The sequence below is a fragment of the Trichosurus vulpecula genome, chromosome 6 (genome assembly GCF_011100635.1).
Source record: "Trichosurus vulpecula isolate mTriVul1 chromosome 6, mTriVul1.pri, whole genome shotgun sequence".
Lineage (NCBI taxonomy): Eukaryota > Metazoa > Chordata > Mammalia > Diprotodontia > Phalangeridae > Trichosurus > Trichosurus vulpecula.
In genome coordinates, this window is record NC_050578.1 from 192,241,818 (window position 1) to 192,385,996 (window position 144,179).

Genomic DNA, 144,179 nt, shown 5'->3' on the forward strand with positions numbered 1-144,179 from the left:
GACAATGATGAAGCCTTGGATAAGGTTAAGTTGGCTTTTGATTTAGCTATTCCTTTTGCAGAAAAATGCTCTTGTTATTGGGAGTTTATACAATTGTATACTCTTTCTCTATTTTTAAGGAAGCAAGCTGAAATTGACTAGATTAAAAAGAAAAGCATTCTAGGTATGTTAAATTGGTCAGGAAAATGTCAGTCAAATAAATCTCTTGCACCCTGTACAAAGAAAATCTATGTTTGTAAGGCACCCAATAGCTTCAAGGGCTTTCTGGATCAAAGATTTTTTTTAAAGCAGATTATTAAGGTTTTCCATATGTAAGTATAGTTTTTAAAGTAATTTGGGTACACAACATTGGGCCTTACTGATATAGCATTATAAGATTAATTATTGCGTGGAAGACTGGGATTATATTGAAGTACCTCATAAAAGCAACTACATAGCATCGTATAGCTCCTTTAGCCTAGTCATGGTGAATAGGGTGTAGATGCTGGAATCAGGAAGACTTAAATAAAAATCCTGCCTCTGACTCTTCAGACAGTGTCACCCTGGGCAAGTTATTTAATCACCGAATGCTCCAGGTAACAACTTAGCTGGTGGCTCCACTTCCCTACATCGAATTCACAAACCAAGAGTTCTCCACGTCAATAAAATCAGTTCCTTCAGCATTCTAATTCTTTTAAAACTGATAACATACAGTAGGGAATAAATGGTATCGCAGCAAGAATTTAAAAAAAAATTAATCAAAGTCATTGGGTCTTAGAGCTTGGAAGGAATTAATAATGTTGATTTACTGCTCTCATCTGCAAGCTTTTTCCAGTACTATAGGATGTAGATTGTCCAAGTTAAGAGATTAGCTCATTTAAAGGAGCTTCATGCTCCCATATGCCATGGGGTTTAATTTCCTCTGAATCCTTTTTGTTCACTCCTTTTCAGTCTGAAGATTATTCACTTTGACAAAAATGATGGCCCCAAATAGGGCATCAGTAATTCTCTTTACTCTGAATAAAAAATTTGTTTCAAGAAGGGGAGGTATTCCTTTCATGTCATTCTTTCTTCTCTAATAATAACTTAAAAGGCCCTTTTTATTGTCCTTAGCATTTTTTTACAAGGTACAACTCATTCTTTAATTTAGCCTTCTTAATGCTATTTTTACAGGATGATGCTTCTCTTAAATACTTGCCTTTCCATTGTTTGTACTCGGCCTACATATCCTTTTTGAGATCTGAGTCCCTGGAAGGTTCCCTGTGTAGCCGAATTGACCTCTGTATTAAATACCCCCTCTTTTCTTTTTCATCAGAATTATTTGCAATTATATGACAACATAATGAAAAATGAAATTGGCAAATTTCATTTTTAGGCAAGAGCCTCTTCCCGGGCTGACTTCATTTTTGGAAGTGGGATCATACCTATGTTTTCTCTGCATTTTTTAAAAGTTCAAAATGTCGAAGTTTGAACTGCTTTCCTAACCAAAGTACCTAACTACAAAGCTTTTACTCAACACTCTCCAGAATACAGTTCGGTACAGTACTATGAATAGTTAAATAGGTTTCTGTCACTGAGCTTTTCATGCCAACCAATTGAGATGTGATGTCCATAAAACAAGTACCACAGTTGCTAGGGAAAGAGAATACTTCGCTCGATTAAAATTCTAAGTTGCTTTCTTACGTGCTCAGCTTTCTAGTTTATGAGTGTTTATTGTCTGTGAATTGCTTCCCTCTAGTGGCGAAATGTAGCCTTGCTGTAAGTTACTTTTTAAAAAGCTATCCCTTTAAACCAGATTTTCATCGTATCGTGTTCTTTTGTAAAATATGACTATTCTAACCTGCGATTTTTGTCAGATTAACATAGGATTATACCTGAGTCATTGCGATCACCCAACATCTAATGACATTATATCTAAAGTAGTAGTTTTGTCATTTAAGACCACAGGATTTTGGAACTTGGACAGGGAACTTAGAGATCATTTAAATCAACTACCCTATTTTATAGCTGAGGAGACTGAGGTGTGGTGATTTGCTCAAAGCCATGAAAATACGAAGCGATATAGTCAGGGTTCACGCCCAAGATCTTCCAAATCCATATTCAGTGCCTTTTTTTTTTTTAAAAAAAGATACTATTGTTTTCTTATGCCTTATTAATAGTTTAAGATAAAAATGATTTTCTTTAGCAATTTTTAAAGCATTCGAGGCACTACCTCAAATTATCTTATATTTTTTATCTCATGTACATGTTATATCCCATCCCCACACTAATATAACAAATAAAAAAGCATAAGCTCCTGAGGACTGACACATTTTAATTTTTGTCTTTGTAGACTACTGCCTTGCACATGGCCAGCACCGAACTGATGCTATTTAAATTGAATTATTATTGAATAACTTCCAGTCCCTTTAAATGTCCAGCTAATATTCTCAAGTTCACCCTGACACTGACAAGAGAATAATTTTGGTTTGTTGTGCTTCTCTCCCTTTATCTATGGAAATCCTTTGGTCAGATATAATGTATTTGTCTTTCCTGAGCAGGCTTTTGTAATGTTTTAATTTGTGAGAAAACTGTAAGTCCCCTGCCGCAGACTAGAAAGCCAGAATGGACCAGGATTGATTTTATATAGTGAAGAACAGGTAGAGAGACTCAAAGAATTAGAGGCTCCTGAATGAACTAGTAGACTGGTTCTCAGAAGCCATCATTCACTTCCAACAAGAGACTATGTGAAAACAGAGCTAACCCTTCAATTAAATGCCTATTGTTGCTTACTGTCCCTGCTGCAATAAAGCTTGTCAGCTTGACATTTTGTCACAGTATTTCTTTGTGAGGGACAAAGGTGGAGAAGAATAATGGATCCAGGCAGTTCTGATGATAAGCCCAAAGGAGAGTTTCATTCCCCCAACATCATGCTAGCCAACCTGATGACTTCATAGGTTACAGATGATAGTGTGTTCATTCAGCTATATCAAGAGAAGAATTTAGTTACAGGGTGATTGTTTTTAAGGCATAGTTTGTTAGACTCACTTCTGGTAGTGTGAATAGCTTGAGTCTTATAGTGGCAGATTGGATAGGTGTCTGCAGGAACTAGTGGAGCCATCAAAAATCCTAGTCCTGGAAATGCCTTGTTGTGCAGCAGAATTTGTTCTATTGGTTTGTGTGATCAGTCACTATTTTGTGAGGGTTAATGTCACATCAGTTAAAGACAATCCTTGCTTCTAAGAATGCATATGAGAGAACTAAATTACAAACTGAAAGCAATAAAAAATGAGGTTTGGTCAGTATTTCGGTAAGAACTCAAGCAAAGGTCAATTTCCTTATTTGTAAAGTGAAAGAGTTGAAGTAAGTGACCTCTAAAGTTTTTAACTTACTCAAACATTCTATATTCTTTGCCTTGAAGTCTCTTCTGGCTCTGATATTCTATGATTTTAGTAAATGTCTAATGGTCATTAGTCCATCTGGATTTCCAAGAGGTCCTACAGCTAACAATTGCTGCCTTCTCTTTGTACTTCTTGTGTTGGGTATATGAACCTGACCAAAGGTTCAGTTTCCCCATCTGTAAAGTGAGTGCATTGGACTAAATCAGGGGGTCTTAACCTTTTTTGTGCCACTCTGAAAGTCTGGTGAAGCTCAAGCACTTCTTCTTAGAACAATGCTTTAAAAAAATCATAATAGAAAGAAATGCTAAATTTTAGCTAAATTTCAAATGCTAAATTTTATTCAAGAGGGAGTAAAAATAAAGACATTCAAGTTCATGGACCCCTGAAATTTATCTATTCCATGGAGTTTATGGACCCCAGATTAAGAACCTCTGGACAAAATTACCTCAGAGATTTCTTCTGGCTCTGATATTCTATACTGCATTTCTTAAGGTCCTTTCTAGCACTGACATATTATGTTTTATGTCCTAAGACGGTTCTTACTAGCTCTGCCTTGTGTAAGACCAACATATGGCCAGGGCACATGTATGTTCAGGGCAACTTATACCTTTGACATGACCAAGCTATTTTCTCCACTGACATAAGGTTCTCCATGCCATGCTTTCTGCTACTCTCTTTTGGGCTTCAGCTATGATGTGGCCTCATGGGGAGATGATCTGCCAGTCTTTAGCTATATTATTTGGCTCTTTGATGATGCCATTCCTAAAACCATAGCTCGTAAGTTTCTCCACCGTGTTGCTTCCTTTAGTCAGCCGGAGGATATCATTAGCTCAAAGCAAAGGACATTAATGAAATGGCGTGGCAGGAAGGATAACAACAAAATGGCTTTCCCATAAACATGAAGCATGCTCTTTCATATGTACAGTCATAATCAGGAAGGAGAGTGGACACATTTTAGATGCTATAAGTAGAAAGGCACACACATAAGAAACATGTGACCAGTATACACACGAGGATGGACAACTCATTTGTCTAATATAGCATGACTATTAAGGTCCTTGGATGGTTCCTTACTGACTTTGGTCTTATAGTCTCTTCCAGATGCTGCTCTACTGGGTAAAGTACATATATAATATATACATACATATGTACATATACAATATCTATATCTTTATCTACATCTATCTTCATTGATTGGCTGTAATCTCCACCATCTTTACTTTTTAGCTCAGTTGAAGTCTTCAGTGGCTTTGCTTGTCAAGTAGGATGCTATTCAAGAAACACAAGCCGTCTTCTTCCTTCTCCATGGAGCAGAGGGCAATAGGAAATAATCTCTCTCTTTAGAAGATCTAATACCCAATGCCTTGAACTCTGACTCAGAGACTCTTTACTTTGGAGTTATGTAAGGTAACTCTAAAAGCCCGTACAGCTCTGGAAATCTCCCTTTTCTACCAGAAGACTAGATTATGGCGTCATGCTTTCTAGAGGATTCAGAATTCACTTCTCTACACAGAAGGTGTCTTCGAATTGCCCTCTCAGGCTGTAAGCACATGTCTTCTAAGGTCATGTATTTCTGATACAAGATGCCATGGCTGAAGAGGTAGGAGGAGAGGAGAGAGAAAGATCCATGCTCAAATCCTGCCTTAGGTGCTTATTAGTGACCTTGGAAAAATCACATAATTACACATCTGAGCCTCAATTTCATCATTTGTAAGATGAGGATGATAATAGTACTTACTTTACAGAGTTGTTATCAGGATCAAATAAGATATTTGTAAAATGTTCTTCATTCAGTCAGTCAGGTTAGGGGATTTGCCTGAGGTCACACAGGTAGTAAACAGAAAAGTCAGAATTTGAATCCAGGTCCTCGGGGCTTTGAATCCAGTGTACTTTAGGTATGTAATAATATGATCCATGGATATTTTATATTGTGTGACTGCATGTAGTCTGTGTACCTGTTAGAATGTCTGTGTTGCTCAAACTTTCAAATAATACAACTTTTAACTGGGAAGAAAACAGGCATCTTTGTATTTGGTGTACTTTACAGGAATTGCTTTTTCTTGTTGTTATCCTGAACTTGATAAACACAACAAAATGAACATTTCCATATTCAGAGAACAGAAAAAAGATTTTATATGTACATGTATGTATGCATACATATTTATATGAAACTGCAAATCTCTATCATGTATACCAAGCAGATGAAAATCCATCATGTTGATTCAGAGCTGTCTTGCTTTTCTGTCTTCCTCTGAACTTCCTTCTGGTACCTTCTGTGCATTTTAAAATGCTTCATTCTTACTCGTTTCTTTATTTTCTTCTTTTTGTGGCATTGCTATCACTAGCCCTCTCTCTTTTCCACTTTCCCCTTTCCCTTTTAACTAATGAGCAAGGTCAAGCAAGCCATATCCGTACCTTGTTTCAGAAAAGGTATATCTCATTCTGCACCTTGAGAATATCACCTCCTTGTCAGGAGATGGGAAGTGTTTTTCATCCTTCATTCTCTGCCATCATGGTTGGTCAATGCCTAGATCAGAGCTCTTAAGTCTGTCAATTGTTTTTTGTTCCAATGCTGCAGTCAATGTATAAATTGTTTTCCTGGTTCTACTCACTTTGTATCAATTCTTACAAGTCTTCCCAGATTCATAGGTTCTTACAAGCTTTCTGTCCCTCTTATCACTTCTTATGGCATGATAATACATGACTTTCACATATCATAATTTGTTCAACCATTTTCCATTTGATGGGCATCCTTTTGGTTTCCAGGGCAGCAAGGTGGTATAGTGGACAGCTCAGGAAGACTCATCTTCCTGAGTTCAAATCTAGCCTCACTCAATGGCTGTGTGATCCTGGGCAAGTCACTTAACCCCTTTGCCTCAGTTTCCTTATCTGTACAAAAATGAGACAGGGAAGGAAATGGCAAACCACTCTAATATCTTTGCCAATGAAACCCAAAATTTGGTCACAAAGAGGAGGACAAGACTCAAAATGACTGAACAACAACTCTTAGTATCCAGTTTGTTTTTATAACAAAAAATGCTGCTATGAAAATTTTTGTATATGTAGGTCCTTTCCTGCTTTCTTTTATCTCTTTGAGGGGGTCTTTGTCTCTTTTGGTCACCTATGAACTTATGTCCTGCAGTGATATCCCTGGGTCAAAGGGTATGCACAGATTCGTGATTTTTGGGGGATGAACTGAGAATTTTAAAATTAGGGTTTAAGCATAATGGGGACAAGGGACTTACCTGCAGCAGCTGCTAGAATTGTCCCTTTATCTTCCCTCTTTCTAACTTTGCATGACCTGGACTTAGTCACTGGAGGGGAGGATGGAAAAAATAAGGAGAAGAATGGAAAGGTGTGTGACTATCTTCCCTGGCCTCAGGAATAGTCAATGGGAGATTACAGTATTACTATGTTTGAAACACACTGTCTACACCCAAGGGTAGGGTTCAACAAAATTCAGTTGCTGTCATTTAGCTATTACTGAAGGATATTGCCATTCAGTCATTATTTTAGTCATGCCTGACCCTTCATGACCCCATTTGGGGTTTTCTTGGCAAAAATGTTGGAGTGGTTTGCCATTTCCTTTTCCAACTCATTTGACAGGTGAGGAAACTGAGGCAAACAGGGTTAAATGACTTGCCCAAGGTCACACAGCTAGCAAGTATCTGAGGTGAGATTTAAAATTGGGAAGATGAGTTTTCCTGACTTCAGGCCCAGCGTTCTATCCATTGTGCCACCTGAGGGCAAGGCACCTGTGTTTGGGAAAGGGTAGTTGGAAAGTGACATCTGCCTGAACAACCCATTTCTACATCAGCAAGATGGATCTATAGGCCTAACAACAGAGCTGATAATATATTGGTTCATGTGGCTTCATTCATTCTTTTTTTTGCAAGGAGGAAGGCAGGGCAATTGGGGTTAAGTGACTTGCCCAGGGTCACACAGCTAGTAAGCGTGTCAAGTGTCTGAGGTGGTATTTGAACTCAGGTCCTCCTGACTCCAGGGCCGGTTCTCTACTCACTGCACCACCTAGCTGCCCCTCATATGGCTTCGTTCTAAAAGAGCTGTAACACTTTGTTGTGTAAGCAGTGCTGGTGGAGGTAGCAGCAGGGAGCATAATGGCAGCTATGCAGGACCTGATAGCTAGGGAATATGTCGTGGCCACAGTCAGCAGATATGTAGGCAGCTACAGCATTAGGGATTTTTAAAGTGGCAATGAAGCAGAACTCAAGCATCCAGCATCATGCAATGACAAAGGATCAAGGCCAGGAGCAATGAGACACTGAGTCATGTTGTCAGGGAGCAAACTGGCTTTTCCAGGTTTTCCTGTTGTTGATAATATGAGTTGCATGAACTGCACCTGCCTGAGGAGGGGAGCTGACTTTCTAACCACCCCAACTTCCTTCTCTTCTTGGGTGAGTGTGGCGCCTCGACATCAGAATAACCCTTTAAGTCTAGAGTAATTTTACAAGTCTCTGAGGAAGGTGTGACTCAGAGGATAGGGGTAGGGGGAAGGGGGCGGGGTGTTACTCATCTCTAGCCACCCTGAAGTTTTTCCCCCACGGTGGAATGCTAGATGATGCCACAGCTTTGGAGCTTCTGGACTTTTAAGAAGGGAAAGTATTCTGATCTTAACAGACACCAAGTAAAATGGACATTTCCATATACATATAGCAGAAGAGAATTTGTCATGAAATTATAGATCTCTATTTTGTACCTCTTGCTTTTCTTTTAAATACATAATCAATTCAATATGTAACTTTCAAAGCTGTCCTACTTGTCTGTGACTCTTTCTGGCTCTTGTTCTGTCCTCTTCTGTGCATTTAAAAATTGATTGCTACCAATAAAAACATCTTGGTAATTAATCTTCAGTTTATTACACACATTTTCATGAACTAAAATAATTTCTTATTTTCACTAACAACCTAAATAAAGAATTGTTTTCACTAACATTATATCTTTAAAAATTAGTATACCAAATCTCACTAGCTTTGGTACAACTCAGTGCATTTAATATTGGCAATAACAACTTATATGCATATTAATAACCTTAAAGTGAATATTAACATTATCGTGACCACATTAATCAGAAAATAGGAATATGATTAGTGTTTTCTTCTTATGTAAATTCTATTATGTGAAGATAATAAAATATTAAAGACATTAATTTGTCAATTTCTAAATATCCTTTTATCACCAAAGATTTGTTCATATGAGAGCGAAAATATTCTAGGTCCCTGGAAACAAGGTGGATCTGAGTCTTCTTCACTTACTCTGGTTACATGTGGCTCCATTTTAAGATATGAACCATCACTAAATATATAGAGACCATACTGGAATATTTTACTTCTCAATTATTTTTCCTCAATATCAGGGATGGCTTTTTTTTAAATTTAGAACTGGAAGGAACCTTAGAGATTATCTAGTACAACTTCCACATTTTTGCAGATGAGCAAAAGACCTGCCCACAGTTATACAAGTAATAAGGAACCAAGTCAGGTTTCAACTTCTAGTGCGCTAACCAGCCCTAACCACTCTCCCACAATCCTCCCGGCTCCCAAGACACAAACAATATGTGGGTGGAGAAGTCACTGGATAGATGAGTTAGCTAAGTACCATCGATAAGTCATTTTGCCACTCTGAGCTTTAGCATTCTCATCTGCAATATGGGTGTAATATATACTTGCACAGACTATTCCACAGGGATGTTGTGAGGAGGAGGTCTTTGTAAACACTGAAGTGCCAAGTAAAGGGGAGGATGTTCTGTATGTTGGGAATGCAAATTAATTTTTACATTGCCCTAAGCAAAACAGGGTTGAAAAGGCTAATCTGCTATTATTAAAAAAAAAAGAAGTGTTTTGAGAGTTTGTTATTGTTCTGAAGGATCCGTGGTAATGTTCCCCACATTAGCAGGCAGCTTAAAATTGATCATATGAGGCCATAAGAGCTGGACAAACCACAAAAATAATATGTGTTTCATTAATGTCACATCTCTGAGCCATGGAGTCGGGTTCACTAAAATATATCCAACTTCTGAGTGCTGAAGTTATACTTTCTGTGGGACATCTGGGGGGAGAGCCGAAAAAATAGCAACAGCTTGGTTTGAACTGTCCTTAAATTAAGTCACGAAGATCCTTTATTTACAATATCTCATTTGACCATCACAACAAACCTAGGAGATAGGCAGCATATTCTTATCCCCATTTTACAGATAAAGAAACTGAGGCTCAGAGAAATTATTTGAGTGGCCATGTAGCCAGTTAGTGGCAGAGTCAGATCTTGAACTCAGGACTCCTGACTCTGAATCTAGGGTTCTTTCCTCTGACATTCAGTCCAATTCAATAGAGCAGAAGAAATCCCATACAGCTATATTGAGGCATAGCATTAAGCCCAAACTGCCATTTTTCAAGTGAGATGGAGTTTCCAGGGGTAGAGCAGTGTTGTAGTTAGACAAGTGGCCTTGGGGTCAAGAAGGCCTGGGTTCAAGTCCTATCTCAGATATATATTAGGTGTGTGACCCTGGGCTAACTAAGGAACTGCTTAGTGCTCTCAGGCTGCTAAGACTTCGGTAGAAGTTACAGAAGAGTTGCTGGTGTGCATCGTGGGCAGCGAATTTTCTCCTGGGGTGTTTCCTACCTTGTTGAACACAGGACTAGACTTAAAAAATATATGGAATTTATGTGTTTGTCTGTAGTTGAGAGAAGGGCAGTGTTATATTTTACTTGGCATGAAGACAAAAGTGGAAAAGGATTCTTCACATCTGGGTTGATTAAAACAGGTGTGGAGAATTTGGAAAAAACTTTGCTACAAACATCTGTGCCTGCCCAACAGATCCCAAGAGGATGCTTCACTTTGCAAACAACTCTCTTCAGAATTCCTATGGTGAGTAATTCAATTTACAGACCTGTTCACACAACAAGAATGAATCTATTTCATTCCATAGACATTTGTTAACCAATGGAATGCTAGCATTTCCACCACCATGTTCTTTTCTGTTTCCCTTAAAAGAATACAGCATGAATCAGTCTGAGGATATCTCAACTTTCCCAGGTCCATAAATTTCCTAGGATGAAAGTCTCTAGAGAAAATGCCATTATTATACATCTTTGATTACATCATTAATTCCTTTTTCAGGCAATGAGGTCCATGCAGTATATAATTTACAATCCCTGGTCATAATCACTGACAGTTTCCATTGACTTTTATAGAATCTATAAAATCAAGGCCAATTAATTAGCGGCCAAAGCATTAATGAAGAAAGGTCTTCATCCAGATCAGAAGCATGAGAATCCAAAAAATATATGCCTCAATTAATTTCACAGAACTATTTTTAGGAAGAGGATACAGTTAGGGAAGGCAATCAGTATAAGATATCCTCTGCTGTCACAGTTACTTCTTCTATTTTGGTCTTTATCTCGGGAAGGGGAATCTGACTTATGGCTACCACCAGCAAATTTGCTGCATGAGCAGCAGCGCTTGCCACACAGATCCAAAAAGACTCTTCGTACTGTTCCTCCACAATGACAAACTGAAAGATCTTTTCCTGAAAATTGGCAATTCTGTCTGTGAGGTCATGGAATTTCACAGCTGCCATGAAGCTCCCAATGGCCAAAGCAACGACGCCACCTAGAACCAAAGGGAGATTCAAAATTCATGTTGGCCATTAAAGACTTCATGGGTACCTTATTTAAATTGTAGCATCTTGATAAGGATTGAGTCAAACTTTATATAGCCCAAATCAAATCTCTGAAAGCCCCATATTAAATATTGTCCATTTTCTATCTATGAGGGAGTCATGCAGCAAAACCACTCTGATTTAGGCTAAGGAGGAGTGAGTCCAATCTGAAGCAGAGAATTATTTTTTAACAAATGCAATCTTATTATTTTGAAATACCTATAGCAGTATGAACTAGGCTAACAAAACACTATTAAGTAGAAGTCATATTGAATCTACTCTAATAAACAGACAAGAATTGGTTATAAATAACTCATTAGTTGTTTGAAATGGTTGCTAGTAAAGTATTTGGAAATGGTTCATGCTTGTTAATATATTAACCTCCCTGCATTTTTAATTACATCATTAATTGTAATTTCAGCCTTGTCTCTTCTGATATATCCCAAATTCATCGGATCCAGTTCAATTCAGTAAATAATTATCAAGCATTTTTTTAGGAGCAAGGCACTGTGCTGTAGGAGATACAAAGAAGAAATAGCTCGAAGAATGGAATCAGACACAACCTGCTCACCACAGAACATAAATCACAGGATAAAATTAGACCCAATCCTGGAGTTCCAGAAATTTAGAATCTGCTGGGGAGACAAGTGTACAAATAAGTATAACACCAAATTTTGCTACATTTTGTTGGCAATTCATATTTAGTGACTTGTAAGAATAAATGAGGTGGAACTTCCCTTACCCCTTACATGCTACTGGAGGAACTTTTAATTCTATATGCCTATTCATAGGGTTTGTAAACTTAGAGGAAGGTTATATACAGGCTCACCTCCTTGTTTTACAGACAAGGAACCTATGGTTCAAGTTAAGTGACTTGCCCAGGGAGTAAGCGGCAGAGCCGTGATTGGAATCCATGTCCTCTGAGTCTAAATTCAGCATTCTTCTTATGGCATGGTACTATGGGAACACTCATATTAAAAACTTAACTGAATAAAGAAACTACAAATCCCTCAACACCTGAGGATGTCCCCATGGGCCTCATGGAAGAGAGTTTCCAACTGTACTTGAACTCCTACCTTGTCTCTGGATGTCTTTTCAGCCGGCATTTCCACTTATTTATTTGGCACTTGGCTTATCACCTCCTTATTTAGCCCTGATTATCTTTTTCCATAGATAAAGGGTAAGGAGAGGAGATAAGAGTAGCAAACCAGTACAAAGAGAAAGGGAAGAAGAGAGACCCATATATCTCCCTTCTTCTGGCTAACTCAGAGTTGTAGTTTAGACCCTGGGATCCTATCACAGGATGGAGAGCTGGAAGGGACCTTAGAGATCCTACCCTTTCATTCTACAGATAAGAAAAAGATAAGGATTAGAGAGGACTGGATGGTAAGCTGGGGCACAAAACACTGGCCTCTAATGCCAAATCCCACTCTCTTTCCACTGTCCCGCAGCCTCTGCCCATTCTGCTTCTCACCACCAACTTCAGATACCCACCTGATTTTGGACCACCCCCCACCTTCCATTGGCAGTCCTTGGATAGGGGGGGGATGAAGTTCGGTTGGTCACTGTGAACTGATTAAAAATGGTTACAAGTTCAGGTTGGGGTGATGGAAAGCATGAGCACAGGGGCCTATTAGAGAAAAGGCAGAGGCCAGGGATATGCCCTACTCTGGAAAATCAATCTTGTGGTATATTGTATGCTTTCTGGAAAACCCTCCAAGATTTTCAAGTTCAATGGTGATTGTTTTTTCCCATTCCCAAATGGACTCGACCTTTGGTGGTCAGCACTCTTACCACAATGAATTAATTAATCAATTGTGGTAGGCACTGGGGATACAAGCACAAAGAATGAAACAATTCCTACTCACAAGGTGCTTACTCTCTAGTAGGGAGGCCACCTGTTTTTTTCTTATCATCTTTGCTTGATGTTGCTACTGAGCCTTCAGCTACCGAGCTCCATCCACAGATCCTTCATTGTTCCTCCAGCCTGCATCACTTCCTCCCCCTCCTCCTCTCCCCATTTCCTCTTTTCTCCTTAGCCCTGGCTCTTTCAGCATTGTTTTCTCTTGGCTTCTCTTCCTCCCCATCCCTCTGTCTCACACCCTGAATCAGGAATCCAAATAACCATGTGTATGTTTTGTAGACAAAAATAGAGGGATTATTATAATAGCCTGAGTAATTTAAAACCATGAAAAATAGATTTCAATGGATAAATCTAGAGAAAATCAGAAACTCATCTTAAAGAAATGGCAAAACAATTTATACAGTAACCGCAATATTCTAAAGACAAACAACTTTGAAAGACTTAGGAGCACGATGCAATGGTCAACCATGATTTTAGTGGATTTGTGATGAAACTTGTTGGCCACCTCCTGATGGAGAAGTTCTGGACTCAGAGTGTAAACTGAGATATACACACACATGTGTATATATGACATGTATATGTCTGTATAGATACATATGTAAACACATCTGATATATGTTTATGTACCTATGTATATGCATACACATATATTTATATTTGTATATTTCATGTATATACATACATATATTTATTTTAGTATATTTCATGTATATACATACATATATTTATTTTAGTATATTTCATGTATATACATACATATATATTTATATTTGTATATTTAATGGTCATTGTAGCAATTTGTTTTGCTTAACTATGCAGATTTGAAACAGGTGTTTTATTTTTCTTGCTTCTCAATGCAAGAAAGGGGGGAGGTTGAAAGAGGAAGGGGAAAGGGAAAGGGAGGAGGGAAAGAAGGCAGAATTTGAAAAAAAAAATAAAATTAGAAATGAAGAAATAGCAAGGCATTTTAATGCCTTCTTACAATACGTTTAACTCCATTTTCAGCGCAGTTTGACAATTACATAAACAATTTAAGAATGTGCCTTACCTGCAAGTACATTCCACAGACATATACCAGCAGGCCCATTTATTGCACGATACGGGACCTTTATCATATTGAGGATTGCAAACCCCATACTGACCAGAGCCAAGGCCATGGCCACAAAAAGGAAGATTAAAATCATGACATGAAGGCCAGTGTTCAGTTGTTTCACCATGTGAGGAAAGACTGGGGAGAAAGAAACAATCATTGTTGTATTTCATTAAAGGGTATTAAAGTGCTGTACTAGGAGTGTATGGTATTTTGGTTGTTTCTTTGTAAAGCAAAGGTCACACTTATTATAAACGTAGTAATGATCTGGGGAAGGGCCAAAGGAAGCAGGCACCTTTCGAGGAAAAACGTTCATCTTTTCCTGTTCTTGATATTGCTCATTGGGAGGCCAGGACCTTTAGACTGTGGTCTTCAGGCATTAATATTTTGCACAAACAGCTCAAAAATGAATGATCACAGGTGGCGATCTAAATTGGCTTGACCTTTTGATCCGGTTATCTTTCCTGAATGCAGATTCACACCGCTCCTTTCTCTTTTTACACTATTCTTTTTCAAAGGAGGGCTGGGTTGGTACTGCTTATGGGCACTGAGCAACCTGAAATGTAGGTATCATAGGATTTAAAGAAGGACTTGGGACATCATCTAGGCCGAGTCCCTCATTTTGTAGATGATGAAACAGATTCCTAGAGAGGTAACCTGACTTGTATGGGGTCCTGAAGGCAGAACGGAGCAGACTTGGGCCTCTTGACTCCCAACCCAGTGCATTTTCCACTACAGTGCATTCCAGTGGTCCTCCAGCAGGGTGTTACCAAATGCTTTCTGTGTGCTTATAACCCTGGTAAGGTATGAAACTTTAACCAGGAATTTTTGTACCTGAGGCCAGAGGCACAAAAAGCACCATCAAAGGAGGTGTTGAGGGATCTGGTGGGGTAGGGGGAGAGGTTATGTCAATAGAGTCTTCAAAGCTAATGAATGGTACCAAGCTGCTAATGTTCTGAAGGGGGAACAAGTAAGTTACTAAGGCTAGTTGGCCCTGATCCCCACCCCAAGCCTCTAAAGTTCTTTTCAGTGCTAGAGAGATCCTGATTCTTACCTGGGCCAGGATAGACATGGCTCCACTTTTGATGCTAACATTTGGTAGTGGGGCAATGACACACAACTTCTTCCTCACTGACTCCCCCTCCCCTTTCACAGGTAATCAGAATGAACTGCCATGGAGACTATTCATTCTTTTCTACCACCAAGCCCCTATGGATACTTTGGTCTCAGTTTTGGAGGGAGGTGCTTTGGGTTCTGGGTCCATGGCAGGCCTATAGGAAATGGATATACCTGGCTCCAACTTCCCCAGATATTGAAGGAAGGACAATTTCAGTCACAGGAGGGGCAGATTCATAGCCATTTCTCCCCACACCTAATATGAGAAATTGGAGAGGAGGTGTAGCTTTTATTGCAAGCCTTATAAATTTGCTGCACCTGGTGCAAAGCCCTGGTTTGCCCACCCAATTTTGAGCTCTGGTACCATACTTAATTTGTTGTTCTTTTGCTCCCTTTTCTGTTTTTGATGCTTGTCTCAAGCATATGTGTCCCATAACTTGTTCTGCAGCAATCCCCTAGATATCATAACTGGTGCCATGTTCTCCCCGTATAGATTAGAGTAGTAATTGATGCAATCTCCCTTCTAAGGAAAGAAGACAGGTGAATAAAAACAGCTAAAATGACTAATGAATCCATGGGTGTGTAGTCCTTGTCACCAAAGGAATTCTGTCAACAACAGAGTTTATTCTAATCAGACTTATTTATGATTTGAGTGCCTAGAGTCTGCTTACCCTACATGAGTGCCTCTGTAAAAAGCTCAATCTTCCTTGTGTCTACTTTATTTTAAAATCCCCCACAGACCTTAACCCCCTCGGGCCATTGAATATGTTCTGGACAGAGCCAATTTCTTGGGTTTCTCCTAACAAGAACAAGACTGGAACCCAACGGCAGCAATGAATAGAAAATATAGGACACCTGGTATCCATTTACTATGTGTACCACTAATGGTTTCTATGCCATTAACAAAGCCTGTAGTAAGATTTCAGGTGGATGTGACCATGTTTCTATTTCTTGAGATCTAGAAAACTCTCCTTATAGCTACATAGATATAAAGTAGTATTTTTAATTGAGTTGAATTTTGTGGTAGCTTCAATTTTTTCTTCATATCTTTTAGAATTTTTTGGTCTATATATTTTTAGAATACAGTGGCCTAAAGCCATAGTATAGCTGGGTGGAAGTCACTATTTTCACCCAAACAATCATTATAGGAAGTGTGAATTTGTAGGAAACTAACAGGAACCCAAAGTACTACATAGATGTCACTCATTTTTATCGTTACTGTTATCTTGTCCTCATCTTTTTTTGATGGGATTCAGGTAGAAAGGGTCCTGGGAAAAGTTACTATCCTACTTATTATTCCTTTGTATTCAAAGTTCTATAGACTGTTGCACAGGTAGACAAAATTATTATCAGTATTATTACCTTCTACTTCAGTTAAATAGCAGACTTTGATGCCTGAGAGGTCACTGTAGTGAAACTAGTTTCTCTTAGCTTATCACTGCTCTCTCCTTGGTTAAAACCAGTGGTGTCTTCTCTGTACTCATCCTTCTGGATATCTCAGCTTCATCTGACACTGCTGACCTAACCCTCCTTTTTTCCATGCCTGCCTTCCATGACACTAACGTAATCTTCAATCTGTTATCTCTCTGATGATTCTTTCCCCGTTTCCTTTCTGGGCTATTTTTTTCCCTTGTGGATGAAATGTCAAGGGACTCCATGGTTCCCTCCGAAATCCTCTGCGCTTCTCACTCTACATCCTTCCTTAAGAGAGTCTGTCCCTTTGCGTTTTCAACCATCTCTATGCAGATGACTTGAAATACATATTAGGTACTGACCTTGTTTTCTTTTGAGCCCTATATTTCCAGTTATCTCTAGATCTCCCCTTACATGGAGATTTACTTACAATTTCAGATGACACCTGAAATTTAACACTGGAAAACGTCTTTCCCTCAGTCACTCTTTTCCAGTTTTTACCCTGGAAGTTAGTTAGTCTTCAATTTGGAAGCTATTGCTGCTGCTCCTTTGTTCTCATTTCTTTGTAAGGTCTGTCAGAGTTTCTTCTTGCTGTCCACCTCCTCAACTGCTACCCCTCATTCAGTTCAATTCAGTACAACAAACATTTGGTGCTGTGGCCCTGCCTCAGCTGTCTGTTTGGTCATCCTACCTCCGTAATATAAGATCAGAGGATTTGAAGCTGGAAGGAACCTTAGAGATTATCTAGTCCAATTCACTTGTTTTATGCATGAGGAAACGGAGGTCCAGAGCGTTAACAGTGACTTACCCAAGGTTACATAAACAGCTACAGGATTCAAACCCAAATTACCTGGTTCCAAAACTCATATTCTTTACAGTACACTGAACTGGCTTGTGATTTTCTCCATCTAAAACACAACTGCTAGGGTGATCTCCATCAAACAACTTTATTCATATCCCTCCCCTGCTCAAGGACCTAAAGTCCCTACTATTTTATTCATCCATCCATCCAATGGGATGAACAGATTTAGAGAATCCACCTCAAATGTTCACATGGACTATTCGTGCCCCACCTGTGATAGCTTGTACTGGTTTGATCAGCCACGGTCCGACACATTGTGACTAGACCATAGCATAGAGATGTCATTTTGGTCTTCCTTGAGAATGAAGGACAACAACCAACCAACCATCTATCTATTTATCTATCTTTTCAGCTCCAAATTCTCTCCCTCCTGCCCCCTCTCCCCCTCCCAACGAGAAGGCAAGAAATACCATATCCATTATACTATGATTGACTATTTTTTTTTCAAACAGAAACATCTCTTCTTGGCCTTTAACTATTTCCACTCATTTATCCGGCTAGTCTCATTTTATTCTGTTTCATAAAATTTAGAGGCAAAAGGGGCTTTAGAAATCATCTAGTCCCACATTTTCATTTAAAAATTAGGAAACGGAGTGTAAGAGCATGGCAGCGACTTGTCCAAGATCACACAGTTAATAAAGTGCAGAGCTGGGTTGCAAATTCAAGCCCTCCGACTACAAACTCCCCACCCTGAATGTTTCCATTACACATCACTGACTCCCTCTCAAGGTATCAGAGCTTGAGAATGATGACAAAAGGCTAACCAGTGTGATGAGGAGGCTTAGAGGGCTCCCAGGTGCCCACAGTTATCCAGGAAAAAACAAGACTTGCTTATTAGAGAAGTGGGGTGTGGTAGGCGCTAGATCTCTACTACAGCTTAAAAAAATGCTGGTCTCAAATCCCACCTCTGCTGCTTACTAAACATGTGAACTTGGCCTCAGTTTCCTAATCTGTAAAATTAGGGGGTTGGATTAAATAAGCCTATGGTCCCTAGGTGTATGTTGCAAAGGAGGATGTGCCAGTGGGAGGAAAGAATGTCAGGAGGACAGAGTAAGTGCATGGGGGTGGGGGGAGGAAAGATGGGGAGGAGGAGGAGGGAGGAGAGGAGCCTTCCAAAGGCTGAAAATGGACAAGTTGAGTGTGCTAGTGGTAACCACCTGGTGTCTCAAATCCAGAGATATCACTAGAAAGGTTATGGAAGAAACAAAGAATCCTCCAGTCCAATGCAACAAGCATTTATTAAGCTCCAACTGTATGCAAAGCCCTATGCTAGATAGACCCACCCAAAAAAGTCCCTGATCTCAAGAAGCTTGCATTCTTCTGGTAATATACAAAGAAAACAAATAAGCACATACAGAATGACTTGATGAGAGACTCTGTTAACAACTAAGAGGATGAGAAAATGCTCCCTATAAGAGAGGAAGTGAGCTAAAGGAAGCTAGGGAGGTAGAGAAGTGGTACCTTCCAGGCAGGAGGGGCAGCTTGTGCAGAGAGACAAGGAAATGGAGTGACAAGTTTGGGGAAAGGCAAGGAGGCCAGATGGACGGAAACAGAGGGCTTGAAGGGGAGTAATGTGTAACAGACCTGGGAAGGGAAGTTGGAGCCAGAGTTTGAAGAGCTTCACACATCATGTCTGTATTTTATCCTAGAGGTAATATTGAAGTTTCTGGAGCAGAGGAATACATGGTCAGACTTGGCCTTGGCAGCTAAGCAGAAGCTGGATTAAATAGTCCCTTTGGACTCTGCAGTACAATTAGGAGGCAATTGTAATAATAGCTAGCATTTATATAGTGCTTTAAGATTTGCAAAGTGCCATTCATAATATCATTTGATCCCCATAATAACCCTATGAGGCAGTACTATTATTACCCCCTTTTTACAGATGAGAAAACTGAGGCTGAGAGAAGTTAAGTGATAATAGTCCAGGTGAGAGGTAAGGAGAACCTGAACCAGTGGGGAGGTTGTATAAGTGAAGGGGAAAGAGTCAAGAAACACATGGAGGTAGAATTGACAAGACTTGGCAATCTGGCAACTTGGCCGTGAAGGGGAGAGGGAAAGAGAAGGGTCTAGTAGTATGATTGAGTTTGTCAATCCTTTATTAGAAGGATAGTGTGGTCCCCTCGACAGAAGTAGAAAGTTTAGAGAAAGGGGGGAATTCGGGAGATAAGAGTGTCTCTGTTTTGAATATGTTGAGTTTGAGATGCTTACAGAGAATCCAAAAAGAGAAGACCAACAAGTCCTTGGTGATTCAAGACAGGAGTCCAGGGGAAAAGACTAGAGTTGAATTCATACATCTTGGAGTCATATTCATAGAGATAATAATTAAACTCATGGGAACTTCCTCCTCTTTCCATCTCCTCTCAAAATAAGCTGTGCCAAACAAGACAATCTGTGGCTAGACCTAGTGAGTAAAAGCTGTTCCTTGGTTCTATTTTCAGATCCCTCCCTATCCCCAACTACATAAGACCCTTTCATATACAATCCTTCATTTTTTTTGGCAGGGTTGTTTTTAATACTGAAATGTTGATGTTTGTTGATGTTGGAAAGGAGTAGAGGAAGGCAATTCCTTGGCCAACCTGTTGCCCAGTGACTAGTGGTAGTGATATTAGTTTAAAAAATGATCTTAGGGTAAGCAAATAAATAGTCCTGGAATTATCAAACCAACTCATCAAGAGGTATTTATTAAATACTCACTATACACCAAGTATGGTGCTAGGTCCTAGAAGAATAAAGATAAAAATGAAGTGGTCCTTGGCCACATCCCACTACGAGAAGACAGCAGTCATTCAGATAAGTAAATACAAAATCCAAGCTTTGTAAATATAAACCAGTTTTGGAGGGAGAAACAGTCATGATTAGGGGGAGAGGACATCAGGGAAAACCTCTTGCAGGAGATGTTACTTGAGCTGGTCTTTGAAGGGAGTCAAGAATCCCAAGAGACAGAGATGAAGACCTACCCTTGGCTGTAGATTGTCTGTGAACCCTGCTGCATAGCTGGCTGTCACTCTGCAACCCAAATGCAAGCCAGTAAAGGAAAGAAACTGCCCAGGGCTTCCAAATGGAGCTGTATCTAAAACACCCTGAAGAGATGGATATCGGCCTCATTCTGAAGTTTCTCTAGACTAGGAGATAATTAAATAATTCTTTCCTAACACTCCACTCGAGGCTATAATTATTATTAATCACTCAGGGGTACTTCTGCTTTGGGGGGATGATCATTCTCTTTCCCATTGATCTTCCTTGGGGACCAAATACACAGTGTATACTTGCTTGTAGTGAGTGTTCCAGATTCAGAAATGGCGGGCTGCTTTACTTTCTAAGGGAGACTCACAGAACAGCCATATTAATCCTACAGTGGAAAGATGGAGGAATGAAGCCTGTGTATTTGGTGGGACAACCACTTCCTACCCCACCTCCATGCTCTTGGCCCTAAATTGCAACTGCTATTACCCAAGGCTTCGTTTTATGTTCAATAGAAAGTGAGGAATACCTTCAAGGTGTTGGTGGATGCCCTGTGGGAAGTCGAGGACCAGAGTTACCCAGGATGAGCAGGGATGGCTCTAGATCTGGAGTGTTGGGGAGAATATTCTCATCAATGAGATCATGGATCCATCTGTATTTGAATATTACCTCATGCTAAAGTCAGTGAAGGACACACAGGGAATACACACACACACACACACACATACATACATACACACACACACACGTATTTGTTGTTTAGTTGTTTCAGTTATACCTGACTTTTTGTGACTCCATTTGGGTTTTTCTTGGCAAAGACACTATGGTTCGCCATTTCCTTCTCCAAACGCACACATACACACACACAAATATATAAATGTATACATAAATGTATAGATATATATGTATAAATATATGCATATATACACAGTATGTGTGTGTATATGTATATATATAGAAATACATGCATACACACACACACACATATATATATATACATATACATACACAAACCCACATCACCTGGTTTATATTTACATAGCTTAGATATATAGCACATAGTAAGCATATATATATACACATACAGACTCATATAATATATATTTCCCTTTTTCACAGTTACTTAAGGATACCTATTCAAAGAGTCAGCAACTGATGATTTTAGGAGGACATGGACCTCCTAGCTAAAACCCTACCTTCTATGAGAAGCCTTTCCCAATCCCCCTTAATGTTAGTGTGTTTCCTCCATTAATTATCTTGAATTTATGGTGTATATATCTTATCCGTACATAGTTGTTTGCATGTCTCTCCCCCATTAGACTGTGAGTACCTTGAGGGCAGGGACTATCTTTTGCCTTTCTTTGTATTCCCAGGCACTTAGCATACTATGAGCCTGGCACATAGTAGGTGCTTAATACATGCTTAGTGATTATTCAATAATTCTTGTTGCCTGACTACCTTTCCTTCTCCTTTTCCAACCACACGGTACAACTGGGCCCTCAGCTAGCCTGTACTATGCCCTGTAACTACTATTTTTTGCCTGGCCCCATTGCCTTGGGCTCTTTGGGAGCCTACTTTTTTACCCCTCTGATTTCCATAGGAATAGGCTGTCCCCTCTCCTGACCTAGCTGAACCTTTAGAGGGCTGTCCTCTGAATCACCACTGCTGTCCCACAAACTACAGCTCTTTATGTTGCATTTCACAGTTTTGGGGGGAAGGAGGAAGAGAATAATCATTTATAGGGCACCTATTATGTTCCAGGTACCGTGCTAAGCGCTTTACAAAAATTATCTCATTTCATACTCCCAATAATGCTCTGAGGTAGGTGCACTTTATAGTAGAGGAAACTGAGGCAGAGTTTAAGTGCTTACAAAGGTCATAAATGTCTGGGGTCAAATTGGAACTCAGCTCTTCCTGACTTTAGCCCTGCTGCTACTCAAACAGGTCCTGGTTTAGGAAGTACCTTCCATTTGTACTGTAAATATCCTGTATGTACCTAGTTATTCACATGTTGTCTCTCCCATTAGAACATGTGCTGTTTGAGGACAGGGACTGTTTGTGCCTCTCTTTACAGGTCCAGTGATCAGCATGGTGCCTGGCACATAGTAGGTCCTTAATAAATGATTGTTGACCGACTGGCTGATAACATTCATTATCTCATTTGAACTTCACAACCACTCATGAGGTAGGTGGTACAAATATAATGATTCCTATTTTCCAGATGAGGAAACTGAATGCTTGCCTAATAATCACAGAGACGTAAATGGCAGGACCAGGATTTCAACTCGGGTCCCCTGAGTTCAAATTCTGACTTCAAATCCAGTTCTGTTTCTACTTGTACCCTTATGCTTTAGACTCCCTTCAAAGAATATGTTGACTTTCTTAATTAGGTGCCATTTAAAAAAATTATTATTCCTTGTTAAGTATTCAGAATTGAATTTTTGTTTTTGTGAAGCTATTTTCCCAATTCATGGAATTTAATTGGTACAATTACATTTGTAGGGTCTTGATTTGCTAAAATTAATGGATAAATTTTTATTAATCTAGTTTTTTTTCTTAAAATTCCATCAAAACTCTAGTAATATTTTTTTTTCTTTCATGGTAGTAACCAAACTGTTGACATCCATTGGCATTCATTTTGGTTATGTTAAAAATATCAGTCTTGCTACACATTTAATGAGAAGTTCTTTCTGAAGACTCTTATGCTACCAGAAATGACAGATATGAAGACTATATGGAAGTATTTTTTTTCTTTCATGGTAGTAACTAAACTGTTGACATCCGTTGGCATTCACTTTGTTTATATTAAAAATATCATTCTTGCTACCCATTTAATAAGAAGTTCTTCCTGAAGAGTACTACACTACCAGAAATGACAGACATGAAGCCTATAAGGAAGTATGGAAAGGTGTGTATGAAATCATGCAGAGGGGAGGTGGCAGAATCAGGACTACCCTACGATTACAGTTTTAGAGTTGGAAGGGACCCACCATTTAGTTCAACTTCCTTATTTTCCACTTGGGAAAACTGAGACCGAGTGAGGTTAAGGGATTTCCTAAAATCACAGGTAGTAAATGTCAAAGGTGGGAGTTGAACCTAGAACCTCAGACTCTAGATCCAATTCTCTTTTTGCTGTATGAGACCCCCCCCTTAAATACACTGACTGTATTGGGGGACAATAGATGTCCAGAGATCCTGGTTGACATCTCAGCTCCAAGTTACTTAAACTATTCCAGGGCCACAATTTTCTCAGTAAAAGACATTTCTTAAGAATAGAGACTGTTTTTTTTTTCTTTTTTTATGCCTGGAATATAGTCTGAATTTAACAAATCCTTATCAATTGATGAATTAAAATGAGTGGTTTGGGCTAGATGTCCTCCAAGGAGCTTTCCAATTCTAAATCTGTAACGATCCTTTGATTAAAAAAATCATGGTGATAAAATCAGAAAAAAAATACACAAAAGAAGAAATCAGAAGGGATCATTGATGTTCCTGTAATTATTTGTGAATATTTGGAGTTTGTTTTGTTTTTTATCTCTTAATGTTGTGTCTATTTCTATGGTTGTTTTTTTTAAACCATCAATGGGTCTTAAATCTAGGAAAAAATAATTAAAAGAAGAGACGGGTATAAATCTGAAAGTCAGGGGACATGATACAGCCAACAGAGATGTTTTTAGCAGTAAAAACATGTTTGTTGGTGGTTCCTGTAGGTCACTCTTTTTTTCCCTTCATTAATCTAATTTTTTTTTTTAAGACAGGCACACTACACTGTAAAGATTGCCTTCTTCATTCTTTTGTTAGTAATGTAAGTTTCTCTAGGTTTCTATTTTAATTTTGGTATCCTTTACTTGTGTTTTAAAAATAGACAGATGCTGCTTGTATAGACACAATCAATCATTCTGAAAGCTCTGTAACACATCTATCCAGCCCTACCCTTTGGTTTAGTATTTGTGGAATGGGAGGTAGGGGTGTGTGTGTGTGTGTGTGTGTGTGTGTGTGTGTGTGTGTGTGTGAGAGAGAGAGAGAGAGAGAGAGAGAGAGAGAGAGAGAGAGAGAGAGAGCGCGCTTTTTACACAAAAGAGAAGGGACAGAAAGGCTTAGATGGAAGGAATAATTTGATACCTGGCTATTGGCCTATCTGAATCCTTAGGATCATAGGATTTCAAGTGGGAAGGGATCACAAAGTTCATTTAGTTCAACTCCTCATTTTTTACAGATGAGGAAATTGAGGCTCAAAGAGGTTAAACAAATCAGGTCACGTGGGTTCAGTAAGTGGTGGAGTCAGAATCGAGCCCAGTTCTTTAAGCTCCAAATCTAATTCCTTTTCCCATCTGTTACCTCCTGTGTTCCTACACCGCACCCTTACCTCATGTTCACCTGTATCCCGTGACCAGTGGTGCTGTGAGGCTCAAGTGACATAATCTACATAAAGCACTTTGCAAACATATCATGCAAAGCACTATATAAATGTTGATTTTTTTTTTATTGCCGTTGCTGTTGTTAACCTGCAGTCATCAGGCCTCCAGCCCGGCCATGGCTTCATTCCCTGAGCCTTCTACTTTTGCTTTGCTCGAGCAATACAAGGATATGTTTAATAACCAGGTTCTCTGGGGGAAAAATGTATGCGCATACAATTTTAAGTTTGATTTACATTATTAACACTTTTTTAAGTCTAGACTATCAACAACATGGGAAATCAAAACCCGATTTGCAGCAATTGAGGACTTATTCGGTGTAAATGCTCACAATGAAAATTTTTACAATTTCTCTTAGAAGCTGGTAAGAGGTGGCTCCAGCATACCCTTGGCCTGTGTCCTTATAGTTTTTTTTTTAATTTTTATTGTGAACTTAACATAAAAAATGAACATTTCAATATACAAAAAGAGGACTGCATATGAAATAGTGAATTGTTAGTTTTTAAAGTGCGTGTTAAATGTTTAACATGATAGTGTTAGTGGCTTCCCTCTGAAATTACTTCCTATTTACTGTATGTAGCCTGCTTTGTATAGATTTGTTTACAAGCTGTCTTACCATTAGGTTGTAAGCTCCTTGAGGGCAGAAACTATTTTTTTTTGCCTCTTTTTTATATCCCCAGTGCTTAGCACAGTGCCTGTCACACAGTAAGCACTTAATAAATATTTATTGCTTGGTTGACTGATGATAGTAAAAAAAAACTGCCTTGCTTGTCTACATCCCCTTCTGAACTTCCTTCTTTGTTCTTCCGAACATTTTTAAAAAAATGTTTTTTTTTTCACCTTTATCACTACCTACCAATTCTCTACACTTCCTCACTTAACAGAAGCCTTGCCTTATAATAAGTAAGTAAAGTTAAGCAAAACATATCAACACATTGGTCATGCCTGAAAATGTATGGCACACTCTCAGTCTTCGGAAGTCATGATTGGTTGCTGCATTAATCAGAGTTTTGAAGTTTTTAAAAGTTGTTTTCCTTTACATTATTGTGGTTTTGAAAACTGCTCTCCTTGTTCTTCTGATCATTTAATTTTGCATTAGTTCATACAAGTTCTTCCCAGGCTTCTCTGAATCATTCATATTCACCCTTACCTACTGTTGTTCCAGCTATTCTCAGGAATAAGGCATCGCATTTACCAGTACCTTCCTCCTGTGTCTCTTACGGGGTTACAGGATTTCATAACTTGACTCTCTCTTTCTAGATCGATCTCACATTCCTGTCCATCATGTACTCTACCTTCCAGCCAAACTGACCTTCTTGCTGGTCCCTGTACACAGTATTCTACCTACTGCCTATGTATAGGATATTCCCCCATGTCTAGAATGCTCTTTCTCCTCATTTTTAGAAAAATAGAACCACAGATCTATAGCTTGAAGGGACCTAGGAAGTCAGCTAATCCAACACCATATTTTCCACTTAAGGAAACTGAGGCCCCAATAGTTGAAGTGACTTGCCCAAGATCATGTAATCAGTAAATGTCAGAGATGGGATTTGAACCCAGGTCCTTTGGCTCCCCAGAAAGTACTCTTTCCACTATGCTGTCCTGTATCCTATCTCTTGATATCCCTAGCTTTCTTTAGCACTCTAGTGTTACCTCCTACATCATGCCTTTCCCTATTCCCACCCTAGCTGTTAGTAGTTTCCCTCTTCCTCTGACATTATTTGGTGTATGCATATGTGTGTGTATATATATATATACATATATATACATATATATACATATATATATACACACACACACACACATATATGTATGAATGTATATATGTATATACATACTCATCTGTGTACTTGTTGTCTCCCCCTCCCCCACCCCAATATAATATAAGCTTCTGGAGAATGGGGGCTCTTTTTCTTTTTTTATCCCCAGAGCCTACTAGTGTAGTGCCTAAGACACTGTAGGAGATGAATAAATGTTTGTTGAATTTAATTGAACAAGATATTTAGAACCAGGAGGTATCTTATAGATCATTTAGCCCAGTGGTCCCCTATATTGTTGTTCTGTGAACCCCATCTTACAACAAAAGAAAATGTGTTATGAACCCTTTAGGTAATTTAATATGCTACTCACAATATTCTGCAATTATTTACTACTTAAGGCTCCATTAAGGATTTTCAGTGTGAACTCCTTGGACCATTGGCATGAACACCCAAGAGGTCTGTGAACCACTAAATGGGAACCACCAAAGTGGACCCACTTAATAGGAATCACTGATCTAACCCAAGACATTTATTTTACCCAAAAAGGAAAGACTTGGTGATTAAGTTCTTCAGGGAACCCTGTCCCTCCAACACCTGTCCATGACTTAGTAGATAAGTCTTAGGGAGTTGCTGTGGGTGTCCCCCAAGGCTCTGTCCAGGGACCTTTTCTTATCTATAAACTCTCTTGGTGACTTCATCAGCTACCATGGGATCAATTATTGTCTTGAGGCAGATGACTCCCAAGTCTATCATGTCTTCCCAAACCTGGTCTCTTTCCCACCACCTATTGGAAAGTTCAAAATAGATGTTCCAGAGTCATCTTGAACTCCACATGTCCAAAACAATTCATTGTTTTTCCCCCCACAATTTCCCTATTTCTGAAGGGATGGGGGTGGGGAGGGGCACTATTCTTCCAGTTACCCAGGTTCGTGACTTCAGAGTCATGCTTGACTTTTCTTTCTTCCACACTCCTGTCTTCCCAATAAGTTGCCAAGTGTGCCTGATTTTACCTGCACCACATCTCTTGCATCCATTCATTCCTTTCCTCCTCTTATATGGCCACAACCTTAGTTCAGGCTCTCATCTCTGCCCTATGTTATAATTTCAATAGCATCTTACCTGATCTCTGAGTGTCCACTCACTCCTTTCTCTAAGCCATCCTCTGCAAAAAGTGGGATTCCTAAGGCCCGGGTCTGATCATGTCATCCCAGTAACCACTTCTCTCCCCTCTATACTACCGCTAGAGGCTCCTTTGTTTGACATTTAAAGCCCTTTACCACCTGGTTGCAGCCTACCTTTCCAAGGTTTATTATACATGATTCTTCCTCACACACCTTGCTGTCCAGACAAACTGACCCTCTCGCTGTTTCTCCAATGTGACATCCCATTCTCCTTATCTGGGTCTTGGCCAGGCTGTCACCTGGGCTTGGAGGCAATCCCTACACACCTCTGTCTCTTAGACTGCCTAGCTTTTTTCAAAGCCTCGCTTAAATGGCACTTCCTACATGAAGCCCTTCCTGATCTTTCCAGCTGGTAGAGTCTATCCAACGAAATCCCCTTGTATTTACTTTGTTTATATGCAATATCAACTTATATTTGTACTTTATTATTTATTTCCCTGCGCTCTCATCCCCCTAAGCTTCTTGAGAATAAACACAGTTTCATTTTTTTTAAACTTAACAACCCCATTGCCTAGTATAGCAAGTACCTAGAATGTAGTGGGTGCATAATAAATGCTTGTGAATTGAATTGATTATATATGGCACATAGATATTAAGGGGCTTGTTAAGGATGATACTGTTAGCAAGTGTTAAATGTGACATATGAATGTAGGCATTCTTCACTCTAGGCGCAGCACTCTGATATCACTGAAGTCATGATGCCTCTTTTCGTTTCACAGACGAGGAAAATGTGGCCCAGAGAAGAGAATTGTTCATATGTACACAAGGAATAACTATGAGGTCACTCATATAGGTAGTAAACAAAGGCAGGGTTCAGGTGCTTTGCCTTCTATTAAACCAGCTTGTCTCTCAGTGTGTGTGTGTGTGTGTGTGTGTGTGTGTGTGTGTGTGTGTGTGTGTGATATGCGTGATATGCCTCTTCTCATACACATATATCCCTGTCATTAAATGTGGTCACAGAAACTTACCCATATCTCAATTTAAAAAATTCTCTACCACCTCAAATTATTAAATAACATAAACAAATAGCAAATTCTTAAATAACAGCCCATGTTTATGTATCACTATAATTTGTAAAGCACTTTCTTCACAACAGTTCTTATGAGGTAGGTAGAGTAAGTATTATTAATTTCATTTTATAGATGAAAAAACAGGTTCAACCAGGTAAAGTGGCTTGTGGAAAACCACACACCTATTCAGTGCCACAGGACTTTTGACTCACAGTCCAGTGTTCTTCCCACAAATAATAATAATAAGGATAATAACTTATCTCTTTGAGGTTTATAACAGTATACTGCCCTTGTACTCATGGAGAGCAATGGGAATTTTCATTGGCCATTTCCCTGCCTGGAATAGTTTCCCCGCTTGTCTCTTCTTCCTAGCTTCTTCAAGTCCCAGCTAAAATCCCATCTTCTAGGAGAAGCCTTTCCTGATCCACCATAATGCTAGTGCCTTTCCTCTCTTCATTATTTCCAATTTGTCCTGCATATAGCTTGTATGTACATAGTTGTTTACATGTGTCTCCTCCATTAGAGTGTGAACTCCTTGAAGAACAGGGACTGTCTTTTGTTTTTCTTTGTATCCCTTCTACTTTCTTAGATAGTGCCAGGAGCATAGTTGGCACTTAATAAATGCTTATTTGAGTTACCAACTGACTTACTGACAGGTTAGCACATAGTCTGGCCCACTGGATGCCCTCCTAGTAAACATTTCTTCCCTCAGAAGACAAACGAATGCTACATTTAATAAAACTTACTAGTTTAAAAAGTTTTAAATAGAAGCCAGTTTCCATGGCATGCAGGGAAGGAAGCATGATACTCACTGGTGAATCGGGAATGCCGGCCACCCAGCCCACATTGCCGCACTTTGCAGCCCCTGAAGAGTCCGTAGTAAATGTCTCCAATGAATTTAACTAGCTCTGGATCTGTAGCATTGACCAGATCCACTCCAGTCTGACAGAGGATCTTCCCACTTATCCACTTGGGAACTGCCAGAGCAATGATGATCAACAGGAAGGATGAGAAGCTCAGCAATGAGGCCAAGCCGAACCACGTCTTCTTAAAACAACCTGGCATCCTAGTGGTTTTAAGAAATCATCCCCAAGGCCACGTGGCAGCAGCAAGGGACAGCGGCATTTCTTGGGTGCTGGGAAATCCTCAGGTCCGACGTCAGCTTTTCAATGCAGGGCATTTTGAAGTGCGTTTTTTTCCTCCTTTTCCCTTGCTGCCCAAGTACATGTTTACTATGACAACATCCTGAAATGGTTGCATGGACAGCCTTCATTAGACTGGAGTGTGCAGAGAGGGTGGTGTTTGTTCCTGAAGGAAGTAACCCTATATCAGCCTCCGACTAGTATTTCAGCTGATGGTTTAATTGTCCCCTGTTTTAAATATTCAAATGACACTGAGGTGCTTATCATAAGTACTTGAAAGGCACAGTGGGGCAAAACTAAGGAGATGAGATTGTAAAGAAGTGCTAACAGGTATGAAAAAAGCTGAGGGGGAAAAAATCAAGTGATATGGCACAAGAATTTTGCTGACAGTGAGACTGTATCAAATGTCATCTCTTTTATCTCTGCCAAGACCTTTCTCTCTTTCTCTAAATGCCACTGCTGTCAGATCTCTTAGGACAACTAATAACACGAGGAAACGACCTTCCGTTCTCCAAGACAGTTGACTAAAGTGTATAAACAGTGCTTTATGACACCTGGATTTGTCACTGGGTGAATCTTCTGAGTGTAAAATTGCAACATAAATCAGTTTGTGAATTCACGGCTTTGAGCAAATGGAGCAATATGTACTGGAAAGTGCACCAGCCTTGGAGGAAAAACAGTTCTGGCTTTGACAAGAAATAGCTTGGTTAAATCATTTAACCTCTCTGACCAATGGTTTCTTCATCTGTAAATTGGGGCTGATGATACCTGCACTAGTTGCCTCACAGGGCTGTCATGAGGATAGCAATTTGTAAAAGTAAGATATACATGGGCATTATTATTATTGCAAGGCAATAAATACAATAGTCAATAAAGATGTACGAAGATAAATAAGCTACATCCTTGCCCTTGTGGGGCTTATAATCTACTAGTGAAGACAAGACAAATACACAAGCAACTGTATTACAAGAGTAAGACATGATAAATGTATTTGAAATCATAGGATTTAGAGCTGAATGAGGCTTTACCAAACATTCAATACAGTGGGTCTCAAACATTTTGGCTCAGGATCCCTTTATACTCTTAAAAACTATTGAGGACTCTAAAGAAAGTTTGTTTACATGGTTTATATCTATTGATAGTTTTCATATTAGAAACTGAAACTAATAAAACGTTAAAATATGTATTAATTCATTAAGAAATAATCATATAAAACCAATGTGAAATTAACTAATATGAAACAATATAAAAATAAAAAATTACATATTAACATGTTTTTATGAAAGAATAGTATTTTCCAAAACAAATAAAATTATGAGAAGAGTGGCATTGTTTCATATGTATATGTACATATATATATTTAAAAATCTCTTAAATTCCTGGCTTAACGTTAGACAGCTGTATTCTCATATCTGCTTCTGCCTTTGATCTGTTGTAATATGTTGTTTTGGTTGAAGTATATGAAAAAACTGAGCCTCACACAAAGATGTAGTTGAAAGATGAAGGAGTATTTGAATAGATAAATAATGCTTTAGTATTAGTACAAAAAAAGTTTTGCCTTACAGATCCTCTGAAATGGTCTTGGGTTCAAGGACAATACTTTGAGAACCACTGATCTAATATAACCCTATCATTTTACAAAAGGAAACTTGGGCCCTGAAAGGCAAAGTGACTTGTCTAAAGTTAGCAATCAATCAATCAAGCAATCAAGTATTTATTAAATGCCTACTATGTTCCCAGCAGTGTGCTAGGCCCTGGAGATACAAGTACAAAGAATGAAACATCTCTACTAGCAAGGAGTTTACATTCCATTGACAGAAACAAGTATGGGTGTTTGTATATATATATACCTACACACATATGTAATATATACTTTTAACTACTTTGTACTAATTTATATTTATAGATTATGGTACTATATATTTTATATTTCTATGTAAATATTTCTAATATATTTTGTATTTACAATGTTTTATACCATATATTTTAATATAACATATAGTATTTTAAATATAAAGTGAATCACTACAAAGTAGTTAAATACAAGGTAGTTGGGAAAGGAAGGCACTAGCAGGTGGGGGAATCAGAAATGGCATCATCTTAGAAGAGAGGGGTTTATGATGTAGAAGTAAGGAGAGAGTGCATTCCAGGCATGGAGGAAGAGTTATATAATTTGGAAGTAGCCAAACTGATATTGCACATTGTGTATATACCTTATGACCCTTGGGGAACTACAGTAATCACAGAATTCCACAATGGCTTATGGGATGCCTTTCTTAAGCCTGTAGAAAAGACAGTGTTGCTATAGTAGCTATCCAGTGAAAGAAGGTAACATCCGGGATGTTCACAAGATGGCTCTCTCTTTGAGCCCCCCAACCCTGAGCCCCCTCAGTTCCTCTCTGGTGCATGTTTGGTACAGCCCTTCCAAAGGCAGAAATATCTCCTCTGGAAATGAATGGGTGGTCAGCCTGCAAATGCCTAGACTGTTTACTTCTTGCTGCTTTAGGCTTCAAGGCGCAGCACTGAGCATTTACATTTTTTGTTGCATGATTTGGAATATTGCTCAAAGTATAAAAATTATAAAATTTACAACTCAAGGCACCACTTGCATCTGGAATCTCTCCTAGTCAATTATCTCCCACATCCCTAGGACATAAATTTTTGGCATACTGTGGCCACAAAGTTTATTAAATATAGTGAAAATCATAGGATCATAGATTTAGAACTGGAAGGGACCAGAGCAGATATCTTGTCCATATATTTTACAGATGAGGAAACTGAGGCTCAGAGGTTAAGTAACTTGTGTAGAATGTAAGCTCATTCAGGGTAGGGATTGTTTCATTCTTTGTACTATGGGCTAGAGATTATACCAAGAAAAAGCAAGGGAAGCAGGGTTAGAGAGATTTTTTTTTCTTCTTCTCTAGCTCACTGCAGTGCTAATGGGATTTTTTTTTTCAGTATTTGTCAGTCTCTACTCCAGGATCAGATTTGCCTCATTTGAGCTGAACTCTACTCAGAGTCTTGGTTCTTTCATCCTCTGATCTGAATCACCAGAGATAGAATCTTGGGCCCTGGCACCTTGCAGCCACCATGGTGTGACAGTCTCAATCTTCAAGTCAGTGTGACTGTACCAGCTGCTCATTCCCCATGCCCTATATACCAAACAAGAAAACAAAATTTTAAGGACAATAGAAAGAAACAGAGGCAGTCAAATTTGGATACCAGTGCCCACACTTCTCCCTTTTCCCACGGCTTTTTGCCCTTTTTGAGTGTGCATTCACCTGGTTTCCCAGTGAGGGCATATGGTGCGATCTCCAGGCTTTTCTTTCTTCCCTAAATTGCCACCCTGAGCCTAGAAGCAAATGATTTGATATAGACAAGAAAGCATGGCATGGACACAGGTTGTGCTTGGATCTGAACCAGGTGCTCCCAAGTCCACTGCTTTGTCATTCCACGTAGTAGTCATATCACATAAGAAGGACAGATTTATATAGCAATTTATGGCTACAATATAGCTTCCATATATGACCTCATGTGAATTTACAAAACCTTGGATAATTTTGGAATCATTTTTCCTATTTTTCAGATCGGATAACTGAAGCTCAGAGTGGTTAAGTGACTTGAACAAGGCAACACAGCCAGTAAGTAAGGATCGTGGGCTTGAATCTGGCCTACCGCTTATCCTTCTATGTGCCAGGAACACACCTGGCAAAGATGCGCCTTGGCTGTGGCTCATATTAGGTGAAGCAAAACACATAAAGCTAGGGACATTCTGAAATTATGGTACTTCCAAGGTAACTGACGATGTCTTGAGAGTCTTCTCCAACAGAGATGTAAATGAAATATGTAATTAGGATTACATGCATATAATGTTCAATTCATATAATTAAATGAGGGAGGAATTATTTCTTACTAGGGGAAGGGGTTCTTAATCTGGGGGCCATGAACTGGTTTTAAACACTTTCTGACAACTTTTTCAATAAAATTGGTTTCCTTTGTAATCCTATGTACTTTTATTTTATGCATTTAAAAACTTTCTGAGAAGGGATCCATAGGCTTCATCAGAATGCCATACAGTTCCATGACACAAAGAAAGATTACATAGCCCTAGATTGGGGGGAATCCAGGAAGGCTTTATGGTGGAGGTAACATTTAACTTTGATGTGATGGATGTAAATAGGTGAAGACAGGGGAGTAGAATATCCCAGCTATAGGGAACCCAGATTAAATTTACTTCTCTGGACAAAGAAGAGATCTATGGGCTAGTCCTTTTTCTTTTGGATAAGACAGCCAATAGCCTCTTAAATATTATGTCTATTTTTTATTTATCATATACCAACTTAAGGGGTGGCTAAGTGGCACTGTGGATAGAATTCTGGGCCTAGAGTCAGAAAGACTCCTCTTCCTGAATTTAAATATGGCCTCAGACATTAGTTGTGTGATCCTGGGTTTAATCTTGTTTGCCTCAGTTTCCTTATCAGTAAAATGAGCTGGAGAAGGAAATGGCAAACCATTCCAGTATCTCTGCCAAGAAAATCCCAAATGGGGTTGGAGACGTGACCGAAAAATGACTGAATAACAATGATACCTACTTAAATTTTTATCTGCTTGGACAACAACTTTATGTGTCTGTGGCTGGAAGCTACCAAACACTTATTTTTAGGGCTTATCCTACCTGCATTATTTTCATTTGTTTTTCCCACCTCACTTAGAGTTCATAGATACAGAGCTGGAAGGAACCTTAGAGTCCAATTAGATCAGAAGTTCTTGACCTGAGACCAATGAACAAAGTATTTTTTAAAACAAATGATTTTTAAAAATAGTATCTCAATCTAGTTCCCTTTGTAATCCTACATATTTTACTTTACATATTTAAAAACATTGTTCTAAGAAGAGGTTCCATAGACTCCCATCACACTGTCATGACACAGAAAAAGTCAAGAACTGATCTAGACCAACGTTTTCACTTTACAGATGAAGAAACGGTGAGCGATTTGTCATACATGGAAGAAGTTTTAGCAAAGGAATTTTAAATTCAAGTCTTTTGACTCCAAAGCCATTGTTCCTTCCATTGTATCACAAGGGTGGAGATGGCAAGGGTTATAGCCATCTATTTCATGGTATCCTTGCAGGATTCAAACGAGATAATGCATTTAAAGCTCTTTATAAGCAACGAAGGGCTAGAAAAATATAACCACTAGGTGGTACTAGTAACAACTAATTTGATCCTATTCACTAAAAGAAGCAGGATGGGGGGAAGCCAAACACTTTCTTGGGCTATGTGTCCCTCTAACCTGGGGAGGGAGCAAATTCCAGTCTATCCATGTTTCTTAGATAGTGAGCCATCTTCTGTACCTCATTTCTGTCTCGGTCTCTCTCTTTCCCTCTCTCTCTGAGTGATCCCAGGGGTCTTGTTACTTCACAGGATGTAGCTGGTATGGCTTTACCCAGACAAAATAGCCCTGAGCCCCTCACCCATCAACAAACCCCACCTCTTCCCTGAATCAACTATAATTTGCAGAGCCCTCTGTGGCCTTAACAGCATATTCTACTGGGATAAACAGACATGCTTAAATATCATACGCGTATTTTACACATAGATACATATTTTTTATATCTAGGCACAGAATCAATAAAAGGAATAAAACAACACATAATAGAATACTTACCAAAGCTTGCAGCTTTTTTCTGACTCAGGAAATCTTTAACCAATCTACAGACACACTCCAAAACCAGGAGCTCTGAGAAACACAGAATTCCTGTTCTCTACTGCCTAGTTGAGAATTGTGTCACGTTGCCTTCTCTATCACCTCAGTTCTCCTTGTCAATTTAGATTTATTGAGTGAGCAATCATCATACGGGGCTCAAAGAGACCTGCCAACTCTTCTATCTGTGATGAAAGGGTATGAATGGAAGGACTAGGTTTTGGCTGTTTCTGTTTCATGTTTGCAAATATTCTGTCCTGCAGTATTTTGCAAATACTCTACAATAATGCAGGTTGCCAACACCCTTTGAAAGAAGACTTAGGCAGGACAAGTGGTATAAAGCAGGTCAACAGAAAGATGTATGACCAGAAAAAAAGATGAATCAATCTTGGAGTGAGAATAACTGTTGGATAGGCAGTGTGACCAGGAAGCAGCAGTGACCCCTCTGACTAATAGGAACAGAAGCCAGATTTGAAGGGATTGAGCAGTTTGTGGGTGATGAAGACAGTGTAGACTGAGGGCTATCCATTGGGAATTTTACTATGTAGCCCTATTTTTTAGTTCTGAATCTGTGATTTCCTTAGTATAGGCTACTCCCAGTGAGGGAATTCTCTCTGTCAATGTAGATCAGTCTTGTTTTATAACTTGCAGTCTTAGAGAATCACTCCAGTACTGAGAACTTAACTAGCTTCCCCTGGAGTCATATGTGAATATGTTATCTTACATATGTTGGGATGCTCTCAAGTGTTGTTTACTCCTGATAACTCCAGCTACAAGTGGTCCTTCGTCATCCGATCTCCAAACAATGACTTCTCTTCTTATGTATGTATATTCCAGGCATGTTTCTCTCTTGGGCCCTTTTTCACTTTGCTTCTTCTTGTTTTGGGAAGGGGAATTTTATGATGTTTGTGTCACTTGGAGAGGAGGTACTGGAACATATTTTCACTCTCTTGTAGAGAAAGATTGGAGGAGTAGTCTGCAAAGAGACTTAACCCCATGAGAACTGATGATAGCAACAAGAAAGCAAGTATAGAGAGAAAAAAGAAGGCCCAGGAGAAATCCTTGGGGGATATCCACTGTTAGGATCAGAATGATAATCTTGCAGCAAAGCCTGAGAAGAAATAATCAGACAGGTAGAAGGAGAACCAAGATAAACCAATCTCACAAAAACCCAGAGAGATTTCTCTAAAGGGAATATTCAGGAGGAGGGGTCGGTCAGCAGTGTCAAAGGCTGCCGAAAGGTCCAGAAGAGTAAGGACTGAGAAGTCCTAAGATTTAGTCATTATGATACCTAATGGAAACCAGCCTTAGAGAGAGCAGTATTGGTTGAGTGGTGAGGTCCAAAGCCAGAGCTGTTACAGGCCATCTTCCCACAGTCAAGTGAATAAAAAAATCCCTCCCCAATATGATCAGTGTGTGTTTTCCTTCTGTTTGCTTAATAGAGTTGTATCAATGTTTTCAAAGATTTATAAGAGTGTTGGTGGGCACAATCTGCCAAATCACAGTATTTCTAAAGCTGAAAGATTCAAGTTCATGAACAAATATACAAGCACCTCCAATCTTTCTTTAAAGCTCCAGTCCTACATTAGAAATATCTGTTAAGATACCTATACCAGGATGCCCTATAGACATATCACACCCAACCAACAGATCTAAAATAGAACTCATTATTTTCCCCTAATAAACCCAGGTTTCCAATCTCAGAGGCATCTTCAACTCCTCATTCTCCTTCACCTGACCCTGGGCAAGTCACTGAACCCTGTTTGCCTCAGTTTCCTCACTTGTAAAATGAGCTGGAGAAAGAAATGGCAAACCACTCTAATATCTCTGCCAAGAAACCCCCAAATCACGAATCACGAAGTCAGAAATGACTGAACAACATCTCATATCCACTGCCATTCAAATGGCTACCATGGTACTTCAGGCTCTTGTGACCTCCTACCTGGATCAACATAATTCCCTCCTAACTGCTTTCCCTCCTTCCAGTGTCTCTTAGCTCTAATCCATGCTCCACCCCTGGGCCAAATTAATCTGACTAAATCACAGGTCTGACCACATCATTCCCTTGATCAAGAAGCTCCCAGGAGTTCTAGTCTAGGCTAAAATACAAACTCCTTGGTGGGGCACTTAAGACCCTTCACAATCTGTCTTTAACCTTTCCAAACTTAGTCAGAACTAATCTTCATTCCCTCTATATTTTGGCTAAAGCCTACTTGTTTTTTCTCTTAACTCCAAATTCCATTTCCTACGTCCATGACTTTGCACAGGCTTCTCTATGCCTAGGATACACTCCGTCATAACTTCTACCTCTTGGAATTCCTAGTACTTGTCAAGGCTTAACTCATATGCTTCCTGTAGGAAGCCTTTCCCGATTCCATTAGATGTTAATGTTCTTTCCTCAACTGATCAAATACATAGTTATATGTTTATGTGTTCTATTCTCTCCTTCCCTCCTTGAAGACAAGAAATATAATTTTCATTTTGTCCCAGTGCCTGGCTCACAGAAGGCACTTAATGTTTGATGGGTTGGCCTAGACTGGATTAGTTGGTTTTCTGGAGTCCAGAAGAATAAGTGCCATCCTTTCCCCGAATGACAGCTGTTCAAATATTTAAAGACAGTTAACACTTCCCTTAATTCTTCTCTTCTTCAGGCTGTCTCCACTCCCTTCAACCAGTCCTCCTCATGTGGCTTGATCTCAGAGTCCTTCACTATTCATCACCAGGATTTATCCTGGGCCTTCTTTTTTTCTCTCTATACCTGCTCATCACTTCTCATCTGCGGATGCCCTCCAGTTTATCAATGCCCTTCCTAAAACACAGCACCCATAACTGAACACAATACACTGGAAGATGGACTCGTGTATACTTCAGTTGACTTCTTGCTTCTCTAGGTCATCGTACTCACTTAGAAAATCAGGGAAAACGTCATGTTTGATACCACTCAGTCTGTTGTCACCAACTCTCCTTGTATCTAGCTCAGAAAGCTGAACCATGGAACAAAGTTCACCTGAAGATCAGAACCCAGAGAGCTAACAATGACCACCAAGGAAGAAACCCTTTACTCAGGGCCCAACATAATTTCAGCCACTTTCAGTGTACATTTATGGAACTCTCCTGTATGGCTCTCATGTGGTTGTTTCTGACTGAGCCCCCCGGGGCTTCCTCTGAATGTCACATTCTTGGTACTATTTTGCCTATACTTCTCCTCCCCAGTCCCCTACCCCCACCCCAGATGATGCCTGGCACCTTCTTCTGATTCTGACTCAGATTGGCCTCCACCTGGTAGCAATCCTGACATTGAACTCTTGCCTGTTTATTTTCTACTTATCCTTTACAACCCAACTCAAATGCTGCTTCCTCCATGAAACCTTTCCAGCTAGCAAGGGGCTCTGGAGGAGGAAATGAGGCTGGTGACTCGGCACAGCCCTCCCCCACTTAAATCCAATTCACTGGTGAGTCAGGCATCAGCTTCCTGAGGTCATTTGTGGTCCCCTTTGAGAAGGAAGGACAAGTGACAACCAACCACCAGGTAGTAATGCCCTTTCCCCTCACACCACACACAACACTTCGTTTTGTAATTCTGATAGCCTATGGTGTCATGCTATATTTTATAGCTACATATGTTAAGTGTCCTATTCTCCTCCTAGACCCTACTAGATGGTAAATTCCATGAGGATGGACACAGTAGCTTATCCAAATATCCTACCTCCTCCCAGAGCCTCACGCTGTGCTCTGTATACAGCTGGGGCTTAATTTTATGATTATTGTTATAAATCTGGTGCCACATCTTCCCCCATTAGGCGGTCCAGTCATCCCCCCTCCCCCCAGGTGAAATTAATCTTTCCTTCCTCAAATTTCTCTTGCAGGGACGTCTCCATTCCCCTTATCACATTCTCTCTTGTACCATAACTAACTTGTAGACACGTCTCTTCCCTCCTGTTAGACTAAGTTTTTTTTTAAAGCAGGGTTTGTTTATTTATTTACGTCCAGGGCCTGTCGATGATGGACTTTGGAGGGGACCCACCCTATCCTGGCTAAACTCTGTAGCTTCCTCAGACCCTAGTGCAGACACCTGCATTCAGCAGGTACATAATTAAGGCAGAGTACAATGGTTTTGGACGAACAATTTGCAGAACTGAGTTCTGTAGACAGTTCTCTCGGCTGCTAAGTGTGAAAGGAAAAAGCTACTAAGAATGGCCTGTGTCCGCAGTTACAATAAATAACATCGTAGTGTCCCCGAGATCTTCTTGCACTTCACTCTCCGCCCCGCTGGTCCCGTGGCTCGGGGCTCCTCCCTCCCCTAGAACGCCCATCTCCGGCCTCTGCGTTTTCGTCTGCTGTCCTTCAGACCCGTAATTGACCCTCCTGACCTCCGACCTCGGCTCCGAGCCCACCCGGCTTTAGCCTCCTTCCTTAGCTCTAGCGCCGGCCTCCCGCGGGTCTTCTCCACTCTATGGTGCACGTACCACCTGTGCCCGGCAGTTTGCACGGCGTCTCTCCATTAGACCTTGGGGGGAGGAGGGGCCGACGGGCCTCCGGAGGGGCGCAGAGTCCAAGGCACTTTCCCCTCGGGGGCGGATCCCGCACCGCCCCTCCGCTCGGCCCTCCCGCCGCGGTCAGCCAGCCTAGGCGGCAGCAGCGCGCCCCGCAGCCGAACCGCCGCGCAGGCCTGCGCTCTCTCCGGCTCTTAGCACGTGCCGCGCGGGGCGGAGGCGAAGGCGGGGCCGGAGCTGGCGGGCGGCCGGAGGAGCGGCGCGGGCGGACTGGGAGGATGGCGGCTGCCGCGGGGGGACGCGCGCATGGTGCTGGTGTACGGAGGCAGAGGCGCGCTGGGCACCAAATTGCGTGCAGGCTTTCCGAGCCAAAAACTGGGTAACCGCGGGGCCCCTTAGCGCGCGGGGCTTAGGAGGTAGAAGGGGCATTTGTGCGTTCGGCTGTGGGCGGGGTGTTGGGCGCCCCTGCAGCCGCGGAGCCCGAGCCTGAGCCCGGGGTCGGGGTTCCTCGCCCGCGGGCACGGCCTCGCTTGTGTACTTTCCTGCATGCGCGCCCGCCTGTGCATGCGTGCACGGCTCTTTTCGTGCGCATGCTCCCGCTTCTAGGGTACCCCCCCCCCCCAACACATGGGTGCTCTCCCTGTGCCAGCGTGCGTGCTCCCGCTTTTGAGACACGCCAAAATGCATGAACCCCGCCCCTGTGCTCGCGTGCACGCCCCCGCTTTTAGGATACCCGAAACATACGTATGGACCCCCTCCTCTCCGGCGGGCGCGAGCTCGGAAACGCCCCCGCCCGCAGTGTCAGCCCCCTTCCCCGTGTTCACGCCCTCTTGTTTCAGCTACCTTCTTGCTCTTGTAAGGGTGGGGTTGAAACATGAACGGGCGGGGGGGGGGGGGGGGGAGGGGTCTGTATTTTGCCCCCAAAGCTTAAAGAGAGTTGCTTCTTGTAACAGGGTGTTAAAAATGAATGTGGCTGCACCTCCGGGACGGCACCCACCCGTGCACCCCACCCCAAGCAAGGGACCTCACCTTGGCTGGCAAGGGCAGGGTCCCCCGGGTTGGAGGGAGGGAGGAGGGGAGGCAGAGCCACCAGAAAGGGTACTGGGGGGATTGGGTCACCCTGTCTCATCACCGGATTCTTTTTCCTTCTTCCCTGGGGGATAAAGAAAGGAAGGGAGGGTGGGGAAGCCGGGTGCAGCGCCTCCAGGAGGTTGTGTTTGCAGGGCTTGTAGATTAAGGCGGGGTGGAAGACTTGGTGAATTTGGGGAGCCAAGCAGGAACTATTTGGGCTTTGCAACTAACGAACTCTGGAAACCTTGGGCAAGGCACCAAACCACTCTAGGTCTCAGTTTCCTCTTGTGTCGAATAAGGGAGTCTGCACGATTCCTCTGGCCCTGGATTTAGTGGGACTAGGGCTCCCCCCTTCTTTCTTTTTGCCCTTTTAATCTAGGGACATTCCCCGTTAGCTAGCGCCTCTGTTCTGTCATCCTGGGACAAAGCTTGCACTTAGGTTCGTTTTGTTATTGCTACTTTTACAAACTAAATGAATAGCCAAACCCTCCCTTCCTCCCTCCCTCCCTCCCTTCCTCCCTCCCTCCTTCCTTCCGGCCTTCCTTCCTTCCTTCCTTCCTTCATTTCCTTCCTTCCTTCCTTCCTTCCTTCCTTCTGTCCTCCTTCCTCCTTCCTTCCTTTTTCTCTCTTCCTCCCTTCTTCCCTTCCTCCCTCTCTTTCTTCCTCTGGCACTGACAGGCTGGCACATGATAGCACTAACTTCCTGGGAAGGAAGGGAGAAAACAGACAGGCAGGCTGGGGTCAAGGTCCTTGTATGACTGACTGTACTTGTCCCTTTGGGGCCTCCAGCCAGCCTATAGAGGCTGGGCCCACACTTTCCGTGGACACAACATTTTTTTTTCTGGGGATTTTAACAGCAAGCAAACAATAAGGAAAAATTGCCCAAGAACCAGTGCTTTTAACATTTAAAGAGGAATCTTGTTCCCATTGAGAACATTCGTAGCTTGTTTGATCAGTAAACTTTATTTTTCATCTGTAGGGTCAGATAGGATGGTCAGCCCTGGAAGGACCATGAGGAAATGCCCATTTGAGTGGAGATCCTAGATCTATTTAAGAACTGAGCGTCTCAGGCATGATTAAAGGAAACTGAAAATAAGGGGTCAGTCAATATGGCGTGGATGGAATGAATGGGGGTGGTGGTGGTGGTAATTAGGCATGCACTGTACGTGCCAAACACTGTGCTGAGGGCTTGAGGATACTAGTAGGAAAAGGAACTCCTGCTCTAATTGGGGGAAGTAATGCTGGGTGTATATAAAGGCCTTCCATGTAAAGGGCGGGACAGAGATCCAGAAGAAGAGTAGGCCTCAGTCAGGGTAGAATTGGGATCTTGAGTTCCCTATGGCAGGAGTGCAGATGAAGGGGAAGGTCATATCGCCTTGACTCCAGGCCTGGGCAGCATCTGGACAATAGTAATTCTAACCACATATTTTATAGAGCTTCAAGATTGGTAAAGCATTTCCACAGGACATCCCCCATCTTACAGCTGAGTTTCGGAGCCTTTCTTGTTCTGTAGCTAATAAATGTCGTACTAGGATTTGAACAAACTAAAGTCTCCCGACACCAGTTCCAGGACCATTTGTTACTATGTATCACACTGGTCCTTAGAACATGTCAGAGACCTTGACTCTAGGCGCTTAATCAGTTGTAAGGTTATAGGGAAAATCCCCTCCAGGGAAGTGGTCTTTACATTAGCATGTGGGTGGGCTTCCTCCTCCTCACACCTAGATTCTAGCTCCAGCTTTGTTGTTGATTCCCTGTGTCACCTAAAATAAATCTCTCCATTTTCTGGGTCTCGGTTCTTCCTCTCCGAATGAGGGAGATTGACTGGAGACCCATTAGAGTAATTTCTAGCTCAATTTTCTGATTTGTTGTCCCTCTCTTCTGGGTTTTATCTTTTCAAGGTTTGACTCATCCTTTGTAACTCCTTAAAATTGTTTTTGTAATAGATCTTATAGAATTTGAAATCTGGAATAGACTTTAGAGATAACCCAATATTACCTATTTCTCTCCCTCCTTGCCTTTACATTTGAGAAATGGAGGTTCAGAAATATGAAATGATTTGCCTAATATGAAAAAGCTAGTGGTGAAACAGGGACCAGAACCAAGGTCTCTGATGTCAGATGTCCTTTCCACTGTCTTGAAAGGACCCTATTTTGGGGGCAACTGTGTTAGGTAATTAGGGAGAGCAGGTTTGATGATAAAAGACAAGCTTAAGTCTTTCAGAGCTGTTTGTCTTTATGTCGTCATATAAATTTTGAGAGATTTGAGATTTTGTTAAATGCCTTTCTAAACATATTAATATAATATATATTATAAAAATATTCACTTAACCCTGCTTGCCTCAGTTTCTCATCTGTAAAATAAGTTGGAGAAGGAAATGGCAACTCCAGTATCTTTGCGAGGAAACCCTATGGGGTCGTGAAGAGTCAGCACAACTGAACAACAAAATGCCTCTGGCATTCTGGGAGGGGCAGCTAGGTGTGTCACTGTATGAGCATAAAGGGCCTGGAGTCAGGAAGTGCTGAGTTCTGATCTAGCCTCAGGTGTCCTTACTAGCTGTGGGGACCTGAGCAAGTCACTTAACCTCTGTCTGCCTCAGTTTCTTCAGCTGTAAAATGGGGATAATAACGTCACCAAACGAGATGATAATTGTGAATGCTTAGCATGGTGCCTGGCACATAGGTGCTATATAAGTGCTAAGCTATTATTATTCTCTTTATAACCAGTCTCTTTATTTTGTCAAAATGTAAACTAGGCTAGTCTAGCGTGACCTGCCCTTGATGAAATTTGCTGGCTCCTTGGGTCCCTGCTCGCTTTTCTAGATGCTCAATCCCTATCCTTTAATAACTTGTTCTAGAATTATACAAGAAATTAAAGTCAATTTTTTTTTAAAATCAGGACCACATTTACCCTTCTCCAGCCCATGAACTCTCAAAGATTGCCGACTCAGCAGTCGCTCCCGACAGGTCATTCACCACCCTGGGACCGACCCTTTTCAGCTCCTCTAGGCCTGGTGACTTGTACATCATCACTCTGTGTATCTTTACCATCTCCCTGTTTCTCTTGGGTTTCAACTACCGTGACCCATTTTTTTCTGTGTACAGTCCAAAGATCGTTTTGTTTAGCAGAGAAAACGGAAGCAAAATAAAAATTAGTAGACGTGCTTCACTCAATCAGTTAATTAATCATTAAACATTTATTAAGTGTCTTCTGTGTGCCAGGTGCTAGGGATACAAAGAGGCAAAAGACAGTTCCTGCCCTCAGGGACCTTACAGTCTAATCCTCCTTTAATTCCCTTTATTCCCTAGCGGTAGCATATCATATTCCCCATTTTTGTTGGCCTGCCCTTTCCCAGGTGAACCTTTAACATTCCGGAGTGTTTTTCATGACTGCTAATTTGTCCAACCTGAGGGTTTGCTCTCCTTTAAATAACCATCCTACTCCTACTGATTCTGGCTGACAAGATGGGTCCCTCGAGCTAGTTTGAAAGCTTTTTTTTTTTTTTGGTTTCAGCTGTTCTTGCCCACTTCAAGATGGTTGCCGATGATCATATTTTCTGTCTGGGTCTGGTGACAGAAGCCAGAAAAATATGTGCTGTTTCAAAGTGTTGGGGACCTGACCTGTGGTTTCATTAGTATGAAAAGGTCCTCGATGGAGACGCTCCCAATAGCACTTAGCGTAGTCTTAGAGTTGCCTAGTCAACATTCACCCAAGGTCACACAGCCAGCATGTATCTGACATAGTGATGGGGTGGGGCCCAAGCGAGACCTCTGCCCCCCTCACCCCAAAAGAATTTGGATCCCTTATATCTAGGGGCCCTAGATACACCTTTCATTATGGCTATGCCCAGCTCTGTTACTCTTAACCTAGCCTAGCCGACCATTGTCTTGTCGGTTGTCTGTTATCTTTGGATTGCCTTCTGCTGCTTTCCACCCCTGATGCTATCAAAACCCCATTCTTTGGTTCATGGCTTTGACCTCTAGTCACCCCAGCCCATCAAGATCTTCCCTAGACTCCCTCTTCCAGTCACCCCAGACTACTTGGCCAATCCTAGATCCCTGCCGGTCTTTCTGTATAAGCTCCATCAGGGCCTCCATTAAGGCTCTCAGATTTAATCTGGTCCCTTTGTCTATACACCTGTCACAAATGCTCAGATTCCTATCCTATCCCTCTAGCCAATGCTGAGATTCCTTAAGAGTCTGGCTAATACGGCGGATTTTTAATAAACTTTGTTTTTCTTTGGCTGAAAGAAGGCTTGGGTTGAATTTGTTCGGGCAGGACTCATGTGTCACTGTTTTGGGGTCCCAGCACCCCTAAACCTCAGCAATAGGACTAGAACCAGATCTTGAATCTGAGACTGACTTTAGCCACTCTGCCATCCTGGCTCTCATAATGGATTTAGAGGGGAAGAATGTGACTTTGGAAGAGTCAGGTGACATCTATGGGCTTTTGTTTATTTGAGATCTAGATGACCTTGAGGGTCCTTTTTATCTTCATACCAATGATCCTACCATCATTGCCTCTGCCCTCTCTACAGTTTTGAGACTCTGCTCTTCGCTTTTTAAAAACTAGGATGTTTGTTCTTTTCCAGTCTATGAACTTCCCTCTTTCCCCTCCAGTAGTTAGGAAGACCTGAGTTCAGATCTGGCCTCAAACTCACGTACCGCTATGTGACCCTGGAAAATAGGTCAGGGAGAGGTAATTTAAGAATTATTGGACTACCTGAAAGCCATGATCAAAAACAGAACCCAGACATCATATTTCAAGAAATCATGTAAGAAATTGTCACCTACCTCATGAAAGTTTTTATAGATAGGGATATCAAAGTGAAATCATAGGTCTAGTCTCTTTTACGTTACTATAGAAACCTTTTAAGAGTGTAGGTTAAATTATTAAAGCTCCTCTTTTTCTTTAGCTCGACCCTCTGCAAAAACAAACAAATGAACCTCTGCCAGCATCAAGAGTGAAAAAACAAAAACCTATCGACTAAACCAGGGGGGGGAACCTTTGGCCTTGAGGCCACATGTGACCCTCAAGTGTGGCCCTTTGACTGAATCCAAACTTCACAGAACAAATCTCCTTAATAAAAGGATTTGTTCTATAAAACTTGGACTCAGTCAAAAGATAATACCCAAAGACCTAGAAGGCCACATGTGGCTTCCAGGCTGCAGGCTCCCCACCCCTGGAAACCACCCTAAAAATTCAACTCTTCGCATTCCTTGCCCTCCTTCTTGAACCTGAGTGGGGTGTGAGAACTCTGAAAGAAGAGTTGTAGAAAAACTAAAATAAACTAGGAAATAATAGTGAAAATGCACATTTTAAAATCTCTCCTGTCCGCTTATTTCTCAGAAATACTTGCCTCTACTCAAAGTGGGTTCTACTAGGACCTACTTTTTACAAATACTGTCTCATTTGATCTCTTAACAACCCTGTGAGATAGGAGCTATTGTTTATTCCATTTTATAGGTGAGCAAACTGAGGCAAACAGAGCTTAAGTGACTTGCCCAATCTTCTGACTCTGGGTCCAGTGGAGTAATGTTTCACTCTCCCAAACTATGCCTTTACTAACTCGCCTTGTGACTCTGGGCAAGTCTCTACCTTCTGAATCTCCTTTTCTCCATCTCTGAAATACAGACACATGAGGAGGTTAGGTTTTCTTGGAGAAGAAAGCCCCAATAACAGAGTATTGAAAAGCCGGGGGTAGTTTATAAATCACCCTTTCTAGTGGGCCTTCATGGAAGTCCCTGACTTGCTACATTATCTTACGAAGAATCACAAAGTTGTGTTTCTTTACTAAATCTCTTCTTGTTCACACCAGTGGGTCCAGCATTGACGTGGTAGAAAATGAAGAAGCCAACGCCAGCGTGGTTGTCAAAATGACCGACTCCTTCACTGAGCAAGCTGACCAGGTGATCATAAAAATATTCCAGGAAAAGATAAAATGTTGTAAATTCAGAATTCAAATATATTCAGTAATTATTGGGTACCATAGTATGTGAAAATTATTAGGCACCATAGTATGTGAAAGCCCTGTGCTTATGACTAACTTATGTAATAGTAATAACAGCTGCCATTTGTAGAATAATTTACAAAACAGTGCTTTAAAGTATTCTAATTTCATTCTCAAAATAGCACTGTGGCCCTAGGTAGGTACGTATTATCAGTTTCATTTTACAGATGAGAAAACTGAGGTATACTTGTCCTGGGTTTGAAGGCTAGTGTATGGAAGAGCCTGTACTGAAGTCTCCTGCCTCTAAACTGATGTTACAGAAATAAAACAGAATCAGTAGATAATAGAAGCCTGTACAAAGTTTCTTGAGGATTCAGAAGAGGGAGCAATTGCTGGGATAGGGTGAAGAGAGTGGTATCAGGAAAGGTTTATGGAATAGATGGTATTTGACCCGATTCTTGAAGGATGGTTAGGATTCAGCAGGTAGGGATGAGGTGGCATGTAGGAAATGAGTGAGAAATGCTTACTGAATACAACTTTAGAAGTTATAATAAAAACCACTGCCACTCCTTGTTAGAGAATGTATATAGAAAAGGAGATGAGGAAAGGACTAAGATTCCCTCTCTTCCATCCCCAACCCCCATATCTTCCAGCATTGAAATAGCCAGGTAAACAGAAATTTAGATTTTATTTTATTTTCTTCATGCCTCACAGAGAAAAATTTCAGCCTGAGCAGGTATGAATCATCCACCTGAGGAAGTAATACACTTAATAGATAGCAATTAGCAGACAAGGAAGCAGAAAGCTTCCGATCCCAGGAAAACTAGAGGCGACAGAAAATAATGATCCTTCGATGGGATTTTAGCGAAACTACTCCGCATTATTTTCTGAAATATACAAACCCCAGTGGTTAGCAGCTGGTTCCATGCCCTCGTAAGCATAATGTACACAAATACCAGGGAGAACGGTACTCCATGGTGGGGTAGAGACATTTCAGCAGAGGGAACAGCCGCTTAGGATGAGTACGGGGGAGTGGGCCGTGTCTAAAGTGGATGATGATAAAATGAGGAAGTGGGAGCCAAGGAAATGGGTCTCTCTTCGAAGGCATGGAATGGGTTAAAAATAAACGAGAAGGAGGAAATGAGCCTTTAAAGCCCTCTCTGCAGAGGAGTAATTTAGGCCAAGAGGTTGGCAGAAGAGAGGTAATGGACTTAAGTGTAGGACGGGGAACATCATCTTGATTTAAGAAGATGCTCACGGTGGCAATCGGAAGACGTTGCTGCTGGCATTCTGAGACATCCTGAACATGGGCATTTTGCTCTGGGATTGTAATGAAAAAACGGAATGCCTCAAAACGTCTTCAAAGCCAAGAATAGGGTAGAAAGAGAGTGCTGGGTTTGGATTCAGACAACCTGGGTTCCAGACCCGGCCTTGCCGCTCACTACCACTATGTGTCCTTTCTTTCGCCCTCTTTAGGCCTAGGTTCCTCATTTGTAAAATGAAGAGTACACTAGCTGGCTTCTAGTTTCCTTTCAGCTCTCATATAGTAATAATTACAGGAGCCCGCATTTATATAGCGCTTTACAAATGTTTACAGATTTGCCAAGTGCTTTACAATAGCATCTTATTTTATACTTGCAACAGCCCAGAGGTGGGTACTGTTGTTCTCCCCATTTTACAGGTGAGAAACTGAGGCAGACTGAGTAAATCATGCTTGTTGACTGCTTGATTCTTAAGCGTGAAGTTTGTGGCTGCCATTAATTGATAAGTTGTCTGGGATCCACACAGTTTCACCGTAAGGTTATTCGGTTTACAGGCATAAGGCATCTCTGTTTACAGTCTTGTTTGATCTTTAGAAATTGATTAAAATAAATTAAAAGGAACCCACGAGCTTGGGCCAGTGGATGCCTCTTCAGGTTCGGTCCTTTGATGGTAGTCATCTGGAGGGGGAAGGGGCAGGGAAGAAAAAAGAAGAGATTTACATGATAATTTGGTTGTGTATTTGAAAGGAATAGCAAATTATGCACAGTAGATTTTCAGTTTCATGTGCAATCATTTTTTTATTGTGCTTTGTTGTGGAAATGCTTTTTATTCTATAAATTAAAAATAAAATTTAAAAAAAATCTAAAAAGCAAAACAAATTAAAAAATCCCCAAAACTTTGTTTTACTCTGTTAAGGTGACTGCTGATGTTGGGAAGCTTTTGGGTGAGAAGAAGGTGGATGCAATTCTTTGTGTGGCTGGAGGATGGGCAGGAGGGAGTGCCAAAGCTAAATGTAAGCCTTTTTCTTTCTGCATGATTCATTCCTCCATTTGTTCAACACATCGTGCTTCCATGTGCTAGGCACTGGGAGAGGGACAAAGATAACTGAGGGAGAGCCTCCCCCCACCCCCCAACCCAGCCAATGTTTGGGTGGGAAGTGCCTTCGGGTTCCTGTGCCTTGGGGGATCACTAGTGTAACTACAGGTGCAGTCCAGAGGAAAATAAGGAGGTACAGAGTTCTTTGGGAGGTCAGAAGCAAAAAAAGCTCATATCCAAATGCTGCTGACACTGAGAGGCCAGTGCTTCCTTTCATTGGCGCAGATGATCTTTGAGTAATTCTGTTCCATTCAACAGACACGTATTATGTGCCTGCTCTGTGTAACCCAGTGGTGTCCTACCCAAATAAAAATGGGGGCCACTAAACGGTATGTAAAAATCCCTGAGGGCCACATACTGACTTAGAAAACCACGCATTAACGTTATCTGTGTCCTGCTGTATCTTTTTTTGTTAGATACCTCCCAGTTACATTTGAATCAGATTCAGCCTGCACTCAGGAAGGGGTCCAATGGTCTCAGCGCTTCTTGAACTGTGGGTCACGACTTGGCAACAGTGAAAGGTTTCTGAATGCACAGTGACCAAAAATTAATTAAAAATCAAATGTAATGAATCCGAGGTGTTTCTGGCAGTGCTTGCCTGTATGCCAAAAAACTGCCAAAATGGGAAAAGGGGTCTGGAGTGGAAAAAGTTTTAAGAAGCCTAGAGCATACCAGGTAGGAGGAGGTATTCTCTAGGTCAGCAGTCATCCATTTCCCTATTATTACATAAATATTTGTTTCTTTTCACAAAGACTTGTTGATTTGGTCTTACATACTTCTGCATGATATGACATGGGGAATTGCTAGCAAGGTTTGAGATATCTCTTCCTTTCCCATCAGTTAGCAAGCATGTATAGCATACAGTCTCAAAAGTAAGGCAGGGCTCAGATTGCCTAGGAGAGGGAAAGGCTGCTCTTTTCATCCCCTACTCCCACAACATGTCTACGTGTGTTTTGAAAGGCATTATCATTCTGTTGTGCCCAGGATATTAATTCCTCCTGGGCCTGGTTCTGGGTCTGTTGTTCCCTAAACATCAGTGCGTAATTCAGGTAATTATCAAGAAACAGACTCCCACCTGGGGTGGATGAATCATACTAATGATTTTGCAAAATGGGCTTGATGCTCAGCCGGCTCTGTTTTGCAGACACCTTTCATCATAATTACAATCTCTCTTTGTCTGTTTTTTTATGTTCTTTTTAAATATCATTATCTCTTTGTCAGACCAAAATGCCTCTCTTTGGCCTACTCATCTATATGTGTTGTCTTCTCCATTAGAAAGTAATAGGGGCAGACCATGGTGTTTTTATCTTGGCACACAGTGTGCCTTTAATAAATGTTGCTTCCTTCTTCCCTCCCTCTCTCCTTTTAATAAATGTTCCTTCCTTCCTTCCTTCCTTCCCCCTCCCTCCTTCCTTCCCTTATTTCCTTTAATAATATTCCTCCTTCCCCCTGCCTTTCTCCCTCCCTTGCTCCCTCCCTTCCTCCAATAAATGTTTCTTCCGTCCTCCCTCCCTCCTTCCCTCCATCCCTTCCTTCTCCCCCTCCCTCCCTTCCCTTCCCTTCCCTTCCTTCTTTCCTTTAATAAATGTTCCTCCCTCCCTCCCTGTCTCCTTCCCTTCCTCCCTTCCTTACTTCCTCCTTCACCCCTTTTCTTTCTTCTTCCCTTTCTTCCTCTCCCCTTCCTCATTTTTTCAATCTTTCCCTTTCCCCCCTCCCAATAACTCCCCCCCCCTTATCTCCCAAGTAGACTGTGCCTTTACATTAAATGAACAAACAAAAACAAATCAACACGTCAGTAATCTCAGAGTACGGTCCCCTTCTCTTCACTGCAGGAGGCTGCTTCTCCATCAGTCCTGCGGTTACCATTGGTCATTGCCACGATCAAAGTTCTTAGCACATACATTTGCAGTAATAATAACTCACTTATAAAGCATTTTGTGGTTTACAAGCAGTGTATTTCCACTCTGAGGATAACTGAACCCAGTGCTTTGAAGGAGTTAAGCCGCTTGCCCACAGGCACCCAGTAAGTGTTGGAGCTGGTGCCTCAGCCTAGGCCAGGGGTGGAACCTGTGGCCTCCAGGTGGTCATTATCATTGTCTTCGTAGCACAGTCACCAGCCCTCCTAGGAATCCAGGGATGAATTCATTCCCTGAGGTTGTTTGTAGATCATTACAGAAGTCTGCTGGTAAATACTTAACAACTGAGCTGGAGAGGTAACTTAGGCACTAGCACTTTTAAATTCAGTCTTCTCTTTTAACATTTTCTTAAGTCTGGACTGCCAGCCAAACAGTGAAGCCTGGATTTGTAGCAGATTGCAGATTTCTGAGGTGAAAATGCTCATGCTGAAAATTAAAAAATCAGTCTGAGCACAGCCCTGACGGGGTCCCTGTGGAAGCTGCTCCAGAAACATGTCCCTTGTCTTGCCAGTTGCAGCTTGTGGCCTTCCTTTTGATACCTCTGCCAGCTATTTCTTAGATTATGCTGCCTCACCCCTTGGGTTGCATGGGTGGGTACTGAGGCTAGATTAACTCTCACACTGCGAGTTAAGTGAGTGGTGGTTTGGTGTCGTTGTGGCCAGAGACTATTCAGGTCTGGGAGTTAACGTCTTTCTCCCTATCTGTTGTTCATTCGTGTCTGACTCTTTGTGGCCCCATTTGGGGCTTTCTTGGCAGAGATATTTGTAGTGGTTTACCATTTCCTTCTGACACTGAGGCAAACAGGGTTAAGTGACTTGTCCAGAGTCACATGGCTAGTAAGTGTAGGAGGCTGGATTTGAACTCCAGGCTGGGCCTTCTATCCATGGCACCATCTAGCTACCCCTTCCTGATCTGTAAAGTGAGGTTAGTAGAATCATAGAATTTTAGACCTAAGGGAGGCTTTAGAGGTCATGTAAGTCATTCCCATTAGTATAGCCCAGAAAGGATAACTTCCCCAGGGTTCTATATTAGTTGACGCTCTGGTTGGGATTCGAACCTTCTAGTCCATTGTTCTCTTTGTGCCCTCCACTTCCTCCTAACACAGGCTGTTACCTTATGGGACTTATCCGAGACTTAAGATGATTAAATTTATCATTAATGCGGTTACCTATTTATGTGTCTCTTCCCTCCTCAGAGAGCAGGAACCCTTCATTATCTGTTACAGCAGACTCCTGCAGGCGCTTAATAAATGTTTATTAAATTGAATTAAATGAGAACATATACAGGAAACTGTTTTTACCTTTTCGTTGCTGGGAAGATGGAAGAAATTAAGGGAATATATGGAGGCAGAGATACACCGGCTTTCACTGCAGTTCCAATTCTTGTTATCTTTGGTCCCAGTTTCCTTGGACTCGATGGAGGGGATATAAGCCCTCGGGCTCTTCCTTGGTGATTGCTAGCTGTCTCTAATGATGGGGCTTCCGGAGCTAAAGTAGCTTTTGGTGGAACCCAGGGTTCCTTTTCGCATCCCGCTTCATGTTTCTAAACTGAAGACAGGCCTCTAGCTGCTTCAATGACCGATGGTGACATCAGTACCATTGTAGACTGTGGAGGGTAAGAAGGATATAAAAGGAATTCATTTCTATGGCGGTGGCATATATTGAAAATAATAATCATAATATACTATCTGACCTTTATGTAGAATGCTTTAAGGCTGACAGCGTTCTTCTGAACTTCCTTCTCTCTGTGGAGCAAAACTGAGACTTGGTCTTTTGGGGTATAAGGTATGCCTTTTTCCACATCCATAGTCCCCTCTTCACTGCTCAGAGGAGGAAGGGGTGTTTCCTTCCCAGTGCTCTAGGACTAAGACTGTTCATTCAAGTTCAGTGGTTGCGTATCTCCTTACGTATCCTTTACCTTGTGGTCTTGCTGAAACTGCTTCTCTTCATTCTGTTTTCTTTACTCTGTGTCACTTAAGGTCATAGGATCGTGAATTTAGAACTTCAGAGGCTACATAGACCAAATTCCTTCTTTACAGATGGGGAAACTGAGGCCCAAGGAAGTTTTTGTGGGCCTTGCTGGGCCTCCCCAGTGTAGAAACTGTGTTTTTCCTACAGTGCATTGTGTTGCATACAAACCTTACTGAATTCCTCTTATTTACCATTTCTTTATAGTTTAGTAATAGGTCATTGTATTAAAAACACACAGTTGGTTTGACCATTCTGTTTTTGGTTTCTTGGTTCTTCAGAAGAGGCTCTATCTGGGGCCTTTCTGTTATCTAGCTCTTTTGGGCCAAAGGGTATGAACAACTTAGTTACTTTTCATTTATAATTTCAAATTGTTTGCCAGAAGTGGTTGTACTAATTCTCAATTTAACCAGCAGTGTATTAGTTTGACCAATCAAATTTTAGATTTTTTAAAATCCCTAATAACAAATGACTTGATATTTGAAATGACTATTTCAAGGCCCTAGTATTAGAATAAGTGTGGAATTACAATCTTGACTTCCCTTTTATAGAAGAATTTAAAGCTGGTATTAAAAGCCCAGCCATAAAAAGTTATGGCTGTGTAAAAGTCCAATTTAATGACTATATGGGGATATTCTTACGGATTCTTATAATAGGTTTAAGCTTTATTAGATACATTGGGTCTCATAAATACAGTATTCTTCCATAAAGTATAACAATCTTTGTATTTAAGCCAGTTCAGCAAAGTATAATATCTAATGGCTAAAAATTTCCCATTTAATTTTGAAAAATAACATTTTTCATGAGAAACTATATTATGACAAGAAGGACAAAGGACTGAAGCTTCTCATTTGGTGGGGGAGAAAAAACAATTTGGTATAAATTCATAGATAATCTCTTGATTCCCGTTTTTGGCTGGAGTTTGAATATAAAGGTGACAGTGTTGCTACCTGAGTAAGGAGAGCATAGGGACAGACGCCATCAAATGGCGTTGGGGAATGTCTGATTATATCGGCCAGTGGCAGAATTGTTTGCCTTGGTGTCCAAATAAGCCCAGGCGGGCACTCACTCCCACACCATTTAGCCACAGAATCGCTGGCAAACAATTTCTCTACCAAGAACAGGTTGCATGAAACATTGGCCTTCACTATTAAACAGTCCAGAGAGATGGGGGAGAAATGCGTTTGCTAAATGAGGAGGCAATGATATTAACAGAGTGGATTATAGAGATCTGACCCCAAGCAGGAGTTCTCTTTACAACATCCCGGAAAAGTTGTCCTCTCGTTTCTTTTTGGAAGACCTGCAGTGATGGAAAGCTCGCTGCCTAATGAGGCGGATCTTTCTGTTTTTGGACAGCTCTGATTATTAGGATTATGTTTGGCAGGGCTGGGGGGAGGTTCTTTAGGGAGGTGGGAGAATAAGCATTTATATAGGACCTACTATGTGATGGGCACTGTGCTTAGCCCTTTTACGCATATTATTTAATCCTCACAAAACCCCTTCAAGGTAAATGCTGTATAGTTGAGGAAGCTATAGGCAAACAGGGCTTAAGTGACTTGCCTAGGGTCATACAGCTAGTAAGTGTCTGAGGCCAGATTTGAACTCCTCCACCGGCACTCCATCCACTGTGCCACCTTGCTATATTATTACTCTAGGCAACTCTTGGTGTGGAAATTCCCTTTGCTATGCAGATTGGCGATTCGTCTGTAACTTGGAGTTTTTAGTGAGTTGCCTGGGACACCAAGAGGTAGAATGACTTGTCCAAGGTCACATGAGTGTTTATGATATAAACTAGAATGAATACAAATGGATAAGAGGCATAAGGTAAGGAGGTAGGGGTTGGGCAGCTAGGTGGTACAGTGGTTAGAGCACTGGGCCTGGAGTGAGAAAGACTCATCTTCCTGTGTTCCAATCCAGACTCAGTTACTAGCTGTGTGTGATCCTGGGCAAATCCCTTACCCCTGTGTGCCTCAGTTTCCTCATCTGTAAAGTGAGCTGGAAAGGAAATGGCAAACCACTCCAGTATCTCTGCCAAGAAAACCCTATAGACATTATGGTTCACGGGCCATGAAGAGTCAGACACAACTGAACGACAACAACAATATTTGGGAAATTTTACAGCAGGAAATGAAGTACATTTTCATATAAAAAGCATTGCATATTTTAAGCATGTTTGCCTACGTGATTTAATATTTAATAATTTAGAGGACAAATATTGCTAGCTTCAAAATTTTCTCGTGGCGTGTCTATTCACGTAATACACCAGAGCTCTGAGGGGTGCTGGTTTATACTGTCATGGTAAAACAGAGTTGGAAGGGACCTCAGCAGCCATTCAGACCAGTCACCAGAACAAGAATCCCCTTCTTCAACCCACCTGAGAAGTGACCATCTACCTTGAAGACCTCTAATGAGGGGAGCTCAGTCCCTCCCAAGGCAATCCATGCACTTTGGAATAGCTCTGATGATTAGGGGGATTTTTCCTTAGCCAGTTACCAACTTTGTGACCCTGGGCAACTTGTAAGGTTTCTCTCTCAGCCTCACTTTTCTTATCTGTTAAGTAGGGTATCAGTAGCACCCACCTTACAGAGGTGTGATGGGTATCAAATGAGATAACGTGTGTGCTTTGAAAACATTAAAGCATTACATAAATGCTAGCTCTTGTTTCTTTCACCTCCTTCTCTTCCCTTTCCTTCTGTCTTCTTCCATTTTCCTCTTCTTCCTCCTTGTTCCTTCTTCCTTCTAATTCTGCCTTCTGTAACCAAACAGAACATGCCTCATTTCTTTTACATTTGGCATTTACATTTTACGTTTAAGGGCGTGTGCCCTTAAGTCTTCTTTTCTTCAGGATAAATATTCACAACTGCTCCAACTAATAATCCTCGCGGGCCATGAACTAGACGCCTTTTACCTTCCTGGTAGCCCCCTTCTTGTCACTCATTCCTAAGATGGGACACTGAGAATCAGAACTGGTATTGTTTGGGAAATACAGGCACAGGGTAAAAAGGGAATTGAAGTAGCTCTCTATTTTCTGCCATTGGTGATTAACTGAGTTTTTTTTTCATCCCGGCCCCCCCCCCCCCGCTCTCTATAAAAACTGTGACTTAATGTGGAAACAGAGCATGTGGACCTCAACCATCTCTAGTCACCTGGCAACCAAACACCTCAAGGATGGAGGCCTTCTGACTTTGGCCGGAGCCAAGGCTGCTTTAGATGGAACGCCAGGTAAGTTGACCAGACAGCTGAGTGATAATAGTGACTTGGAGGAGAGTGTTGGTAAAGTTGGATGTGGATGGAATCTTGGGTATTGGGGGGGCGTGTTTAATCTTTCATGGTCTTGTAATAACAACCACGCTGGCATACCCAGGATGGCTTCTAGTGCAGGGTCTTTTATCTGCTTTAATAAGGAAAGCAAATTTAAAGGGGTCTGCGATCTTTAATTACATAAAATACAAACAGGAAATACAGAGAAGAGAAATAGACCAACAGACCAACAGACAGGGCTCTGCTGCCTATATATATATCTTTACATTCACCACTGGATCGAGAGAGCCTTTACCTCTGAGCAGTTGGGTGTCTGAACATACGGCTACTCAGTGTCTCGACCAGGGATTCACAAGGTCCTTCTCATAAGCGAGCCTCCAAAGCAAACATCTCACCTCTCAGATATATACTCTTTTGGCTAATAGGCTCAGAGCCAGAAGGCATCACAACTCTCCTGACTCAGTGCCCAATCTACAAACAAGGAAGCTACCTTCCCTTAATGGGCTCCGCATGAGACTTATTGATGTGCCGGAAAGATCTTATTCCCCCTTAATCTTACAGGTCTTGACATTAAGATTGCATACAGGCTCTGATTGTTCCTTACTTCCCTTTAACGATCTTTATGGATCTTCAGGAATTTTTCCAAACTCTTTTTGAATCTTCTTTTCTTCCTTAGTTTCTTCTTCCACATAGGAAGCATAATGAGATACTTGTATTAATACCCCTTGGATAGAGAAAAAATTCATTTTTTAACCTCTTTTTCCTGTTTCAGGGGGGTATCCCCTAATTTTCTGTAATTTGGTGCACAAATCACCTTCTGAATATGAGTTGGCAAGAGGAAGTTTTTCTTTGGTGGTGTTTCACCTCCATTTATGCAGCTACTTTTCCATTTTTTAATGATGTTATCTCCGGTCCCTTTAGCCATCCAAAGCCTCAGTGCTTCCCCCAGACCTGTGTTACCCTGAGATGGCTCGTGATCCCAAATCACCTCTGTCTTTGCTCCCTACTCCCCCTTCTCCCATGGCTATGCCATAAATTCTGATTAAACCACTCCAGGCTCTTCCTACAGGGAAGGAAGTTGGTGTTTTGATGGATCATATCCCTTCTTGTTTCACAGACTGAGAAGTCCTAATCTTTATTAGCTTATCCTCTTGTTTCTGGGGAATAACATATATAATTCAGGGGTCACAGATAGAGAACTAGATGTCATCTGGTCCAACTCTCAATTTTACAGATGAGGAAAATGAGACCAAGGAAGATTGAATGACTCGCCTGAAGTTACCTAGGCAGTGTCAGGTGGGGTTGAACCAGTCCCACTGACTTCAGTCAGTGAGAGCATTGAACCTACCCCTCCTAGATCTTGGCTATTTCTAGTGAACTATAGTTCACAGGAGAGATTTGGATCAGCTACCAGTTAGTGAAGCATTTTCTTCTAAAAATATTTTTTATAGTTAACAATAACCAACAAAATAACTTCTCATTACACAAAGAACAGCAGAGGATTGTTTGTGAAACTGAACTTTTGCTATGGTTTTTTAAAAGTGTATAAGAGTTTGTGCAGAAGTAATTAAATTCCCCTGTTGGACCTCGTCCAAGCTCTTTTTTAGTGTATTTAAAAAATTTTGTTAATTTCCCTTCCCTTCTTTTACTCTTTCCTCTGTCTCCTTTCCTTCTCCTCTCCCTGTGTTCTCCTCTCTCTTTCTTTCCCTCTTCCTTTCTCCTTCTCCCTGTCTCCTTTTTCCTCTCTGTTCTCTCCTCCCTCCTCTCTCTCCCTCCTCTCTCTCTGTGTTCTCCTCCTCTCTCTCTTTGCTTTCCACTGTCCTCTTCTCTTCTCCCTCACCTCCCTTAGAAGCCCTGCCTTAAAAGAAATAATACGCATAGTAAAAAAAAAAGTTTGTTAAGCCTTTTTAAATTTATGAAATGCCTCCTGTGTGCTTCCCTCACAGTTGGGAGGGGAAAGATTTCACTAGGCGCAGGTACGGAATCCTCTCCTTCCTCCCCACCTTTTGCTTATTATATTCTTCTTCCAGAGAATTGTTCACTTGGCTTTTATTTCCCTTATTCTTATAGGCATACTCAAGAACAGGAAGAGATTTTTTAGTATCATTTTAGGATTTTAATTTAGCTCTATGAACTGTAAAAATTTTACTACGTCATCATTCTTCCCTGTCTCCCTGTGTTAAAAGTAGCTGATTAAATATCGCAGAATAGCTTAGAATCTTTCTAAGTATGGGGCCCAATCTTTAGCCACTGTAGTATCAGATGTATTTAGATGTTAGGGATCGAGGGCTAAGGGACTGGGCCTGTGATTGCATTGGTGTATAGAAATTCTTATGTGAGGCATGACCCACCTACCCACTACAAGTTGGTGCATATGCAACATTTAGTCTTAGAAAATTGCCTGTCTGCTTGCATTCTCAGTGAGGGGGGAAGGGAGGCAGGGAAAGAATTGGAACTCAAAATTAAAAAAAAATGTTAATTGTTTTTACATGTAATTGGGGAAAAATAAACATTAAATTGAATTGAAAGTTGCCCAGGACTTTGAGCTTAAGTGAGTCATCCAGGATCACAAGGTGGTCCCTTGAATCCAGGTATTCTGGCTTTGAGATTACCCCTCTAACCACTGGTCCTGCTCCCTCTCCTTTAGATGTTAAACAGTTCTGCTTTTTATTCATACAGTAGTGGCATTTAGAAAACAAGTATGGGGATGAATAAGAAGGGAACCTATGTAGGAATTGAGATAAATACATTTTCTACCCTGCCCCCCTCTGAAATGGTTTTATTATTGTTGATACCTCAACATTCCCTTAGTTGAAACTTTGGAAGGGAGGCAAAAATTTTATTGATCATTACAGCTTCTGCACTTGCTCTGATCTCACCATCCATAAGTCTGATGACCTTCAGCGTGTACCAGGTATTGGGAACAGGCCTGCACAAGTTCGTGTTTCATTCCAGCTTAGATCTCATTTCCCCTGTGCACCTTAAGCAGGCACAGTCCAGGGAAACCTGCAGCAATTTAAATCTGGAGGAATCAGGGTTAAGCATCCCTTCAGGCCAGCAGGATTTACCTCCAATTTAGAGAAACAGTAATGTTACTTAAGAAAAAAAGAAAGGAAAAATATCTTCAAACTACTTCTCTGTTCATTGCAAAGATAGTTTTACTCTGTCCTCTACTAAAGCCTTATTCAGATGGTGTGTAGTGAAGAGGGGACCCCTCTTTCTCAAGGGCTCCTTTGGTGGGGGACAACTTGGGGGAAGGCCCTACCAAGCTGGAGGGGATTTGAGTACAGGCTCAGCGGCAGACAGCCTGTCTGAGACCAGCCCAGCTGAGTTGAGATATTTAGGTGATGCATTTCTCAGCCATAGCAAGATAAAAGTCTTTTTTTCAACTGAGCTAAGTATTTTGCTTTACATTCTTTAATGTTAAAAAAAATTGTTAATGATAATGATGACCTATCATTGAATATTTAAAGATGCAGTGACTGCAAATTGGAGTGAAAAATTAAGGTCATTTGTCAGGGGGGAAATATTCCACCTCCCCCACCCCGAACCCCAACCTTCCCACCCTACTGCTTAGGTAAATTGGATCCTTCATTCACATGTTGTCCACAGGATGAAACTATTACCTATTACGAGTTACTTGGTTATTTGTTTCCTCCCTCCAGAAAGTACTCGGATCACTTGTTTAAAAGGAAAATAAAAAGTGAACTTTTGGGGGAATTCCCTTGATGCTTTTTGAGGAGGCTCAGGGCCTTGAATTTAATTCTCTTTCATGTTGTGAGCTGGATGGTTTCAATCACTCTGGAGATTCTAAGTCATCAAGGATTACCACTGGCCTCTTGCAAACACGTGTGACCGATTAAGCAGAGATGCCAGTGGAATTGTGAAACATGCTGGTTGTTTGTCTAGAACAAATAAATACCTTGTGAGGACTTGGCCCCATCTTGCAGTTATACCTCTTTGTTGGAGCAGTTTTCCTCCCTGGGCTGCTGTTTTTCATGAACTTTTGTTACTCCAACAGTGGGTTGTAATGTAAACAGGCCTTTACTGGCCTTACTCTGTGTTAGTACTGTTTAAGTCCAGTCTTACAATTTTCCTGCATCCTGATTTTAGGAACAGAAGCCATGTATACCTCAGTATTGAATTCACCTGATAAGAGTAATATGTCAACAAAAAATAGTCTAGATACATGGCACTTTCTTCTCCTTTTGCAGAATTTAAATTTGATTTTAAAAAAATTCAACAAAAATTTATGTTTTTTCTTTCTGCCTCTTTTCTCCCATTGTAAAAAAAAACCCAGCTGACTTCTGCTTCTAGTACTGCTTATCTTTTACATCATTTTTGGGGCATATCCTTATTGGGAATAGACTATACCTTATTTTCGCTCTTTCTGTTTTGCTCTTTGGAACCCTGGCAGTTGTGATTCCTCCGAGACCATGGTGTTTATTATCCAGAACCATGTAGTATCATGTCATCACTGGGAGACTTTGGGTGTTAAAAAGATGGGCCTTAAGACAATCCCAAAGGACTAATGATAAAGCATACAATCCACCTCCAGAGAAAGAACTAAAATTGCTTGAATAGACTGAAGCATGCTGTTTTCAGTTTCTTTCATTTTTTTCTTTTAGTTGAGTCTTCTTGTACAAAATGACTAATGTGGAAATGTTTTACAGGATTGCATGTGTATAACCTATATCTGATTGTTTACCATCTCAGGGAGGGGGAAGGAGAGGGAGGGGTGGAGAGGGATAGAATTTGGAACTCAAAACTTTAAATAAAAATGGAAAAAAATTGGAAAAAAAAAATGGGCCTTACTGCAAATAATTGCTTGCTCTTAGAAAGGGCTGCACAGTATCCCCCAAACCACTAAAACTGTTGTCCTGCTCATTTCTGGACCCAGACCACTGTCCATTTGTAACTCCTTTCCAAGGCAAAGTACTGACGAACTAATTCCTCGGATTGTCAAACCCAGCTCTGTTAAACTCTGGCCATTTGAGAAAGTATCCCTGAATGCTTGCTTTATGACACCCTTGTAGATGTGTGGGTGAATTTTCTTTTCCTTTTTCTCCACTCAAGAGCATTATCTCTATAACTACTAAATTTGAATCATTGTGGCAGACCACTGTTTCTTGTTTCCTCTGTGCTCTAGGTCCTCATTCCTATTTTCTTACCGCTCGCTTATTCTCTTGCAGTTGGACTTTTGGCCCCATTGCTCAACTGGAAGGTTGAAGTTAACTAAGGTCGCTAGTGATCTTTGGACTGCTCACCATGATGGACTTCTCACTTCTCATCCTTTTTGAACTCTGAAGCTTTTGACATTGGTGACCACTCCTAGCGTTCTCTCCTCTCGAGGGTTTTCACGATTCTGATGATCTCCTGATTCTTGTCCTTGCTCGACTGTTTCTCAGAATCCTTTGCCGGATCAATTTTCTTCTCGCTCCTTAACCGTGTGGCTCCCGGGGTCTGTCCTGGACAGCCTTTTCTTTCTCTGTCTTCTCTCTTGGTGACCTCTTCAACTCCCATGGGTTCAAATATCACGTCTGTTCAGATAAACTCAGATCTGTATGTCCGGTCCAGATCTCCCTCCTGAGTTCCGGGTCCACGTCGCTAGCTGTCTGTTGACAGCTCCATCTGGTCCTGTCAGAAGACCATCCAACTCAACTCGTTCTCTCTTCTTCCTCCTCGTCCCCCAGAGACCATCCTTTCAGTCACCTAGATTCACAATTTAAATGTCAGCCTCAACACTTGTCTCTTTCATATTCCCGCATCCTGTCTTTCCTCTATGCAATATTTTCACATAGCACATATTAAAGTGCTATACATGTTAGCTGCTATTTTTATTTTCCTCATATTGCACAAGTCTCAGAATTTTGTGGAGGAAGAAATTGAGCTCAGAAAAGTTGGGCTACAGGGGGAGAACTGGGATATTGTCTTCATCTCCTTCTATCCACTCACACTGCCACCAAAAGTGAGTTCAAGTCCTCATCCCTTCTTGGCTGTACTTTTGTAACAGGGGTTATTGTAATTCCCTTCTGTCCCCTCTCTGGTCTTCCACACCGCTGTCAAGCTGACATCGTCGAAGCGCAAATCTGATTATGGCATGCCCTTTATCAAGAACCTTCAAGGGCTCCCCGTTTCTTCTAGAGCAAACTGCAGAATCCTGATTTTGACCTTTAAAGCCTTCTGCAATATATTACTATGCTAGACTTAGTCCACAGTACTTCCCTTTACACGTGCTGTGTCCCAGACAAAGGAGCCTATGTGCTGTTCCATCCCCTGCCTTTGTGCCATCTGTCCCCCAGGTATGGATTATGCTCTAAGCTCTCCTCCACCTCTTTTGGGTGGCACCTTCTACTGGAAGCCTTTTCTGTTTTCCTTGGTTGTTAGGGCCTTGTCCCTTCTCAAATTATCTTTTATTATGTATTCATATGTTGTAGTTCCTATTAGATTGTAAGAATGTAGGCTGACTTGGGACAGGGACTGTTTTTGTTTTTCTCAGCTGTGAACATAGTAGACCACTGATACATGTTTGTTGAATTATTTAGGAATATATATATAATTATTTAGGAATATATACGTGTCAAAAATGGGTGATCCAAATTTACATACAGGGAGTCCACAACTGTATCCTTAAGGCTAAAAGCAAGGACTAATCATTGCCCCATAATTATTGATAATGATCATCATAATGATAATAGTAGCTTACATATGGTCCTTTAAGGCCACAGTGCATTTTAGAGACATTATTGCATGTGATCCCTCACAACAATCCTGTGGTTGTAGAAAGAGTCATTATTATTCCTAGTTTTTTAGACCAAAATAATTAATTAAAGTAAAATCAGAGAGGTGGAGTTACTTGTCCAAGGTCACACAACGTAAGGTGTGGAGCTGGGCCTGGAACCCAAGCCCCCTGACTCCAAGTCCAGTACCCTTCCTATTTGACCTCTCTCGTTTCCCACCAGCCTGAGATGGAGGCTACACTTCCCACACCTTCCCCATAAACAGCAGCTCCATTATCTTGATTTCAAACCTTTTCCTCTTCTCTTTAAGACAGCCTTGGAAAGGGTGAGGTGATCTAACACCTAAATCATCATCTGAAGCATTTCTGGCTTCAAGGCATTTATTTGTGATTTGATTCTTCAAAGAGTAAGGAGGGCAGGAGGCTGTGTCTTTGGGTGGGTTTTTTTTTTTTTTTGAAATAGCAGCCCTGGATGGGAGCAGCATCCTAACTGGTTACCAAACGAGCATCTTTCTCAATGATAAGGATGCTTCAAGACATACAAGAGTTTCGGGAGTTTCATGTTGCTCTTCTATTAAAAGCAGGCTAAGTTCCTAGCTCAGATGCTGCCATTCCCTCCCCTTTAAAGCACTGCTTTCACACCGCCTCATCCGTGAAGGCTTCACTCTTTCCGTAGCTAGAAGTGGCCTTTGACTTTTTCGTGGCAGAGTTGTTTCTCTTTGTCTCTTCAGAAATTCTTTCTTGAGAGCGTCTCATTCCTCCTTGATTTCATCCTCCTGTAGAATTTTAGGCCATGGGGTCCTTCAAAAAACTTTACAAATCTAGTTTTATTATTCTTTTCGGAATTTGTGAGCAGTTATGTTTTCTTTTCCCTTTTACCCCTCTGGCCTGAGATGAGGGATACACTGCCCTAGCTTTCCCTATCACAGCAGCTCCATTAGCTTGATTTCAAACCTTTTCCTTCACTCTTTAAGGCAGTTTTGGGAAGGGTGAGTGATTCAGCACATGAATCTCCATCACAATTGAGCAACAACAGCAAAATAAACTCTTGTTACAAAGATGCAGCAAAGTAAATCCTCACGTTATAGGCCATGGTTTCCTACCTAGCGTTTTTCTAAATTCTTTGAAACATGATCTCCAAAAGTCTTGGCTACATTCTAGATTCCGCTTGTCTTTCTTCTCTGTCTTAGATTCTGAGAGGGAATGGTTTCTGCTCGCCAAGATTCCCATCATTTTCTCCTTCAGCAGCCATTTCCTCCTTGCTGGTCACAATTAGGCACCACCCTGTGTGACTGCTCTTACCCTTTTCTCTTTGGTATTGTAGTTCCTTGGACTCCTGTCTTCTCTCCCCAGCTGATTGTAAACTCTATGAAGGCAGGCCTTAGGGCTCACACTTTGCAGCACCTACAGCGCCTACCGCATGCCTCACACAGAAAGATAGTCAGTGTTTGATGTCCACCTGAGATTGTCCTACTGAGGACTAATACTGCTTTGGTCAGGGGCTTTCTGTATGTTGTAACTTGAAGGGAGCACCATAGCATTCTAAGAAAAAAAAACCCACCCTGTAGTCACATTATCTCTGAAAGACCTCTGGACCAGGGTTCTTCGTCTCTCAAATACAGCTTGAGAATGTTAAGATAAAAGAGCCCAATGTTTCCCTTCATGCCTAGTAGAATTTTAGTTATATATGATGAAAAAAGATACATCTGCCTCATACTACCCACAGCCCCTTCCTCCTCCCTCCAAGGCTGAGGACTCGGGATTTCCATTCCTGAGTACTTGGTGGCTTTCAGAAACCCTCCTGGCACAAAGCTCTGTCCCTTCCTGGTATTGCCGTTTATGATTTTGAGAATGCTCCATACACTTGTAGGGTGCTTTATGGTTTTCCGAGTACTTTCCCATACACTTGTTCGTTTCTTTACAACTACCCAGGATCCTAGATCTAGAGATGAAAGAAACTTCAGAGACCCTCTAATCCAACCCCATCATTTTACAGAGGAAGAAACTCAGGCCTGCTGAGGTTAAATGTCTTGACTGAGGTCCCAGAGGGAGTGTCACAGGCAAGATTTGAATCTATGTCTTCAGACTTCAGAGCTAATGCTCTAGTTGGTGCAATGAACAGAGGGCTGGGCCTGGAGTCAGGAAGACTTGAGTTCAAATCTGGCCTCAGACATTTCCTAGCTGTTTGACCCTGGACAAGTCATTTAACTTCTTTTTGCCTCAGTTTTCTCATCTGTAAAATAGGGATGATGATAGCATCCACCTCCCAGGGTTGTTGTGAGTCTCAAATAAGATAATATTTTCCAAGTGCTTTGCACATATTAAATGCTATATAAATGGTGCAATTAGTAATTTTTTCACTGTTCCACACAAGTCTCTCAAAATTTTAGAGATGAAGAAATTGAGATCAGCAAAATTAAATGTCCTGCCCAAGGTCACTTGGCTGTAGGTGACAATGCTAGAATATGAACCTAGTTCTTCTGACTCCTACTCCAGGGTCCTTTCTGCTCCAGTGTTATCTACCAAGACACAGAGATTAAGTGATTTGAACTGCATCACAAGCTCAGTTAGTGAGATCTAGAACTTCTTACCCAGGTCTGTCAAATTCCATTCTGTGTTTGAGATCTATCTATCTATCTATCTGTCTATCTATCCACACACACACATATGTATACATATTTGTGTGTTTATATGTATATACATGTATATATATGTGTCTGTACATATATGTATATGTGTCTATACACACACATATGTATTGGAGGCAATTGGGTTAAGTGACTTGCCCAGGGTCACACAACTAGTAAGTGTCTGAGGCCTGATTTGAACTCCAGTTCTCCTGACTCCAGGGCCACTGCTTTATCCACTGTACTACCTGCTGCCCCCTCGTTTCGATATTGTAAAGGGCTGCTGCCGGTGAGAACCTGGGAATGCATGGGCTGAATGGCTGTGGTCATGATCACTCAGTGATTCCTCTTCCTTCTCCACCTCATGCCAGCTTTTCTGCATAGCTCAGATTTAGACATGGGGCAGAGTAGACGTCGTTCTCTTCCAAGCTCCCGAGATGAGGTGTGTGTTTAAAAAGGAACCTCGTGTCTGTACTGGGTTCACTGTTTTCTTCAGCATCCAGTCATAAGCAAAGCTATCTCTTTTCCATGTCCCAGGAATGATTGGCTACGGCATGGCCAAGGGAGCGGTCCATCAGCTGTGTCAGAGCCTGGCTGGGGAGAACAGCGGCATGCCGCCGGGTTCCGCTGCCATCGCTGTGCTTCCGTAAGTGACTGCATCATCACCTCTGCCATTGTGTTGATGAATGTTCATGCATAGCTGGGATTCACTGTCCACCAGGGACCAATGTGTAGGAGCCATTTCAAGACTTAAATGGAATCTGAGTAGATTTAAAAATGTTTTTACTTACTCTTTGTTTTGCAGATTTTTTTAATATAGAGACTATTCATCTTTTATTTGGACGTAAAAATGCCCTTGGTTATTTTATTTGGACAAGTTTTCCATCATTAGCAATGAATTGTTTTGAATACCAAGTGGCCTGGGGAAGTTTAAGTTTCCTCTCTAATCTTGTGAATCATTCAGTGGATGTTTATTAAGTACCTCCTATGTGCTGAGTGCTAGGGATACAAAAAGAGACAAAAGACAAGAGCACACAGTCTAATGGGGTAGGCAATGTACAAACATAGACAAAGCAAGTTACATAAAAGATCACTAGGGAATAATTAACAGAGTGAAGGCACTAGAATTAAGAGGGGTTGGGGAAGGTTTCTGGTAAAAGATGAGGTTGTAGTTGGGGCTTAAAGGAAGCCAGGGCGGTCACTAGGCAGAGTTAAAGAGGGAGAGTATTCCAGGGCATGGACAGCCAGAGAAAATGCCCAGACTCAGGAGATAACTAGCTTGTTTGTGGAATAGCTAGGAGGCCTGTGTCACTAGATGGAAGAATTTGACTGCGCAGTAGGCTTAAGAATTCAGAACATTATACATCCTAATGCCCAGCTCTGGTCACATCACTCCATGGCCCCCAAACTCTTAGTAGCTTCCAAGTTAAGTCTGGTTCTTTATCCTGGCCTCCAGAGACCTTTACAGTCTGACTCCAGACACACACTCACTGTCTGTCTCTGTCTCTGTCTCTCTCCCCCCTCCCCACCTCCCCCACCTTATCCCATGTTTGATCTCATCACATACTCTTGGTGTCTCCCAGACTGTCCTCTTCGAAGCCTGTGCTGGTCTTCCAGGCACTGTGCCTTTCCTCCTGTTGTCCCCTGTGTCTGGAATTCCTTCCCCTGCATTCCATCTCTGAAGCATCTGCTTTGGAGGCAGAACAATGTCGCACATAGAGGGTTTGTCCTGGAATCTGGGAGCCCTGGCTTAGAATCTTAACTCTGACACTTAGAAAGTGTTCGGTTTGGCCAGGTCCGACCCTCCCTGGGCCTCAGTTTCCTCCTCTGTAAAATGAGGGAGATTGGATTTGGCCAGTCGGGGATCCCATGACGTGCTTCAGGACACCACTCAAATGGTACGTCTTGTGAAATGAGGGAAATTGTCTTTCATTCCCTTGGTCCCACGGTACTTTGTGTCACTAGTATATGTTCTAGTTTGCATCATACTCAATTTGTGCTTATGTTTACCGCCCCCATTAGTTTTGGGGGTCCGTGAGGGCCAGGCTGTGTCTTATTTTACTTCATATTCTTTGCTGTCTTGCACCAACGCATGGTGCATTTCACAGACTGGATGCGAACAGATGTTCACCGAATCAATGAATGAATCCCACAAAACGTAAATTACCATTTCCTCTTTCCTTTTTTGGTAAAGAATGGTTTTGTATTAAAAAAAAAAAAAGCAAAACTCCCCCAAACCAACTAATTTGAAATGATGCTTACATTTGGGGAGGGTGTGTGAAGTTTTAAAACATCTTCAGGTGTTCGACTCAATGTGGCCACCTCATGTCCTTCTTGTTTTGTACCCAGTGCTAGAGAACTTGATTGAATCGTGTAGAAATCCTAGGCCTACCGAGTGAAAAACAGTTTCCTTTCCTTTCCGGTTAGCAGCAGTGCTGGAGAAGATGGTTTGGATTTAAGTGTGACCATTCCTCCCAATGGATGTTCTCGGGATCTTTTGCATTGGATCGATAGATCTTGTTGGTTGATTGAGTTTCATTAAAACATCCGTGTGCCTTTCTTTGGAAGATGAGGGTAGTTAGGGAGTCGCAGGCCAACCACACAGGTGGACCTTCAGAGTAATGTCTAGCTCGATACAAACGTATATGTCTCTTAAAAATAACTTCTGTAGATCGAACGTGTAATATTTAACGTTGACCTTCGAGACCCATGTACACTGAAGGATTACCTGGAATGACCCTCCCTGAAGCCAGACGCTGTGTTTAGAAAGTATCACATCATGAGGGTGATAGTCTGACTGAGAGAAAATACTTGCCATTGGAGCTTCTGTTGAGTAGAAGGTGGAATCTGGATGTGTCTTAGGCTCCCAGGTGCTGCCGTGGCTCCCTGTCCACAGCAGATTAAAAGGGCCTCTTGAGTTCTGTGAGCCTCAATTTTCTCACCTATAAAATGGGAGGAGGGGGCTAAATGATCTTTACTTTCTGCCTCTAACCCTAGACAGCCAACATGAATCAGAAGTACTGTTATATTTGCCCAACAGAAATAGTCTCCCGCCCCCTCCCCTCACCTCTTCATTTAGCCTTTCCTGAGGGTTGGAGACAAAATTGTACCTTCTGCATTCTTAAGCGCTGAGCTGGCCATCATTGGTCATCAGTTTCATTGTAGGTATGTAGGTGTGAGACTGTTGTTCTTTTTAAAAGTTTAGGCCAGTTTTTAGATGGACAGGGTCTTTCTCTATCACAGCCACTTTCTCTCTTTCTAGTTATGGAAACGATCTTTTGGGTGAGGCCTGCTGTCCTGGCCACAGTTGATATTCAGTAACATGGGGGTGGGACGGGGAAGGTGTAGGGTGGTGTGTTGCTACTGGTGAATGAATAGCATGCAGCCACCCATTTTTTTTTTTGGTCTGGCACATAGCAGGCACTTAATAAATGCTTTCTGACTCTACATATTCAAGCAGCATTTATTAAGCACTTTCTGTTTGCAAGGTCCTGTGCTAAGCTCTGGGGATAAAGATAGAACAGTTCTTGCCCTCAAGAACCTGACATTCTTTTGGATAAAATAGCATGTCCACAGACAAACATGGTAATTTCTAGGGTGGGGGGAAGCTCCCTTAAAGGGAGAGAGCAGAATCAAGAAGGCCTTCTGTAGCTAGATGGTGGCATTTGGGTGGTGCTTTGAAGGAAGCTGGGGATTCTAAGGTTCTGGCCTTCCCAAATGGCTTCTTCTTTCTAACTCCCCCACTTCAGTTTTGTGGGTAGTGTGGAATTGCATTATATTTGGATTTTATTGAAGTTCACTGTTGTAAACTCAGAGAGGCCATAGGAAGGAGGGACTCTTATCAGAAACATGGCATACACATGAAAGCCTTATCTTTCTTAATCTGCAGGGTTACCCTGGAGACGCCTATGAACAGGAAATCAATGCCTGATGCAGACTTGGCGCCTGGACCCCATTAGAATTCCTTGTTGAGTAAGTATACCCGGATGCCGACTCCTTGACATACATTCATAGGACTGAGGATTTACTGGAAAAGCAGGAAGAGATCTTAGAACATAGGATCCTGGAACAAAGAATGTGGAAGGTTAGTGTGGAGAACATGGAGTCAGAGCTGGAAGGAAGGGTCTGGAGAGATCATCTCATCTACTAAAGAGGCAGGGGTTGCACTCCATGGCAATTAACAGGGCACCTTCCACCTCTAAGATACTTTGATTTGTGGATGTTTTTTAAAAGAAGAATTTATTGTTACCTTTTTTTTTTTTAACATCACCCTCATGTCTCTTCTGTTGAACCTTTCCGTGTAACAAAGAAAATAATTTCAGAAAGAAAACAAAAGAAAATTAAACCAAGCCACCTGTCAGTGACTGTGCCTTCTCTAACATTTGGGAACCTTGGTTGTACAGTAAAGTGGAATTGAGTATGACATGGGAACATAGATCCAGAGCTGGAAGGAACCTCAGAGACCATCCAGTCCAGCACCTCTCATTTCAGAGATGAGGGCACTGAGGCCTAAGGCAGTTCAGCGTGGGAAGGCAACAAGCGTTTATTAAGTGCCTTCTATGTGCCAGGCACTGTGCTAAGCAAGCACTTTACAAATAGCTTTTTTGATCTTTACAACGACCCTAGGAGGTAGGTGCTATAATTAGGCTCATTTTATAGTTGAGAAAGCTGAAGCAAGCGGAGGTTAGGTGACTTGCGAAGGGTCACACAGCTAGCAAGTCTGAAGCCAGATTTGAACTTGAGCATTCCTGTCTTAGGCTTGGAGATAGTAAGGGAGTGAGTAAAAGAGGCAGGATTTTTACTTAGGCCCTCTCATTGAAAAGTTAGTCGGTCTTCTACTTTTCACACCTCCTCTCAGTAGAACAGTGCAAGTAAGTATTTATTACTCCATGCCCCTGGCATTCCTCCATCTCGTGCTCCTTGTTGTGTGAAGCAGTGATGAGAGTACGCTCCTGGGTGGGATGCCTGCTTTACTCCATTTCTGAATTCTGGGGCCACCTTTGTACTCTGGAGGTGGGCTGCTGGGGTTGAGTTCTTTGGTTTGTCAGCGACCCTCCTTCTAGAAGTCATCCCTGGCGATCCCTGTGATTGCCATCTTCTCCCGGCTTCTTTGCCTCTTTCCTGTCGTGAAGGGACTGGGGCTGCTCGGGGAGATTTGTTCTAGGCAGCAGCTCTTCAGTCTGAGGGACTGAACTAGTGGCATGTCCAAGAAACACTGATGAAGGGTCGTACGGTGCATTCCCAGAGTTCAGCGTCCTGTGTATGGAGTCATCTCTACTTAGTGTGTACGTGTGTTCGTATCCCGTGGAAACTAGCCTAGAGTTTTATATTACCTGGAAGTATTTTATTTTCTTTGAAAACTTTATGTAGTGAATTTAGGACCATCAGGCTCCACCAGATCCAGCTGGCAAAGGGTTTAGTTTGCCCTGGGAGTCTTCAAAATTGTTTGTTTTTATAATATTGATTTCATAATATAAATTAATATTTATGATGTAATAATTGTTTTTATAATGCTGTCACAAACTATTCGTGATGTCATAATAGAAAATATTCTGATTTTTCTTCTTTTGCCCTATGAAATATGTTGCTTTCACATTCTTGACAGCATAATAGTATTCCGTAGCATATACCACTTTCTCCAATGGACAGACATCCCTTTCGTTTCCAGTTTTTGCCACCACAAAAGGAGCCGTCATAAATATTTTTGTGGCTGTTTCTTTGATCTCTCTGGGTATAGAGCTAGTTGTGGTATAGCTTGATGAAGAACGTGAACTGTTTACATAACTTTTTGTGCATTATTCCACACTGCAACATTTCTACGAACTGATGAAAAATGAAATCGGCAGAACCAGGAGAACAATTTGTACGGTGCCAACAACATTGTAAAGACCAACAACCCTGAGAATTGTAAGAACCATGAACAGTATAAGCCAGGACCATTGATGATGGCAGAGGGATTATGAGGCCTGCCGTCTGCCTCCTGACAGAGAGGTGATGGCTGTAGGGTGCAGCCTGAGACATGCAGATTTTTGAATACAGACGTTGAGCATATTTTGTTTTGCTTAACTGTGTGTATTTATGACAAGGAATAAAGTTTTTCTTTTCTTTGAAGTAGTTAAAAGAATATGCTCCTAGTTGTAGATGCTCTTCCCAGAGGGGAATTCTTAAAATGATCTGGAGATAGCAATATCGTGGAAATAAAGTACATAACTTCCTGAGATGACAGAGAAGGGGGGGCGGAGGAGGGATGGAGGGAACATTTGGAATTATAAGTTGTAATTTGTTTATAAAATAAAATTTTTTCCCATTACTATGTACGATGATAGCTTTAGAGCTGGAAGGGGCCTTGATAGGCGATCTAATCCAGCCTCCTTATTTTAACGGTCCCAGAGAAGTCACACCGGTAGAAAGTGCAGAGCCGAGATTCAATCTTAGCTTTCTGCCCTACTGCTTTAGTCATATGTTATTTAAGTGATTTTTATTCTTTGTGTCTTTTTCTGCAGATTTCTGAAAGTGATCAGTGGTGTTTAGTGTATATTACCTTGTACCAGGTGTATTAGGTCTTAAGGGGTAGTGTTGTGGATAGAAGTGTGACCTTGGAGTTCAGAATACCTTAGTTCAAATCCCGAACCTTCACATACTGTATGGACCTATCACTTAACCCCTCAGTGCCCCCACAAGACCCTCTGAGACTACAGATTACAAAAGAGTTCACTGATGTGCCGTGATAGGGAAAGTCCACATCACAGGGATCCTGTCCCCATCAGCCTCATATTGCACAAAGCCATTGTTTACATGTAAATAGATGTATTTTGTAACTTTTAAAAATCCTTTTCTTTGTGACAGAACCTTTCACAACTGGATCACTGGAAAAAACAGGCCAAGCTCCGGAAGCCTAATCCAGGTGGTAACCACGGGAGGGAAGACTGAGCTGACACCGGCTTACTTTTAATAAGTCACCTAAGATCGCAGCACCAGAAGAAAGAACTAACAGAATCCTAATGCTCAGTGTACATGTTTTCTGGCAAATCTATAATGCCCCTTAACAGTGCCAGGTAGAGATCAGTATGTCTCATTCGTTTAATGTTTCTGTCTCCTTTTCAAAAGTATCAGCTGTTTATTTGAAAGAAATAAAGGATTACAAGGGTGAAGACCCCCAAGGAGAGGGGGATGCTCAGAGATGTCATCTCTGACTTGTTTGGTGACCTTGTTTGGTGTCCTCTGGGGCCCTGGTCATAACCTGTGCTTTGTGTCTCTTCTGTCCAGTTTCTTGCAGTAGCTTCTCCTCTTCACTACCTGAGTGATGTGTTGCATTGGTGTGTGCTGGTCATTTTTTTTTATTGTCAAGATACTGTTTGATCCGGTATTTGTGTAATGGGATTAATTGTTGCAGTCCTGACTTAAATTGCCTTAAATGTCCATTAGCAGTGAAGGTGAGGGATGGTGCTTGCCCGGTTATTGTTATAAATGTTTCATGTGACTGCCCGGATCCCCCTCTGAATGAGGGAGGGAGGGCTGGATGTCTTAGCTACAAGGGAAGCAGTGGTGGTTATCATCAGATGGCATGTTTGGGCCTTAATTAATGCTGCTTAGTTTACAATTTTGAATACTCTCATCAGAATGGAACACATGATTTACCGTCCAAACAACATCCATCGTCTATGAGATGTCAGTAAGCAGATTTTCGGTATTTTCTCCACGCTGTGAACCATTTCTGTGATAGCTTTGTACAGAACTAGATTTTTTTCTTTCTAATTGAATAGTCAGGTATTTGTTCTTTCTCCTTTACTTTTCAATGTTATATAATTAATTTAAAATAAACAGACTATTCCCACCATATGGATGACTTTGTTTAATTTGGCTTTATTACCGTTCTGTTGTTGACTCTTACAGAACCATAGGTTTTATTTGTTTATTTTTAATAACTTTTATTGATTTTTTTTCTTTTTTTCATCATGCTCATTTTTGAATCTACTGGTCTCCCTTCTCTCTCTCTTCTAATAATAATAACTCTTATGTGCTAGGCGCCTTACAATTATTATCTAATTTGATCCTCACAATAATCCTGGGAGGTTGTGTTGTTTTTATCCACATTTTACAAATGAGGAAACTGAGCCAGCTAGCTAAGTGACTTGCATACCTAGTATTTGAGGTAAAATTTGAACTCAGATCTTTCTGACTGCAAAGCTAGCCAGTGGTCTCTCTATCCACTGTGCCACCAGGCTGCCTTCTCTGTAGATTAAGGAGGGATATTTCATTATCTTTTTTTTTTCTGGGCCCATTATGGTTTGGTTCCTTTTTAGTATCTAAATCTGAAGAAGATTTTTAACTTAGATAACATAAGTCCCTCATTTTAGAGCCTCCTGGTTGCACCATTTACTACTTGTCTGACCTGGAAAACTCCCATTTTCTTGATTTTGTGATTCAGGGGCTGCCCAAGTAAAATTCTTACCATAACAAGAGTCCTCTTCACAATACTCACGAGAAGGGGTCATCTGGACTAGTTTGAAGACATCTAGTGAAGGGAAAAACCACTCCCTATTGAGACAGTTTTGCAGTTATTGAATAGTCTAAGAGCTGGAAGGGACGGAGGCATGGGGAAATTAAGTGATTTGCAAAGATTATACAAACTGCCATTAACTCTTAACCCAGGGTTCTTACGCAGCCCTTCAGTTCTTCCCTTGGAGTCTGTTCTTTTTAATCAAAGCTCCTCTCCCTCGTTTGCAAGATTTTCCATAACCTGGTCCCACCCAATCTCTCCAAACAGATGCCCCTTATTCATTTCCTGCTTTGGAAAAAAAAAATTATTTCTCCTGCCTTTGGCCATCTGCTCCTCTCATCAGCCCAGGTCGTTTTCTGCATTTCCAAAAGCCAGTAGCATCTCCAAAGTGCTAGGAGACATACATAGCATGACATAGGGTATTTGAAGTCAGGGGACTAGGGTTCAAATTCTATTACTGCTGTCTTGAAAGTCATTTTGACTTTCTGGGACCCACTTTCCTTAATTGTAGAAAAAGAGGGGGTTGGGGTAAATGATCTCAGAAATCCCAGTCATGATCATATAAGCCAAAGAAAGCCATATGTGACCTTGCTGTAGAACGCTGTTCATCTGTTGCTGTGCTTAGGAACAAGATGCCCTTCCAGGTTAAGCTTATCCCTTGTAATCTTACCATCATGCTGGCAACTCAAGCCTTGATTCACATCACCCTCAGCCTTCTCTCCTGTCCTATTGGAAGGCTGGAGGGTAGCGTTCCAAACTCTTAATGCATTTCTTCATAGAGGGCAGAAACTGGACTCAGCTCACTTTGGTCTGCATCTGCTGGCCTTCCTGGTTTCAACCCAAGGATCCTAGCACTAAGTACTGCCTGGTTCCTCTCCTCACCCCCTCTTCCCAGTCCCCTTTTATGGGTTGTCTCTTCCTGTTAGATTGTAAACTCCTTGACGGCAGGAGCTATCTTTTTTTTTTTTAATTAATTTTATCCTTAGTGCTTAGCACATACCTGGTGTACAGTGGGTACTTAACAAATGTCTATTGGACTGGATTAGGAAGAGGTAAAGCAAAGCTTGCCTGTTCTTTTAGGGCCTGGTTTGGTTAATCTCTACTCAAATTAGGCCATACCACCCTAGTGGGTTCACTGTGATGGGAACAGGAGTTCCATTAGAAAATACCAACGTTAGCCTTTTTCCTTCTAAAAAGCATGAAAGGTAAAAACTGTCCACCTCAAAAAACAGTACAGCGATTTCCCAGTATGAAAATAGGCTTAATTTTGTCTTTTTTTGCTCCAGAATTTCCCTTCTTCCCTTTCATTTGAAGTATAATTAATAATCACAGACTGTCTCACTTTCCATGAATATGCAGATAAGTTTCAAGCCCAGAAGTGTTCCGTGACCAAATTAGTTTGAGAAATTCCTACTTAAAATGGTTATTGTTTTTCTGTTGTAGCTTTAAACTGTGAAGTCACACATACTCAGAGGAATGTATCTCCAGTTTAATGAATTCTCTCCAGATTAATGAAATTCAGAAGGGAAATATAATTAAATATGCAGAGATTCACATTACAGGTGACTTTTCTAGGAATATTAGCCATCGTTTAGGTCTGGATAGCGCCTTAGGATTTGTGAAGTGTTCTCTCAACAGCCTTATGAGACATATATGGCCAGTATCACCTCCATTTTCTAGATAAGGAAATAGGCCAAGAGATGTGAATTACCTAGGGTAATTCACTTCAAACCCAGGTATTCTGACCCCAAGTCCTTAGCTCTTCCCTCACACAGTGATGCCTCAGGAATATCACCTCTCCTCTAAATGCAATTCCTCTGCAACTGAAGTGTCATGTTTTAAGGAAAAAAGGAGAAACAGTGAATAGATCAAAGATCATGGAAATCACAGGATTTGGAGCCGGATGGGGGCCTGCTCATCTAGACCAACCCCCTCACTGCTCAGATGACAGAACCGAAGCTTATGAAGATGAAGGGACTTGGCCAGTGTCATACAAGTAGTAAGTAGTAGAACTAGGATTCAAAGTCAGATCTTCTGGGTCCCAATCCAGTGCCCTTTCCACGCTACCACCATGAGCAAGGGAGGCTGTGTATCCTTCCTGTAAGTATGTGTTCAACTAGAAATACATGCAGTGGTTCATACAACTATTAAATGAGTCTGTAATTCCCTGGAGAGGCACATTACAAAGGGCAGCGGTGATTAGTGTCAACTCTGGGGACGTACTAAGTCCTATAGGGGAATAGATACAGCATGAATAACTGACACTCCTATATACACATATATATGTATGTATGTGTATGTTTATATGTATATAAGAAACAACTCAAGTTTGCAAAGTGCTTTCTATACGTTATCTTATTTGAGCATCCTGACAATCCTCTAAGGTAGGTACTATGTATTTTACTAATGAATGACTTTAAGCTCAGAGGGTTAAGTAACTTACCAGGGGTTACACAGCAGGATTTGAATCTGGGTATTTTCTGATTCTTTAAGTCTGGCATTGCATCCACTATGCCAGACTAGCTCTCAATAATATGCAAATAATGTACTTTCCAGACTTTGCAATGTTTTTAACTGATACCAAATCCAAAACTTAAAAAAAATATTTTAAATAGCTGCTCCCAAATTATGTTTGTGTAACCTGTGGGGCTGTCTCATTCTGGCTTCTAGTTATCTGCCCCTGGTTTTAGGAATGGGTGAGATAGCTTTTAAACCATATAATGAGCCCCCATCAACATGTTTTACTTTTATTAGTCAGCTATAGAACTTCTTTAGTTTGTAACAAAGGCATTTTAATTAAATTGCCATCTAAATAAAGTAATAACCTAAATTTTTTTTCAGTAAACTTGGAGCAGTTTCCCTCAAAATATGATTAGTGGGAGGAATGGACATATATAAGAGTTATATGTGGGATATCGACATAGAGAACGCCTGTGTAAAGGGATGCACCTATAGGGAATGTGTGTGGCCAAAGCACACGGATGAGCAGCTCATGGCACTGATGCAGCAAAGCTATTGATGTTTCCTACTGAGGCCATCACGCTGCTCTGCTAAACTTGCTCCTTACCAGGCATGGCAATAATAATAGCTACCATTTATATAGCGCTTATTATGTATTATGTATGTATGTATGTATTATTATTATTAGTATGTATGATTGTACTATTATGTATTAGTATGTATTATTATTATTATGTATTATGACTCTGCCAAGTGCTTCACAATTATTTCATTTGGCCCTCACAACAACCTTAGAAAGATAAGTGCTAGTAATATCACCATTTTACAGATGAGGAAACAGACAAATGGGTTAAGTGACTTGCCCAGGGTCACACAGCTAGTGTGTATCTGAGGCTGGATTTGAACGTGGGTCTTTCGACTTCAGGTCTGGCACTCTTATCCATGATGCCCCCTAGCTGCCTCTATAATGCTTCCCACCGGGGATTGTTCTTTGCCGCTCTTCACTGCCCCCTTGTTGTCGACTCAAGCTAATTTCAGAATCCCTTAATATGCTGTAGAACCCCCCTGGGGAGGCAATGGTTATAACAGCTGTTCCCTACCCTGTCTGTTGGGGTTAATGTTCCTCTCTCTTGCAGAGTAGCAGCTACAGCTCTTTCAGCCTCTTAGCTTGTTTCTAAGGGTGGTGACAGGGTCGGGTGAAAAGAATGATAACTTTGGGATCAGAGGATCTGTGTTCGAAGCCTAGTTCTGCTACTTACTGCCTGTGTTACCTTGGGCCAATCGCAGCCTCTCAGGGCCTCAGTTTCCTCAAGTGAGGGAGTCGGACTAGATAACCTTGTCGTCTCTTCTGTCTCTGGATCTGTGATTCTTCAGCCTTCTGTGCCTCAGCTACATTCTCACCTATGCTCCTCAGTTAAGGCATCGTCTGCGGAGCCATCTGAAACTCCTCTCTTCCTTCTATTGGAGGTGCTGCGATTAGGAATCCCCTCCCTGGCAAGAGACGCTGTTCTCAATGAGCATTCTCAGTCATAACTATAAACCTTTCATTCTTGCCAGCTCTCCAGTCAATAGCATTTTTATCTTGTGGACTTCTCTCAGCCAGTGGCTCCTGAGCTCTAGGTTCCTTAGCTGGGCTGCGCCAGGATGTCCAGAAGCCTGGGCTAAGCTCTGTGCTACCCTTCGACCTTTCTTTGGCATTCCTTTTTTTCTCTGCTGAACTCCTAATCTCTTCTTAGCTCTTAACCTAGTTGAATTTCCCTCCCCTTCCTTGGATCCTTCCAATTCTCACCAAACGTACCTTCAGAAGTCCATTTTAGGATTTATCCTACATCCTCAGCTGAGGCTCTACTTCCTAAAGTGGAAAAGGGATTGAGAGGCACTGTGGTACGGAAAATATTGAACCTCATTCCAGCATCCCTTTGGTTCTATAGTTAATGCTCTATAATAGTAATAGCTCATTTATGTAGCATTTACTATGTGCCAGGCACTGTGCTATTATGTCATGTGATCCTCATAGCAACCCTGGGAGGTAGGTGTTATTATTATCCTTATTTTGTTGATGAGGAAACTGAAGTTAAGCAACTCGCCCAGGGTCATACAGCTGGTAAGTGTCTGAGGTCAGATTTGAATTCAGGACTTCCTGATTCCAGCCTTAGCACTCTATCCGCTGTGTTGCTCATTTAAGAATGCTCAAGAGCCATTGTACACATATAGTAACTTTAGTGGTGGCAATAGAACCCTGAGAAGCTGACATTTCTCTCACTCCCCTTCCCTCCCTTCTCCAAAACGTATTACTGGTCTCTTTCTCTGACCACTCTGCACAAATTTGAATGATTTAGGTCTTATCTTTTCTTTGGTGGGGAGAACAGGGCTACCCAAAAAGGGAATAGACCTCCTTGAGAAGCAGCAGGTTTTCTCTCTCACTGGAGGTCTTCAAGCCAAAGCTGGACGATCACAGTTGCCAAATGTGTCGTAGAAGGGACTCTGTGCTCTCATGGTTTAGACTAAATGGTTCCTGAGGTCCTTCAAGCTCTGGAATTCTGTGATTTTTTGAAAACAAACCCAGATAATGCAAAGCCTGTCAACTGATGGCTGCGGACTATTTAGTAAGGTGATAACCTATAGGTGTGGGACTTCATGTAGTCTCTTATAACCTAGAGCACTGTATGTAAGAGATGCTCAATAAACACTTGCTGAATGAAGTAATGAAACAATGAGCAGTATTCTATAATTCTCTGGAAGATTTCTCTATGGGTTTAGTGTTTCTCTGACTTGGAGAGATGGGAAAATAAAACTTTAAATTATTATAGAACTATATAGGGCGTCCCTAAAGTCTGTACACGTAGGCAAAAATGCATATTTTGAAATATTTGGAATATTAACAGACCTTAGCCCCCTTGACTTCTTTTTCAGGGGTATGTTAAAGGAGAAGGTGTACTCAATGAAAATCACAGATGCAACACACTTGATTGAACGAGTAAAGAGTGAATGTGCTAAAATCGACGGCAATGTGGAGTTACTGCATCAAGTTCACCTGAATCTTGCAAAGCGCATCAACCTTTGCATCACAAATGATGGAAATCATATTGAAGATATTATTTGTTAATATTCCAATTAAATAAAATGTTGTTGAAAATTTCATTCATTTAGTTTCTTGAAACTGCATTTTTGCCTATGTGTCCAGACTTCAGGAACACGCTGTAGTCTCTTGGAGTTGAAAGGGACCATTAGAGATCATCTTGAAATGGGAGACAGTAAGGGTCTCCAGTTTGGCATCCTTGACTTAGGAACATCCAGAGTGATTTGACTGTGGCCACGCAGCTAGTAGGTGTGAGAGGCAAGATTCAGATTCAGATCTTCTGTGTCCAAGTTCAGTATTCTCTGCATTGTGTAGTTCTATAGCTGGGTTTGTTTCCCTGCTTGACCGTCAGTTACTATGTCAGTAGTGTTTTGTGAATCGTTGACCAGCTCAAGTCCTGGGAATGACAATACGTGAGGGAGGATGAGGTTTGAAGAATGGCCTTTTAGGACTGGCTAGATACAGTGGTCTGGGCAAGTTTGCACTCACTTACCATCCCTGTGACTCCCCAAACCAAAACTCTCTTCCTTGCGCATCACTCTCCCATGTATCTTGTCTCTGCCTCTTCGAATATAGACTTATGGATAGTGACTATCTCACTTCTGTCTTGGTATTCCCAGCATTTAGTTCAATGCTTGGCACAGAGTAAATGCTTAATAAATGCCTTTTCATTCATTCATTAACAGTTTTTCAGTATGATGTGTGATGTACACATAAAACCAGCTTATTGTTATGTATGCTCATTAGGGCTGATGGTACACTAAATTAGACTAATATTCATCAATGCATGCAATCAAACTTTATTGACTCTTCGGAAATACAAAAAATCCCTCCAGGAATAAACCACCAGCTTGATTCCTAACGGTCCAACTAACAGTCTCTCATACTTGTGCTCCAATAAGGTTCCTTCTCTGCTAGGTCAGAGGTTATGTGCATCTCCCTCCAAGGTGGTATTCCAGAAGGTCTCTGTCAGTTAGCACAGCTTTTTAAATGAACATGGGATACTCAATTTTTTTTTTCTGAGAGTGGAGAATATAGGAATCTGTCCTAGTTGTGACCCAGGAATAGGCTGATAGCTGGAGGCCCCAGTGGGTTTTTATAATTCTGGCCAATTGTGTTTACACATTACACCTGAATTCTGATTGGCTATTGATTACCTAATCTTTTTTTATTTTTATTTTTTATTTATTTATTTTTAATTTTTTTGATTACCTAATCTTATGATGAAAAGAAACTATCAATCAAAGGTTTAGTTTTTGGAACATCATTAGCAAGTGTGTATTCTTTACCAGATTTAGGACACATGCATATCATTAGCAGGTATTTGTCAGTTTTTTTTGTGGGGGGAAACATACAGCATTAGTGGTGGTTTACCAGATTTGGGGACACACATCTGTCAACATATCATTAGTGGTTGTTTACAAGATTTGGGGACACATATAAACACATGCCATTACCAAACTATACACAAGTGTTAATGTTATAGAAAAACAACCCATTACAACTGCTTAGTTACAATGTGGAGGCTTTAAAAAAATGGAGTTGCTCATTCTAAATTAACATCATTAATCCCACTATATTGTGCCATCATAATCCTATGCATTTTAACTAAAATGTTTGTAAAACCTTGGTCTAACCTCTTAATTTTACAGAAGAAATAAAACTAGAGAGGGAAAGTGATTCTCTCAGGAACAGCCTTGGCATCTAGGTCTTCCCACTATAAATCTAGGAACCTTTCCATAGTACCATGTACCTTTCTAGCAATGTGCAATGATCAATTTCACCTCTCAGAGTTTCAATTTCTTCTGTAAAATGAGGCAAATCCTACTTATACCCCCTAAGTCTCAGTTGTAGTGAGATAAGCATTTTGTAAGCTATGAAGGACTATGTAAATGTGAACTGAATTATTATCTGGCAGAAGACACTCCATCAAGGACAGTTTCCCAAGCCCCAAGATGACTAGATTTCTCTGGAACTGGATCGCTCAGCACAACAAGGCTGCAGGATCTGAGCTGCCGTCTGACCCTCCATGCTCCTCCCTCCCTACCACCCCCTCCAAGCTCCAAGCAGAATTTCTGGATTGATGACATCTGTATCATCTATACCGATCTCACTCTCTCAATAACCAGGATTGTAAACACCTTTTGTTCAGCTTCACTTTTCTTTCCTCCTTTCTGTTGGTCTTTTCCCTTGACTCTGATCTTTCTACCAACTTTACCCCTACCAGGCATTGCCTTTTATACAGTACCACCTTCCTTAAAACAAAACAAAACAGATCATAAATCCTTAGGAAAACAGTAAAAGAGTACCCTGGAAGTGGAGAGGAATCACACCTCCTCACAATTTATGGACCACCATGAACCAAAACACCACGTAGCTATCTGCTTTACCTTGAACTTGGTCCTGGTCTCCAATAGCTTTTGTGTTGGGTGAATGAATTTCCCTTGTCCTTTCTCTTCCCTGGTGCCTTATGGGATTGACCAGGAGGACCTGGTCACAGCTTAGAGCAAAAGTAGGTTTAAAAGCAACCTTGTTTACCAGACTATAGACATATTATTTCTGTTTTTCCTAACTAAGCAAATGTTAGATGTAGTGAGTCTTTGACGGGAGAGTAAAGTCCATTAATTAATTAAATACTTAACAGACTAATACTGGCTTAATACCAAGATCACAGAATCTCAGAATCGATGACCACAGAAATGATCTAGTCCAACCCATACCTGAACAGGAATCCCTCCTGCATGTGAAGCGTTCTAGTGATGGAAAATCCACCGTCCCACAGCAGAACCTTTCCATTTTTGGACAGATCAGTGATAAGGTTTACGACATGTTGTATAGTACTTTGTAAATTACATACAGTGCTTTGTAAACCTTCCAGTCCTATAGATCTGTGAGTATACATGCATATACATATATACCCACAGCAGTAAGGGAGAAAGGTTTTTTGCTCAGTTGAGGTGGTCCAGAGACTGAGAAGTTTTCATTACCGCCAGATCAGACCAAGGACCACCAACAAATTGCTTATTTACTTTGGCCCTTGGAGGTACTTTATCAGTACTTTATCAAACACAGGTACAGTACTTTATCAGACTGGTTTATGTTGATTAGTGAAACTTTTGAGGCAGGTCCTAAAATCAATAGAAAACCAAACAGATCCAATTTGGTGCTGGTGATAGAAAAGAAGTCTGAAACTATTTCTTTCTTTGATTTATCATCAGTGTCAGGGAGTATCTACATTCTAGTGAACATTAAGTTTGGCCTAGAAGCCAGGAAAAGCTGTATTCAAAGTCTATCTCGAAGACCTACTGGCTGTATGACCCTGGGTAAGTCACTTTTTTTCTTAGTGCTTTTTAGGTGTCAGAAATGAGGCAGAGGGCTGCTTATGGCCTATGACATTCCCAAGTACCGCCCAACCCAGATTCAAATGTAATTGGGACATATTTAACAAAATAAATAAAAATAAAACATCGATAATATTACATTTTAAAATTAATATGCTGCCCACAGGAATCCTTGTGTATGGATTGGTGCCCCCAACTTTTTTGTTTGAGTTTGACACCACTGCTTTAGACAACTAAGACTGTAAGTTGCAGAGGAAGTGCTGACCTGCATTGGTGGAGGGTATCCCCACACCTGGGAAATCACATGTCCAGTCCCATTCTAATAGAGGGTTTGTTGATGCCAAGTATGAGAAAAAGAAAACAAAGAATATGGGAGGAAGGCATAACAAGTAAGCATCTCGAGTGCTACTGAGTATGAAGAAATGTTTAAAGAAGCTTCCGTCTGTTTACAGAAAGACAGACGAAATTTCATTTTGTCATTGCATTCCCAGGTGCTTAATAGATGCTTATCCTTGTTTGACAGAATGAGAAGCTGTGGTTGAGGGGGCTGGGGGTCTTGTTAGAAGGCGTGCTCATATTGATATGCTAGAAGGTGGTGAAGTAGAGGATGTCATACAAAACCAAGTGGATTCGCCTATGGCAAACTGGATCCATGAGTTTTGTTATTAGAGAATCATATAATTTTATAGCTGGAAGGGGTGTTAGGGATCACTGAGTCTTGTTGTTCATCTTAAAAGGTAGAAAGTTGAGGTCCAGGGAAGTTTAAGTGACACGTTTCGTACAGAAAGTTCAATCCAGCCTGTTAAAGTTAGCAGAAGAATGTCACATAGGCAGGGTGTCCCAAAAGTCTCAGGGTAGTTTAAAGCTTTACAAGCTTAAAGCTGCCCTGAGACTTTTGGGACACCTGTCTTAGCTCATCTGAACCTCAGATCAGTGGTGTGAGCTGCATAGTACAGGAATTATTATTCCCATCTTAAAGGTAAGGAGACCAAGGCTCGGAGGGGTTATTTGCCCATGGTCAACACCACATAACTATTAAGCGTCAAAGGCAGGATTCAATCACACACTTCCTCTGGCCTCTCCCTATCCATTCAAGGCTTCTTGAATCCCAGGTTAATACTCTTCCTACTCTACCATCACCATTACAATGCGGTTGTTTTTGCAATACAAATGTTTTTTTTTTTTGAAAATTAAAATCTTAAAAGAATTTCTGTATTAAAAATGTTTCGTTGCAAATGGAGAAAGTGAAAAATTTAGTTTCCAACATATCATCTTAGAGCTTGCCTTTCATGCTACGGTTAATCAGCCAATTGATCAGTCAAAAACCATTTATTAAGAGCTCATTTTATGGCAGGCGCTGTGCTAAGTACTCGGGCTGCAAAGGTAAAAGCAGCCCCTGTCCTTGAGGAGCTAACATTCCAATGGGAGAGATGACCTTGAAGATAGATACGGTGCAAATGGGAGATGGGTTCAGAGGAGATGACTGCATCAAATATGTACACCCTAAGGAGTGGAGAACATACAAAGCACCTGCCACATTTCTTCATTGTGAAGCCTTCCTCCATCTGCAGATCATTAGCCTCCTGTGACTTAGTAGATGAGTCCTAGGAAATTACTGGTAATACATGGAGGTTAAAAAACTTGCTCCGGGTCACACAGCTACTTAGTGTCAGAGGCTAAATTTGAACCCAGGTCTTCCTGCCCTCAAGGCCAGCACATGATGATCCATTACTGTATATCTCCCCCCTCCCCCCACTCCCAAAGTCCATAGAATCATCGATTTAGACCTGGCAGGGGACTTAGAAATCATCTAACCCAATGTCTCCATTTTACAGACAAAGAAACTGAGGCTCAGAAGTTATGTGACTTGCCTAAAGTCACACAGAGTCAGGATTTGAATACAGGTCTCGGGGATCTAAATCTAGCCCTCAAGCTGCAGTGGCCAAAACTTAAATGGAAATTGCTTCAGGGAAGGCATTTGGGCCAATGGGTCGATTTCTCACTTTAGTAGTGTGTTGATCCTCCAATTTGGGGCAGTGTCCAGACTAGGAAATCTAGGAAAGTACAGGTTCCAAGGAAGAAAACAGGTAGGGGTGCCTTTCAGAGCTTCAGTCTAGATTTTGCTTCCCTCTCTCTCCTTTATCTGCTACTGAAAGAAATCATCTCCCTCAAATCTAGTTTTTCTTTAAAATGTCTAAGTAATGTAGGGAGATTGCCACTAGAGGGCAGGAAGGGGCAACATATGAGGAAACCAGGGTTGGAAACCAGGCTGAATTTACTCCTTTTCATGCCTCTTTCTGGTGAGGACTCTCTCCATTTACCCAGGGAAGATCAGCATGGGCATTGGTTGCTGCTTAGTCTATAACCCACCTCTCCCTGCTCCTTTCTTTCCAAGCCTGTCTCAGCCCCTGATCCCACATTTTTCCTTCACCATGTGACATTAATCTTGTCCCTAAACTTTAGTAGATTAATCCGTTGATAGGGTTGGGAATAGGTATTGGTCCTGCGATTTCACTTATATGAAATCCTAGAGAGGAAATTCTGGCTTCTGGTGCACATTGAAACCTTTTTCTTCATGCCATGCTGTATCTGACATGATACATCTGATATGTAATCACACACTCCGCGCGCGCGCGCGCGCGCGCGCACACACACACACACACACACACACACACACCTAGTTTGTCTGCTTGGATCATCTAGATTGTACCATACAATGATAACAGTCCCTACATCTGGGTATCTCTTCGTTTATAGACCCTCTCATTTGAACTTTAGAAATTGAATTCTTCCACTTGATCATGGGATCATAAAGTCCCAGAGTCGGAAGGGATACCAGAGTTCTTCATCCAGCCCTAAGCTGAAGCGTGAATTCTCTTTAAAACATCTCCAGCCATGGATTTAAGCTTTTGATTGAGTACATGCAGCGATGAGAAACTCACTACTACATAAAGCAGTTCATTTCATTCTCAGTCAGCTTTAACTGTTAGAATTTCCTCCTTAGCTTGAGGCTAAATCTTCCTTTCTGTATCTTCTACCCATGAATCTAAATTTTCCTTTCTGGAACTATACAGGAAAAGAAAAAAACCTAACTCTTTTTTATGCAGAACAACCTGGTGCTATCCCTTGCAGAGAGAGGCTTTGACTGCTAGATTTAGATTAAGAGAACCTGGATTCAGATCCTGACATTATCCCCTTTGTGACCTTGGAAAAAATCCCTTAGCCTTCTGACTTTCTCTTTGCTCCTCTATTAAATAGAATATTTGGATTAGGTGACACTTAAGGTCCCTCAAGGGGGATGGAGCCTTCAGAAAGGCCCTGTCGAAGCTTTCGGTTCAAGACAACCCAGCACCAGTTTTATTAATGGTTCTCCATGTTTACATAGTCTTGTTTACTTTTTTTTTTTGCATATGCAATGACTAGAATTCATATAGTGCTTTAAGATCAAAATACTTTACAAATATTACCTTATTTTATTTTCAAAATAACCCATGGCATTTTACCAATGAATAAACTGAGGCAAACAGAGGGTAAGTGACTTTCCCAGGGCCACACAGCTGGTAAGTTTGTCTGAAAAGAGGTTTGGACTCACATCCTCCTGACTCTGAGCCCTATACTCTGTCTGCTGCACCATCTAACACCCTCTAATACATCCTAGTTTTTCAATATTCCTCTTAAAAGATAGTAACCAGAAACGGGAAGCATAATAGCTAGCATGTATATATCTATATCATGCTTTAAAAATATTCTCTCATTTTAGCCTCACAACAACCCTAGGAGGTAGGTGCTGTTATGATCCCTATTTTACAGCTGAGAAGCTCAGTCAGAATGAGAGGTAGTGATTTGTCTAGGGTAACACACCTATTTCTGAGGATACATTTGAACTCAAGTCTTCTTGACTCCAAATTCAGCACTCTATCTGTTGTACCATTTAGCACTCTCTAATACATTCTACTTTTTCATGGTCCTCCCTCCCTTCCTTCCTCCTTCCCTCCCTTCCTCCCTCCCTCCCTTCCTTCCTCCTTCCCTCCCTTCCTCACTCCCTCTCTTCCTTCCTCCTTCCCTCCCTCCCTCTCTTCCTTCCTCCTTCCCTCCCTCCCTCTCTTCCTTCCTCCTTCCCTCCTTCCCTCTCTTCCTTCCTTCCTTCCTTCCTTCCTTCCTCCCTTCCTTCCTTCCTTCCTCCTTTCCTCCCTCCTTCCCTTCCTTCCTTCCTTGCTTGCTCCCTCTTTCCCTTTCTCCCTTCCTTTCTTCTTTCCCTTCTTTGTCCCCCCTTCCTTTTCCCTATCATTCCTTCTTTCCCTCCTCCACTCCTCCCCTCCTACTCTAAATTTCAAAGATGATAAGTGACTTCCCCAAAGTCATTAGTAAGTGTTGGAACTGAAACTGGACCCCAGGTTTTCAGACTCCTCCTTCTGTGTTCTTTGACATCGCTTTTGTTACTGTTTGACATGTGAAGGGAGAATAAGGAGTCCTCATCATTTTGACACGAATGACTCTCTTCCTTTGCATATTTCATTCCAGAATCTTAAGAGGCTTTGCAGGGACCTGTGGAATTGCTCAGTACATACTTGTTGAGGGACTGGCATATTTCTCCTCTGATGTAGGTCAGTGTGGTTGCAGTTTGATTCTTCCCTGTAGGTGGAGAAAGCGAGACCGCCGCTCATGGACAGAGACATGAGATAATAATTGTAAAGTGCTTAGCCTAGTGCCTGGCACATGGTAAGTGCCGTATAAATGCTAGCTATCATCATTATGATTATGATTCCAGGCACCCAGCACAGGGCTATGTACATAAAAGCCCATCAGTTAATAGCAGCTGAGTGAAACAAGATAATGTACATGGAGGGTTTTACAAACAAAGCTAATAGGTAACACAGACATGTTTCTGCTTCCCTCCTTTCACGTATAGATGGGCCAGTGATGGTGTGGCTTCATGGAAGGAGAGGCAGAACTGGGCACGTATACCAGGCCTCCCTTGGGGTCTCAGTTGACTTGACCCCAGATACCGGTGACTGTGGCACGCTAGCTCAGTTCCTAATCACAGGATTTTTGAGCATTGAGACCCCTTCATGCCGCAGATGAGAAAATGAAGGCCCTGAGAAGCTGAGTGGCTTGCTTAAGGTCATCCAGCTAGTCAGTGGCAGATCTGGGACGAGAGCCTGGGGCTCCTGACTCTCAGATCCTTTCTGCTACACTCTCCTCTTTCTTCATTAGCTAGAGCTTGATGCAATTGAGGCTACAGCATGGCCATTGTGGGTTGGCGGCTGGACATTGCATCCTGGCCCCAGCGGGCCCATTTCAAAACTTTGACTCCTCCTTCTCTTTTTCTTCTTATCCGATCAACTTTCAAGTCTCATCTGTTCCACTTTTCCCATTTCCCAGTGCTGCAGTCCCAGTAGAGACCCTCATGATGATCTGCCTGGATTATTATGGTAGCTGCCTGACGAGTCTTTCTGCCTTCATTTCCCCCCTCCTCTCCTCCAACTCCCCAATCCATCCTTTGTAGCTCTGCCAAAATAACCGTTCTTAGGAATAGATCTGGTTGTGTCACACCTCCTCTCAAAAACCTTCACTGGCTCCCTATTGCCTACTGAGTAAAATGTTTAAACTCCTTTACCTGGGATTCAATATGGCATACAATCTGGTTCCGCCTGACTTTTCCTTTTCAACTTCACCTCATATTACCTTTCACACAGTCTACGCTGTAGTCAAAATGGAGAGCTCCTTCCCTCCTGATGAACACCTCTAGACCTTTGCTCATGCTGTTGCCTAGACCAAGAATGATCTTCTTTCCCTTCTGCACCTGTGGAACTCATCCTTTAAAGCTCAACGTGAACGGCTTTTTCATAAACCCTTCCCTGTCCTGATTGGCTGGCAATGACTTTTGCTTTGGGAAGTTACATAGAACTGTATTTTGCATCCATCTGATACATTTGTCAGTTAATATTATGTATTGCTTATCTATATTTATGCCTTATCCTCTGAACAGATGTAAACTCCATAAGGGTTGGGTCTGTAGGCACATTTCCATATCTGTCCCAGACCCCAGCGTGGTCCTCTACATTCATTAAGTCTTTAATAAATTTAAATTTGGGCATACAAGACAAAATCAAACAGTCTTCACCCTCAAGAGGCTGGTGGAATACAACACGTACACAAATAAATAAACTAAAAATAATTTGAGGAGGGAGGAAACATAAATGACTGGAGTTGTTGGGGATCCGAAAAGGATTCATGGAGGATGTAGCCCTTGAACTGAGCCTTGAAGGAAGGTGAGGAATCTGAGAGGTGGAGCTCAATGAATCAAGAAGCATTTGTTAACTGCCTGCTGTGTGCCAAACACTGTGCCAGGCGATAGGGACACAAATGCAAAAATTAGATGGTTTGTGCTCTTAAGGGAGTTAGACCATTTTTGTTCTCCACTGGGGTAAGTGAAATGAGGAGGGAATGAAGTCTAGGTATGGCAGTCTTGGGCAAATGCCTGGTGATGGGAGATGGAATGAGTTTGGGGAATAGCTAATAATTCATTTTGGCTGAATTGTAGATTACATGAAAGGAGGCAGTATGAGGCTGGAAAGGTAGGTTGGATCCAGATTGTGGTGGCCTTAAATGCCCTACAACATGTGTGTATTTTATTCCAGAGTTGCTAGGGAATCCATATGAGTTTTTGAACATGAGAATAAATAAATGTTTGTAGAGTTCCATTGAATATTATTTTATCCTCATGACAAGGCTTTCAAGTAGGAAGTATATTGAAGAAACTGAGGCACAGGGAAATTAAGCAACTTGCTTGAGTGTAATTTTTGCAATTCTTATTCTAATATTTGGACAAATACACACTGACCTGTGACTTTAGTTTAGAGAAGATTAAACCCAGATGACCTTTCAGACAGCTTGAAATACTGGAATTAACCATGCCTCGTGCATTTAATACGATACTACTACTGGTTTGTGGGCCATCTTCAGTCATCCTGATGAATATCTGGTCACTGGATCCAGATGGCTCTGGAGGAGAAAGTGAGGCTGGTGACCTTGCACAGGCCTCCCTCACTCAAATCAAAGTCAACTGCAAGTCATGTCATCATTTCCCTGATGCCATGGTCCTCTTCGAAAATGAAGGACAAACACAACAACCACTAGTTTGTAATTCCCCCACCCCGCCACGATAGACCATCACTCAAATGCCACTCGACGCCATTAAGAGATTCTACCATCTACTGAGCTGCTGTCAAGGGAAAGTAACTGAGTTAGGTGGAATTCTAATTCAGTGTTGCTTTTGTTATTTGAAAAATACAACTCGGTGTTGCTGTCAAATTAACTTTTATCAGAGGAGAGAATCAGAGCACATTGTTACTTCAGGCTGGCTATTATTTGTGAATCAGTGTTTCTGTTCATTTTCTCTAGCTAAGGTGGAAAGGAAAGGAATTAACGTGCTGAAAATGTAAATGAGCATGCCATTTTAGCTCCAGAAAAAAAATTGATATTGTATCCATTTTTTTCTTGAGTCTTCGCAGTGTTTGTAACTCGTACAACATTTTTCTGCATTCTGATTTTCAAATGATGACTTTAAGTCAGGCTGCACCTCCTTCTCTGTTTACAGGCTCCCTAAGCTTGGTTGTCTAAAGCAGTAATGGATTGATGACCATTCAGAAGGGTGAGTAGGACAAAGTAGTAATACAAGGCTTTGGATGTTTTTTTAAAAAAAGTGATGTTGCTTCAAAATTTGTAGGATATGAAGTAAAAGAAAAAAAAGTGTTTTTAAAAAGATAAAATTGTTATAGTGAATAAAGGCTCAGATTGCAAAGGCCTTGATAAGCAGGGTGAGATCCACATCAGAGGGTATGGGTCACAACCTTTTCTGACAAACAAAGATTAAAAAAAAACTGGAAGACAGGCATGAAGCTGCTGCTAAGCAATCTTATCCATTCCCACTGGTGATTTTTTTAGAGAATCGATAACAGCCAGTGGCATCACCAATAGTGCCTGATAGCTAAGGGAAATAGCATAGCTACCATGCCTTGCTTGGAAGAGGTCTTTTGATGACCTTGGATTTGTTGGTTCTAAAAGAATATTTATCTTTCTCCTTTACTTTGAGTCTTGAGTGGATTTTGAAATGAGGATCAAATGAAGAAAGGGAGGAGTAGCAAAATGCTAATGACCGTGATGGCTTTGAAATGCTCAGAAATGAGGGTGCTGTCACTAAAAGATGCATTTTGCCCCAGAGATTGTATGTTATTGATGTATATACTTGAAGTGGGCACTCCCTCCAGTGATGCAGATTTCAGCCCATCCATGCTAGCTCATCTTGTGTGTAACTCTTGTTTGTGTTCCCTTATAAATGCTTCGAGGAGGTAGGGGGAGCACGGAGGGGTTCGGGGGTGTGTTCCTCTAATATCTTTCCCCTAAATCCCTTGACATTACATAGATACCAATGACTGTCTATCAGCTATGTCAATAGCCCCTCTCTTTTTATAGTCAAACATCCTCTCTATGACATCCTTTATGTTACTTTTCCTACACAATTATTGGTTGGTAATACCAGTAATATCACCAATAAATTAATAATTATAATTAGAAAACTTCTGCTAAAGTCCACATTGTGAAATGGAGGCGACCCTAGGTTCTCCAAGGCTATAGCTGCGGAGCCCAGCTTCTAGGCAAATCCTATCAAGCAGAAAAGGCTTGACGTATGGGCCTGGTGATGGCCTTTGTGTCTGTTGTCCAAGGATTAGCCTGGCTAGTTTCAGAGAGGCTTGTCACCCAAAAATTGCCTATTGGGATAGTTTTTTTTGCATGGTGACTCATGATTAAGAACAATATTCACAGCTACACTTTCAGCCAATCAATAGGCATTTATTCAGCGACAGGCACCGTGTTAAGCTTTGGGGATGCAAAAAGAGGCAAACAACAGTCCCTCCCCTCAAGGAGGGGCAGATAGATGGAGCAGTGGATGGAATGTTGGGACTGAAAAATCAGGAAGCCTCATCTCCTTGAGTTCAAATCTGGCCTCTGACCCTTACTAGCTGTGTGAGCCTGGGCAAGTCGTTTAATCCTGTTTGCCTCACTTTCCTCATCTGTAAAATAAGCTGGAGAAGGAAATGGCAAACCACTCCAGCATCTTTGCCAAGAAAACCTCAAATGGGGACGTGAAGAGTTGAACACAACTGAAAACAATGGAACAACAACCAACAAATCCTCATACTCTACCTGGGGAGACAAACAAATATGTATAAACAAGCTCTATACAGGATAAATAGGGAATGATAAAAAGAGAGAAGGCACTAGAATTAAGAGGGGTTGGGAGAAGCTTCCTGTAGAAGTTGGGATTTTAGTTGGGACTTGAAGGGTTTGATTTAAAGTTTGCAAAGTGTTTTAGGCATCATTTCTTCTGATCCTCACAATTACCCAGCAAAATAGGTGCTATTTTGATTCCCGTTTCACAGATGGGGCAGTTGAGCCCAGGAGAGGTTAAGGGAACTGCCAGGAGGGAACACAAGCTAGCATGTATCTGAGGCAGAATCTGAATCGAGATTTTCCTGATTGGAGGAGTAACACGCCGTCTGCTGTACAACTTAGATGAAGAACATCTATGTCAGCAGAGGGATAGCCCTCTACCATGAAGTTATGGATCATTTGACATGTAACTAAGCATAATGATCTTTGTAAAACCCTTAATATATATTAACTTATTTCATTCAACATCTATTATTTGAGGGGTTTTTATGTATGTAGCCCTGTGCTAGGTGCTTGGGATAATAATAGCTAACATTTATGTAGTGCTTACTATGTGCCAGGCACTGTGCTTGGCATTTTACAATGATCTCATTTGATCCTTACAACAACGCTGGGAGTTATTATTATCTGTATTTTGCAGATGGGTAAACTGAGGCAAACAGCGGTCAAGTGATTTATGCAGGGTCACACAGCTAGGAAGTGTCCCTGCCCTCAAGGAGTTTCTAAGCTAACTGGCAAGAGAAAACATGCACCCAAAGTATTTAAAGAACAAATAAATTTGACAGAGAGGCAGCATGGAGGTGCAGGCTTTGAAGATTAGCTTTAAAAAAGTCTCCCCTAGGGGCAGCTAGGTGGCACAGTCAGTAGAGCACCGGCCCTGGAGTCAGGAGGACCTGAGTTCAAATCCAGCCTCAGACACTTGACACATGTACTAGCTGTGTGACCTTGGGCAAGTCGCTTAACCCCAATTGCCCTGCCAAAAAGCAAAAAAAAAAAAAAAGCAAAAAAAAAAAAGAAAAAAAAGTCTCCCCTGTGATAAGTATCGCTGTGTGAGGTTACCTAGCTCTCAGACTCCTCCCCTTCCCTCCCCCAAGGCTATAGGGTGCAGAGCAGGTGTTGACCAGCATTGGTAAAGAGAGTTTCCTTACTGGGAGTTTCCTATATTAGTGAGACCACTGTACTGAGTGAAGATAAAAGATAGTATATGATTAGGTACCCAAGTAAACCATAGACTGTGGAGTATGGGGAGAGTTCAGAAGAGGGAAAGATCAGAATAAGGTGGAAAAGCTAGGGGAGGCTTGTTGGGGAGGTGGAATTTGAGCTGAGTTTTGAAACATGGGTAGGTTTTAGATTCTTGGAGAGAAGTAGGAAGAGCACAAACAGCAGTAAGTTAGTGGAATCAGGGAGATTATAATAGGGAAACATTATGAATAATGGCCAAAAAATGGGAGTGAGCAGAGCCTGGCAGGGGGATAGTGAGCAGCTGGAAACTAGATCGCCTAGGTACTGTGGTTACTTAGGGTGTTTCCAAGCATCGTGGAAGATGAATGAACTGAAGAAAGCCATTGGTGAAGTTCTCCAGTGCTCCTATTGGCAGATATACTGAACCTGAGAATAGTACAAAGCTGCCTCAATGAAATCCACAGCCAAGTAAAAGGGATAGGTAGGGGTAGGGGACCCCCTGGTCTAGCCATTCACAATAGGAAAAAAAGCATCTAGGCTGCAACTTGTAGCTGGATGGGTAACTCGTTCAATTAGTCCATCAAATGATATATACTGAACAGGTGTGGCCAAAGGCCCAGAACTGAAGAGTGAGAGATGTTCCAAGCTAACTGCAGACACAAAAATCCATCTCTTCAATGCAGATGTTCTCCTGGTGTTCCTCTGTGGCTACAAATCATGGAATACCATGCTTCTGGAAGAATTAAAATGAAAAAATAACCTTATGGTGACAGAAAGCCCCCATACAAGGTAAGTAGGCAGGATGTAGGATGTTGCGGATCCTAACTTGGTCTTGAGGTGGGGTCAAAACAATTTTGTTGAGATTGTTAAGGAATGTTAGAGCTTAGAAGGAACTTGGAGATCACCTACTCCATCTCCTCATTTTATCTATGTCTAGAAAATGGGGTTGCTAATGTAGGGAGGTGATTTTGAACCTTTCTTTCTTCATCTATGAAATGAGGGGGTTTGACTCAATGATTTCTACTGATCCTACCAGCTTTAGCATTCTTTGAGTCTATTGTATGGCTCTTGCGTCACCCTAAATTTCAATTCTTCAAACCTGAGTTGTATTCAATGTGGCCAGATTTTAGCATTCCGTGTTTCCAGGCTACAGTATTTCCCCAGATGTAGCATCCCATGTATTCCATGATTATAGCATGTGTATTCATTGTCTCTAGATTATAGTACTACACATCTCTAGGCATGTAATGTATTCCAAGTATTCTGTGACTCTAGATTACAGTATTAAATGTCTCCAGACTACAGCATTCCATGACTCTATCTACTTCTTGGGTTGTCGTGAGGATCAGATGAGATAATATTTGCAAAGGGTCGAGCACGATGCCTGGCACAGAACTGGCACTTAATAATTTTTTCCCCTCTCTTCCTCTTCAAGATTGTAGTATTCAGTGTTTCCAGACCATAGTATTTCATGAAACTAAACCAGTAGTTCTTACCCTATTTTGTGGGTCATGGACCCCTTCAGCAATCTGGCGAAGCCTATGGATTCCTCAGAATGATATTTTTAAATGTGTAAAATAAAATACATAGGATTATAAAAGAAATCAATTGTATTTAAATGGGGTTTTAATGGTTTTATTTAAAATGGTTTTCTACACACACACACATGCATAAATATTAACAAGCTCATGGACTTTAGGTTAAGAAACCCATCATATTTTTGTCTCCAGACTATAGTATTCTGTGATTATATTGTAGTATTATATGTCTCTAAACTATAATATTCCATACTTCGAAACATTCAATTACATAGGAAGAATGTTAGTATTAAAAAGATGGGCCTTTGTTTCATTGAGAAGCTTGAGTCTGTTAAGAGAACTTTGTAATTCCCCAAAGGCAATGCAGTCCGCTTTTCTCTCTCCTTGATCTCCCTGAGGTGCCCAATAGGCCCCAACAAGCTGCAACATTACAGATAAAGAACTAGGAAGGATGCAGGGTGTAAAGGAAGGTGTCAAATCAAATGTGTGAATGAAGGAGAAGGCTGGTCATGTGCCAGGAGTGGTCCATTGGTGTCCTGGAAGACAAAGAAAAAGTGAAGAAGGCCCTCAGCACATTAGGCTGACTTAGGGGGATACATGGGCATGCATCTATTACAGGAATATACACATAGGGGGTGTGTGTATCTATATGTATATACACACATTTATATATAAACACAATATATTTATAACGTATGTTTATATGTAGCTATATAAATACACATATATTTATATATAGAGACACACAAACATACAGAGTTTGGGCCAAGCCAACTGTTTTCTTCAGTTTCTCTTGAAAATGTTTCCTCTTTTCTCTGGGAAACACATTAGTATCAATTCTGTTCTTTATTGTTTATGTTAAGTTGATTATTTTGATAGAAACCTTAATTGTACTCCTTATACTTGGGGGGGCCTTGATAGAATAATATGTTTGATTGGAAAGAGATGTAATTTCTCAAACATTATGATTAAGCTGTCTAAGTGAGACTTTGGAGCCGAGTTTTCAAATGCACCTTGATTGATGACAATGGCAAAGAGGTGTGTGATGTAATAATGCTCGCTCACTAGTCATCAAGAAGTTTTCTCAACGTGGGTAGAAGCTCCTCCCTCCCACTACTCCAACAAAAATTGGGGCCAGCTGCTTCACTAAAAGGTGTAGGCAAGGCTGAGCAAGCAGCAATTTCCCTGATTTATGATTGATTAAGTAAAGCAGGAATTTCTTCTCATTAAAGGAAGCTCGGCTGTTCCCTTGAAATTTGGCACAGTTGTAGTATTCAAGTCCTTGAACCTAACAGAGTTCTTGACCTAATAGAGGTCAATGATTAACTGAAGGGGAGGGGATGGAGCCTCCAAAAAGGATTAGGGAGAATTAGAAGGTGATATGGGATATGATAATGAACCTGAAAACATTAGGCAAAAGGCTTGCTGGTGGAGTCTAAAAAAATAACAGTACTTTGTGTTATTCAGGAAATAACATTTATAAAATATGAGAATGAATCAGTTAGTCAATAAATATTTATTAAGTGGCTATTATGGTCTAGGAACTGTGATAAGTGCTGGGGATACAAATTCGAAAAAGACAGCCCTTGCCTTCAAGGTGTTTACAATCTAATAGAGAAGTGATACATAAAAAGAAAGCTGAAAATAGGGAGGGGAAGGGAAACTTAATTCTGTTAGTGAGATTTCTTGAGAAGGGTGGGGAATTCAAAGATCAAGAGCAGTACCACTGTATGGGAAATGTCCTGAGCCCCCTTCTTAAATGGACATTTTGGAGGTAAGGCTTTGCCTGTTCATTTGGGGGCACAGGCTACTGATGAAGTGTGAGTACCAAGGGTGATTCGATCTTGCAAGACAAATAGCAATTTATGGTTGGGCTGAAATTTCCTGGGAGATCAGGGGCATAAGCCATGTGACTTGGACCTAAAGGGACCTAAGAGGTCATCTAGTGTAACCCCCCTATTTTACAGATGAGGAAACTAAGACCCAGAGTCTGTCCCACAGCTAAACAAATTACCAAACTGGGATTCAAACCCAGATTCAGACTTCTTTCTTTCTGCTGCGATTTGTTTTTGCTCTTGGCTTTGGATAAAGCAAGGTCGGAAAATTTTCATAGATTTCAATATTTATTTTCATATTCGAATCTGTATATACTTCTAACGATGAGAGTGCAGATTAGAATATTAGCCTTGGTCATTTCATACTGGCAGCTTCCATTGTTGTGGATATGCATGGACCTCTTGCTTGTTCCAATGAGTTTTTGGCCTTCTGATTGGATAGCCTGTGTGGTCCCTCATCATCCTCTTGATGTCAGCAGAACATGAGGATGTTGGGTGAACTTCTTGCACTGAATTTATGGGAGGGTGTGGATGTGAGTGGCACAGGATATGAAGGCATGGATGGGCAATGATCTTCCCCAGTGTAAGGGATATAGCCTTCATCAATCAGATTCCTGATCCATTGGAATCCTGGAGTGCTGGAAAATGGCTGCTTCTGGGATAGTCTGTTAATTGGGCCATCCATCCAGGATGTGTCACGCTTTCCTATTGGACCCTCCTAGGATCTCTGAGTGGGATCACCTGCCGCCCCAGATTCATGCAGTAACTTCCTTTGTCTTATAGTTCAGTAGGCTGGGTGACCACTCATTTTTTGGTTTTGGATAAGCAACTGAAACTCAACAAAGATTTCTAAGAAACAAAGATTATTTCACTTTTTTCAATAGGAGCAAGTAACAAGACTTTTTTTTATTGCAAGAGAGAAAAAAATATCCACGAACCATTTAGAGTCTCTTAGTCTTTTCTGCCTCTCTCAAACAATTTAGCATTGCTCACACTGCCTAATGGCTTCCATTTGGCTATTTACTTCACTTATATGACAAAAAAGCTTTCATCATTAGTGCAGTATTAATGATGATGATTATTTTTGTACTGTCTGCTTCATTATGACATCTGGGTATTTTGGTCTGGTTTTAGAAGAAATAAAAAAGTCACTTGAATTGTTTGGAGACAAAAAAAAGAAATTATAATTTACTAGGGAATTTGCCATCAGGTACCAATCTGGAAGGGAAGGGTTAGGGAGATCTTCTTGTCAGCAGGAACTTGACAAGTACTTGTCGGATTTATGGAAATTGATGGGAATGAAGATTCACATCTGCTAAAGTCTAGGTGACCAGGTTTTGCTTTGTGTTACCTGAAGGGTTGTGGCAGTATCTTGCCATGGGTGTCCATGATTCTTTCATTATTTGACAATCATTTGTTCAGTACCTACTATGCACAAGACTCTGTTTCTTTGTAATAGCTAACATTCATATAGTATTTTAATCTTGGCAAAATGCTTTACACATGTTATCTTGTTTAATCTCCACAACAACCCCATGATCCAGATGTTATTATCCTCATGTTAGAGAGACTGATAGAGGTTAAAAGACTTGCCTGGGATCTGATTAAAGCCTCATCCTGCCCCAAAACAAAACAGATTTATTTTATCCACTCTGGACTTGCCTTGGATTCTGGGTCCAATTCTGACCAACGAGGAAGACATTTTTGGTGATGTGAAAATGATTGGAAGTTTGGGGGGAAGTGATCAGGCCACCTTCGAGTTTCTTATAGCCAAGGAAGGAAACACTGGACATGGTCAGACATATGCCCCAGACTTTAGATAAGCAGATCTTTAACTCAAATCAACAATGAATGTGATCTTGTAGCCAGTTTAAAAAGGAAGGTGGTGTACAGTCTCCAAGAGGAAAGAGGCTCTAAAAAAATAAAATTCTGACATCATCAAAAAGGATTCTATTGAGGGAGGAAAAAGGAGGGCCATCTAAAGAGACCAAAGTGGTTGTATTGAGAGCTCTTCAGTGACCTCAGATTTTTAAAAGGATTATGTACAAAGGATGGAAAGAGGAGCATATGGCCAAGGTCATATACAAAAAAGCAGCAAGTACCTTTGGGAACATTGTCCTCAAAGTTAAAATGCAGAATTGTCAAAGTTCCATTAGACTGTGAGCTCCTTGAGGGATTGGTTTTTGCCTCGTTTTGTATCTTCAGTGCTTCGCACAGTACCTGGCACATAGTAGGTGCTTAAATAATGCTTACTGATTAATTGAGAATGACCTTAGACTTGTGAAAAATGCTAATGACAGTAAAAAATCTTTTCAAAGGTTATATTTGAAACAAGAAGAACAAAGAATGGATAAGTCTACTGCTTGGAGTAAATGGTATATTAACAGATCATAGGAAGAAAGAACTCAACGCCTATCACATCTCTATCATCTCTATCAAGGTGCATGCTCTTTAAACTGTAATGGGTAGACAAAGCATGGTCAGAGAGGAACTGGAGCTTCAGATAGATGAGATAAATAATGAGTACCTAGCTGCCCTAAGTCCCCCGGCTTGGACGAATTGCATTCTGAACAAACTTGATTCTTTCAAGCCCCTGCTAAAATCCCACCTTCTACGGGAAGCCTTTCTCAATTCCTCTTAATACTAATGCCTTCCCTTTGCTGATTATTTTTTATTTATCTGTATATAGCTTATTTGTACATAGCTGCTAGTATGTTATCTCTCCCTTTAGATTGTAAACTCCTTGAAGGCAGACGTTTCTTTGTATCCTCAGCATTTTGCACAGTGCTTGGAGCATAGTAGGTGCTTAATAAATATTTATTGAATGATCAGACACTGAAAGAATTTTCAGATGTAATCATTGGCAATCTTTGACTAATTGCAAGAAAAGGGAAAATTGTTAGAAAAAAGGATCTGGGTAAATTCAGTCTCCATATGGGGAATTCAGTTCTGTTTGCACCACATTGAAAGAGAGAGGTTGAGAAACTGGAATGAGGGGTCTAGAAATGATGCTTTATGAGTAATGGCTGAAGAAATGGAGAGCTCAGACAGACAACCAAGCAGAGGCATATATATTGGCTTTAAATATTTGAAAGTTTATCGTGTGGAAAAAGGATTGTAAATCTTTATCATATGTCAGTCCAGAGGGCAGATTTTGGCTTGATCTAAGGAGGAAGTTTCTAACAATTAGAGGTGTTTAATAATGGAATGTGATGTCTTTAAATTTTTATTTTTTTGAAAAGACTGGGTCTTCCTTGGTTACCCATATTGAAAATGCAGGGGCTACTCATGGGCCCAATCCCAATATTGTTTGGTGTGGGACCTTTGGTCTGCTCTGTTTCTAATCTAGGCTGGTTTTCCCCTCTTTAGGCAACTTGTGGGCTGCCCAGCTCCTGAGGGCCTTACCACATAATGATGCTAGGCTTAGTGAGGACACCCTTTTAATCTAGTTCACAGCAAATCAGAATTTCCCAGTTCAAGAGATCTGCCAGCCTCAGCCACTCCAGTAGCTGGGATTTCAGATGTGTACCACCATACCCAGCTGGGTTGTCTTGTAAGGTGAAGAGCCACCTCTCCCTCCCCCTACCTCTTACTGGATATGTTCAAGCAGAGGGGCTGGATGTGACCACCTGACAGGGGATACTGCATAATCTGGGGTTCATGAACTTATTTTAAAATATTTTGGTCATTATATTTTGACATGTTTGGCTTCCTTTGTAATTCTATGTGATTTCCTTCCTTCCCTGAGTAACTTGACCAGGATCATGCACTGGGGATACAAATTCATATGAAAGATAGTCCTTGACCTCAAGAAACTTAGATTCTACTGGAGGAGAGATACCAAATGTTCACCTACAAATACATAAAATGTGTAAAATAATAGACAGAGGTAAGTGTTCTCAGGTTTCCCTTACCTCAAGGCTGGCTCCCTCTTCACTATGGCACATTGCCATTCATAATCAGACTGAAAATCAAACTCTTCTAAGTTGTTATTTAAATGGACTGAATGCTCCATGATTTGTTCATGTCAGAGTTCAGAACTTAGAACATCACAGACATTCAATAAATATTGGTTAAATCAAAGCATAGCTCAGATCTCATCATTCTGCTGCGTAAAAACTTTTGATGCTCCCAATTATTCATAGAACAAAGTTGAAATTCCTTAGTTTGGCATTCTGGGATGTCTATAATCTGATTCTAACCTATTTTTTTCCATTTTTATTTCACACTAATCTGACATGTGTTTTATGCTATGGCAAAACTGGGCTCCCCTTGCCACCCCTTGAAATTTCCCTTCCCCACCCTATGCCTCTCATATTTCTCAGGTCTTTGCTTTTGTTCATTCCTTTTTCTATGTCCTGATATGTCCTACTATCATCTCCACATGCTAATATCTGATCCATCTGTCAAGGCTCAGTTCAAATGAAACTTCCTCTATGAAGTCTTCCTTGATCTTTCTACCTTTCCAGGTAGTCACTCCTTTTTTATTTGAATATCTCTTTGTATTTCTATTATACACTTGTATTTTAATTTGTATCGTATTTATTGGAGTTTATGTCTTATCTCCCCGTATAGAGACCAAGCTCAATGAGCACAGAGACCATGCCTTATTATACCTTCCTTTTCCCTTTCCCCTAACCCCCAACATTCAACACAAGTTGAAGTTTAATAAAGTCATACAAATTTTCTATAATTCAGATTTACCTGGGACTCTTACTTTCTGAAGTACCGTCAAATAGATGCTCCATGGTTGGCCTTTCTCAAGGGAACCTTCTGAGGATTAAGTGATGTTTGCAATGTGCCCCAACAAATGTTCAATACAGAACCAGGGAAAGTGCAGTCAGTTTGTAACTGAATCTATTCACAAAAGCAGGGAAATGAGGATCACTGGAGCCCTACCTCAGTCCTATGTGAAAAGAAAACTATCTATGTTTGTCTCTTCCAGCTTTGGTATTTTCATTTTTTATGTTATGTTTAAAAATTCATTGTCTAGAAGTGCTAGCCTGAGACAGACATAATTTGGGCTTTTTCAAAGCTCATCTAACTAGACATCTATGCTAATGGAAAAATAATCATAATATTTTCACTGAAAGCAGGCACTTGTTGGTATATGTTGGTAAATTGCATTTATTAATGATTCATCACATCATTTTTTTGCTTCCTACACTAAAAACCTTCACTACAATTATTTCATTCACATGTGTGTCTTCTCCCACAGCCCTCTTTTTTCTTCCTTGGCCACTTTCACATAGTTTACATAGAACATATTTGTTGGCATATGGATGTGAATTATGATGATAATTGGATACCTCTCAAGAAGCCTAATGGTGGAAAGATTACCTTTAAAAGTTGTCTCCAGGGTACAGTGAATTGAGCTGATCACCTTGGGTCTGATGCTGATGGGGTCTGGGCAGTGACTCAGAATACATAACAGGTGAAGACTGGAGTCTATCAATGTGCATGAACACAAGCACAAAGGACTTAAGGCTCATATACATACAATTGGCCCACAATCTCATCCCCTCAACTGAAAATCATCTTTTTTCACCTTCTTCTAACCTCCAATAACAATTTTTACCTCTACCTCAAAGTCCAGTCACTGTGTGGCTGTCATAATCTTCTACTTTCTTCTGTGGAAATCAATCCATCTGGGAGATAGGACCTTTAAAAGAGACTACCACATACACATTCTTTGAGAACCTTGTGGTCAATTTATTGTATGAAGTAACTTGGGACCCTCCTTCCATTTCAACGAGGCACTTTTCCTCCTTTGTTCTGTCATTGTCCCTACCTCCCTCACCTCAATTCCGTAGCAACCCGCCATTTAACTTCTTTATTTCTACTCACTCCCAAACCATCAGTTGCATTTGGAGGAAGTCCCAAAACCATGGTGACTGGGTCCATTACAAATTCATGCTTGTCTAATTTTAACTGGGCCTTTAGTACTGGGAAGGCTTTATTTATCTCTGATCAGATCCCTATCATTCTCCCCACTGTGGCTTTGCTAAAGCATCTCTCCAAGTTTGTCATCCTCAACCCCCTCTCTTTGTAGATGACCTCACTTCCTAGTTGATTAAGAAGCCTGAAGACAAGGTAAATACCTTGTGCTCCTCTATCTCTTATCCTCTAAATATAAAATCTTCTCAATTCCCCTCTCATCCTTTCTCCTTTTGCTGCCATCAGAGGACAATGTAGCCCACTTCCTTTGTTGGTTTATCAAATGAGATCAAATGAAATAATAACTGTATGACAATGTCTGGCACACAGTAAGTGCTATGTAAATGTTAACTATTATTATTATTATAATCCTAAAATTGGGTTAAAAATAAACTTCACAAATACTAGATGGGAGAGGCATAAGAAGATAAGAGTTCCTGTGAAAAAGACCTAGGGATTTGTGGGCTGCAAGCTCCACATAACATAGGCTGTGGCAGCAAACCCTCTGAACAAATCAACAAACTTTTGTGATCTTGGGCTGCATAAAGATAGAGTACGTTGTCAGGATCAGATGACATCTGGAATATTGTGTTACATTCTGGGCACTACAACTTAGGGAGGACGTTGAAAAGTGGGGTAGTGACCAAGATGATGGGGGCATTTCAACCTTGCCACTTGTGGACTGGTTGGATAAACTAAGAATATTTTGACTCAAAGAATAGAAAACTTTATTTGCCTTGTATTTATTTTGTGCATTCCTCTATATGTAGGTGTCTGTCTCCTCAGTTCCCTGAGGGCAGGGAGTTTTTTTGTTTTTGTCTTTGTATCCCCAGCATCAAGCCCAGTGACTGGTATAAATTAGGTACAAATAATTCCCCCTTTGATTTTTTATGACTTCCATTTTAGTGTGTGGTTGGGATTTTTAATTTGTTCTTTTTTCTAAGTTTTTTTTTGTTCTTTTAGTTGTATGCCCAATTCATTGATCTGCTGATTTTAATCTTTGGATGTTTTATATGCTTCCAAGGTGGTGTGATCTGGGGACAGGTGTGGTCACTGCTCTCCTGGTCTGTACTCTGGTCCTTACCCAGGAAGGGCCCCTGATCCTTTGGGATTTCATTTGATACTGCTGCTCAGGATCCCCATCCCTTGGGACCTGAAGTGATGCTGCTCCTCACGAATTCCACTCCCTCTTGACTGAAAGTGCTCCTCCCTGTCCTTGAACTATGACCCCAAAGTGGTCATAGGCGATAGAGTTGCCAGTGTCAGGTACTACATCCAGTGTTAGCATAGACATCCCTTGTAGTCTCTTTGTGACCAGTTGCAAGGCCTTCGAACTATCTCTGCCTTGGGAGCTCCTGAAGCTGCTGTTGCTTCTGTCACCACTACCTAGTCCCACCACTGGTGTTTCATCCATGTGGGCTCCGGGCTATTCTCCTCACCCGTGTCACAGATGCAGTTTCCTGAACTCTTAAGTTGTCTTGGATTGGGAGAATGTCTCACGCTGACATTTTTTTTTGTTTTTTTTTAGCTCTGACACTCCAGAATTTGATTTGAGGTGTTATTTTAAAGTTGTTAGGAGGGCTCTGTTGAGAACTTTCTCTACTCCGCCATTTTGGCTCTTCCTCTAGAAGAGCCAAATGGTAAGTTCTAAGAGGGCAGAAATAATTATCTTTGTATCTTTCTTATAACTTGTCACATTGCCCCGAGCATATTAGGCACTTAATTAATGATTGCTGAATTAATAAACAAACGTCCCTCCCAACCATCACCCTCTCTTTCCCCTCCAAGGAAAAATGAATGAAATTGCCTTCTCTACCACTTCCACACTTGTCTTTTATGTTGCCCTTTAGTGATTTTTTTTCCTCCAAAGAGACAGAGCCCTACAGAAGGGGCACAACGGTCTCTGTGTGCAGTTGAATGCAGTTAGTGCCAAAACCATTTGAGTGAGCTAGAGGCTGCCCATTTTGATCTTTCTGTAGGGAAAAAAATGAAAAATTTATATAGCAATTACACGTGATGACTCATCACTAGGGGTACTCTGTCCAGCAAAGCACAATACAGTGCTAAAGTATCCACAGTCTGACTGAACAACCACGGCTGAAGAATCCATTCCTCAGCAGCCAAAATGGAGTTTGAGTTTGACTAGGCTAGACCTTAGAGGAAAGATATAATCCAATACTGGATCCATACTCAAAACCTCAGCTTGGTTGGGCCTATCAGAATTTATGCTTCACTGGAGTATGTTGCTTTCTTTGTAGCCTCCTGGGATTGCTGAATAGTGAAGAGGAAACCTCCCTGTATCAAAATATTTTATTAAGAGGAGCAAACCTCACAATTTGCATTTCTTGCATTTTTGTCATGACAATAGGAGTTCCCATCTCTCTTACAGGACCATTGGCATGCATTAGCATAGTTGGTAAGTCCATCAGCATTTATTAAGTACTTACTAAATGAGTTCAAATCTGGTTCAGACACTTGCTAGCTGTGTGACTCTGAGCAAGTCACTTAACCCTTATTTGCCTCAGTTTCTCCTCGGTAAAATGGGAGAAAGAAATGGCAAAACACTACAGTATCTTTGTCAAGAAAACCCCATGGACAAAGTCCATGGAGCCATGTAGAGTTGGTCACGACTGATTGATTGAAGAACAACAAAATGCCAAGCACAGTGCTAAGTGCTCAGGATGCAAAAAATGCAGAACGATGATAGCAGCAACCTGCCCTCCCCCAAATAACAAAACAACAAAGTCCTTTCCCTCAAGGAGCTAACACCCTGATGGAGGAGGCAACCAGCTACTGTACCATGCTCAGTCCAAGCTCAGCTTGGCAATGTGTGTTCTCTGTTGTCCTGGCAACCTTCATACTGTTCTTTTGTATTAGTTATTTAAGTCATTTTCTGGCTTACATATACTGTGTTTCCACTGACTGTGAATTCCTCTATTTTCTTGCGGTTGACTTCTCTTCCCCCAGTTAGTGTGGCAAACCCTGTGAGTGAGTCCCAAGGACCATAGCCCTTTAGTCTTTTCTTCCACATGTCTTGTCCTCCATTCTTTTGATCATATGCTCGTAATAAACAGGACGGTTTTAATCCAAAGTCAGGAAGGTTATTGTAAATGCCAATGAGGGGCCTTCTTTACCTCCCACAACCCACCAAATTCCTCCCTTTAGCTGGTTAACTCTATGCAACAATGAGTCATCAGAGAAGGACCTTGGTGGAAGAATATACTCTTCAATGACCCTGGAAAAGAGTGAGGTTGATGACTTTTCATACCTCTGCCTCACTTAAACCCAATTCACAGGTGAGTCAAGACATCCTTCTCTGATATCATTGGTCCTCTTTGAGAACAAAGGTGAACAACAATAACTCTATTACTATTTGGTCTTACAAGTAAGGAAACGGGTTCAGAGAACTTACTCAAGATCACACAGACTTCTAGTAAATATCAGCTCTAGGAGTCAAACCCAGGTCTTCTGACACTGCATCATTTTCTGGAAGAAGGACAAAAAGGGAAGAACATTTGCTTTTCCCCATTGCTGCTTCCCTGAAGGTTTGTCCCACATTTTGTCTCCAGGAAATTAGGCAAGGAACACATCAGATTTAACTCTGAATTTTAAAGTCATGGTTGATAGCCATCATATGCAACTGAGAGCGTCACCATCCAGTGTGGGGCTGGTGTTACTGTAGGCTCAGCCCATCACTCTGGCATGACTGGTTTAGACTTGTAATCTCTGGGTGGCTGAGAGGAATGTTTATTAAGCACAAGAGAAGGGAGCGATATTGAAGGAGGCAAACTGATAACATCCAATAACATCCTGGGTGAGGCAAGAGAGTGGAGAGTAAACGGGTTGCTTTCCTATGATTAACTTACTGGCTAACCTCGGCCATACATATCATTCCACCCTCTATGGGCCTCAGTTTACTTATCTGTAAACTGATGAAGTTACACTACATAGTTTCTAAGGATCTTTCCAGTTCTGAGACTCTCTGGTTATTATACTTTTAGGTAGCTAATTACATTATACAATTATATATTTATTACTTATATATAATAATTATATATTTATATATAAAATATATAACACATAATTATATTAATTTTGTTACACAATTATACAATATGTAATTATTATATATGCTTATACATAACATATACATATACATTATATATGGTCTGCTTTTAGGTAGCTAATAATCCTTACCTATAAAATGGAGATTATAGTACTTGGACTTCCTATCATGAAGAGTTGTCAGGACTAAATGGATTTGCAAGACTGGAGGTGCTCTAGAAATGTGAGTTATTAATTGTCTCATAACTGAATCGTGCTTTGATCAGTTGCACTGATCATGGATCTAGGGCTAAAAGTATCTACACAGGTTGAGTCCAACTTACCCATTTTACAGGTGAGGAAACTGAGGCGGACAGAAGTTAAGTGGTTAAGTGACTTGTCCCGTGTCACACAGCTACTAGATGTCCTCATTTTCCACATTTGAGCTAGGCCCCCCTCTGAGGCAGAATCCTAAGATTGTCACCAACTAATTCACCCCCAGGCCATCTGCTTATAGGTAAAGTAGGGGAAAAAAAGAAAATGGCATCTTTGCTGCCCTTCCCTTCTGAGGGGAATCTCTTGGGATGACTGAGAGACCTGCACTTTTCTCTCTCCACTTCCAAGAACCTCACCTGTGTTTGACATAAGGACCAGCTGCTGGAAGGCCGGTGGCTTTGGAGCATATTGGCAATAACTAGCCTCTTCCTTGCTGCAAGGAAGGATTTAGAAACAGACTCTGCTAGAGGTAAGAGATTTTCAAGGGGGTAAGTAGGTTATATTGAGAAGACGAGTGTATAGAGGGAGTAGTCCATAGAAAGCAGGCCTGAGAATCAGGGAGACTTGAGTTCATTGCTCACCTCTAATAGGTTCTGGCTCTGTGACTCCAGGGAAGTCACAAAGACTCTCAGTGTCTGTCTCTAAGACCATAAGATACAGATGAGCTGCTGATCTACATTGAGAGAGGTGATCTCCTTGCTAGGCATTCCCTTCACCAGTGAAATGAATGCTTCAAAACCTAAGGTGGATAGCCACGGAGTTTTCCTAGTATTATTTTCCCTGTCTTACAAATGGGCACTTGGAGAATTCTAAGAGCAGTGGAAATTCTGGAAAATCTTGAAGACTGGAGAGGTTGAGGAATGGAGGCAATGATACCTAAAGTCCACCAAGAAAACTACCTAAAACATATTTCTTAAGGCTTGTTAACAGTTGAGAGAGTATGTGTGAATGTATATATGTGTTATCTCCCAATGAGATAAAATGTCCTATCATGCTGTGTGGATATGCAGATACCCTCAGGTGACAGGATACAGGTATACTTCAGGGGATATTTTTGCTCTCTTGGCTGGTGGCCCCTACTCAAGACACCTGGCATACTGTTCTTTCTACCTCAGAACAAACAGACTTTCTCCCCGTTTGAAGGCAGCAGCTTCATAATGTTCTTATTCAATACAATTCATTGACCGTCTAGGTCAGTTAGGTGGTGAGTGGATAGAGCTCTGGACCTTCAGTCAGGAAGACCTGAGTTCAAATGTGGCACCAGACACTAGCTGTGTGACCCTGGGCAAATCACTTAACTAAATGCATGTACATAAAACATAGAGTTAGACTTGGAAGGGACTTTATTTATATTAAGTATTTTATTTTTAGTTTGCAACATTCACTTCCATAAGATTCTGAGTTCTAAATTTTCTCCCTCTCCCCAAGACGGTGTACGATCTGATATAGGCTCTACATATGCATTCATATTAAACATATTTTCACATTAGTCATGTTGTAAAGAAGAATTAGAACCAATGGGAGGAACCACGAGAAGGAAGAAACAAAAAAAGAGTAAATAGTATACTTCAATCTGCATTCAGACTGCAGAGTTCTTTCTCTAGATGTAGATAGCATTTTCCATTATGAGTCTCTTGGAGTTGTCTTAGATCCCTGCATTGCTGAGAAGAGCTAAGTCTATCGAAGTTGGAAGAGACTTTAAAGACCATTGAGTCCAACCCATTTATTTTACAGATGAGGAAACTGAGGCACAGAGAGATTAAGTGTCTTGACCATGGTCATGATAACTTAAGGTCATGTCTAAGAAGAATTCCTCTTCAGTGGATGATGGAAAATGTGTTTAGCCAGTATACTATTTTAGTATAAGAACTGTAGTGATGGTATGCAGGGTGAAATACATGGTCCACTCAGACTGACAGTAATGACAGGGGACACTTTTGGTGGGGGAGCATGATTATATGCATGATATCTACCTTGAGGTTGACTCAGCATTCCTAATGCTACTGTAAACTCTTAGTCAGTATGGCGGAGATGAAAGACTCACTGGACCTGTAGCCAGGAGACCTGGCTTTGAGTCTTGATTCTGATACTTATAAGATATAGAATCATGGACAAGTGACATAGCTCTTCATTTATACAATGTTTTGGATTCTTTTACTACTCATTCCCATAGGCTTGTGGGGAGAAAATGTAGATACAGCATTACATAATTTTAAGCTGCTCCACGTTAATAAACTCTTCTGGTTGAGATGGGAGCCATGTTTAGAATATGGCTCTGGAAACATACACCTTATTCAAAAAGGCCAAGGTAAATAAAAAGGCTGGGGAAGGAGCAATATTATATGTTAAGATGGTGAGGAAATTCAGTGACCAAGAGGGGGAAACATGGTAGACAAAATCTGGATGAAGATCAATAAATGCAGAAACATAATGAATGTTGTCGTGGGAGTATACTACACCTGGACAGAAAGAAGAAATATAGGGGCATGGGAAATACATCACATGCCTGGTATAGAGCCATGATAAAGCAGTGATGGGGCATTCCATTTATTTGGCCATCTGCCTGGGCTCTGTCTCTGCAAAAATCAGAGCAGCTCATCTTGACTTGCCTTCATGGAAATTTCATACTTCAAAAGGTAGAAGGACCAGAGAGGGGGAAACTTCCTATTTGGTACTTGGTTTTCACCAACAAAGAAGAGCGGAACAGAAATACTGGGAGCCATACTGAGAAATGATCATTTCAATTTAGAATTTGTGATAGAATTAAAGAAAGCTGGGCATACATCATTTGGCATGGATTCTAGATTTTAGGAAAAAGGATAAGAATATAGCATGGATTAAGATCTCCATGGGAGTTAGCCCAGGAGGGGTTGGGAGCTCTCAAGAATGAAATTCTCAAGATACAAAGAGAAAAAGGGAGAGTTACTAAAGAGACCAGCATATCATTGAGCAATTTAGATTTTAAAAAGCCATGTGCAGAAGATGGAAGCACTAGGAGGGAGCAGAAGATGAATGTAAAAGTATGTCATGATCTTGTTAGAACAAGCTGAGATTGGCTATTCAGGATAGATGGCATGATTATAAAGGACTACAGAGAGAAGGCAGAACTATTCATTCTTTATTTGTTTCTGTTTACTCTGCCAAGGAGAATGATCTTTGGACTGGGAAAGGCAGGATAAACATCCCAAATGGGAAGCTGACACCTCAGATAACTACCGAGATAGCAGATGAGTCCTTACCTATTCTTGATGAATTTAATTCACTATGTTGAGAAAAATTACATGATGAGCTTTCATTAACAAGCCACTGTCAGTGACTTCTGAAAAATCATAGGAAAGGTGTCATAAAACTTGAATAGGGTAAATGTTAGCTTAGTTTTCAAGAAAGGGAAGAGAGTCTGCACACTAGAGGTCAATGAGCTTGACATCAATTCTTGGCAAGAACATATTAAAGAGATGGCTAGTAAACATCTAGAAAAAGATTCTGTGATTTCAAAGAAATAACATGATTTCAGCAATCAATAACATTTATTAAAGGCTTATTAAAGGCCAGCCCCCACACCAGACACTGGGGATGCAAAGACAAAAATAAAATATCTCCCGCCCTCAAGGAGCTTATGTTGTGTGTGTGTATATATGTATACACACACACACATATGTATGTGTGTATACACACACACACACACATATATACACATATGAAATTCCAGATACTTTTTTTTGGGAGCGGGTAGGTTCTAGCAGCTAGTGGGGGAAGGATCAGAAAGCATGCATGAGGTGGTCCTTGAGCCAGATTTAAGGCCAGATCACATCAGACAGCCTTATTTTCTACTTTGACAGAGTAACTAGCCTGGGTAATGGCGTGGAAACAAAATGGAGAAAAATGGGCTAGTCAGTAGGTAGATTTGGAATTAGTGGAATGGCTCAAAATAGTCATTGATGGCTTGTTATCCGGTTTTCTTAAAGAGGCCTATCCACTGAATAGGTGTTGCCTCACTCTAAGTGACTACATGAAAAGACCTTAGCCTGCATCCTGGGTCATCTCCAGTCATCCTGATGAATATCTGGTCACTGGATCCAGATGGCTCTGGAGGACAAAGTGAGGCTGGTGACCTTGTACAGCCTTCCCTCACTCAAATCAAAGTCAACTGCAAGTCCTGTCACCATTTTCCTAATGTTATGGTCTTCTTAGAAAACGAAGGACAAACACAACACAACAATCCAGTCTTTAATGAATTCCCTAGGGATTTGTACTTAGCTCTATAACTGCTTAACATTTTTATCAGTGACTTGGATAAAGACATATTTAGCTCAGTGACTTGGATGAAGACTTATCAAATTTGAAGATGATACAAAACTAGGAGGGTTGATTAATATTGGATGATAAAGGAAAGATCCAAAGAGATATCAATAATCTAGTACATTGGGGTTAAATCTAATAAAATAATATTTTATAAAGATAAATGTTCTCTTAGACTTTTGTTTTCAAGAAATCCATTTCCCAAGCGTGTATGTGGGGAATGTGGATAGACAGTAGTTTGTCTGAAAAAGGGGAATTTTAGGGGACCACAAACTCCTTTTGAGTCAGCACTGTGCTATGGGGGACCCCAAAACTAATGTAGCCTTGGGTTGCACTTGGAGAGGCATGCTGTAGAGAAGCAATAGCTCTGGCATACTCTGCCTTGGTTGGGGCGCATCTGGAGCATTGTTTGGTTTAGGAATGACAAGGATGACCTGGAAAGCATTCTGAGGAAGGCATATTAATTAATTAATTAATGATAATAACATAACAGGTAGGCTTCATATATTACTTTAAAGCTTGAAAAGAGCTTTACAAATATCTCATTTTATGCTCACAGCTACCCTGAGAGGTAGGTGCTAGTATCTTTATTTGACAGACAAGGAAACTGAGGCAGACGGATGTTAAATGAGTTGCTCAAGGTCACACAACTAGTAAGTGTCTGAGGCTGGATTTGAACTAGTCTTTTGGATTCTAGGACTAGCATTCTATCCATTGTACCACCTAGCTGCCTGGCATACTTAGTCTAGAGGAGAGAGGACTATAATGGGCACCTGGTATGAAGAGCAGCCAAATGGAATAGTCTTTTAGGCCCCAGAAGGTAGGACTGGGATCAATGGGTGGAATTTTCAGAGGCAGATATAGGCTTCATGTATGGAAAAACTTAGTCTGTGGGGTTCTCCTCTAATGAGATAACGTTTTTTGTTGTTGCTTTCGGGCAGCTAGGTGGTGCAGTGGATAGAACACTGGGCTTGCAATTAGGAAGACTCATTTTCATGCAACTTAATCTGCCTAGCTGTGTGATCCTAGGCAAGTCACTTAACCCCGTTTGCTGCAGTTTTCTCATCTTAATTAGATGTGGATTAGACTTGGTGTTCTTAGGAGGTCCTTTCCAACTTTGGAATTCTGTGATTCTATTATACACCTTTTTTTGAAAAAGACTGTGTCTTTACAGTCAGGGGACCTAGGTTCAAATCCTATCCCTATTTCTACCTTGGGAAAAGCATTTATCCCTCTGAGCATCAGTCTCTTTCTCCATAAAATGAGAGTGTTGGATTACTTTGGATCAAATCTATGATCCTGAGATGTCAAAATGTTTTCATCCTAAGGGGGCAAAATAGGACATAAATGAGGTTATTGTAGAAAATTCTACCATAATTTTCTTTACTACCAATATATTTATCGTATTATTATTTCAAATAAAAAACTTTGTACTTTTGGAAAATGTAAATGAAATAAAAATATTGCCATTTGCTGATTGACATTCGTGTCTTCCAAGGTGTTCACACATCTCAGATAATCTTGGCTCATAAAGTATATCCTCCAGGTAAATTAGACATTTTTGCAGTTTGCATAAGCTCTCATGAGCATGGTACTAACAAGAAAACAATTTCAGCATGCACTGATTGCTACATACAATACAACTCCGGCTATCTCCAGGCTTTGGGGAATAAGTTGTGCTGGATCAGTGAATGTTGCAGATAGCTAAAGGATTGCAGCCAACTTATTTTAACTCTCTTTGAACAATGGAAGTCTTTCTAGAATGTACTGTATACTTCTCTCCCTTCTAAAAATATTTTGCTGTAGACGAGTCTGTTGGTGGTGGGGGATGTGAGGATGAATGACTTTGCTTGTCCTTTATTATTATATGTAGCAGGGGTCCCATGCCGGCTTTTTTCTCTCTTTCCTCCTCTGCAGACCCTCGTGACTATTGAACTGTATGTACCACGAGATGGCACATCTTCAACTTTGCACCCTGGGGCCTTTAGGAGCTATAGTAACCATGATATGGAGTACCTTACATTTGTATATTGTTTTATGGTTTGCAAACAACTTTCACAAATATTATTTCATCTGGGTCTTAAAACAATCCTGTGAATCTGGTATAGAGGAATAAGTAATAGTCTTGGAATCAGGATCCCAGGGTTTATATCCAAATTCTGATACTTACTGGCTGTGTAGTAATTCTGAGCCAGCTAGGTGGTACAGTGGATAGAGTGCTGGGAGATCTGAATTCAAATCCAGCCTCAGATGCTTGCTGTGTATCCTGGGCAAGTCATCTAACCTCTGCTTGACTCAATTTCTTTTAACTATAAAATCGGGACATAGCACCTGCCTTTCTGTGTTGCTGTGTGAGGATCAAATGACATAATATTTGTAAAATGTTTAGCACAGTGTCTGGTATTAGTAGGTGCTTAATAAATCATCCCTCCCTCCCTTTCTTCCTCCCTTCTTCCCTTCCTTCCTTCCTCCCTCCCTCCCTTCCTTCTTTCCTTCCTTTCTCCCTCCATCCCTTCCTTCCTCCCTTCCTTCCTCCCTTCCTTCCTCCCTTCCTCCCTCCCTTCCTCCCTCCCTCCCTGCCTCCCTTCCTTCCTCCCTTCTTTCCTCCTTCCCGTCCTCCCTCCCTCCCCTCTCTTCCTTCTTTCCCTTCCTTCCTCCACTTATTCTCCTCCCTTCTTTCTTTCCTTTCTTCCTTCCCTCTTTGCCTTCCTTCCTTTATCATTTCCTTTCTCCTTCCCTCTCTTCCAACCCAGGACAAAGAAACTTAGCTCTTTGCAGCTGTTTGCTCACCTGTAGAATGGGGATCATAATAACCACACTATTTACATCACCTGGCTGTTGTGGGGAGAAGCTTTGTGAATCTTAAAGCATCATAGAGATATAAGTTTAAATATTATTTATCCTCATTTTACAGATGAGCACGCTAAGGTTCCTAGAGATTAAGGGCCAGGACTTGCACGAGGCTAGTCCTTTATTGCACCATGATGCTTCTCAGTAAGTGTGAGGAACATATGGCTTTTTGCTCCTTTGGAGAAGTGGTTTCCAAACTTTTTAGATCATCTATCCATATCAGAAAGAAAATATTCCAATACACCCCTCCCCGCCAATAGCTATATATTTATCAATTACATGCCTGTACTATTGAGAAGCAGCATGGTATAGTGTATAAAGAGCTGACCTCAGATCCAGGAAGACCTGGCGCCAAGTCTTCTCTCTCGCACTTATTGGCTAAGTGGCTTTGGGCGAGTCACTTAACCTTTGGGTGTTCTAGGCAATTCTCTAAGCTTGAGCCCAGAGAGTATGCTGACATTCATTGTTCCCTCTGCTTATAAAATTACTAGTCCAGTCCTTATCCTACTATTGAACTAACATATTGTATACATTATAAAAGGCACATAAAGAGAAATTAAAAAGGGTGAGAAAAAGGTGAAATAAACAATATTTCTAATATTTAAAATTGTATTTATTTGAGGTACAGAAAACCCAGTTTGCTCTTCAGAGCAAAGGTGATGGGATATGCTTTATTATTTAAAAAAATCCCTATATATGTCCTGAGCAATAGCATGGACATAAATAATAGTTGTCCTTATTAATTAAATTTGGTCAATATAGCTAGCCAAACAGATGATTTTGGGTTTTTAGGTAATTTTTTATTACTAAAAGAAGCACAATAAAGCTCTAAATGTCATTAACAGTCAGTGAACTCTATAGCTTTTCGTGAGGAGCTATGTTTCTCTGTGTGTAGATATTCACCCTACACAATCTCAAAACAAAAAACCAAGTGTGTTGCCTCTGATTGTGTTGTTTCAGTAGAAAGTTTTCCATATAAATCCCATTCCTCTTTCTAGAAATAGTTCTTCTTAGTGAATAGTATCACACTTTGATTTCCTATTATCCATGGTTCTGCCCTGCTCTAGAGCAATGGTGTCAAACTCACATAGAGGTAGGGCCACCAAACTGTATATAAGACCTGGCAGGCCACATGTTGACTTAGTTTTAAAAGGTAATATTATCTATGTTTTATTACATTTTCTTTATTTTACTAAATATTTCCCAATTATAATTTAATCTAGTTGTGGCTTCACTTGAGAGTGTTGTAGCTTCATGCACCAGGTTGGGGTGTTCAACACCTCTGCTTTAGCAGATGGATAGAGGTACTTTCTTTTGTCTCCCTATTACTGGGTTTTCTTTTCAACCTTTCAGTGTCCACAGGCTATTCTTCTCATTTTTAGCCCCTGTTAACATCACTTAAAATTTCTGTTACTCTGTTGTCCTCTGCTTTGTTCTTCCCCTCGTTCCCTCCTTTCCTTCCCCCTTTTTCTTTGTTGCTGTCACTTTTCTGCATCCTTCAGCTTTGGCAGGAAAAAAAAAACAGTCATTTTGTAGAAATTATCGGTCTTTCAGTGAGCCTTCGTTACTTCTTCTCAGCACCAAACGGAGGGTCTCAGGTCTAACTTGGACCTCAGGCTCTTCTTAGTCATGTTTTTATTGTTGTTGCTGTTGTTGGATCCTCCAAAGGTCTGCTTCTTTGTTACTAAAAATGGTTGTTTTTGGCTATTTCCCCATTTGGAGCTGTTGTAGAAGTCTGGCTGGTTAAACTTGTTATAGATAGTATTTTTGATTAGAAGGCTCAGTATATTCAGTTATTTTATTGTGTCATTCTGGAAACTATATTGGCTATGAGGCAGACCAGGACAACATGTTTTAAGGCAGAAAATCCTGAACTGGGAGGCACAACAGCTTCTGCTACTTGCTAGCTGTGTGAATGAACTTGGGGGAAAACACACAGTGTTTCTAAGCTTCGGTTTCCTGAACTAGAAAAGGGAAGTAGTATCTGACCTTCCTAAATAAATAGGGCTATTTTGAGGATCAAATGAAATAATGTATCTTGAAAGAGCTTTGAAAAGATATGAAGTTCAGATTACGTGCGTAAACATTGGCAAAGAAGGGACAAAATTATCCCTCTTTTTAGAGGAAAATAGAAAACCCTAGAGAAGCAGAAAAACAAAAAAACTAAGGGGGAATGTTAATAGTTTGAGAAAAATAATAGAACATAGCTTAGAAAATGACTCTCAAATTCCCATTATAGTCTTCTCTCCTCTAGACTGAGTATCTCGGGCAGCTAGGTGGTACAATGGATAAAGTGCTAGACCTGGAATCCTAAAGACTCTAGTTCAAATGTGGCCTCAGATGCTTACTAGTTGTATGACCCTAGGCAAGTCTTTTAACATCCATCTGCCTCAGTTTCCTTGTCTGTAAAGTAAGGAAAATAAGACCTACCTCTCAGGGTTGTTCACAGAAATCATCAGCATTTTCATGTAGTACTGACAACACTGAAGAGGAAATCATTAAAGGAAAGATTAAACCTTTTCAACTTTGGAACTTTGGCCCCTGCTGTTCTGATTGTTGAATGTCGCATGTGGCTCACTATACCAAGGCCTAGCCATTTTCTCACCAGTTACTGTGTTGCTTAGACCCAGTGTGGGTCAATCAATCTACATAGCTCCATGGCACATCCATGGCACATCCTTGGCTACCACTTCCTTATATCTGGTAGAATCTAACCCACACCATAGTTTGGCCATCTCCCTCTAATGCTGCTAAGCTGTAAACTCCATCTCCTGTAGTCAGATCAAGTCTGTGGTCCTGACTGGTGAGAGATCACCATATGTAGGCATTTTGGTACCTACCATATTGAATTTGGACCATCTCCTCACCATGCCATTTTGTCTACATTTCCTTTAGTACTTCCACCCTCCTCTACTTCTCTTGCTTTGATAATAATAATTAAGTCAACCCTAATGTTCCTGGAAAGGGCAAAACTCTGCTCCCTGGCCACTGCCCCTTTATTAGTTGTTGAGAGTATAGGCTTCTTGAAAGCATGCTCCATTTTTCTCTTTGTATTTGTATCACAAGTACTTAGCCCAGGGCTTGGTACATAGTAAAAATTTAATAAATGGTTTTTCATTCATTTTCTATTAAGAAAAGCCTTGAGTGGGAGGTGAGACTGAAGTTGAGACTTGAAGGGAGGTAGAGGTTCCAAGAAGCAGAGATAAAGAAGGGGGACGTTCCGAGCATGAAGGACAGCTGATGCGGCATCAGGGAGGTGACAGATGGAAATCTGCAAGTGCAGTGTTGTGTAGGAGCGAAAGCCAAGGAGGTCAGTTAGCCTGGGATGTCTGAAGTGTAATGAGGAATAATGTGAAGTCAGTCAGGGATAGCAGTATCTAGATGGTAAGGGATATTAAAATGCCAGATGGAGTTTATATTTTATCCAAAAAGCTGTGAGAAGCTATTGAAGCCTCTTGAGCAAGGGAGTAACCCGGTCAGACCTAGGGGTGTTGTAAAGTTCAAATGAGATAATGGATGTAAAGCCCTTTGCAAACTTTAAAATACTATATAAATGCCTGTTCTCGTTCTCCATCTCGTTGTTGTTATCCTCTAGTTTCCTAATGGCTCTTCATTCTAGTGCCTTCCTTCTCTTATTTATTTCCTATTTATCCTGTACGTAGCCGTATTGGCTTGTTTTCTCTGTCATTAGATTGTAAGCTCCTTGAGGGTAGGTGCTGTCTTTTGCCTCTTTTTGTATCCCTAGGGCTTAGCACAGTGCCTGGCACATAGTAGGCACTTAATAAATGTTTATTGACTGACTTCATTTTCTTGAACCTTCTGCTCTGCTCCTGCTAAGCTCAAGCAATGTTTGTTGAGTAATGCAGACCGGGGGAGGGTGCATACAAATACTGGCGCACACAGACACAGATGCACACACTCCCAAATTTGTCGTTGTTCTTTGTCCTTCGCCATCAAAGAGGACCAATGACATCAGGAGGGTGATGTCTTGGCTTGCAAGTGAACTGGATTTAAGTGAGGTAGGGCTGTGCAAAGTCATTACCCTCATTCTCTCCTCCAGAGTCATGGGAGTCCGGTGGCAAGACATAGGTCAGGACTACTGGTGATGCCTCTAGATGCGATAAGAGATCATGGCCAAAGGTCTTTCGCAGGTCTCATTCTGTTTGAGGAAATGCCCATTCAATAATTAAAGGCTAGGCATGAATGGAAGCAAAAGATGACCTAGTTTGCCTTCACAAAAGCATCAGCCTGGGAGGGGAAGACTGTTAGAGTTTCTGGCCAAAACAGAAACAGTTGCTGTTTACACTCAGTCTGAGCCACCACAACCCAAACAATGAGCAAGTGAGGCTTGGGCTGGGACCTGTTATTGATCAATCAGTGAAATCCAGGGTGATTCGGGTTTAAAGGCATAGTGAAGTAGCTCCATTTGATTCATTTCTAAATTTGATTTGATTTATTAACACTTTCTTAAGTATAAATATAGGGAAGTTAGGTATCACAGTGGATAGAGTGCTGGGCTTGGAACTCATCTTCCTGAGTTCAAATCCAGCCTCAGACACTTCCTAGCTGTGTGACCCTGGGAAAGTCACTTAACCCAGTTTGTTTCAGTTTTCTCATCTGTAATATGAGCCAATTGGGATGATTGTGTACAGTTGTCTATGACTGAAAATGACTGAACAAGTCTAAACAATCAAGGCAATAAATTAAGCCTTGATTTATAGCTGAATTTCTGAAGTGTAAATGCTTACACCAAAAGTTTAACAATGCTGCCAAGCTGGTTGGAGCTGGCCCCAGCACACCTATGGAAACCTGTCTTTTAGAAATTTCTGTTTCATAGTAGTATGGAAAATGGATTAGAGAAGGGAAGAGATTGGAAGTAAGAAGAGCAATTAATCATCTATTGTAACAGTCCAAGTGAAAGCTTTTTTCCCCCTGACTACTAAATTCCCAATTGTTAAAAATGAAAAGAATAGAGTCTGCAAACTACAGGCAGGAAAGTATGACATTGATTCTTGGAAGATTGTGGAATGTATTCTAAAAGGATAAGTGAACATCTGAGAGCCAGGGAGGTTTAATGGAAAGAGCCAATCTAGGGTTCAAGTTCATGCTACTTGCGTGACCTTGTGTAAATCACTTAATTGATCGGTGCTAATCCTAAAACTACAAATTGTGCAGCAGGTGCTGTTCTGCATTGGTAGGGGGAGTTTCATTAACAGAAGTTTCCAGCGTTAATGAAGTCAATTCTGAACCCCTCCAGAAGATCTAGAAAAGATCTAGAAGATCTAGGAAAGGAAGTAATGATCAGAGCTGCCTCTTATGGCTTAATCAAGAACAGGCTATGCTAGAATATCTTCGTGTGTGTGTGTGCATGTGCGTTTGTGTGTGCGTGCTTGGGGTTTATTACCTGGTAGCATAGGGAAAATGTTGTGGATTGGACTGACTTTTTTAGTAGTGAAGAATGAGAGTTTCCCACGCTATTCCTGTAGAAAAGAAGAAAAGAGGTATACCAGATAGGGGGTGAATTCAGAACCCATTGAATGCCTAGGTCTATAGAGTAGTTCTACCTGAATTTGGAAGGAAGTATTTGGTAAAGCTCCTCATAGTGTTGCACATGGCCTTGGGATTTTGTCATTTTTATTAAATAGAGTCAGAGATGACACGTAGTTGGGAGGAATTGCTAAGACATCATATAAGAGGTTTTTGTTGTTTAGTTGTGTCTGACTCTTCATGACCCCATTTGGGGTTTTCTTGGCAAAGATACTGGAGTGGTTTTCCATTTCCTTCTCCAGCTCATTTATTTTTTAACGGACGAGGACACTGAGGCAAACGATGTCAAGTGACTTGCCCAGGGTCACACAGCTAGTAAATGTCTGAGGCCAGATTTGAGCTTGGGTCTTCCTGACCTCAGGCCATCCATTGGGCCACCTCTTTTGCTCCTGGATAAGAGAGTACTGTTGCTGTTAACTGCAACCAGCCTGTCATGCTATCCCCCATGGTGATGCCTCAGGCCTGCTCCCACTTCCTCTTTCCCTGTTTATTTCCCTCTAGACTTCTTGGCTGGCTAGATGAGCCCCTGGATTCTTATTGAGGGTCTAAACTACTTATCTTCCCTTCTCCCATGAGGCTCTCAATGCAACCTCATTTGCCTGAGGGGGTCTATCCAGAAACTATTAGATGACATTTATCTGTATATATTTTATCATTTCAATTAGATTTGGACCTCCTTGGGAAGGGGAACCATATCTTGTTTATTTTTGTATTTCTCCTCTCCTACACGCTCCTTTCCCCACTTCTTTCCTCCTCCAGCCTAGTATAGTTCAGGCATGTAAATGTTTAACGAATGTGTGGAGCGTATAAATCACATTCTAGTTAATTCTGTGAACTAGAAACCAGGATTGCATAAACAATCTTAGCAGGTTTACATGGGAGTGGGATAATTTACTTCTATTTCAGGTATGACATATGGAAAAATTTCTCCCATATGTGTTTTGAGAATGTTTGGGGGTAAAAGGGGTGAAAATGTAGATGATTCATTTTATTCTAATGCCATTTTCATTAGCTGCTAATTTCAAATTAGTCCAAGTAACTTATAAGTTAATTTTCCTTAGCAAATCTAACCTAATTTCCTAACAATAATTTGCTGTGGTTAATTTGAGAGAAAGATATAAATATTGTCATATTTTTATTTTATTTTTTAAAAAGGCATTATAGACTATCCTCAAACAATAAAATTAGGAAATAGACTTTAGCCTTGTGGTGCTTTCCATGAATGGAATAAGTACAAATTTTTTCATTTCCTGTAGAGTGATCAGCTCTAAATGTGTTTTGTACATGCCCCATAAATCATTTGCTGTTCATCTATAATTCCTCACCTTACTAGGCAGTTATAGGTTTTTTCATACTGCCACAACTCATCGCTCAGTAGAATCAAAGGTAAGATTTTTTTTTCCTCCAGAAGAATGAATGAACTCGGAACATTTAGTATCTCTATCAGCCACTCTGCAGTTAATCATATATTGCCATGCGACAGCTCTTAACTTCGATTCTTTTGTCTCCTCAGCTAGAGTTGAAACTCTTTAAGGGCAGGGAATGCATCTTGAATTTGAATTAAGTAAACACCCTGTATTTTGTTGAATCCAACCAACCAAATGGGTGCCTTGAGACTAGATAGATAGAGAAGGATGGTGCATGGTAAATTATGTCAGAGAAATAGTGATACTCCGGCAGTGTGTCCTCTGATCCCTGGCCGACCTTCTCTGGCTCTTGGCTTTCCCATTTCCATCTTATCATCCTAGATTTTGGCATTAGAAGAAACCATGGCTCCTAAACTATCCAGCCTCTGCCATGTGCTGGTTTGGATTCAATTTTGGACCATATCTATCCATCTTTCCCCTTAGAGTGGGAGAGGTTGAGTAGAAGGATTTTCCTCAGTCTTAGAGTACTGCCTAATCACCAGTACCTGATGCCGTAATAATCTTGTGATAACTACCTGTTAAAAGGGTATTACCTTAGGACATAAGCTGCCATTCACCCAGTCCCTTTCATTCTAAGTGAAGCTCTCTAGATGACTGGTGTTGACTGTGAGAGGCATGATGGGGCTTGGACAAATATATAATGTATGTAAAGTACTTCATAGACTTTAAAGTATTATTATGGCATTTTATATTATTATTAGGCATTTTTCTGATCACAAGTCAAATATCAACTGTGGGAAATGTGTCATTCAACTTTCTCTTTAATTAAAAGTATTTTGCTTTGAACTAATGTGTACTCTGTCTGGGTAACTGGTAAAAGAAACAGCGGTGGGGGCTTGTGATTTGTGGTTTTGAGTGTGCTGACCTAAAGTATGTTTTGAACCTTGTATGCATGGGTACAAGAATAAGGAGGGTTTGGACTATATGTCTCATATGTAGTGGTCAGGAAATTTTTGTTTTTGATTTGAGTAGCTATGATATTGACTAGTGAATGGCTGTCTTTGTTTTAGAGTAGAAAAATCCTCCAAAGGATGTTAAAATGAAATGTGTGTGACTGACTCATCCCAAGAATCCAGTTAATAAGAAACATCAGTATGTGTTGGAGATACTCACATCTACATTTCTGTCAGAGATCATCAGAATGGAAAATGATTGGTCATCACTGTAGTTGAACTTTTTTCAGAGGCAAAATCAACCTAAGATGTTGACCCAAGTGGTGGCCAGGTATCAATAGGCAATCATTTTTGTTTCCTTAAAAATGGAGCCTTAGCTACGTATTAACTTACTTCAAGCTTTTTGCTTAAAACTAGGAAGAAAAGAATGCTGGAAAATAGCATAGAAAATCTCTTTGAATGGCCCTGAATAAAATACTGTAAAAAAAAGCAGCATACGATGTAACATCATTGTGTTGCTGGCTTTCATAAAAATTGCCTTCTAGAATACTTTCTCGGAGACAAATAATAGCAAAGGAAGAAAGAATTAAGAGGTGCTGGGAAAGGAGAAAAGATGCATTTTTGGGTTGAAATCTGGAATGAGATGAAGAGCTGATTAAGCAGGGGGCAGCAAAAGGCTATTCAGATGACAAGAACCCTCAGGCAGTTTGTATATACAAAGGCTTTTAGGAAAACAAACTCAGCTTGTTGAAATGGCAAACTGGGGCCTTGTGTCTGGCTCTGGAGAGCCTGGCTTTGTTGTGTGCTATCCAGGCAGTGTTACCTAGATGTTTGGGGCCCAAAGGTGTCTGTGAGGGGAGGGGGGGTGTTATTATCATTCCCATCTCATAGATGAGGAAACTGAGGTGTGAAGACGTTGACTTGCTCAGAGTCACATAGTTACTAAGTGTCTGAGGGAGGTTTGATTTTTGGGTCTTCCTGACTTCAGGTCCAGAGCTTTATCTACTATGCTACCTAGCTGCTTTCCAAGCAGAGGTTCTTTATCTGGGGTCCTTTTTATTAATATTTTGATAATTATATTTTAATATAATTAATTTCTATTTTAATCCTAAGTGTTTTATTTTATGCATTTACAAATGTTATTTTGAGAAGGGGTCCATTGGTTTCAACAGACTGACAAAGGAGTTCATGAAACAAACAAAAAAATTAAGAATCCTTGTCTAGAGGTCATCGTCTTCTGGGCTTTGGTATTCTCATAGTATGACACTTTTTAAGCCTTCGGGGTTCAAGTGAAGAGCTCCAACATCCTCCGACAGTCCGTTATCCATTCACTTGCTTTTCTAGTCCAAATCCTGGCCATTCTCCAAGCTTCAGCATAAGTCCTATTTTTTCCATGAGACTTTCTCTGACTGTCCCAGGTACAAGTAATGGCTCCTTCCTCTGAAATCCAGTAACACGTACTGTCTGTGCCATTTATTTGGCACTTCAACAATTTAACTCAACTCAACAAATATTTACTAAACACCTACTGTGAGCGGGGTACTGTGCTAGGTTCTGGGAAAGAGAAAGATGAAAAACAGTGTAGTCCCCATTCTTAAGGAGCTTAGATGCTACTTGAGATGGTGTGGAGTGAGGATAAAAACTAATGCAATACAGAGCCAAGTGTGATAGGAACAAAGCAGATAATTGAAAAAAGAAGAAAACACGTACAGAAAAGAATGTTTTCATTTGGGGAAAATCATAGGCAGCTTTGGCGAGGAGGTGGCACTTCCACTGAGCCTTCAAGAAAGAAAGGATTCCAACAGATGGAGATGAGGAAGGTGTATATTTCAGAACCAGGGGACAGAGCACCAGAAGGGGGAGACAGCAGGGCTTACCACATACTTCCCTATGTTGGCTTTCTTTTTATGTTTGTAAGTCCTGTCTCTCTAGTCGTACAGCAAGCTCCTCGAGGCTGGGACTGTTGTTTTGTCCTTCATTACATTCCCCAGTACGCCTCTAACAGTTCTTTGGAAATGGAAGGCACCCAGTATGTATTTGTTTGATTTGTGTTGATAGAGCAGCCTCTGTTGCTTGGCAGCAAGTAGTAAGAGAGGGAGGAATATTGGACCATGGCTCCATTTCAGCCACTATCAGTATCTTTCCTTCTTTTTTTCCCATCCCAAGGCTGAAAAATAAGGGAGTAGCTAAGTGTTGCTAGGACACAGAGCAACTCTTACAAGTGTTCTACCTTGATAGGTGTGTCTGGTGTGTGCGTGCGTGTGTGTGTGTGTGTGTGTGTGCGTGCATATGCGTGTGCGCGCGCGCGTGCGTGTGTGCGCTGTGTAGAAATATGTCTTTTTTATTTTGCTGTAAGAGAAGTAATAGAAAATTGAGCACCTTATTAGATAAGGTGTCTTCAAAGAAGGCAGACACGTCTGGTAGACCACAGAAGTTGCACCATTGGTAAAGTGCGATAGGGACCTCTTTTAAGTAACACATGCATCTATCTAATGGCTACAACCAACCCCTTGCTATCTTTCTTGACTTTGACAAACCTTAAACACAACTGGTCTTTCAGTTACACTCTTGAATATGCCTACGTGCCTTATGTTGGGAGGTTTTTTCGAGGTAAGCATTTTGAGTCTGGAAATTCTGTAGCCCCTGGAATTTTCTTCATTTTTCATAGAAACTACGCTTCTTGGGATTCCACATGTGGAATATTTGAATGATGGCATCAAAATGACATTTATATGTGGAATCAACACAGAATTAACTTGTAGAAAGACTTTAGGATGTTCTGATACAAGTATCAAATGAGAGAAAAGGGAAATGAGATATAGTTGTGTTACCAGTAGCTCATAACTGACATTAAGATAGAACTTTGATTTTCATGACAATACTCAGAGGTAGATATAATTTCACAGACACAGAAACCTAAGGATAGAGGAATTAAGTGATTTGGTCATAGTCACATACCTAGAGGCAATCTGGCATAGTTGATGGAGAGTGGAACTCGAAACCAAGACCTGGGTTTAAGTTCTACCTTTGATGCATATTTTTTCTTGTGACATTGGGCAAGTCACTTAATTATTCAGGGTTCTAGTCACCTTTCTAAGATGACAGGTGCTGACCTTCCTTGGTAGAGGTAGTTTCCTCACCTGGGAGTTCTCTATTCCATTGGAATCCACAGATCAGTTCCTATCCCTCTCCCAACATAGCCAATACCGAAGTAAAAACTATTAAGTGTTGGGAGTAAGATACAAACTTAGGTCTCTTCTGACTGCAAATCCTGCATCTCTGGAGTTTACTATTCTCAAAGAAAGGTAGATGTAACCCAAGAGCTTCAAACTTTCTGGGGGCTATTCAATTCTTACCATTTTCCCCCCACAAAAGACAAGTATTGATGGGTCACTAGAGGGAAACAACACTCTGTTGGTATTGGAAATGTCAGGATGAGAATGCCTTCCAAAATGTCAAGAAATCACTGACTTTTGAGTTGGATTTGGACACATAGTAGAAGCTCAATAAATACTCATTGGTTATTTGTGTTGTCTTAATCTTGAAAATGGGTATGTGAGTGGCTTAATTTAAACTGTCCCATGAAAATTTCATCACAAATAAGCACTTGAATTTACATGGTTCCTTCTGGGTTCAAACTGTCACATACATAATCTTGGTCAGGGGTGGGGAACCTGTGGCCTCAAGGCCACATATGTCCCTCTGGGTCCTCAAGGGCAGCCTTTTGACTGAATCCAAATTTCACAGAACAAATCCCCTTAATAAAAGGATTTGTTCTGTAAAACTTGTACTCAGTCAAAAGGCAGCACCCGAGGACCCAAGGACCCCACCCAAGGACACCCCAGATATAATTATCAAGGTAGAATCCTTGTCAGAGTCACGCTGTGTTCTAGCAAGCATTCTTTTATTAAGCAGATTTGTTTAATCAAGTTTGGATTCAGTCAAAGGGGCACACTTAAGGACCTAGAAGGCCATATGTGACCTCAAGGCTGCAGGTTCCCCATCCCTGACTTGGTTGTTTTTCTCAAGTCCTATGAAGCAGGTACTCTTAAGTATGATTCCTGTTTTACAGATGAGGAAACTAAAGCCAATAAAGTTGCCCAAGATTACACAGCTACTGAGTCAGGGATTCCTCCCCCCTTCCATCTTTGAGTCAAGAATAGGAGTTCTTTAACTTTTGTTGTGTCATGGACCCCTTTGGCAGTCTAATGAAGCCCATGGATTTCTTTTCAAAGTTTTTGATTGCACAAAATAAAACAGTCAGCAAGCATTTACTTAATTTTTTTTTGTTAAATACTTCCCAATTACGTTAAAAAATTTAACATTCGTTTTTAAAATTTTGAGTTCCAAATTTTCTCCCTCCCTCCTACCCACCCCTCCCCCATCCCTTGAGAAGGCAAGCAATATATCATATTATGTGAAGTGACGTAAAGCTTATTTCCATATTAACCATTCGACAAACAGTTATTGAGCACTTACTTTGTACCAAGCACTGGGAATACAAATAGAAGCAGAAAAAGAGACAGTCCCTTCCCTCAAGGAGCTTACATTCTAAGGGAGGAAGATCTTCCATTAAAGGGAGCTGAAAGGGTGTAGGGAAGGATGAAGGTACACAGATGGGGACATTGTAGAGAAAGTCGGGGAGAATTAACAATGCAACCTAAGCTCAGTTCTTGGCACACAGTAGGTGCTTGATAAATATTTATTGGATTGGGTCATAGAGGAACATAGCTTAGCCTTTGTCCTATCCTGAGTCTTTCTTAAAACGGAGCTTCTATGAGGAACCAGAGAATCAGAAGGAGAAACTTCCGGGTTGGAGAATCCTTCCAACGTGTGAAGTCCAGGGGTGGAGTGAACTTGTAGGGTGAAGAAGTTTCTCGGGTATTGTAGAGAAAATTCAGGAGCACTGGGAGTACAGCCTGGAGGAACTAATTATATTGAAATAAAGATGCGTTTTTTTCCATCTAAGTTCCTAGATCCTCTGAAATCCATTGACTGCAGGTTTGTGGACCTCAGGTTAAGAACCGCCATAGTAAGTTATGGAACCTGGTCTCCACCCCAGGTCTTTTGATGACAAGTCCAGTGTACTTTCCTTTGATGTCACTACCAGTATCTAGCCACCGTTGTAGTAAGTGTTATAGCAGTTATCATCCCTAGTTTATAGATGAGGAAAATAGGGATTAAAAAAAGGAAATGACTTACTCAGCATCACACAGTAAATGTCTGGGGTGGGATTTAAACCCAGGTATTCCAGATGCCAAATCCAATGCTCTACCCACTAAACCACAGGGTCTTTTATTAAGGCAATGCAGAGAATTTATTTGCAATAATTTAGCTGTGTCCACAGAACAGTCGAGGTAAAATGATACTTGGATAGATGCATGATTTCATCAGTGCAGCTCAGCTCCCTATTGGGAATGCAAAGTTTAATCTGTCTATGCCTTCTCATTCTATGTGATTCTCATTCTTTGTCTCTGCAAAAACTTCCATAGAACATCCACATAACCCGCAGGGGGATTTCTTCTGGTTCTTTTAGTATTTCAAGTCTACTAATGTAACCCATGGACTGACCGGTTGTTGCATCTTGTTCTTCCTGTCATTTAGTTAAGCTCTGCCCCCACAATAATAGAAGGCTCCTCAAATGGCATTTGGATTAGTTTTGTTTTAATAATATACCATTGCAAGCACACTATCTCTAGGATTAGGGAATTAAGGTTATTCCTAACTAAGTGGAGAGAAACTGTGATGATCATGGAAAGAAGCAATAACTGGAGAATAAATCCTAATTAATATGGGATGAGTAGGAAGAACTAATAGTTCATTTATGGGCATGTGGTAGTTTGGAACTAGATGGGCTGGTGCTTGCATAAATCATAGGGTAGCTTTTTATTGACAAGTGAGGTTGATAAGTTTTTCTCAGCTGGAAGGAGAAACTGAAGGATCTTGAAGGATGGAAGCTGTCATGAAAGGGGGGAAACCCAGGGACTTGGAAACTGTGGATAGGTATTTGGAGCCTTGTCTATGGTACTGACTTTCCTAAAGAGTGATCTGCCAGGAGAGACTTTTGCTATTCACTACTAGTGGTGAATATATCACCCCTCCTCTCCCACCTCCTTGAAATCACTTACATCTTGTTTATTTGCTGTCTGTACATTTATAATGGGTTTCATCTCCAGATAAAGATAAGCAAGTTTTTATTTCATTCTGAGTGTTTGCTATAAATGAGAGGATCACATTATGGAGGAGAACAAAGGGGAGTACCTGTACAAATTCACACACACACACGTGCGCGTGCACACACACACACACACACAAACACACATGCTTCAATAAGGAAACAGAGCCAAAGAATACCTTAGGTGAGCATATATCACCATGTTTTATGTATCATTTGATGTTGGTACTAGATAGTTAAACAAAGTTATCTTGTCAAATCTGCAATAGAATCTTACATGATTTTAATATGCACGGGAAACGCCTTGTTTAAGGGGAGCCGTTATGGCTGTGTTTTGTTCCATGGAATCAAATGCTTTTTTGAAAGCAGACAATAGACACAGTGAGATCTTATTCTCTACACCCCTTGGTTGTACGCCTGTGAATATGTGGTTTATGGACATGGTTTATTACATTGCTATACATTGGTTTGTTTTACTTATCTGTTTTCCCTTGCTATAAAGAATTCTCAGGAAGTGGAAACTATTGGGAAACAAGAGTGATTTAAAAAAAAAAAACAACAAAACCAGAAAACATAAATAGAACATTTCTTTTTTTTTTTAAGATGTAGTTTATTGTAGAAAATTAGCTGCAAATGTCTCCTGTTAATGGCATTTAGGATTTAGAAGTGGGAGGGACCTTAAAGGCATCTAGTCCATAATGCAAATTTTATAGATGAGGAAACTAAGGTTCAGAGAGGCCAAGTCACTTGCTTGATGTCATGCAGACATCACTAGTTGTCGTTCATCCTTCATTCTCGAAGAGGACCAATGATATTAGGAGGGTGATGTCTTGCAAGTGAATCGGATTTAAGTGATACAAAATCATCAGCCTCATGTTCTCCTCTGGAGTCATCAAAGTCCAGCGGCAAGACGCAGGTCAAGATGACTGGCGATGGCCCAGGATGCAATGGGAGACTTTGGCCTTTTTATACTAAAGTCTTTCCCAAGTCTCAGTTTGTCTGAGGCAACACTCATGCAGGGTATCTATCACTAGCAGCCTGAGATTAGAGACTTAGTCATTGATTGAAGGGGCAGCTATGTGGTGCAGTAGAGCGCCGGTCCTGGAATCAGGAAAATTCATCTTCCTGAGTTCAAATTTGACCTCAGACACTTGCTGTGTGACCCTGGGCAAGTCACTTAACCCCGTTTGCCTTAGTTTCCTCATCTGTAAAATGAACTGGAGGAGGAAATGGCAAAACCACTCTAATATCTTTGCCAAAACCCCCCAAATGGGGTCATGAGGAGTTGGATATGACTGCAAAATGACTGAGCAACAATAAAACATTGATTTAAAGCTGGGAGGGAACTTTCCTCATTTTACATGGAGTTTTCAGGGGCTGATGAGAGCTCCCTGGGTGGGGGTGAGGTAGGAGCAGGGAAGGAGTTGGCAATCATGGCTATGTGGTATTTGGGACAAGAGGGTAGGAGGTCTTGCTGCCATGGGAAGCATGGGGGTCCTGAGATGGGTGAGAAGAGCTGTATACAGAGGTGGAACCAGTGGCCCAGAGGTTATCTGACTCGGGCCAATGTTCTTTTCACTACATCATGCTGTTTCATGTTTTCATCAAGGATGCCCTTGAGATGTGCCTATTGAATTTTGGTAAAAATGTTATAGGCCAGAGAGAACAGGTATAAGGCTGGGGAATCGCCAACGTCTTCTTGTTCTCTCTTTTGGGGAAAAAGTCTCATTTGCGATTTTTTTGCATTCTTTTTGAAGGTATCTGGAAAACTGTTGGACCCAGCTCAGATGGCTTCCATATGGTCACCTCCAGATCCTTGTCCTCACTTAATCTTAAGTGCTCTTTCTAAGGCAGCTGGGCATCTCAGTGGAAATCCAGACTCAGACACTTACTAGCTGTGTGACACTGGGCAAGTCATTTAACCTTTCTTTGTCTCAACTGTAGAATGGGGTACATTAGTTATCTAATGCAGGGGTCCTTAACTATTTCATTATGACTATTTCAAAATACTTGACTTCCTTTGTAATTCTGTGTCTTTTATTTAATGCAACTCAGAAACATTACTCTGAGGAAGGGTCCATTGGATTCACTAGACTGCCAAAGCAATCCATAACATAAAAATGGTTAAGAACTCCTGATTTAACCTAATCCCCTCAAATTCTGGATAAGGAAATGGAGGCCTAGATAAGCAAAGCAATTTCCCCTCCTCCCCCCATAGTTCTTTTGTATCCCATCCCCTCTGGGTTTTAATACAGCTATCTAAGGTTCTGGGAACCTTAATGCAGCCCTTAAGTCCAGATGCCCAACCTGACTCAATCTTAAGTGCTCTTGCCCTTTCTGTGTGTTAATTACAGAGGTCAAAGTGGAAGTTTCACCATAGACATTGGTCATCATATAAATTCTTCAACGTTTGTCTAATCTCACATCTGTTTCCATGGCAGCTGAAACTTGTCAGGTTGATATCATGGTGCTCAAGAGTTTAAAGGTAGAAAAATTCCTGAATGAACACATAGATATCAAATTTTAGTGCAAAATGAACATGAGATACTTAAATAGTATTTTTCAGTAATAATGAGGAAAAGGATGCTCCTGTGGTATATTTACAGGTTCAACAATTTTCCAATTTTCAAAGAAGGCTTCCCTATTGAAAATCTTGGTGCTGTCTTTGATCTTTGCATTTCCTTCACCTCTTAGAGTTGGTCAGTCACCAAATCCTGACAATTCTATTTCTCCAATGTCTTTTCCATCTGTCCTTTATATTCCTGCTTCTGCTATACTAATTATTATCTGAGTGGACTATTGAAGTTAAGGCCTTACCACCTCCAGTCCATCCTTCACAACACTGCCAGGCTTAGCTTCCTTATACATAGATATGGTCATGTTATTCCTTTGCTCAGAACCTCTCAGTGGTTCCCAGTGGTCCACCAAGGAAAGGCCAGGCTTCTTAGATAGATGTTCAGGGCTCTCTGCAGTTAGGTAACCCTTTAAATTTCCAACTTTATCTCATACTGTTCCTATCCATGTTCTCTACATTGTAAATAATCTAAACAATTCATTCTCCACAAATGACATACATTTCCTGCCTCTACAATGGATTGAGTCTTAGTCCCCTCAGACAGATACGTCCTTAGCTGTGTGACTGTGGGCAAGTCACTTAATTTCTCTCAATCTCAGATTCTTCATCTGTAAAATGGAGATAGTAATAGATAATAATAATTACCTCCTAGGGTTATTTATTGTGAGTATCAAATGATATGGTATGTATAAAGTGCTTTGTAACCTTAAAGTACCATGTGATAGCTATTATTACTCTGTTTTATTCCTGTACCTGGAATGCTCCTACTCCATTTCTTGTCTGAATTCCTACTCACCTTTTAAAGTTCAATTCAAATGGTACCTTCTTTAGGAAATCTACCATGAGTTTCACCAGTCAGCATTAATTACTCCCCACCTCCTGCCATGTATCAACTTGCTCAATTACATTTAAAAAGCCTTTATTATATATTTATTATGTGCCAGTCACCGGGTGTAAAAAGACAAAAAGTAAAATGCTCCTTGTCCTGAAGTAACTTACAATAAATTTTATTGGAGATAAAAACAGATATACAAATAATTGAGGTGGGTTCAAGAAGGGCCTAATGTAGAAGATGGCACATGAATTGAGGCTTGCATAGGACTTGTCATTCCTCAGTGCCAAAGGTAGTGCTGTATATAATGTGCACTTAAATGCTTGTTGAAACCGAGAATGACTTAGCTCTTCTCAGCAATACAGTGACCCTAGACCAGGGCCGTGCAACCTTAGGTTTTTATTGAAACAATAGACAATATATTTTGATTTGCCATCTGTGGTAGCTCGGCTTCATTTACTAAAGCATTTATATAAATTTCTATGCTTGTAGACGGGCCACATAAATCTCACTGTGGGCTGCATTTTGGACAGCCCTACCCTAGACAATGCCAAAGGACTCATGATGAAAAATGCTATCTATCTCAAGAGAAGGAACAGATGGAGTCTGAATACAGAATGAACCTTCCTTCCGTCCTTTCTTTCTTCCTCCCTCCCTTCCTCCCTTCCTTCCTTCCTTCCTTCCTTCCTTCCTTCCTTCCTTCCTTCCTTCCTTCCTTCCTTCCTTCCTTCCTTCCTTCCTTCTTCTTTGTTTCTTCCTTCCTTCTTCCTTCCCTTATTTCCCTTTTATAACATGACTAATATAAAAATGTTTTTTAAGATTGCACACGTATAACTGATATCAGATTGCTTATCATTGCAGGGAGAGGGGAGTGGAGGGAAGGAGGCAGAGAATTTGGAATTCAAAATAAAAAAAAGAATGTTAAAAATGTTTTTACATGTAATTGTGGAAAAATAAAATATTATTAAAAAAGAAATGCTTGTTGAATTGGTTGGAAACAAAGGATGACGATAAATGCGAAGAGATTAAAGAGTATTTAAAGTTGAAATTGTATTTTTTTTCCCCAGGAGTGGTGTTTTTCATAGTAAGCTATAGTTGCCAAGGCAAAGTCATCACTACATTAATTATATAGTTAGAAATACAGCAGAGAAAAATGGGTATTGATCATAAGCTGTTCCATTCTACTTCTTCAGTATTAATTGAAAGTTATTCCTCAGATGCCACTTAAGAGAAATCCTCTAAGGCTCCTTGGAAAAAGTACTTAATATTTATTTGGGGATGTTAAATGAACTCAGAGAGAAACATCTGTTGTTGTTATTTTTTTTATTGTAAATTTAACACTCTCAACAGATACTAAGAAGCCAAAAATGAGTAAATCTCCAAATAAGCCCTAAAATTCAAGCCATTTACATTTCGATTAAAAAAGTAAGGGCCTAGATTCAGGTTAAGGATCTGGGTGGTGGTCCCTGCGGTGCTCTTTGATGGGAGGTCACTAATGTGTGTCCCTCATACAGCAAAGGACCAATGAAGCTATGACCTACATCATCTCCCTGGTATTTGTGTTATTCATAGGATGGATGATCACAGCACAAAAAATCCAGGATACCTTTCTGGGTTGTCTTACATCTGTTAGCTCATCTGACCTTGAAATTTTTGAGAATTTCTCTGCTTGACCATTCAATAGACTGACACCAACTCACCCTCAGGGTTGTTGAGAGGTTTTTCCCCAAGAAAATAATATTTAAGCAGACATCGCTCATTAATTTATTTTTATTTAAACAGTCTTGAAAAATGCTAGGGAGAGCTAGCCTCCTCTCCTCACCCCCCATAACTCAATTTGAAGCCTGAAGACCTGAGTTCAAATCCCAGATTCACTCTCTTTTTAATTATTTGTAAAATGAGGAAATCGCTCTAAGGTTCCTTTTAAATAAATATATGTGTGTATGTAAATGTAGAGGTTTCAACAAAATTCTGTGTGACTAAAGAACAGAGTGCATCAGAAGGAACTGGGGGAAAAAATGGAACATTTGGGTTAGAAGAAGGGTGAATACATGTTTCAGCACCAGGTCTATGGATTGCAATTGAGTGTGGATATTAGGAATCTGTCCCCAAGAGAGCCAAGGGCTAAACCAAACCCTCACACTAGTCAGTGGGTCCTCAATCAGACATATGGCCAGGGGTATAGGAGGACATAAAAGTCAAAGGTCAGGTGAAGCAGTGAGTCTGAATCCAGGCAAGCAAAAATTAGGGGACTTGTAGATACTGGGGTTCAGAGCAACTAGAAGATCATAATTCAGTCAAGCAGAAATGAGAGTTTATATAACTAATATTCAACAAGTCTGAAGGGCTTGGGTGTAGATACACAAGGTTAGTTATACAGGCAGAATGGAATTAGGAAAGCCACAGGAACTGAACAAGCAGGATTAATTGGACACAAGAATGGACATAAGGTTTAAGTACCAACTAAGATCAGCTGTGATCCCAAGGCAGGAAACTGCTCGTAAGGCACTATCATAATAATAAATGTATAATAAATGTGTAAAGATATAAAAAGAGAAAATGAAAAGTCTTTGAGTAACTTATTGGAGATAAACCATAGGTATATGTAGCTGAATATAAAAAAAATAACTGTCATAGCCATAAGAACTAATGGCTGTGTGGGTCAGTGTAAGATGGTTATAATTAGGTAAATGGGCATACTTGTCTGGAATGAGCAACACGTGGGCAGGGGCAGAGATCCTGAGAAAGTATTCTAGAAGGAGGGCAAAGAGGCTGTAATATGAGGGCAGAGGAGTTTTAGTTTAGGTATTTATACCTGATCCTGGGAGAGGCAGTTGTTAAAATTTCAGCGTGAACATTTATATCTCAGAAATTTGTAAACACTATGATTCGGGGCTTGATTTATGGTTTGGTTAATTGCCTAGATTCAAGAAAGTGATGGATAAAATATCAATAAGATAGATTAAACTTGAAAGTATGTTATATAAACTTTTTTTTGAGAGAGCTGGTTGTTAACCATTTACAATCCTATATAAGGGTAAGGGGCTGGAAGTAGAAACTGATTAAAATGTGAGCTCCTTGGAAGCCATTGACAGTCTTGAGCATGAAACACTCTAACCAAGAGCGAGGCTGAAAATGTTAAACTAAGAGGTGTAAAATGATAGAGAAAAATTAGTCTCTTTTCCTCTTCTACTCACTGTGTAAAAATGAATGAGGCATCGATTGCAACCTCAGATTGTGCTGTTTGTAATGAGATTCTGACTAGAAAAAAACCTTTCAAGTCCCTGTAATTAATTTATTTATAAGTGAAATGACACAAACCATGCTGCATGAAATGAGTTAAAATTATTAACTGGCTAACCTCATGCTCACTGCCTAAGGCAGCAGCATCACACGAAGGACTTTGTGATTATGGTCAACAGACAGATCCTCAGTCTCTGCCAAAGCCTTATCCTCTAAATAAAATATTGATCACATCAACACCACGATGTTCATCTTCCCCTACAGAGGCCCTCGCCTGCCCATCCTCTTCCTAGTGACCTTTGCCGCTTGGCCCTGCCAGTCTGGTGGGAAGGACAGCTGCCACAAGGGTAAGGCTGCTTCCTGGAAGGTATGTGTGGAGGTTTGGACAATTGATGCGGTACTCTTTCCTCCCTCCAACACAACTAAACAGAAGAAATTAGATTAAAATTACCCTTAGAGGTAACAAAAAGGGGAAAAGAAATCACAAAAGGACAATAAAAAGCCAAAAGCATGTGTGCGGAGAAAGAATTTGTGTGGAGGTAGCTTAGTGGCGGATTGGTTAGAGTGCTGGATTTGGGGTCAATAAGACCTGAGTTCAAATCCCATTTCAGATATTTATTAGCTGTGTGCCCCTAGGTAAGCCACTTAGCTTCACTCAGTCTCAGTTTCCTCATCTGTAAAAAGGTACTGATAATAATAGCACTTATTTTACAGGGTTGTTGCGAGGATTGAATAAGTTAACCCACGGAAAGAAGTACTTTACGTGTTGTATAAATGCTATTATTATTAGGGGCAGCTAGGGAGCACAGTGGAGAGTGCCGGGCATGAAGTCTGGAAGACTCATCTTCTTGAGTTCACATTTGGCCTCAGACACTTACTAGTTGTGTGACCCTGGGCAAGTCACTTAACCCTGTTTGCCTCAGTTTCCTCATCTGTAAAATGAACTGGAGAAGGAAATGGTAAACCACTCCATTATCTTTGCCAAGAAAACCCCAAATGGGGTCACGAAGAATCGGTCATGATCAAAATGATTGAACAACAGCACATTATTTATTATTAATTTTTGAATATAAGGGGGAAGGAATTATGATGGGCTAATTAAATGTAAATAAGTCTCAGGTCTTTTTTTTTTTTTTAAGAAACTGCTGGTGGAGCTATCTCCCTTAAGCCTTGTTGGTTGTCCTCTTGGTCACTGCCCAAAATTTGCAACATAGAGACCATGGTCATCACCCTTTCCAACCGTGTTCTAGGGAATTGATTGAAGAAAGAGGAAGATATAAAAATCCTGGCTTGAGGAATGCAGAAGCTGACTGAAAGTTGTAAAGGGAAGCAATGTGTCCTGGGGTGTGTGTGTGTGTGTGTGTGTGTGTGTGTGTGTGTGTGTGTACGCGTGCCTGCACATGCGCTTGCTTGACTTGGTTGAGACTCATCATGGGATGCTTTTGGTGAGGTTGCATCATCCTTTCTGATTGAGGTTTTCTTAGTTTGTGAAGTTAAAGTGATGTTTTAGCTGGAAAGTTCCCTCATAGTGAGGGGCCTGAAGCAGTGTCCAATAACCAAAAGTCAGTGAATAAGCAGGAAACAAACAGGTCGTGTGTGGAGCTGCAGGGCTTAAGGCAGAACATGGTGTCTAGGACAGAAACGGCTGTGTCTAAAACAGGATCCAATAAAGTGGAGGTAGGCTGGGAGGGTTTGGATCCTGGGGCAGGTCAAAGGATTAGGCAGTAAGGTAACTGAGGGCAGCCAGGCACAGCGCTGGGCCTGAAGTCAAGAAGACTCATCTTCCTGAGTGCAAATCCAGCCTCCGATGCTTACTAGCTGCATGACCCTTGCAAGTCACTTAACCCTGCTTGCCTCAGTTTCCTCATCTGTAAAATGAGCTGGAGAAGGAAATGGCAAACCACTCTGGCATTTTTGCCAAAAAAACCCCAACAGACCCAAAAGGGGGTTACAAGGAGTCAGACATGACTGAAAATGACTGAACAGCAACAAACTGACAGGAAGTTAAACCTAATGAAAAGTTCTCTCAAACTGCCCCCCTTAGTGTTCTGTGGACACATGTTGCTTTTATGTCTGACCATGAATGGCCAGTAGCTCCATCTCCAGCATTGTTCTCCATGGCAATCATGGGACCATAGTCAAAAATCTAGAATAGGTTTCACAGGCCACTCAACCAACCCCTACCTTTTGCAGATAAGGAAACTGGGCTTGGGGAAGTGTAGTGACTAGCCTGAAGTCACATAGGTTATGAACTTCAGTGGTGGGATGGCCAGAACTAAATGTATCAGAAGATGCTGCTAATGCTTCCCTTTTGTTTCTATTTTAGGGTCTGGATGTGGGTGTTTTGAATTTTTTCAGTTCTTTTTTCCCCCAGTGTGATGGTTGTGATGATTATCAAAATCCATTTTACATAGACTTTCTTTTTAAAAAAAGTTATTCAATTTTTAATTTATAAAACAAGACAAGCATTTCCATATATTTTCACATAGGACTGGGAAAAAACCACAAATTACATTTAGTTCTATGAAATTCAGAATGTTGAATGTTTAGATTTTTTAAAGGTGTTTAAAAGATTTTATTTTTTTTAACAGCAGGAAATATGAGAGCAGAGCATCCTAGTTCAGTGGTAGCCTCGACCTTCCCCATGTTGAGAGTGGCTAGTCACTTGCGCAGGGAGAATTAAGGGGTTCTCGGAAGGGTTCCCCATGCACATCTCCCTGCCACAAAATCACTGGAGAGGCACTGGATTAGATTGGAGAGGCTTCTGATCCCAATGTTATCTCTCTCCCCTTTTCCTCATGTCATTGTAAATTTTTAAAAAAAATTATTTTAAATTTATGGTAACAACATAGTATAATAAAAAAAGATGATTACATGAAATTGCAAATCTATTATATACATCTTGCTATTCCTTATAACTATATAATAAAGTTATCAAATATTATATATGTAAAATCATTCTGTACATACTTCTATTTATCAGTTCTTTCTCTGGATGCAGATAGTGTCTTTTGTAGTTAATTTGAGCATTTATAATAGTCAAATTGCTCAGAGTTGTTCTTAAAATAATATTGCTGTTACTGTATACAATGTTCTCTTGGTTCTGCTCATTCACTCTTCATTATTTCATGCAAGTCTATCCATGTTTTTCTAAGATGACCAAGCTCATTGTTTCTCATAGCACAGTACTATTCCATCACAATCATATACCACAACTTTTCAGCCACTCTCCAATTGATGGGCACCCCTGCAATTTCCAGTTCTTTGCTACTACAAAGAGAGCTGATACAAATATTTTAGAGCATATAGCTTCATTTCCTTTCCCCCTAATCTTAGTAGTGGTATTACTGAATCACAGGGTATAGACAATTTAGTAACTCTGGGCATAATTCTAAATTGTCCTCTAAAGTGATTGGATCAGTTCACAATTCCACCAACAATGAATTAGTGTCCCAGTTTTTCTACATCTCCTCCAACATTTGTCTCTTTCTCCATCATTCATTTTAATGGATATAATTGGTGTGAAATGATATCTCAAGGTTATTTTAATTTGCATTTCTCTAATCAATAATGCTTTAGTGCATTTTTATATGACTATAAACTGTTTTGATTTCTTTAAAAACTTCCTGTTCGTATCCTTTGACCATTTATCAATTGGGAAATGACTCATATTTCTATAGATCTGACAGTTATTTATATATTTGAAATATCAGACTTTATGTGAGAAACTGTTTATAAATTCCACCCCCCCTCAATTTTCTGCTTTCCTTCTGATCTTAAGGACATTTGTTTAGTTTGTACAAAAACTTTTAAAATTTAGCATAATAGAGATTATCGATTTTATACTTCATTTTGCTCCCTATCTCTTGTTTATTCATAAATTATTTGCCTATCAATAAAAGTTTTTTTTTTTACAATTTTGTTTATCCCATGTCATCTTACAAAGATGGCTTTCCTAGTTGAAGGCCTTTGCATCTTCTAAGCACATTGACCTCCTCCATCCATGATATGTTTTGTTTTTCAGAGTTCAGGAAGAAGACATGGTAAAGAAGTCACTAAAGGTAATAGAGCACACAGAGAACCTTTGGTTTCCTTGAAGGATGATGACTGAGGTAAGTGGTGGGCAGCTGTCTGGCCTAAACTCAGTAAGGGGAGGCTGGAATTTGGATTTTGCTTCAGACTCATGGTTATAAAAAGATGCACATGCCCATGAGATGGCGAGTATGGCAAATTGTTTAGGACCCATGGTTAGATTTGAATTCTGATCCTTGAAGCTTTTGAAACTTCTACCTGACTGGATACCCATCCCTTTTCCACTGTACTTCCTGCCTTCCATTCTAAGGCTCTGGATTTAGCTCTGCTCAATAGACACATTTTTTTTCTTATCTTATGGAAGTTCATAAGAAAAAAAGGGTCATCGATTTGGAATTGGATCAAATCTTAGAAGTCATCTGGTTTATTGACAGATGAAGAAATTGAGGGCCAGAAAAGTTATGTGCCTTGACAAAAAGCAAGAGACTAGTAGTAAGGAATTCACCTGGTATTTTGAACTCAGTTCCTCTGGTAACATTACTTTCTATTTTTACCAAAAAAGAGCAGTTAAGAAGTCCATCGCCGTAGTGTTAGTCTTGTATCCTGTAACAGAAATGTTAATTATTATTATTAGATTTCAACCTTAGGCACACGAAGAGGGTCAGATTCGTCTCCTCTCCCTGACATCCAGGGGAATGGGAAGAAGTCTGCTATTCCTATCTCACATCTAGGGCTATTTAATAGGAGATGGCAGGAGGAACTTCATCTCCAACATCATTGTGGTAGAGGGGGGAGGAAAGGGGGAAAGGAAAAAGCATTTACGTGGTACCTATTATGTACCAGGCCCTGTGCTAAGCGCTTTAAAAATACTATCTCATTTGAGCCCTCCGAGGTCGGTGTCATTACTATCCCTGTTTTACAGATGAGGGTGAAAAAGGTTAAGTGACTTACCTAGAGTCACACGGCCAGTAAATGTCAGTGTCTCAGGTAGGTTTTGAACTCTGGTCTTCCTGACTCCAAGGTCATTGCTCTCTATCCATTTTATCACCTACCTACTGATCTCTGGGGGAAAGCTCTGTTGCCAACTCTGTCTGCTAAAAAGCATTAGTGTCAGCACTGAGAAAAGGCGTTGATTGTTGAACCCCGACAGCACCCTTGATGATGCTATGAATCCGAAGGAACATGATACAAAGCAGAAAAGGGAATTATTAACATAGCTGTGATAAAGCCCAGAGTAAAAGATGGTGAAATTGAATAGAGGGGAGGTGTGTGTGTGTGTGTGTGTGTGTGTGTGTGTTGGTAAGGAATCTTTATGATCATTCACTCAGCCAAAGGAATAATCTTTTTGGGTGAGATAGTTATGATCTAATCATTAGGCATATTCAGGATAAGGTTAGATAACTTTATGACAGGAGTAGTTCAGAGCATTTTCTGCTTGGTGTAGAGGATTGGGATAAATGATCTGAGAAGTCCCTTACAGGCTTCTAACCCAATAGACACAATTCAAAGCTGACAGGAGAGGTAGTTATTCAAACTTGGCAATAAGACAATCCAAAAAAGCATCTCTGTTTTATTTTTCCCCCTCTCTTTTCTCCATGAAAAGTGAGGGCAAAAGGTTCAGCACTCACAGAATGTGATCTGATTTTTGCCCAGTTTATCATCTTTCTACCTTTCCTCTCATCTACCCATGACTGGAAGCAGCCATGACTACTGGTATGGAGGTGCTCCTAATGTAAATATTTCTCCCTCCTCCCTTTTTTGTTAAATGAGCCTTCCAGGAACCAGCACTTAGACGACACTGACAGTTGTAAGAGGTTATTTTATTAAGTGACTCTTCCTTAGGAAAATACAAGTTAATACAGGAGACTTTTGCTCTGCTTCAAAGACTTCTTCAGGAAGGGACAAATAAAACTCAGTTAGGAAAAAGCTGAGCCCAATCATGACTCACTTTAACATAGGGCTTTTAGCTGGCTATGGACTAATTTGATAAAAATGGCATAATCCTTGTGGCTGGTGTCTAGGACTCTGAGACAGTTACTAGCTAATTTGGTATCCAAGGTAAGGATTCTAAAATTGCATCCTCTCTGCCCTCCAGCCTAAAGCCATAGACTGCTTGGGTAGAAGGGGACATTTTAGATGCTTTTCTGTGCCCCTCACTTTGGTGCATCCAAGGCTAGTGCTGCACTTGCTTGCCTGTGTTACAGCTGAGATGTAGGTTTCTAAACGGCTCTAACTTAATGAGGCTTTCACGAGAGAGCTAGAGGCTTCCCTTCTTTATTGTAGAGAGAGAGATGTCAAGCACCAAAACTTCAATGGAGTTAAAACCAAGAAAAACTCCTTGTCCTGATGAAACAATCAAGAAGGTAACCAACTTTAATAATGATAATGATGATGATAATAATAATAACTAACAGTTTTTTTTTGGAGGGGGGAAGGCAGGGCAATTAGGGTTAAGTGACTTGCCCAAGTCACACAGCTAGTAAGTGTGTCAAGTGTCTGAGTCTAGATTTGAACTCAGGTCCTCCTGACTCCAGGGCTGGTGTGCTACTCACTGTGCCACCTAGCTGCCCCAATAGCTAACGGTTATATAGCATTTACTGTGGGCCAGGCACTGTGCTAAGCACATTACAATTATTATCTCATCTGATCCTTACAATAACCCTAGGGGGTAGGCCCTATTGTTATCCACATTTTACAGGTGAGAAACCTGAGGCAAACAGAGGTTAAGTGACTTGCTCAGGGTCACACAGCTAGTAAGTGTCTGAAGCGGGATTTGAACTCAGGTCAGCCCAGCAATTGTTTTATCTTCTCATCTCTCCGTTAAACAACAGCAATAACAAAAGGAAATAAAACCATCATTACAAATAAGTATATCCAAGTAAAGCAATTTCCCAGGTTGGCCATGCCCAAAAATGTATGTCTTATTCTGCATCTCAACTCCATCATCTCTTTGACCATGCTTCAAAGCATCACCATGCTTTTCCTTCAATCCTCTGGAAACACGGTTCACATTTGAAGCAATCAGAATTCTTAAATCTTTTAAAGTGTTTTTTCTTTATAAGGTTGTTATTGCATACATTGTTCTCCTGGTTCTGCTCACTTCACTCTGCATCAGTTTGTAAGATCTTCCCAGTTTTCTGTGACACTGTCCATTTGGTCATTTCTTGTAGTTTGATGATACACCATTGCATTTACACGCCAGAATCTGTTTAGTTGTCCCCCAAGTGATGGGTACCCATTTCTAGTTCTTTGCCACTACAAAGAAGAGCTGTCATAAATATTTCATTACAAATAAGTTCTCTTCCTCTTTCTTTGATGTCTTTGGGATATGTGATATTGCAAGGTCAAAGGGTGTGCGCAGCTCAGTGACTTTTGGGCCATAGTTCCAAATTGCTTCCTAGAAAGATTGGTCTAATCTCATGAGGGACTTTGCATTGGCAAGGGTATGAGGTGTATGTGTTTATTGGTTTATTGAATATATGAGCTTCAGGTCTTTAAAAAAATTTTTAATTTTTTTAAATACATGAACCAGTTACCCCAGCTACTTCCCTGAATCATTGCCCAGTGTGAATATTGAGACAGTTATTATCCCAATTCATTGTACCCTAGGGATGGTTAAGCAAGGCAGTGTGGTATTGAAAAGTGAGCCTTGGATTTCAAGTTGGAAGCCCTGAGGTTGAGTCTCAGAACTGCTAGATATTAGCTATATTATTCTAAGCAATTTTAACAAACATTTATTAAAAACTACCCTCCAGGCACTGTGTTAAGTGCTGGTTATACAGAGAAAAAGCAAAAACGGTCATTGCCTTAAAGGACTTTATGTTGTTATGGGAGACAACACCCCCCCACACATATGTGGAGTGGGGGGGGTAGGGAGGAAGGGAGGGAGAGGGTAGAGAGAGATATCTCTATATATGTATATATGTATGTGTATATATACACCTACATACATAAAATACATCCGAGGTGACTTTGGGGGAGGAAAGAATTCATGGAGAAGACATTTGAGCTGAGTCTTGAGGAAATCAGAGATCCTCAGGGGCTGAGGTGAAGAAGAGTATGTTCTAGGGATGGGGGACAGCTTGTGTGAAGATATAGAGATGAGAAACAGTGTCATGTATGAGGAACATGTATGAAGCCAATGTCTTGCACTGCCTACTTCACGGGGTACTTGTGGTACAAGACTTCTTGAAAAATGGCAATGCACTAAACAGGTAGGAATGGTTATGTACTATATGACATATCTCTTAGTCAAACCAGGGCTTCTTTATTTTCTGTGTGTCATGGATCCATTTGGCACTCTGAAGTCTATGGACCCCTTCTTGGAATGTTTTTAATAGCACAAAATAAAATGAATAGGATTACATTATAAATGCTTGGTGGAGATTACAAAGGAAAACCAATTATACTGAAATATGACTATTAAAATATATATTTTTTTAAAAGACCAAGTTAGAGGACTCCAGGTCAAGAAGGTCTGCGACAGATAATTGTTGGATTAATTTGCATTGGATATTAGGATTTAGAGCTGGAGTAGACCTTAGAAATCATCTTGTCCTAACCCTCTCATTTTCTAATTGAGGCTCTGAAAGTGAAAAATATTAAGTAGCAAAGCTGGAATTCGAACCCAGCTCTTCTAAATCCAAATTCACTGCTTTTTTGCAATGTACCATGCTACTGAGAGCACATGCACACAGCAACTCTAACTGACTAGCTCTGTGGCCATGCAACATCATCAATCTTTAGGATGGTGCCTATGATTCGGTGGGAATAGTAGCAATGATGACACATTTTGTCTGTCTGAGAGTTTTTAGTCTTACAAATTCCTTTCACAGCCTTTGGCTCATTTGAGCCTTTAGTTATTCTCCTAATTTGGAGCAGAGAGACCCATGGCCACCAAATAGCAATGGTCCTTGAGGACTCGAGCCGGAGCGTCAGGTTTTGG

General features: G+C 40.8%; 2 protein-coding genes across 2 annotated transcripts; one reads left to right on the forward strand and one right to left on the reverse strand.

Annotated features, from left to right (window-relative positions):
* Positions 1 to 10,719: 10,719 nt before the first annotated feature.
* On the reverse strand, positions 10,720 to 29,771 carry CLRN2 (clarin 2). Its single transcript, XM_036762550.1, has 3 exons — positions 29,519 to 29,771; positions 13,947 to 14,126; positions 10,720 to 10,985 (listed from the first exon to the last, which is right to left on the reverse strand). Exons 1-3 carry the CDS (start codon positions 29,769 to 29,771, stop codon positions 10,720 to 10,722), a joined length of 699 nt encoding a protein of 232 aa, XP_036618445.1.
* A 10,183-nt stretch (positions 29,772 to 39,954) lies between these two features.
* Positions 39,955 to 73,312, forward strand: QDPR (quinoid dihydropteridine reductase). Its single transcript, XM_036764197.1, is given in 10 exon segments — positions 39,955 to 40,338; positions 40,340 to 40,394; positions 40,396 to 40,436; positions 46,945 to 47,026; positions 49,246 to 49,342; positions 56,390 to 56,530; positions 66,473 to 66,581; positions 69,825 to 69,871; positions 69,874 to 69,907; positions 72,782 to 73,312. Coding segments are annotated over 10 exon segments (1,044 nt in total). The 5' UTR covers positions 39,955 to 40,006; the 3' UTR covers positions 72,888 to 73,312.
* Positions 73,313 to 144,179: the final 70,867 nt, after the last annotated feature.

What these genes read in the sequence shown, in the direction of transcription:
- CLRN2 (XM_036762550.1), bottom strand. Translation starts at nt 29,771, where the DNA reads ATGCCAGGTTGTTTTAAGAAGACGTGGTTCGGCTTGGCCTCATTGCTG. An exon ending in CCGGCATTCCCGATTCACCA is followed by an intron (nt 14,127 to 29,518) that starts GTGAGTATCATG and finishes CTTTCTCCCCAG; the next exon opens with TCTTTCCTCACATGGTGAAA. An exon ending in TCTGTGGAATGTACTTGCAG is followed by an intron (nt 10,986 to 13,946) that starts GTAAGGCACATT and finishes CTTTGGTTCTAG; the next exon opens with GTGGCGTCGTTGCTTTGGCC.